This window comes from Trachypithecus francoisi, unplaced genomic scaffold, assembly GCF_009764315.1.
Source record: "Trachypithecus francoisi isolate TF-2019V2 unplaced genomic scaffold, Tfra_2.0 Lachesis_group10, whole genome shotgun sequence".
Lineage (NCBI taxonomy): Eukaryota > Metazoa > Chordata > Mammalia > Primates > Cercopithecidae > Trachypithecus > Trachypithecus francoisi.
In genome coordinates, this window is record NW_022681455.1 from 82,226,164 (window position 1) to 82,367,192 (window position 141,029).

At 51.1% G+C, this 141,029-nt stretch overlaps 2 protein-coding genes across 6 annotated transcripts in view; one reads left to right on the forward strand and one right to left on the reverse strand.

The window, feature by feature from the left end:
• Positions 1-3,251: 3,251 nt before the first annotated feature.
• SBK1 (SH3 domain binding kinase 1) lies at positions 3,252-69,756 on the forward strand. Of its 2 annotated transcripts, none has more exons than XM_033217919.1 (4): positions 3,252-4,218; positions 63,346-63,578; positions 64,966-65,168; positions 66,053-69,756. In XM_033217919.1, exons 1-4 carry the CDS (start codon positions 4,124-4,126, stop codon positions 66,872-66,874), a joined length of 1,353 nt encoding a protein of 450 aa, XP_033073810.1. In that variant the 5' UTR covers positions 3,252-4,123; the 3' UTR covers positions 66,875-69,756. The 2 variants fall into 2 exon arrangements, with proteins under 2 accessions (XP_033073810.1, XP_033073811.1); XM_033217920.1 differs by lacking the exon at positions 3,252-4,218 and adding an exon at positions 36,999-37,834.
• A 65,747-nt stretch (positions 69,757-135,503) lies between these two features.
• LAT (linker for activation of T cells) overlaps positions 135,504-141,029 on the reverse strand; it is a 6,170-nt gene continuing 644 nt past the window's right edge. The window contains exons 2-12 of one of the 4 annotated variants that reach the window (XM_033217937.1): positions 140,950-140,977; positions 140,809-140,843; positions 140,480-140,561; positions 140,272-140,333; positions 140,149-140,178; positions 139,998-140,061; positions 139,819-139,913; positions 136,733-136,795; positions 136,483-136,548; positions 136,302-136,389; positions 135,504-136,134 (exon numbers count right to left, since the gene is read on the reverse strand). In XM_033217937.1, the coding sequence (XP_033073828.1) occupies positions 136,310-136,389; positions 136,483-136,548; positions 136,733-136,795; positions 139,819-139,913; positions 139,998-140,061; positions 140,149-140,178; positions 140,272-140,333; positions 140,480-140,561; positions 140,809-140,843; positions 140,950-140,977 (605 nt within the window). In that variant the 3' untranslated portion in view covers positions 135,504-136,134; positions 136,302-136,309. Of the gene's footprint in view, positions 136,135-136,301; positions 136,390-136,482; positions 136,549-136,732; positions 136,796-139,818; positions 139,914-139,997; positions 140,179-140,271; positions 140,337-140,479; positions 140,562-140,808; positions 140,844-140,949; positions 140,978-141,029 lie in introns of all 4 variants that reach the window. The other 3 variants (XM_033217936.1, XM_033217935.1, XM_033217934.1) reach the window with 3 other exon arrangements.

Consider the following 141,029-nt stretch of genomic DNA (forward strand, 5'->3'; position numbering starts at 1 on the left):
ACCAGGGCTGACCCTGAGTGGTGAGAGGAAAGCTTCCCCACATCCCAAAGCAACAGAGCCAAGGGCTACAGGCCTGGCTCTGGCGCCAGAAGTTTGTGACATGGCCCCTGCTGTCCCATGGTATGGCCCATAGGTCTGGCTCGGTGGCCAGGAGGGACTGGGGGGAGGCAGAGGGAACCACCATCCCTCTGGGAAGGGTGGCAAATGGCTGAGATCGAAGGGATCAGACCCTCCAAGATGTTCAGGGCAGAGTTTGTAACTGCATAGTGACTCTAATCCTCCTTTCCTAGAGGGTTGGAGGTGGGAGAGGGAAAGGTGGAGTCTCAGGCTCTTATTAACTGCGTCTGAGCCTCCACTCGCTACCTCCAGCCAAAGAGCCAGGCCCAGCCACCCAAACAGGAGACAGACAGAGCTTCACAGCCACTAAGAATTAAGACCTATTGATTTTCCCCATTAGCTAGAGAATGCCATCAAAGTGCATTAAAACCAGGCAAAGCAGCAGCATCGTGAATAATTAACATCTGCAAATGACAACCCCATGGGGCTGGAGGGAGGCGGGAAGGGACTTCTAGAGGCCTGGGACACCCTGACCCCTTCTGACCCCCCACCCCAGGGAGCCATAGTCTAGGCTGCCCTCCCCTCCCTGTCTCTTGTCCCCTCTCATTCCCTGTCCTCTCCTTAAAGAAACACGAAGTCCATGGCGCAGCCAGCTACCTAAGCCGATGCTGGAGCAGGGAGGATAGAGCACTGAGGCAAGAGTCAGGGGTGGCAGCTCTGCTGTGTGTCACTGTGTGACAGCGAAGTTGCTGCCCCTTTCTGCGCTCATTCTCCGCCTCTGCACGGTGCAGCAATCAGCCCAGCTGGCCTCTTGCTCAGTCTGTGGTTCTAGAGAGGGACAGTGATGCCCAAAGTCACACAGCAGGTCTGTAGCAGAGCCTGGGCCACTGGGCCCTCTCCTCCAGCCCAGTCTATGGGACCCCTTTGTGCCAATCAGGAAAAAGCACCCCTTTGGGTAAACCAGCTGGAAAAGGCCACTCCTTTGAGAGTACCAATTTGAAAATGAATGCATACCCTCTGAATAGATCAATTAGAAAAAGGCACCCTTCTAGGGGAATTATTTATTTTTTGTTTGTTTTTTGAGACAGGGTCTCTCTCTGTCTCCCAAGCTGGAGTGCAGTGGCGCGATCTCGGCTTACTGCAACCTTCGTCTCCTGGGTTCAAGCGATTCTCCCATCTCAGCCTCTCAGGTTGCTGGGATTACAGGTGTGCACCACCACGCCTGGCTAATTTTACCATGTTTAGTAGAGATGGGGTTTCACCATATTGGCCAGGCTGATCTCTAACTCCTGACCTCAGGCAATCCACCCTCCTCAGCCTCCCAAAGTGCTGGGATTACAGGCTTCAGCCACTGCGTTTGGCCTAGGGGGACTAATTTTTTAAAGGCACCCTTCAGACTAACCAATAAAAAAAAAGCGCCTTTTGGGTGGGCCAATAAGAAAAAGGCAACTCCCCATGCTGTCACAGTTGAAAAGTGCAAGTCTTGGCAGAGCAGAGTTAGGGCTGGATACTACCCCCCATCCATCTCTCCCCTCCCCTCCCCTCCCCTCTCCTCTCCCTCACCCCCGACTGTCTCCTGTCTGCCAGGGTGTCCTTGTGCATTGTGCACAGCCTAAACAACTGTACATGGCCACTCTGTTCCAAGCCTCCACCTTCTCTGGGCCAAGGAGGCCCAGACCTATTCTTCCAGCCAGTGGAATTTAGTTCCACATGTATCGATGGTCCCTTCCAAGCCTCTCTGTTTCCCCACCTCCAAACTCCTCAGCCCCTTAGCTAACCCAAGTTCCCACTTCCATCTTCCTCCCACTCATTCTTCTTCCTCAGAGCCCTGGATGGGCAGCTCTGGAACGAATCCCTCCTGCATCTCCCATCTCCGACTGCATTACCTCTGCCTTCTTGCTGCTTTGCAGTGCGCCGTCCCTGCCTTTCACACCTCTGAGCCTTCGCACACTCTATTCTCTCTGCTGGCAAAACCTCCTCTCTTGAGCCCCCTGAAAAACCCTACTCACTCTTCAAGGCCCGGCTTAAAGATCTCTGCCTCTCACTCTCCTCCTCAAATGCCAGCCAGTTCTTGCCTCTGGGCTTTTGCACCTCTTCCTAGAATGTTCTCCCTCCAGATCTGGCTGGTTCCTCCTCCTTCCTCCTCCTTCTCCTCCTCCTCCTGTGGGTTTCAGCTCCAGTGTTCCCTCCTTGGGAGGTATTCCTGAACACCCCATCTAACTACCTCCCCATCAGCCTGTCACATGTCTCTGTTTTTTTTTTTTTTTTTTAGCACTTTGGACAATCTGAATTTATTTTTCCTTTGTTTATGGGCACTTCCGGAGCCACTGTGAATGGTTGTACGTGTTGTCAATTGCAGAGGAGGTGAGTGGGGCTGAAACCCAGCCTGGGTCCACACTACGAGCTGGTGCTGGGGCTGTACCTGCTTGGCGGGAAGCAGCTTTTCCTAATCCACATGATGGCACTATGCAGGCAAGCTGCAGCTCCGCTGCTGTCACCTCCTGCAGTGACAACCAAACCCACCAAAGAGGAATGGCACCTGCTCACTTCACTGCTGCGTGCCCATGTCCAACATGGTGCCTGGCATCAGGCAGGTGCTCAAGAAACATTTCCAAGCCTGGTGCAGTCGCCGCAATCCCAGCTACTTGGGAGGCTGAGATGGGAAGATCGCTTGAGCCCAGGAGGTTGAGACTAACCTGGGCAGCATAGCGAAACCCTGTCTCAAAAAAACAAATACATACATAAATAAATTCAGGCAAACAAATTCTCTTCTGATTCCCCCACTCCCACCCTCTTCCCATACTCCTCAATAAAATACACTAGGCACTATGGCTGCTTTGTCACTGGGTCTCACTGAAGCCAGCCCCAGAACTGGGCCCAGGGTTGGCAAAGGTGACTGTTAAGGGAACATGGGAGGACCCAGGAAGTTGAGGGGTGACTGTGTGAGTTTGGGAGCCCTGGGGATGCTCCCTGAAGCTCTGAGCCCTGTCTATTCCAGAGGTGCTGCCCTGAGCCCCCAGGGCCCCTTCCCAGGGACCCCCAGCTTCCTGGAGGTGCACGTGGAGGGGTCAGGTGGCCCACACACTCCCAAGCCCTGGGAGCCCAGTGCGGCACAGAGACTCGTGGGCAGAAAGTGGCACTGAGGGTCCCGCTGCAGCAGCCAGGCTCAGAGCAGGGGCAGGATCAAGGCACCGCCCTTCCCTGTGCTCCCCGAAGCCATTTCGCCAGGCCGCCTGGCCGCACCCGCCCGCCCTGCCCGCCTCCCTAGCTCTGGCAGAGAAGGAGTTAACCTCCAGGCTTCTCAGCGTGAATGTAGAGCTATTAATACCCACAGCCCAGCCAGTCTGCCAGAGAAGCCACTGGAGCTGGGGAGAGCAGCGAGCCGGGAGAGCCGCCAGTCGAAGCCGGGACCGGGACTCCAGGGGTCAGAACTTTTCTCGAGGACGGCGTGGGCACCGTGCCAACCTCACCTGGCCCTTGCCCATCTTTCAGCTGCAGGTCCCAACCCTCTCTCCTGGAGGCCACCCATGCCACCCACCCCAGCCAAGGAGAACAAACTTTCTTAGAGAAGCCACCTCTGCGACCGTGCTGGCTGGACCGGGAAGAGCAGACGGCTGGACACACAGGGGGACTGGGGCACGGGACACCTTCGAGCCTGCCCTCCCAGTCCTGCCTCTGACAGACAGCCACAGAGTGGGCAGCTGGGGGGCCTAGGGTTCCACAGGGGCAGTGGGGAGGCACTGCTGGACCTCTGTCCACCCACCAACCACCTCGGAGTCCAGGTGGCTGGACACTGCTTCCCAGGGCCCAGCCCCGTGGCTGGAACCCCCGCGGGTCAAGACAGGAGCTCCCACCAGAGCCCCCGGCTCCTCCACCCACCGAGGCAACGGGCAACCTGAGTGAGAAGGCACAGGTGGCGGGCGGGCAAGTGCAGAGCCCCGAAGCTGACGGGCTGCTGACCCTGGAGCGCCCTGGCTCGGGAACTCCTGCCCAGGCTGGCAACGATGCTGCGGAGGCCACCCCCGGCCACCCCTGCCCTGTCCTGGAGCTGCCTCCGGCCTGGCCCATGGGCTGCGGAGTTGATGATGTGCCGGCCTTCTGCTTCGTGTGCTTCCACAGGGAGGAGGAGGAGGAGCTGCTGGAAGAAGTCCCATTGCGGAGGTCAGTGCCCGTGGGTGGCCAGCGGGTGGGCAGCGGGTGGGCACAGCGCTCGACCCGGGGTGTCTCTGGGCCTGGCAATCTTGCTTCAAGTCAATCTCGCTCTGTCCACTGCTCACCACCCACTGCCACTTCCTGCTTCAGATCTCAGATCTCTTACCTGGTTGTTGTCACAGCCTCCTCCCTATCTCCCCTACCCTGGCCCCAGAGTGGCTTTCACGTCCTCTTCCACAGTGAGCATGTCCCTCCCCTGCTCAGAGCCCTCCATGGCTCCCAGCTCCCATGGGATGAAGTTGACACTCGGCTGAGCATTCAAGACCTGCGTGATTGGGGCCCACATCCCCCGCCTCATCTCACTGTGTTCCCCTATATTCACCTCCAGTGAAACTCTGCCCAGATTTCTCTTTCCTCGTTCTCCTCCATCCAGGCCCAGCTGCAACATTTCCTCCTTCAGGAAGCCCTCCTGGATGTCCCTGTCCCACCCCAACCTGAGAGCCACCTTTCCATCCTGCACTGCAGTGGCACCTAACAGGTGTTCCATCTTTGTTGAATTATTAAGTGAAAATGTGTGCATGTGTATTTGCTTGTGTGTGTGTGTGTGTGTGTGTGTGTGTGTGTAAAAGAGAGAGGGAGAGAGAGAGAATGGTTTGTGTGGCTGCGTGACTGGGTATTGGGGGTGACCGTGTGTGACTGTGAGCCTGTGTACATGTTTGTGGGAGCAGGTGTGAGTTCTGCATAGCTATGTGGCGGGAAGGGCTATGCCTGGGGCCCAGTAGGAGTTCATGCCCTAGAGACCGTTGTTCCTTTAGCCAGCTCTCCCCACCCCCACCTGCAGGGAAACCCAGGCTCCAGCCAAATGCATTATCCAAGCTGTGACCACAGGCTCTGGGAGTGATCTGCAGGGGAGACAGGGGTCACCTCTGCTCCAGCCCAGCTTGCCTGTGCCTCCATCACTGTCTGAGTCAGCACTGCCCTGCCCTGGGTGGGGAGAAGGGCAGGCGTGGGCCAAGCCAGTTTTCCCCTCCAGGACCCTTGCAGGACAAGCGGGCCAGGCGTGGGCTCCTGCAGCCTGGGCCGGGTTCCTCCCTGACTTTCTCTGTTGGACTCTGGGTCCACAGTTCCCACTCCATGGGCCTCTGTCTCCTCGTCTGTGAAATGGGAGGATGTTCCCTGCTATGGTTGTCACTTAACGTTCAACACAGTGACTGGCCACCCACAGACTGCCAGGGCCCGGGCTGGGGACTGGAACCCGGCTCACAGGGTCGCAGCCTGCTAGGAGAGACAAAAGAGAAGACAGGTCAGTTCCGCACAGAGTAGTGGGCATCTTGATGAGCATGGTTGCACAGTGCCTGGGAAGTCAGGAGGCAAGACGGACCACCTCTGCCCACAGGAGCCATCAGAGGCCCACTAGGTCTGTCTTAACATGCAAGTGCCCTCCCAGGGGCGAGAGAGGCTGAGGAAAGGGCGTCGCAGGCAGTGGGAACGGCAAGAGGGAAGGCTTGGTGCAAACAAGAAATGAAGTGTGGATGGTGGGGATGAGGCTGGCAGAACGGGGCCAGATCACAGAGGGCCTGGACGCTGAGCCGGGGACCTGACCCATAGGCAGGCACTGGAGCAAGCAATGGAGAAGACTCGAGGCAAAACAGGGGCAAGTGAGGAGAGGCAAGGAAATAATAGATGCAGAAGGGCTTCTTGAACTCCAAAGCAATGGTCTCATGATAGAACCCCATGTTCATCGTGAACACACAAAATGCTTGTTGAATGAATAAATAAATGAATGAATGAACGAATATGACATTGAAAGACAGGGCATCAGGCTGGGTGTGGTGGCTCCCACCTGTAACCACAGACCTTTGGGAGGCCAAGGCGGGTAGATAGCTTGAGACCAGGAGTTCGAGACCAGTCTAGGCAACATAGTGAGACCCCCCCCCCATCTAAACACACACACAGACGCACACACACACACACACACACACAATTAGCCAGGCATAGTGACATGCACCTGTAGTCCCAGCTACTCCATGGGCTGAAGCAAGAGGACCCCTTGAGTCCAGAAGTTTGAGGCTGCACTGAGCTATGATCATGCCCCTGCACTCCAGCCTAGGCAACAGAGCGAGACCCTGTCTCAAAAAAGAGAGAGAGAGAGGGCATGGGAATAATCTGAGTTGAATTGTTAAAAAATACTACACTCCCAGACCCTGCCTCGGAGATTTTGCAGCTTCAGGCCTTCGGATGGATGTGTAATTTTGATCAGTTTCCTCCAGGTGAACAACTTAAGCAAACCAGCATTTGGGAAGCCCCAGAAAGAGACAGGCACAGGCCTTAGGGTTGGCAGCTGTGAAATCCTGCCCTCTCCTCCCTCATCCCTTCATCTCCCACTTCTGATTCTGGGGACTCTGTAGGGAATATCTCTCCGCCTCCTGCCCTGGGAGTATGGTAGCCTATGTTTGCAGGAGCTGGTCTCCTTTCTAGCTGGTAGGTTCTGGCCCTTTAAGACCTGGGAGGGGACAAGGCCAGGCTGGGCAGAGACAGTGACCACAGGTGCCAGGTGGTGAAGCTAAAAATACTGAGTGATGCGTCCGCCCAGGCTGCAGGAGCCAGTGCTGGCTGGGGAGGGTGGGACGGAAGGCTCTGGAGTGTTTCTTTGCTGCTGGAGGAGGGGCAGTGGGGCAGTGAGGCTGGGTGGGGTCACCTTGGGGACTTAGAGAAATCTGTGGCTGCCCCCAGCCAACCCTGCTCCGCCTCTCCCAGCCTTGCTCCAGCCCCTGGTAGGCTCCAGGATTCACTCCTAGAATAGCTGGCTGCCACGTTTCATAGCCCCAGGCAGGCTAATTCTGGTGCATCCCGCTTCTGTGTGATCCTGGGGAAGTCACTTCTCTTTGGGTCTCTGTAAAATTAAAGAGTTGGACTTTCTCAGGCATTTGTAGGGAAAGAAAGGCAACGAAGCGGGGCAGGTGACCAGTTCACTCCTTTGTGGATTCAGTACATTTCCCCTGAGGCTCCCTGCGGACTGGATGCTGAGACCACTGCAATGAATGTGACACAGCCATGTCCCTGGAGGGGCTTGCAGCCTAGTGAAGACAAAACAACACAGGCTCGAACAGACAGCGCAATGTGCTATAATAGAGGTGTGAGCACTGTGCCCTCGGCTTCTGTTGTGGGACGATGCAAGAGACAGCCCCACAGAGAACACATCTGCATTTGATGAAAATTTGTCAGCAAACGCATCACCCACAGTGATGTTCACCAGCCACCTACATCTGGTGTTTTGACGTATTAATTAAGGTGAACCAAGCTGTTGGAATAAATAAGCTTGGCAATCTTAATAGCTCAACACAGAAGAGCCTTATGTTCTGTGTGTGTGTGTGTTGGCAGGGGGTGGTGATGGAGGAGACTCTGCTCCATGTGATCTTTCAGGGATCCAGGCTCCTCTCATCTTGTGACTCCATCATCACCCATGGCCACTGCTGGATCTTTCTGCATCTAGCTTGCAGATGAAGAACAAGAGTGGAGACCACACATGAGGTTTTTATGAAGCAAAGCTGGAAATGGCCTCCTTTACTTCTGCCCACATGCATTGGCCAGAACAGCTCATTGCAAGAAAAGCTGGGAAATGTAGTCCAGTCTACATGAAAGCATCCAGTACATAATAGATGCCCAATGTGCTCATTCATTCATTCACTCAACAAATTTCATTGCATAGCTTTTGTGGGCTAGCACCAGAAACTGGACTGAAAATACTATCCCTGCTCTCATGGGGTTTATATCTAATGAGGGAGTCAAACAAAACACAAGTGAACAAATTGTCAAGGTTCAAAGCCCACTGTGAAGGAAATTACCAGGGATGGTGGAGACAGCCGCTTTGCATACGGTAAACAGGGAGGTGAAGACATTTCATCTAAGACCTAGAGAATGAGAAGGAGCCAGCAGTGGGGAGAGGGGTGGTAACAGCAGCTTGGGCAAAGCAAATTGAGAGCAACAGGTAGGCAGGGGCATGGAGAGGGCTCAGTGTGGCCGAGGCAGAGCAAATGATGGGGACAGTGACAAGAGGCAGGGCATGAGGGACAGTAACAGCCAGGCCACGCAGACCTTGGCACCCATGGTGAGGAGAATGGATTTTGTTCCAGATGGAATTGGGAAGCCTTTGAGAGCTCTTAAATGGGGGAAGTTGTATGATCTGATTGACATTTTAAAGGATATTTCAGGCTATGCTTGGGAGAATCAATGGTGATAGGCCAGAATGAATAGAGGGCACCAACGTAGAGGTCATGGTGGTGGGCAGCTTTGGAGATGGGGAAGTCAGAAAGTGCTTTCTGAACATATTTAGGAGGCTGGGCACAGTGGTTCATACCTATAATCCCAGCACTTTGAGAGACCAAAAATGGAGGATTGCCTGAGCCCAGGAGCTCCAGTCCAGCCTGGGCAACCTAATGAGACCCTATCCCTACAAAAGAAAAATTCTAAAATTAGCCGGGCATGGTGTCATGGGCCTGTAGTCCCAGCTACTCGGGGGGCTGAGGTGGGAGGGTTGCTGGAACCCAGAATCTGAGGCTGCAGTGAGCTGTGATTGTGTCACCATACTTCAGCCTAGGTGACACAGCAAGACCCTGTCTCTAAAAACAAAGATAAAGTAAAAACAAACATTGGAGACAAATCCACAGAATTTTCTGATGGGTTAGAGGAGGAAGGGAACCCGGGGTGATCTGGGCTTTGGGGATTACAGAGGTGCATGGATGATTGGCAGATTCGACGGAGGGAAGAGGCTTGGTGAGAACATCAAGAATACAGGTGCATGCCTGTAATCCCAGCACTTTGGGAGGCCGAGGTGGGCGGATCACTTGAGGTCAGGAGTTCAAGACCAGCCTGGCCAACACAGTGAAACCTCGTCTCTACTAAAAATATAAAAATTGGCCAGGCATGGTGGCACACACCTGTCGTCCCAGCTACTAGGGAGGCTGAGGCAGGAAAATAGCTTGAACCTGGAAGGCAGAGGTTGCAGTGGGCAGAGATCTTACTACTACACTCCAGCCTGAGCAACAAAGCGAGATTCCATCTCAAAAAAAAAAGTCCTGTCACAGATATTTTCCATTTGAGAAGCAGGTGAGGTGTCCAAGTGAAGATGTCAAGAGAGGACATCATAATGAGAGTCTGGAGTTCAGAAGAGGAGCCTCTCGGCTGGCGGCGGAACTCCAGGGTCATTGGTAAACAGATGGTGTCTCGAGCCATGAGCTCTCACAGGAGAGAGGGGAGGGAAGAGGCTCCAGGATAGGGCCCTGAGGACTCCGCGGTATTGAGATCATATGGAGGAGAAGCCAGCGAGGGAGGCAGAGAAGGAGCAGCTGGGAAAGTGGGAGGGAAACTGAGAGCATGTGCAGTCACGGAAACCAAGGAAGTGTCTTGAGGAGAGGAGGCGTGGTCCACCCGCTTCAAAGATGTGAACAGTCCAGGGAAACGAGATTAGATTCAGCTGCCAGGAGCGTTGGAGCATGCCTGCAATCCCAGCACTTCAGGAGGCCAAAGCAGGAGGATTGCTTGAACCCAGAATTCGAAACCAGCCGGGGAAACATAGGGAGACCCCCATCTTTACAAAAAGTTAGAGAGAAAAAAAAAAATAGGGCTTGCGCCGTGGCTCACAGCTATAATCCTAGCACTTGAGGAGGCAGAGGCAGGAGGATCACTTAAGGCCAGGAGTTGAGACTAACCTGGGCAACATAGTGAGACCCCATCTCTATTTAAAAAAAAGAAGAAGAAAGAAAAGCCAGGTATCATGGCGCGTGTCTGTAGTTCCAACTACTCAGGAGGTTGAGGTGGGAGGGTTGCTTGAGCTCGGGAGGTTGAGGCTACACCGAGCCATGATGGCACAACTGTACTCCAGTCTGAGAGACAGAGAGACTCTGTCTCATAAATAAATAAATAAATAAATAAATACTAGTCCGGCATGGTGGCATGCACCTGTAGTCCTAGCTAATCGGGAGGAGGCCAGGGCAGGAGGATTGCTTGAGCCCAGGAGTTCAAGGTTACAGTGATTGCACCACTACACTCTAGCCTGGGCAACAGAGGAAGACCCTATCTCTAAAAAATATAAAAATTAAAATTAAAAACATAAGTAATTTTTTAAAAGAGAAAAAAGATTAGATTTAGTGATGTAGAAGTCAAGAGTGACTTTGACAAGAATGCATCATGAAGCCTGGCACAGTGGCTCACTCCTGTAATCCTAGCATTTTGGGAGGCTGAGGCAGGTGGATCACTTGAGGTCAGGAGTTCGAGACCAGCCTCGCCAACATGGTGAAACTCTGTCTCTACTAAAAATACAAAAATTAGCCCAGCGTGGTGGCATGCACCTGTAATCTGAGCTACTCGGGAGGCTGAGGCAGAAGAATCGCTTGAACCTGGGAAGCGGATGTTGCAGTAAGCCGAGATTGCACCACTGCACAGAGCAAGACTCTGTCTCAATTAAAAAAAAAAAAAAAAGAATGCAATCATGAAGCGGTGGAAACAGAACCAGGTTTGATGTGGTTAAAGAAGGAAGATTGAACACACACATGTAACTTCTCTATATCCTAAAGCCCCATTGAAAGGATAGTGAGGCTGAGTACAGCGGCTCACGACTGTAACCCAATACCTTGGAAGGCCGAGGCAGGAGGATCACTGGAGCTCAGGAGTTCAAGACCAGCCCGGGCAACATAGCAAGGCCCTGTCTCTACAAAAAAATTTTAAAAATTATCTGGGCGTAGTGGCATGTATGGGTATTCCCAGCTACTGGAGAGGCTGAGGTGGGAGGGTGGCTTGAACCCAGGAGTTCAAGGCTGCAGTGAGCTATGATCACACCACTGCACTCCACCCTAGGTGACAAAGGGAGACCTTGTATCTAAAAAAAAAAGAAAGAAAGAAAAGAAAAAGGATAGTGAGTGGATTTTTAAAGGTATGTGCATCAGTCTTTTATTGCTTCCATAACAAATTGCCATAAACTTAGTTGCCTTAAACTAAACAAATTAATTCTTATGGTTTTATATGTCAAAACTGACACAGGTCTCACTGAGCTGAAATCAAAGTGTTGACAGGATGGCTCTAGGAAGCTCTTCCTGGAAGGGCTTTCTGGATGCTACAGGCAATAACCCATTTCTTTGACTTTTCCATCTCCCAGAAGGTACCTGCATGCCTTGGCCTGTGGTCCCCTCCCTCCAGCAAGGTAGCATCTCTCTGATTTCTCGTCACATCACTTTCTTTTTTCTTTTCTTTTCTTTTTTTTTTTTTTTTTTTTAAAAACAACAACAATAACAACAACAACAGGATCTCGCTCTGTAGCCCAGGCAGAAGTGCAATGGCCCAATCAGGCTTGCTGCAGCCTTGACCTCCTGGGCTCAAGTGGTCCTCCCTCCTTAGTCCCCCGAGTAGCTGGGACTACAGACATGCGCCGCTATACCATGGCTAATTTTTAATTTTTTTTTTTTCAGATGGAGGCTCACTGTGTTGCCCAGGCTGGAGTGCCTCCGGGGTTCAATCAATTCTCCTGCCTCAGCCTCCTGAGTAGCTGGGATTACAGGCGTGCACCACCACACCCGGCTAATTTTTTTATTTTCAGTAGAGGCAGCGTTTCACCATGTTGGGCAGGCTGTTCTCAAACTCCTGACGTCAGGTGATCTGCCCACCTCAGCCTCCCAAAGCGCTGGGATTGCAGGCTTGAGCCACTGCACCCAGCCTAATTTTTAATTTTTTATAAAGATTGGGCCAGGGAGAGGCGGGGACGTCTCACCATGTGGCCCAGGCTGATCTTGAACTCCTGAGCTCAAGTGATCCTCCCGCCTTGGTTTCCCAAAGTGCTGGGATTACAGGTGTGGGCCACTATTCGTGGCTGTATCACTTTCTCTGACTACACCTGGGAAAGGTTTCCACAATTCATGTGATTAGATTGGGCTCACCTGAATTATCCAGACTGATCTCCCCTTCTCAAGCTTCTTAACCTTAATCACATTTGCCAAGTCCCTTTTGCCACGGAAAGTAACATGTTCATGGCTTCTGGGGATTAGGACATGGACGTTTGCAGGGGGCCATTGTTCTGCCTAACACAGCATGAAGCAGTGAGAACTAATCAAATGAAAATGGAGAAAATAGCAACACCATTTTGGAATCTGGATGGTATGAACACGTGGTAATAACTGACTTAGCAGGCTGAGGAATTTGCACTTTAAGTGAACCCTAAACTGGGGTTAGGACAGGCCAACGAGTATAATTTATACTGCAAAATCCCCCAAAGGTGCTGGCATTAATAGCCTAAGTACCTCTGGAAATGAGAGTAAAGCTGGGGCTGAACCCCAGAAGGACTAGGGTAAGAAGGGCTTAAATCCTCAAATGTCCTTGCAGCCAGGCGCAGTGGCTCATGCCTGTAATCCCAGCACTTTGGGAGGCTGAACTGGGAGGATTGCTTGAGGCCAGGAGTTCAAAACCAGCCTGAGCCACATAGCAAGACTTTGTCTCTAAAAAAGGTAAAAATTAACCAGGCATGGTGGTGTGTACCTGTAGTCCCAGCTACATGGGAGGTTGAGGTGGGAGGATTGCTTGAGCCTAGGAGTTTGAGACCAGCCTGGGCAATATAGTGAGACCCCATCTTTACAAAACAGTTTTGTTCATTCCTGGAGGTCCCTCCCCCTGTCAAATAGCATCTAGCTTTTGTTTCATGGTTATAGTATATTTTCTTAAATATCTAAATATAGTGGTAATAGTTCTGTGGGTTTTTTGGGTTTTGTTTTTGTTTAGAGATAGAGTCTCACCCTGTCAACTAGGCTGGAGTGCAGTGGTGGGATCAGGGTTCACTGCAGCCTCCACCTCTAGAGTTCAAGCAATCCTCCTACCTCAGCCTCCTGAGTAGCTGAGATCATAGGTGTGCACCACCAAACCTGGCTAATTTTTAAAAATGGTTTCTTTGTGGGTGAAGATGATTCTCAGTATGTTGCCCAGAAATCAAAACTATTGACCAGGCTCGGTGGCTCATACCTGTAATCCCAGCACTTTGGGAGGCCGAAGTGGGTGGATCACCTGAGGTCAAGAGTTCGAGAGCAGCCTGGCCAAAATGGCAAAACCCTGTTTCTACTAAAAATACAAAAATTAACCAGGCATGGTGGCACGTGCCTGTAGTCCCAGCTACTCGGAAGGCTGAGACACGAGAATTACTTGAACCTGGGAGGCGGAGGTTGCAGTGAGCCAAGATCACACCACCGCACTCCAGTCTGGGTGACAGAGCAAGACTCCATCTCAAAAAAAAAAAAAAAGAAAGAAAGAAAAGAAGGTAAAAAGAGCTAAAGAGCTAGGCAGCGACTTTGATGTTGATCCAGCAGTCTTGGCCAACCCATGGAGGAGCTCAAGGGCAAACATTGTGTAGGAGAGGAGCTCCAGTGTCCCCACTGTCCCCACTGTCCTCAGTCATTGGCTGGAGCTGCCCAACAAGACGTTTGTCTTGGCTCAAATTCTGTGGCAGATCTCAAAGACACTGTAGTTGAAGGCTGTCAGCCAACTGCAATCCTCAAATCCAAATAGCAAGTTCTTAGTTTCTTTTTTTTTTTTTTTTTTTTTTTGAGATGGAGTCTTTCTCTGTCACCCAGTCTGGAGTGCAATGGCGCAATCTCGGCTCACTGCAGCCTCTGCCTCCTGGGTTCAAGCCATTCTCCTGCCTCAGCCTCCTGAGTAGCTGAGATTAAAGGTGCCCACCACCATACCTGGCTCATTTTCGTATTTTTTAGTAGAGGTGGGGTTTCACCATGTTGGTCAGGCTGGTTTCGAACTCCCGACCTCAGGTGATTCACTGACCTCGGCCTCCCAAAGTGCTGGGATTGCAGGTGCGAGCCACCACGCCCAGCCTGAAAGTTCTTTCTTGAAGGCAGAACCAAGCAGCCACCTCCATGACTACTACAGATGGGAAATAGGAAAGAAAGGGTACGAGGATTAGAGGATCATTGCAGGCATCCCACATCTGAACAAAGGAGCTCCAGAAAGACAGTACAGAGGAGAGGAAATAGTCAAAGAAATGTTTCCAATATTTCTTAGAACTGAAGGGCCTGAGTTTCCTGATTGAAAGAGCCCATGGAGTGACCATCCAAAGGATAAAAATAGGCCAGATGCAGTGGCTCATGCCTGTAATCCCAGTCCTTTGGGAGGCCGAGGCAGGCGGATCACTTGAGGTCGTGAGTTTGAGATCAACCTGGCCTATATAGTAAAACCTCGTCTCTACTAAAAATACAAAAAAAAATTATCCGAGAGTGGTGGCACGCACCTGTAGTCCCAGCTACTCTGGAGGCTGAGGCACAAGAATCGCTTGAACTCGAGAGGTGGAAGTTGTCATGAGCCAAGATGGCACCACTGCACTCCAGCCTGGGTGACAGAGCAAGGCTCCGTCTCAAACAAACAAACAAACAAAAACAAAGGTTAAAGACAGACCCATGCCAAAGCCAATCACCAGTAAATTTCAAAACACAAGGACAAGAAGAAAATTCTCCAATATTGTATAGAGCATCAAGAATCGTAATGGCATCAGACTTCTCAACAGCAATCCTGGAAACGAGAAGACAATGAACTATGTTTTTCTGTTTTGTTTTGTTTTTTTGAGACGGAGTCTTGCTCTGTCGCCAGGCTGGAGTGCAGTGGCATGATCTCAGCTCACTGCAACCTCCACCTCCCGGGTTCAAGCGATTCTCCTGCCTCAGCCTCCCAAGTAGCGGGGACTACAGGCGCATGCCCCCATACCCAGATAATTTTTGTATTTTTAGTAGAGATTAGATTTCACCATATTGGCCAGGATAGTTTCCATCTCTTGACCTTGTGATCCACCCACCTCGGCCTCCCAAAGTGCTGGGATTACAGACATGAGCCACCGCGCCCTGCTGCAACTATGTTTTCAAAAGTAGAAAAGAAAATTATTTTCAGCCTAGAACTATTATTATTATTATTATTGCTACTATTATTAAAGACAGGGTTTTGCTCTGTCACCCAGGCTACAGTGCAGTGGCACAATCATGTCTCACTGCAATCTCAAACTCCTGAGCCCAAGTGATCCTCCTATCTCAGCCTCCTGGGTACCTGGGACCACAGGCAGTGCCACCACATCCGGCTAATTTTTTTTTTTTTTTTTTTTTGAGATGGAGTCTTGCTCTGTCATCCAGACTGGAGTGCAGTGGCCGGATCTCAGCTCACTGCAAGCTCCGCCTCCCGGGTTCATGCCATTCTCCTGCCTCAGCCTCCCAAGTAGCTGGGACTACAGGCACTTGCCACCTCGCCCGGCTAGTTTTTTGTATTTTTTAGTAGAGACGAGTTTTCACCATGTTAGCCAGGATGGTCTCGATCTCCTGACCTTGTGATCCGCCCACCCTGGCCCCCCAAAGTGCTGGGATTACAGGCGTGAGCCACCGCGCCGCCCTAATTTTTTAATTTTTGTAGAAACAGGGTTTTGCCATGTTGCCCAGGCTGGTCTTGAACTCCTGGCTCAAGTGATCCTTCCATTTTGGCCTCCCAAAGTGCTGGGATTACAGGCATGAGCCACTGTGCCCAAGCTCAGCATAGAATTCAATACTTAGCCAAACTACTAATAAAGTGAGAGAAAAAACAATATTTTCAGATTGGCAAGAACTCAAAAATTTTACCTCCTATGCACCCTTTCTTGAGAAAGCTACTGAAGGATGTACTCCACTAAAGTAAGGGAGTAAAGCAAGTAAAACAAGAAACAGTAAACAAGAAAAACAATAAAGAGTAAGACTTGAGCCGGGCATAGTGGCCTACACCTGTAATCTTAGCACTTTGGGCGGCGAAGGCAAGCAGATCACCTGAGGTCAGGAGTTTGAGACCAGCCTGGCCAGCATGGTGAAACCCCATTTCTACTAAAAATACAAAAATTAGCTAGGCATGGTGGCACGCACCTGTAATCCCAGCTACTCAGGAGGCTGAGACAGGAGAATCACTTGAGCCTGGGAGGTGGAGGTTGCAGTGAGCCAAGATCATGCCACTGCACTCCAGACTGGGAGACAGAGTGAGATTCCATCTCAAAAAAAAAAAAAAAAAGAGTAACATCTGGACTCCAGGAAATAGGAATTGAACATAAGAGAGAGGAGAAGGGAATCTCGCAGTTCACACTGAAATAAGAGAAGAGATTGCTTCAAGAAGATGAAATTGATAGAATACCTAATGTCTTCGAATTTTGGAGACATTTACACAAGTAGGGGAGAATATGGGTTGAACGATATATAAACATGTAGGTAAACAAGTACTCCCCTCTCTAAAAATGTTATCAAACCCAGGAAAACCAAAACTTTTGAGCAGAAAAGGGAAAGAAATTTAAAATGAAAATTTCTGCCCTGCAAAAGACACTGCCAAGAGAACGTGAAGAGAGGCCATAGAATGGCAGAAAATATCAAGTGTTCCTTGGTATTTACCCAAATAAGTTGAAAATTTATGCCCACAGAAAATCCTGCACATGAATATTTGCTAGTTTCGTTTTACTGTGGTAAGGACACTTAATATGAGACTTGTCCTCCTAACACATTTTTAAATGTACAATACATGGTTGTTTTATTTGAGACATGGTCTTACTCCTTTGCCCAGCCTGGAGTACAGTGATACAATCACAGCTCACTGCAGCCTCCATCTCCTGGTCTCAAGCGATCCTCCATCCTCAGCCTCCAGAGTAGCTGGGACTACAGATGCATACCACCATGTCCAGCTAATTTTTTAAATTATTTGTAGGGACAGAGTTTTGCTATGTTGTCCAGGCTGGTCTTGAACTCCTGGGCTCAAGTGGTCCTCCAGCCTCAGCCTCCCAAAGTGCTGGGATTGCAAGCGTGAGCCGCTGTGCCCAGTCACAATGCAGCATTGTTAACTATAAGTACAGAGTTACACAGCAGCTCTTTAGCGCTTATTCATCTTGCTTTATTGAATCTTTATGCCTATTGATGAGCTATTCCCCATTTTCTTCTGCAACTCTGACAACTATAGAACCAAAATCTAGGAATTAGACTTCTTTAGATATCCCATATAAGTGGAATTATGAGATATGTGTCCTTCTGTGGCTTATTTTGCTTTACATAATGTCCTTGAGTTTCATCTATGTCGTCGCATATATTCTTTCTTTCTTTCTTTCTTTTTTTCTTTCGAGACAGAGTCTCGCTCTGTCACCCAGGCTGGAGTGCAGTGGCGCGATCTTGGCTTAATGCAACCTTCACCTCCCAGGTTCAAGTGATTCTTCTGCCTCAGCCTCCTGAGTAGCTGTGACTACAGGCATGTACTGCCATGCCTGGATAATTTTTGTATTTTTAGTAGAGATGGGGTTTCACCATATTGGCCAGGCTGGTCTCGAACTCCTGATCTTGTGATCCACCCACCTCCACCTCCCAAAGTGCTGGGATTACTGGCGTGAGCCACTGTGCCTGGCCTGTCATCACATATTTTTAAGGCTTAATAGTAGTAGTCTGTTGCATGTATAGGTCACATTTTTTTCATCCATTCAACCCATTTGGGTTATTTCTACATTGAGCTATTGTGAATATTGTTGTAAAGAATACAGAAGTGCTAATACCATTTTGAGAAGTTTTTTTACTTGTTTTAGAGACAGGGTCACATTATGTTGCCCAGGCTGGTCTCGAACTCATGGCCTCAAGCAGTCCCTCCATTTTGGACTCCCAAAGTGCTGGATTAAAGGTGTGAGCCACCACACCTGGCCTTTCAGATTTTTTTTTTTTTTTCTTTTGAGACAAAGTTTCTTTCTTATTGACCAGGCTGGAGTGCAATGGCGCCATCTCAGCTCATTGCAACTTCCACCTCCTGGGTTCAAGCAATTCTCTTGCTCCAGGCTCCCAAGTAGCTGGGATTACAAGCGTGCACCCCCATGCCCAGCTAATTTTTGTATTTTTAGTAGAGACAGGGTTTCACCATGTTGGCCAGGCTGGTCTCAAACTCCTGACCTCAGGTGATCTGCCTGCCTCAGCCTCCCAAAGTGCTGGGATTACAGGCATGAGCCACCACGCCCAGCCATAGATGATCTTTTCACTGTGTAGACTGTTTCTTTTGCTAAGTAGAAGCTTTTTTGTTTGATGTAGTCCCACTTGTCTGTTTCATTTTTCTGTAGAGATGGGGTTTTGCCATGTTGCCCAGGCTGGTCTTGAACTCTTGATCTCAAGCAGTCCGCCCGCCTCAGCCTCCCACAGTGCTGGGATTCCAGGCGAGAGTCCCTGCACCCAGCCCCACTTGTCTATTCTTGTTTTTGCTGCCTGTGTTTTTGGTGTCATATCTGCACATGAATATTTATAGCAGCTTTATTCATAATTGCCAAAACTTGCAAGAAACCACAATGGCAATGTCCTTCCATAGGTACATCCGTACAATGGAATATTCAGTAATAAAATGAGCCATCATGCCACCCAAAAGACATAGAGGAACCTTAAATGTGTATCGCTACGTGAAAGCTGTCAGTCTGAAAAGTACTCTCTGACTCCAGTGATATGACATTCTGGAAAAAACAAAACTAAAGAGTACAAAGATCAGCGGTTGCCAGGGGGCTGGCGGGAGAGAGGGAGGGATGAAGAGGTAGAGTGTGGTGGATTTTTAGGGCGGTGAAACTATTCTGTATGATACTGGGAGGGTGGACCTGTAACATATTTGTCAAAACCCATGGAACTCTACAATACAAAGAGTGAGCCCCGAAGATGTAACATATGAACTTTAGTTAGTAACTATGTATCAATCTTGGTTCATCAATTTTAACAAGTGCACCACACTGGTAGGAGATGTTAATGGTAGGAGAAATTTGTTGCAAGGAGAGGAAGTATACTACAAAACGGAAAGTCTCTTGGTTGATTCAAACACATTCTGCTCAGGCCAGGTGCAGTGGCTCACACATGTAATCCCAGCACTTTGGGAGGCCAAGGCAGGCGGAGCACCTGAGGTCTGGAGTCCAAGACCAGCCTGGCCAACATGGTGAAACTCCGTCTCTACTAAAAATAAAAAAAAAAATTAGCTAGGCATGGTGGCGGGCACCTGTAATCCCAGCTACTTGGGAGGCTAAGGCAGGAGAATCTCTTGAACCCAGGAGGCGGAGGTTGCAGTGAGCCGAGATCGAGCCACCGCACTCCAGCCTGGGTGACAGAGTGAGACTCCGTCTCAAAAAATAAAAAGAAACACGTTCTGCTCAATTGTTCTGTAAGCCTAAAACTACTCTAAAATACAAAGCCTATTATTAAAAAAAAAAAAAAGGAAGAAAAGAGAAAGGAATTATAGCGTTCCACACAGACCTGTAAATAACATTTCCACAATATGTAAACATTTCCAGTCTTACCAATGTTATGATGCAACTGTGATGTGAGGGGGGATAGGATGTGGGAGTGGGTGGGAGAGGGAGTGGATGGACATAAGGAGCTAAATCCTCTTCTCCCAAAGTGGGAGGTTGGTAAGGAATGCCTAAAACTGGAAAAGAAGCAATGTAAACATGTTATGTAGGAAATGCGGAGGTAAAAATGACTAATCACGAGCTAAAAGAGTTGAGATGGTTGTCCTTATGAAGTGGGAAAAGGGGCTGGACGTGGTGGCTCACGTTGTAACCCCAGCACTTTGGGAGGCCAAGGCAGGAGGATCTCTTGAGGACTGAAGTTCAAAATCAGCCTGGGCAATATAGTGAGACCCTTCCCCATCTCTACAAAAAATGACATATTAGCCAGTCATGGGGGCTTGTGTCTGTGGTCCCAGCTACACACAGGAGGCTGAGGCGGGAGGATTGCTACAGTGAGCCATGATCACACAAATGCACACCAGCCTGGGTGACCGAGTGAGACCCCATCTCTTAAAAAATAAGTGAGAAATGGGGGTGAGGCTGCCCCTGCATGTTGATTCTAAACAATGGGCATATCTAACTTGAATAAAAATTAAAAGTATATTTTCTATATGTATATAAGAAAAGCAGAAATAATAACAAATGAAAGAGACTGGGAAGTTGCAGAGCAGAGAGAAGGAAACCAGTTCCATCAAGAAGCTTTATTTGGGGGGCCCAGAAATGGCTCAAGACGTGGGTCAGGAGGAGACACCAGAGCCTCAGTGCCCATGAGAAAGTCATGGAAAAAGAATGAGGGAGGCCGGGCGCAGTGGCTCAAGCCTGTAATCCCAGCACTTTGGGAGGCCGAGACGGGCGGATCACGAGGTCAGGAGATCGAGACCATCCTGGCAAACACGGTGAAACCCCGTCTCTACTAAAAAAATACAAAAAACTAGCCGGGCGAGGTGGCAGACGCCTATAGTCCCAGCTACTCGGGAGGCTGAGGCAGGAGAATGGCAAACCCAGGAGGCGGAGCTTGCAGTGAGCTGAGATCCGGCCACTGCACTCCAGCCTGGGCGACAGAGCGAGACTCCGTCTCAAAAAAAAAACAAAAAACAAAAAACAAAAAAAAAGAATGAGGGGGTCCCGGTGCAGTAGCTCATGTCTGTAATTCCAGCGCTTTGGGAGGCCAAGGCAGGTGGATCGCTTGAGCCCAGGAGTTCAAGATCAGCCTTGGCAACATCATGAAACCCTGAGTTTACAAAAAAATAAGAAAATTAGCCAACCATGGTGCATGCCTGTAGTAACAGCTACTCAGGAGGCTGAGGTGGGAGGATCACTGAAGCCTAGCAGTTTGAGGCTGCAGTGAGCTATGATTGCACCACTGCACTCCAGCGCTCCGGCCTGGGTGACAGAGGAAGACTCTGTCGAGAGAGAGAGAGAGAGAGAGAAAGAGAGAGAGAGAAGAAAGAATGAGGAGGATGGAGCAGGGAAGAAGGGAACCTCTGAAGACAAACAGGGCCCCTGCAGCCCCTCATGGGGAAGGGCCCTCTGCCACTGAAGCGGATGGAAGAAGTGGAGGAGGAGGGAGGCTGGAGGAGGAGTTGTGGTTTGATGGTGGAGGCAGTGGAAGTGTTTCTGATCCATCTGTTTTCTCAGCGAAGTGGGAGCCACGGTTTGTTTGAGGAGAGAGGAGGAGGTGGGAAGTCATCCCAGACCTTGCTACAGAGTGGGCTCCACAGACAGCGACGTCAGCACCCCTGGGGGCTGGCAGGGTGGACGTGTGGAATCTCGGGCCGCACCAATATCCCTAGGAGACTCACAGGCGAATTACAGTTTCAGAAGCTGCTCAGAAAGGGCAGGAACAAGCAACTGGGAGGCATAGTGAGGGCAGAGGTTGGGGGCAACGTGCTGAGTGCCTCTCCGAGACCCGTGCCCCTGAATGAGAAGGGACACTGGCAACTGCAGGGTGACCCTCCTGAGCAGTGTTGGCTTGCTTGGTGCAGGCAGAGAGCAGATGCCTGGCTAGCGCTGTGCCAGGCTGGTCCTATAGCAGGACAGATGGGCATGGGAGTGGGCATGTTTTCCAGAAGACCATAGTGGTGATGGCAGAAGGGGGTTGCTGGGTAGCGAGAAAGTGTTGCAGGTGGTGGATTGAAGTTTTTATTTTATTTATTTATTTATTTATTATTTAGAGATGGAGTCTTGCTCTGTTGCCCAGGCTGGAGTGCAGTGGTGTGATCTCCGCTCACTGCAACTTCCACCTCCTGGGTTCAAGTGATTCTCCTGCCTCAGCCTCTCGAGTAGCTGGGACTACAGGCGCCTGTCACCACGCCTGGCTAATTTTTTGTATTTTTAGTAGAGACGGGATTTCACCATATTAACCAGGATGGTCTCGATCTCCTGACCTCGTGATCCGCCTGCCTCGGCCTCCCAAGGTGCTGGGATTACAGGCTTGAGCCACCGCGCCTGGCCGGTGGATTGAAGTTGATGCCTGCAGGTACCAGGGCAAGTGATGAAGAGGAGGGAGGGACGGAGCAGAGGGGGGAGTGCCGGAAATAGAGAACTCAGAGGGGGTGAGGTGTGGGGTCATTACGCGGGCTGGGGTGTGGGCGTGGGAGCGGTGGCCAAGGGGCTTGCAGAAGAGAGGGTCGAAAGGGACGGGAGGAGGTCAGGGAGCTGAGAGGCTGCTGGAGGCTGCTGAGAGGTCCTCTGTTCTCTGAAGTTTTTACCCCACTAGTCTAAAGATGGTGAGAGAGGAAACGGATTCATTTGCTCTGGGGTGTGGCTCCGTGGGGACTTTTGAAAGCTCCTCAGAGTTTGAGAACCACGGTATAAACACGGTCTTTAAGACAGAGGAAAAAAAAAAAAAGACAACAGGGGAGTAACAAGAAGGCACCCTAAGGCGGGAAACGGTGGCTCACGCCTGTAATCCCAATGCTTTGGGAGGCCCAGGCGGGAAGATCACTTGAGACTAGGAGTTAGAGACTAGCCTGAGCAATACAGTGAGACCCCCATCTCTACAAAAAATTAAATTAGCCGGGCATGGTAGTGCTCGTCTGTAGTCCTGAGGCGAGAGGATTGCATGAGTCCAGGAGGTGGTAGCTGCAGTGAGCCGTGATCACACCCCTGCACTCCAGCCTGGGCGACAGTGAGACTCTTTCTCCAAAATACAAATTTAAAAAGGTACTCTGGGGCTGGCACAGACCGAGGACCTCGAGAGGACCAGCTAGGTAGGGGATTCATGTCCTGGGTTGTGGGCGAGCATAAGATGGAAATGTCGTGGTCTTCCCCTCGAGAACCGGACAAAACAGAGACAGAGACAGAGCGCGCGCCGCGGTCCCTCGGATCGTCCTGCGCTGCGGCAGAATGGCCACTAGAGGGCGCGCTGTGCTCACTTATGCAGACGGGCCGGCAGGTGGCGGATTCCGCTGCCAAAGTCTCTGTTCAGCCACAGACTCCTGGGCTTGGCCCCAGGTCCGCTACGTCCGGGCCCTGTGGCCTCGGCCAGGTTACACAAAAGCTCTGTGACTCTGTTTGGTCAGCCATAAAATGGACACAGCTATAGGTCCGACCTTCTAAGGTGGTGGGAGGATGCACGGGGCCACGTAGGCAGAGCAGCGTCCAGTGGGGAACGAATGGCCCCGCGAGAAGGGGAGGCTTCGCCATGGCCTCCGTCTCTCTCCGCTTCTCCCGCAGCCCCTCCGCCCAGCACTCCCCAGGCCAGAGCCGGTCCCAGGAGAGACAGATCGACTTTGGGGTAGGGGACAGCAGGGGGAGGTAAGCGATCTCTAGGACAAGGAAAGAGAGGAGGCAGCTACCTCCCCCACCTCACCCACCCTGCCTTTGTTTTAGAGGCAGGATCCTGCTCTGTCGCCCAGGCTGGAGTGCAGTGTCCTGATCCCAGCTCACTGCATCCTCAGCCTCCTGGGCTCAAGCCATCCTCCTGCCTCAGCCTTCTGAGTAGCTGGGACTACAGGCAGGTGCCACCACGCCCGAGAAATTTTTAATTATTATTCTATTCTATTCTATTCTATTCTATTCTATTCTATTTATTTTGAGACAGAGTCTCACTCCATCACCCAGGCTAGAGTTCAATGGCGTGATCTTGGCCCCAGTTTGAAATTCTACATAATTCCATGTTTGAATTTGTAAGGGGAGTCTGATGGGCCCGTGGAGCATGTGCCCAGGCCTTGGAGCCTCTGCCTCATACCACACACGATCACACTCTGACCCCTCCCATAGGCAGGTTCTCAGCCAACTACTCCCCCCGACAACAGTCACCACTACTGCTGTTTGTCCCCAGCCAGGGACCTGGGTGAGGGCAGAATCGGTGTCAGGTGTGCAGCCATGTGGCCCCAGGCACCTGTGAGTCTGCACTTGCCCCACCAACCTCCCTGTGCCCAAGGGAGCATGATATTAGAAAGGAAAAAAGGGCCGGGCATGGTGGCTCACACCTGTAATCTCAGCACTTTGGGAGGCCAAGGCAGGTGGATCACTTGAGTTCAGGAAGGAGTTCAAGACTAGCCTGACCAACATGGTGAAACCCAGTCTCTACCAGGTGTGGTGGCGCACACCTGTAATCCCAGCTATGCGGGAGGCTGAGGCAGGAGAATCACTTGAACACAAGAGGTGGAGGTTGCGGTGCCCCAAGATGGCACCATGGCACTCCAGCTTGCTGGGTGACAGAGCAAGACTCTGTGAAAAAAAAAAAAAAAAGGAAAGGAAATAACACCATCACACAGCTGGGAGTGATGGCTCATGCCTGTGGTCCCAGCACTTTGGGAGTCTGAGGTGGGAGGATAACTTGAGCTCCAAAGTTCGAGGCTGCAGTGAGGTATGATTGAACCACTGCACTCCAGCCTGGACAACAGAACAAGACTTGGTCTCTACAAAACCAAAAAAAAACAAAACAAAAATCCACCGTTACAGGCTGGGAGAGAGACTAAGGGAGAAAGGAAGAAGCTTTGTTTCCACTTTTGGAAATAAGAGGTCCCACATTTACATTTCTCTGGGTCCTGCATTCTGTCGCGGGCACAGGGTCAAGTACTTACACCTCGAAAATCATCAGTGCTCCATCATGGGAGCTGTGGTTATTTAGGATCCTATGATTAGAGAGAAACAGGGCAAGCAAGACAAAGCCCAGGGACCCCAGGGACAGCTGGTGGCCTTCAAGGTGACTGGTACCAGGCCTGGGGACCACATTCCCCTGCCCTCCCCAGGATCCTGAGTCCAGGGTCGGCACTGAGGGCAGCAGGCTGGGGATGAGCCCCTTCCTCCCCGGACCTCAGTTGTCCCACTGTGCACGGGGAGGCGCCTGGCTTCCAGCAGGGACAGTGGGTGAGGATGTCTTTGCAAACTGAGGCGTGGGGGGACGTGTGGGCAGCAGCGATGGTTCCTGACCTGCCGGAGATTGCCATGGTTCCTCTGAAGGGTCCCAGGGTCAGGGGCTCAATTGCTAGTTTTGTTTATTTATTTATTTATTCTGAGCAGGGTCTTGCTCTGTTGCCCAGGCTGGAGTGCAGTGGCACAAACATAGCTCACTGAAACCTCAAACTCCTGGCTCAACCTGGTCACCATGCCTTCTTAATTTGAAAAAAATTATATATATATATATGTTTTTTTCAGAGATGAGATCTCACTATGTTGCCCAGCCTGGTCTTGAACTCCTGGCCCCAGGCAGTCTTCCTGCCTTGGCCTCAAAATACTGGAATTACAGGCGTGAGCCACCACACCCAGCCCAGGACTCAATTTCTACCCCCACCCCTTGAAATGTTCAAAGGGGATCCAGCTTTAACTCCCTAAGGATGGCTGACAAGGGATGGGGCCTCAGTGGTGACTTCAGGGCCAGGTGTGGATATCCTCTATGGCTCTACTGTGAGACCCTGACAGTAACTTCATTTACTTTATTTTATTTTATTTTATTTTATTTCTGAGACAGAGTCTCACTCTGTTACCCAGGCTGGAGTGCAGTGGCACGATCTCGGCTCACTGCAACCTCCGCCCCCCGGATTCAAGCAATTCTCCTGGTTCAGCCTCCTGAGTAACTGGGATTACAAGTGCATGCCACCACACCCAGCTAATTTTTGTATTTTTGGTACAGACGGGGTTTTGCCATGCTGGCCAACTTGGTCTTGAACTCCTGACCTCAGGTGATCCACCTGCCTCAGCCTCCCAAAGTGCTGGGATTACAGGCATGAGCCGCCATGCCTGGCTCCTGACAACAAGTTCAAACCAGACTCTGTGGGTAGCTACAGCTCTTGGTAGTGATCTCAGTGGCCTCAGACCCAGTGGCAACCTTGGTGACCTCAGACCTTGGTGGTGTCCTCAGACAGACCCTGGTAACAGCAGGGAGGCACCTAGCATCTCATTCCCCTCCCTCCATCCTGGCTGAGCCTCTGTCTCTCCCCAGCCACTAGGATTTGAGCCATCCTCCTGGATCCACTTAATTAGCCGAGCTCATTAACTCCCACAAGACTTCTCCTCCCCTCCTAATTAACTGACTTAATTAGGGCTTGCAGACCCAGCTCCTCCCAGCCCCCTCCTGCTCCACCCCAGCCTGCCTCCTCTGGGCTCAGCTCAGCCAAGCCTGCCTCAGCCTGGGAATGGAGCCAGGTGTGAACTGGGCCCCTCCAGCACCCAGGCCTTCACCCTGTGTCCCTCCCCGAGTCCCGGGACACCAGGACAGTGCCCCTCCCAGGCAGCAACCCAGAGGCAGGATGGAAATGGGGACGGGAAGTGGATGGAGAGAGGGATGGAATCGGAATAAAATGGAATCGGGTGGGAGGAGGAGGTGAGGCTGGCGGCTGACGGACAGGCTGGGTGGCGGGGTGGTTAGGGCCTGGACTTAGGAGCCTGCATGGGTTCAAGTCCCAGCTAGGGTGTGCACTTCAGCAAATGCCTCAGCCTCTTTGTGTGCCTGATAGATGATGATAGCATCCACACCCTTGGGGTGGTGGCGAGGTTTAAATGAGCTCATTTGTGTAAAAGGCTTAGAACTCAGCCTGGCACAAATCTGTGCTTGTTAAATAAGTGGGTGGGCATGAATAGAGGCCCCTGAGGGCGAAAAGCTGGAGAAGGGGAGGGAACAGCCAGGTGGGGACCCCAGGCAGGCTCTGGGGGGTGCCACAAATGGATCGGGCTGGAAACAGCCATGGCCTAGGAGAGGTTAAAGAGGTAAAAAGTGGGCTGGGAGGATTCAGGCCTCAGTATCCTCTTCCTCCTCCGGGGATGGAAGAAACTGACCTTGTTGGTTCATTACCTATGCCCTCTGTACCTCAGTTCCCCATCTGGGGGAAGACCCTCGCCTTGTGAAAGTACCTGGCATATTCCAGATGCCTAATCAAAATCTAGACTCATCCCTGAGAGGGGAGGTGACCCAAAAAGCATTTGCAGGGAGGGGCTTAGTGAAGGTGACCTACACCTCCCCTGAGACCCAAGCAAGGAAAGTGTGCTGTGCAGACAGCAGGCTGGATGCAGGTTAGACATCAGGCAGGACTTACCAGAGTTGAGGAGTGCAAGATCTCGGCAACGGAAAGGGGGAAGAGGTGTCCGAGCTGCCGGGTGGGCTCTGGGGAGAGATGAGTGGGCACTCGCACTGAGGGGAAGGGGAGAAGGAGCCTGAGCACCAGCTGGCTCTCAGCTTACTCAGCTCCCAGTCAGCCCTCAGATCTCAGCATGGTCATGCCTTCCTCCGGGAAGCCCCCAACCTTTGTGTCTCCTTTGTACCCCAGTCTCAGTAGGAATTTTACATTTGTTGGCATGATTACTGCAATGTCTCTCTCACTAGTCTGAAAGCTCCTGAAGGCACAGACTGTGCTTTTTAGCCAGCCCTTTTATCCCAGACCCCATTGATTAGTGTATAACAACCCCAATAAACAAGGCCCTTTTATCCCAGAGCCTTCACATTTTGGGGGCCTGGGAACAAGTGTGAATGAATGAATGAATGAATGAATGGAGTGCCTTGGACCAGAGGTTCCTGGAGCTTGGAGGGAAAGAGGGCCCATATGGCAGCCCAGGCAGCTATGAACCCACCCAACTCTTCACATGGCTCCAGGAATAACCATTCTTAGAGGGCTAAACTCCAAGGACCCAAATCCTGGGATGCTGAGGAAATATAGTGACTGTGTGGGACAGAGGAGACGGTGTTTAATTACTCTCATATTTTTATTTATTTGTTTGTTTGTTTATTGAGAGACAGCGTCTCTGTCGCCAGGCTGGAGTGCAGTGGTGTAATCTCGGCTCACTGCAATCTCTGCCTCCTGGGTTCAAGCGATTCTCCTGCCTCAGTCTCCCGAGTAGCTAAGATAACAGGTGTGCGCCACCACACCTGGCTAATTTTTGTATTTTTAGTAGAGATGGGGTTTCACCATGTTGGCCAGGATGGTCTTGATCTCTTGACCTCATGATCTGCCCGTCTTGGCCTTCCAAAGTGCTGGGTATGAGCCACCGTACCTGGCCATACTCCCACATTTTTAAACACTTTATTTCTAGAGGATTGTAAGTGACAGAGACCGAAGTCCCAAAAAGGACTTGATTGGGTCGTGTAATTGAAAAAGTTCAAGGTTTCAGGCATGGCTGGATCAAGGGGATCAAACGATGACAAGGATTCTCTCTTTATCTCTCTTGGCTCTGCCGTCTGCTGTGTTGGCCTTCTCTGAGGGGTTCTCCCTGCTTGCAGCAACTCCAGGCTTACATCCTACTGCTTTTTAGCACTATAGAAAGACAGCTTCTATCCTACTAGCCTGGCTCAGGGAACAGACCAATCTCAGAAACAATTGCTAAGGCCATGGGGTTGTTATACACTGATCAATGGAGGCTGGGTCACAAGTCCACCCCTAGAGTCGAACAGGTGAACCCCACCATCAGAACCCCTAATGGGTAGGGAAGGATTTATCAGGGAATGTAGGTTCCCAGAGGAAACTGGGGTTCTGTTAATAGGTAGAAGACAGAGCCTATGTAACAGAGGAATATGTGGGCATCATGCCAGATCCAGCCGGTCACTGTTCTAAGTGCTAGAAATCGGTGACAGACACGTAATTTCCCCACCCTTTCCCCACTCCAACCTGCCAGCATCCTCATCTCTTTTTCCCAGGGGCTTCTCTGGCCCCAGCCTGCTCTGCAGCATCCAGAGTGCTGCCTCCCCTCCTCCCCACGGCCCCAACAGCTCTCCCGAATGACTGACAGGCAGAGTGTCAATACCCCAGCTCCTTTGCCTTTGGATGCGGTAACCCTGAGCAGTGTGTTGTACGCTGTCTTTGTGAGTTCCTCAGTGGGGTTCACCTCCTGCTGCCCACAGTGGTGACTGAGTTGGTAACACAACGCTTGTCGCTGTCTTCCTGTCTCACCCCCCCGACCCACCACTCCGCTACCTGGGATCACCTACCAACAAACTGCTTGCTCTAGAATCCTTGTCTCAGGGTCTGTTTCTGGGAAACCCAAACTAGGACATCATTAAGCCAGCCCCCTAGGGATGTGTTCCAGACGGCGCTTGTTTCCTGCCAAATGTCTGCGATTCCTGGGGCTGGCTTTGTTGACCCGTGCCTGTGAAGGAGCTGGGGCAGAGCCAGCTCTGAGAATCCTGTCTCCATTCTGGGAATTCCAGGGGATGCCCCCTGTTCCCCCAGCACACACCTCCATGGGTCTGAGTGAGGTCAGGACCCATCAGATCCTTGCTGCATAGCTTCCAGGGGCAATGGCCTCATCCCAGTCCTAAGGAGCCCAGGACCCAGAGCCATCATGAGCAGGAGGTCAGGGTGGCAGGGGCCAGGGAGCCAAACTTGCTACCTAATCCTAGTGCTTCTTAGAGTGTGAGAGAGGAGGGCACTTCCGGTCGTTCTCAGACCAGGCTTTAGAAAACACAGATAATCAGGCCAGACGCAGTGGCTCATGCCTGTAATCCCAGCACTTTAGGAGGCCAAGGCGGGAGGATCACTTAAGGTCAGAAGTTCAAGAAAACAAAATCACATAGTGAAAAAGTTCTTTCTTTTTCCTTCTTTTTCTCCTCCTCCTTCTTTTTAAGATCCCATTTTAAAACACTTCCATGGAATAGTTTTTAATTATTTTGGAAAAAGTGAAAGAATTTACACAAAACCGTAAACTCTGTATACCTACAGCTATAATAGAAACAGTGTCAACATTTTATCACATTTGTGTCAGAGTGTTTCTTTTCAGAGATGGGGTCTCACTCTGTCACCCAGGCTGGAGTGCAGTGCCACGATCACAGCTCACTGCAGCCTTGACTTTGTGGGCTCCAGCAATCCTCCTGCCTCAGCCTACCGAGTAGCTGGAACTACAGGGGTGTGCCACCACATCTGGCTATTTTTTGTAGAGACAGAGTTCTTACCATGTTTTGCCCAGGCTGATCTGGAATTCCTGGTCTCAAGTGATTCTCCCTCCTCAGCCTCCCAAAGTGCTGGGATTACAGGTGTGAGCCACAGCACCTGGTTCCTGTGTCAGATATTTTTAACTTTAAAAAAGATAGGGCTGGGCTGGGTGGCTCATGCCCAGAATCCCAGCACTTTGGGAGGCCAAGGCGGGCGGATCATGAAGTCAGGAGTTCAAGACCAGCCTGGCCAGCATGGTGAACCCTCATCTCTACTAAAAACACAAAAATTAGCCAGGCATGGTGGTGTGCACCTGTGATCCCAGCTACTTGGGAGGCTGAGGCAGAGGAATCCCTTGAACCCGGGAAGCGGAGATTGCAGTGAGCCAAGATTACACCACTGCACTCCAGCCTGGGCGACAGCATGAGATTCTATCTCAAAAAAAAAAAAAAAAGACAAAGTATAATAAATAAAGATGAATTCCTGTTATGCTCCCCCCACCAGTCCTATTTCCTGGGTGCCATCCCGAGGGGCAACCACTCTCATGATTTTAGGGTTATTCTTCTCATTACTTTTAATTTTTGTGGAAACAGGATCCCACTATGTTGCCCAGGCTGGTGTCGAACTCCTGGGCTCAAGCAGATCCTCCTGTCTCAGCCTCCCAAAGTGTTGGCACGAGCCGCTGCACGTGGACCTGCAGCTATTCTTCTCATATGGGGCTGGCACACTTTCAGCTGCAAAAAAGCCAGAATTCCCAACTCCAAGGGGCTCCAAGTTCAGTCGGCTCAGCAGCTCCGCGATGTCACAGAGAAGCAAGTTCTTTCCCTGGGCACCGCCACACTGCGTTTCCCCTATCAGTGGCTTCCTGCTGGCCATGGCCACAGAATTGTATTTTGGGGTGGCAATGGAGAGCTCATCAGCACTTGTGCTGGGGCACTGTTTCTCACGGCAGAATGTACACTCCAAAAAGGGATGGAGAGATTCCAGGATCCATCACCCCCTCCAGTGCCTCACATCCCGGGCGCTTGTGCCATCTTCCATCCGATCCGTCTTGGGTTCTGGCGGACCTCTTGGTTTTCCTATCAGCAATAACTTGGTCTGTGTCTTCCAGTGGTCCCAGGGAGGAGGTTCTCCTCTACAAAAGACCATTGTGCCTGGCACAGTGGCTCACACCTGTAGTCCCAGCTACTCAGGATGCTGAGGTGGGAGGATCTCGAGCCCAGGAGTTCAAAACCAACCTGGGCAATATAGCAAGACCTCTTCTCAAAAAAAAAAAAAAAAAAATTCGCAGGCCAGGCACAGTGGCTCACGCCTGTAATCCCAGCACTTTGGGAGGCCAAGACTGGTGGATCACATCACCTGAGGTCAGGAGTTCAAGACCAGCCTGGCCAACATGGTGAAACCCTGTCTCTACTAAAAATATGAAAATTAGCCAGGCATGGTGGCACCCACCTTTAATTCCAGCTACTCAGGAGGCTGAGGCAGAAGAATCACTTGAACCTAGGAGATGGAGGTTGCCAAGATCGTCCCACTATACTCCAGCCGGGGCAACAAGGTGAGACTCCATCTCAACAACAACAACAACAACAACAAATCATAAATGCGGACCAACAAGCCAGGAATGCCTTCTCTCTGTCATGACTGGAGACACAAGGAATCAAGAGCATCACAGGACATGCTGGGGAAATCCCCAAATGCCATCAGTTTCCCAAAGCATGGAGTCTATCATTATGGCCGGCTGGACACAGTGGCTCACACCTGTAATCCCAGCACTTTGGGAGGCCGAGGCAGGTGGATCACCTGAGGTCAGGATGGCCAATATGGTGCAACCCTGTCACTACTAAAAATACAAAAAGTAGCTGGGTATGGTGGCGGGCGCCTGTAGTCCCAGCTACTCGGGAGACTGAGGCAGGAGAATTGCTTGGAGCTGGGAGATGGAGGTTGCAGTGAGCTGAGATCGCACTATTGCACTCCAGCGTGGGGGAGAAGAGCGAGACTCCATCTCAAAAAATAAATACATAAAATAAAATTAATTAATTAATTAAATTTAAAAAAGAAAAGAAAAGAGACCAGACTAGGCGGCTCACGCCTGTCATCCCAGCATTTTGGGAAGCCGAGGCAGGCAGATCACCCGAGGTCAGGAGTTTGAGACCAGCCTGACCAACATGGTGAAACCCCGTGTCTACTAAAAATACAAAAAACAAACAAACAAACAAACAAAAAACAACCTGTAATCCCAGCTACTTGGGAGACTGAGACAAGATAATTGCTTGAACCTGGGAGTTGAAGGCTGCAGTGAGCTGAGATTGTGGGATTGCACTCCAGCCTGGGTGACAGAGCAAGACTCCATCTAAAAAAAAAAAAAGAAAGAAAGAAGGAAAATAAAATCATGGCTAAGTTTTTTCTTTGTGTTCTGCTATCCAAATTATACCCATCAAGACCCTCTCTGGAGAGCTGGCACTTTTGGGCTGGCAAGAGTGGCTTATCCCTAGGTGTCAGGGACAAAGGACTACACCATTGCAGGCTGCTACTTCTTTTTTTGTTTTTGTTTGTTTGTTTTGTTTTGAGAGAGAGAGTTTCACTCCATTGCTCAGACTGGAATGCAATGGTGCAATCTTGGCTCATTGCAACCTCTTCCTCTCCAGTTCAAGTGATTCTTGTGCCTCAGTTTCCCAAGTAGCAGGGACTACAGGTGCGCACTACCATGCCCAGTTAATTTTTGTATTTTTAGTAAAGATGGGGTTTCACCATGTTGGCCCAGGCTGGTCTTGAACTCCTGAACTCAGGTGATCTGCCCACCTTGGCCTCCCAAAGTCACCACTTCTGTTCCTCTCTTCAGATGTGTTGTGTTGGTTCCATCCTCTGAGAAGCAGGCAAGGTGGGACAGATGTGCAACGATTTATTGAGGAAAACCCTTGGGAGGGACCAAGAAGGAGGAAGGAAGAGGAGGCTGGGAAGATCATCAGACTGTACTAGATCTAACACGTGGAAGAGAGAGACAGAAGGAAGGACGATGGGATAGGAAGAGTCTTCAACTGCAGTGCAGTGAGAAAGTTTCTACAAAGTCAAGGGGGAGTCCTTGATCCAAAGCTGCCCATTCAAGGAGTCCTGTGTCTCCATGAACAGACGTGCCTTAGTTCTTTGGCTGGGATTGGCTCGTGGGAAGCAAACCAGAGCCTTCCTGTGTGAACCACAGATGGATTTCACAGCTGCTGCCCTTGGCCAATGACTTTTCCTGAAGTCAGAGGTCTGAGTGGCACATTTTCAGGGCCGTCACATTCCATCCCTTGCACTGCTCAGCTCTACCATGGATCCTGTGAGCCTCTCTTTCTATAGGAAAACGTAGAAGAGGGAGATTAGTGGAACATGCTAGAGCCCCCGCCTCCTTGCTGCAGTTATCGAGAGCCATAACCAGTGCTTGTTCTTTCTTCCTTCACTATCCATTCTAAATTATCCACACTCTCCACTGTCGCCTTGGTAGGCCTTGGTGGGTTACCTGATGATGTGACCCGACTCTTCAGTCCTGAGGGAACTAAATTATTGGTTATTGTAACCCATGAATCACTGGATTCCCATATATTCCTCCTTGTCCTCCCACTGTAAAAGCAGCCCTGCCCTCTCTGCTGACCAGGGTCAGTTAGTGCAGCCATGATGGTGCCTTCTCTTCTCCCCTGCTGGTGCCAGAACACATGGAGTCCAAAGTTTCCTGGCCCTGGCCATAGCTTAAATTTAATGGGACCCATGCTGTGTCCCCTGGCTAGAGTGCACTCCCTTTGGGGACCAGGACTTCCCACCCTGTAGAACTGAGAGGGAGTCGGGAAGAGGACTTGATTACCCACAGTGCATGTCAGCAAGCCTTTACTAACTGCACTATGGGTAATCAAAGCCCCAGATGAGGAATCGGGGAAGGTTTCTGCAGAAGGTGGCCTTGAACTGGGCAGCCCTTGATAACTGTGGCTAGGGGCACTGCGAGGCTTGATTTGACTTCTCCCCTCTCTACGTCTGTTTCCTCCTCTGTAAAAAGAGGAAAGCACTCTCTAAGTGCTAACATTCTGAGACTCAGCTTTTAGACACAGGAAGATGTTTTCTTCCTGCTTTCTCCCTCTCCAGCCCCCTCTTCTGGGGCACACCCAATTACTCAAATCCTGCTATTAGTTTATTTACAGCACTAAGGCCTTGCAGAGGATTAGAACAAAGTTAGGATGAAATCTGAAACTCCTCTACATTGGCAGGACAAGGAGTGTGGGAAGGTCCAGGGAAGACAGAGTTCTTAGAAGAGAACTTGTTTGGAAAACAAGGAAGAAGGGAAAGGTATTCCAGACAAAGGAAACCGAGTGGACAAAGGTGTAGAGGTATCAAAAGCAGATGTCAGGCCAGGCACGGTGGCTCACACCTGTAATCCCAGCACTTTGGGAGGCTGAGGTGGGCGGATCACCTGAGGTCGGGAGTTCAAGGCCAGCCTGGCCAACAACGACAAAACCCCATCTCTAGCAAAAATACAAAAATTAGCCAGGCGTGGTGGTATGCACCGGTAATCCCAGCTACTTGGGAGGCTGAGGCAGGAGAATCACTTGAACCTGGGAGGCGGAGGCTGCAGTGAGCCAAGATTGTGCCATTGCCATTGTACTCCAGCCTGGGCAATAAGAGTGAAACTCCATCTCAGGACAAAAAAAAAAAAAGCAGATGTCAGGGCTGGGCACGGTGGCTCACACCCGCAATCCCAGCACTTTGGGAGGCTGAGGTGGGTGGAAGGCTTAAGCTCAGGAGTTCAAGACCAGCCTGGGCAACATGGTAAAACCCCAACTCTACAAAAAATACAAAAATTAGCTGAGCATGGTGGTGCACACCAGTAGTCCTAGTTACTTAGGGGGCTGAGGCGGGAGGATCGCTTGATCCCAGGAGGTCGAGGCTGTAGTGAGCCATGATCGCACCACTGCACTCCAAACTTGGTGACAAAGTGAGACCCTATCTCAAAAACAAAAACAAAAACAAAACAGAAAAAAGACAGAGGCAGATGTCCTAGAATAGTGTGGTTGAGGTCAAGGCTGAATGGAGAAGAGAGGTCCTCTGTAGGGGAATGGAGACCAGGCTCTAAATGTTAAGGGCTTTGAATGCCAGCATAAGTTGAGACTTTACACTGATGGTACACAGGAAGTCCTTGGTAGTTTTATGTAAGATAGCAACCCAGCCCATATGTATTTTACAGAGCTGATAATCCCAAAGGATTTGGATTCTAGAAAAAAGACAATCACCAGGCACATTGGCTCATGCCTGTAATCCTATCACTTTGGGAGGCCGAGGCAGGCGGATCACTTGAGGTCAGGAGTTTGAGACCAGCCTGGCCAACATGGTGAAACCCCGTCTCTAGTAAAAATACAAAAATTAGCCGGGCATAGTGGCACACGCCTGTTATCCCAGCTACTCGGGAGGCTGAGCCAGGAGAATCACTTGAACCCTGGAGGCAGAGGTTGTGGTGAGCCAAGATCATGTCATTGCACTCCAGGCTAGGCAGCAGAGCCAAACTCCATCAAAAAAAGGAGAGAGAGAGAGAGAAGAAGGCTCAAGCCTGTAATCCCAGCACTTTGGGAGGCCGAGACGGGCGGATCACGAGGTCAGGAGATCGAGACCATCCTGGCTAACATGGTGAAACCCCGTCTCTACTAAAAATACAAAAAACTAGCCGGGCGAGGTGGCGGGCGCCTGTAGTCCCAGCTACTCCGGAGGCTGAGGCAGGAGAATGGCGTAAACCCGGGAGGCGGAGCTTGCAGTGAGCTGAGATCCGGCCACTGCACTCCAGCCCGGGCGACAGAGCAAGACTCCGTCTCAAAAAAAAAAAAAAAAAGAAAGAAGAAAGAAGAAGAAGAGAGAAGAGAAGAAAAGAAAAGAAAAAAGACAATCTAGACAGAGACAGGAGGCAGACCAGTTAAGAACTGAAACAATATTCTCAATGGTAGAGGTTGCCAACCTATGGCCTGGGGGCCAGATTCGTCTGCAAAGTGTGTATCATCTGGCCCATTCAATATTTCCGAATTTTGGGAATTCGTTTCAAACATTTAAAAGTTGGAAGATTTCTGGATTTCCTGCTTCTCTTTGAATATCATTCAGCCATGCACAGCCCACGATGTCTCCAGTTCCCCTCTTCTCCACCCTCTCTATCACTTTACACGCGACCCCAGTCGCTCATGTCTGCGCCTGGAGGTACTTGAGTTTGCAATCCCTGGCTCCGAAAGCTCTGGAAACAGTCGGAGTGGTTGGGAGGATTACGCAGGTTTGAGAAAACAGCCTGATCAAAAACTTAGAAGAAATAGGGAAGGCGTCCTTGGGGGCTTTCTCACTAGGGAAAGAGTGAGCTGCAGGGAGGAGAAAGAACAGGGCCTGGAAGGACGAGCTGTCCCTATCTCATCTCTGTCCTCATCCACCCACTTCATCCAGGCCACCAGTTTCCGGTTATCAAACAGACAATGCAACATCCCTTACACCTGCTGCTACCTCTGCCTAAAATCTCCTTTCTTCCCTTCTGTCTGGCGAGCAGTTCCTCCCAGCTGCACTCCTGGGCTAGTCACTGCCTATTTGCAGCAGGGATCGCAAAGGCGACCTCAGTTGGATAGGGCATCCACCCAGGCCCAAGTTTATGACCTATTCCCTAAGAAGACTGTGAGGTCTCTGAGGTCTCGCTGGAAATAGGATGCATGGATGGATGGATGGATGGATGGACGGACGGACGGACGGACGGACGGATGGTTGGAAGCGCAGGCAGGCAGGCAGGCGGAGGAACAGGCGGACGCATGGATGAATGAATGCATATCCGAATACAGAACCTGGATTTGTTTTCCCTCCTTCAAACAGACACAGGCTCCGCCCCACAATCACAGACCAGGACAGTCTGGGGCAGTCTGGTCCCGCAGGTGCCAGGAAGCTGGACCAGGTGACCCTCTCAGACTCCCCTGAGCCCTCTGTAACCTCGTTCTCGCCCCCTCGTGGGCTCTGACCTAGAAACGGCGGGGGGTGGGTTGGGGGGTGGAAGCCAGCTCGGGAGCCACCGGCGCTAGGACCCAGCGCGGCCGGAAGCGGGTGGTGGGGCCGCGCGGGGAGAATCTGCGCCCCGCGACGCGCGGCTGGTGAGCGCGCTGGCGCGAGGGCGCGAGGGCGCGCGCCGAGCGGGGCGGACAAAGGGGCGGGCGGCGGCGCGCGAGCCGGAGGGCGGAGCCGCGGGCCGGGCGGGCAGGTGCGCGCCGGCTGGAGGGCGGAGCCGCGATGCCGCGATGGAGCGCAGCCCGGGCGGGCGCCGGGGCCGGGGCCCGAGCACCAGGCGGAGCGCGAGCCGGAGCCGCAGCCGGAGCCCGGGTCAGGCCGGGGGCCGGGAGCGCAGGGCCAGGCTGCTCGTAGCGGTGGCGACCGAGCCCCCCAGCGGCTGAGGGGCTTCCTCCCAGCGCCCGCCGGTGGCCGGGACCCAGTAAAGCCCCCGCAGCCGAGGAGCGCGGGGAGCCCCCCTCCACATTCAGGATCCGGCGAGCCTCGGGGAAGAGGGGGGCCCTCCTGGATCCGACACGGAACGACTCCCCTGCGGGGAAAGCGGAGACTTCCTCGGTATTTAGAAGACAGCGAGCCCCCTACGGCACCGCAAGAACTCCCCCTCCTCAGTCTGGGCCCCCCAAGACCTAGAACGCAGTGCCCCCCAGGCCGGGAACCCCCTCCCAAGATCCGGTCATTACAACTCCACACCTCAAGACAAGAAGACCCAGCTCAGAACGCCCCTAGATCAGGGGATCCCAATCCCCCCCAACTCCGGTACACAGAAATCCCAAATCTAGGCAGCCGGGGACAGCAAGAGACACCCTCACCAGCAAGAAGCCTCGGGGACCCCCCAAAGCTTCAGTACTGGGGCGACTGAGCCCCTGGCAGCACCGCTTGCACCTCGGTCCATGGTCGTGGCGCCCTGAGCCCCCGGGGCCGGGCAGACGAAGACCGCGACGGCGCCCAGGCCCCCTGCCGCGGCGTCCCCGCGGCCCCAGCCCAGGTAAGCCGGGCCCAGGTGAGGGGCGGCAGGTGAGTGGTCACCGAGGTCCCCATAGCCCTGCAGGTGGGGAAAGAAGTATCGGGTTGCGCGCTCCCCCTTCCCCAGCGTCGCCATGGAGCCGAGGCTGAAGGACGTCTCTTTGTGTCTCGGTTGGAGGAGCCGCCCCCTCCTCCTCTCCCTTCCCCCACCCCACTCCTTAGTCTTGAGGCTCGGGCGCAGCTCCCCGGCCCCACGGGGGAGTGGTGGTGGAGCCCGTTGTACCATGAAGGGGGGAAGAGGGCGGAGAGTCCCCCCCAAAAGCTGCGAGCCTGGAGGTTGGACCCCAGGTCCCTGGAGTGTGTGTACCCCTCCCCCACGGCCAAGCTGAGCTTCTAGTGAGGAGGGAAAATTTGGGGGAGCCCACAGGTGAGGGGGGCTGCCTTATGTGGCCCTAGGTGATGGCTGGGGCTTCGGGTGTGTGTCTTTGTCTGTGAGAGCGCAGGGAAGGGGTGTGTTTGAGAGGATGAATGGGAATCGCATCTTCCCAGTGACTCGGCTGCCGGACCCAGGTCACACTGGGGGTCTTCACCTAGACCATACTTTGTACTCCCTGTGGGACAGAGAGGGAGTTTGTATCCCCCAAAGTGAGGAGCTAGTTTCTGGGGAGGAGAGGTAGCCTAAATGAATAAGCCATTTCAGGTCAGGGCACCGTTCTGTTCCTGTTTGTCCCAGGGACAGCAACCCAAGTCCTTCCCTTCCCTCCTAACCTGGAGAACACCCAGGTTAAACCAAGGATTGGCTCAGTGTGTCCCAGACAACCAAGGGCCCATTCCAGAGTCTCCCTGTGGCTTTCCAGGTGATATACATGGCTGTACCCCAGCCTGGCCCTCAGTGAGGTCCTGAACCCCAGGCTCTACCGCATATGAGGAAGCTGAGAGGCCCTAGGGGACATTGTACCCTGAAATCCTGAATCAGAGATCCTGAGAAGGAGCTGGACTGCATGGGAGGAACACACTCTGGGCTGCTAGGAGTTCCCCCAATCTCTTCTCTCTGAGCCTTCTGCAGGCAAGCAGTGATGCTGGACCCGTTTGATAGGTGCGCAAACTGAGGCTTGGGAAGGCGGGATCCAGGGTACGGCTAGCCCTGCCAATAGTTCCTTCACTTATTCATTCAACAAACCTTTCACCAGTATCTGTGATGGACCATGCATTAGAGTCGGGGTCCTTTTCCCCACTTCATTCCTATTTCCTTTCTTGATGTCTCCTGATCATCAGACCCCTGGGCACGTCCCATTGGGCCTGTTGAGGTGGACCTGGCCAGGTCCAGCTGACAGATTCTTGACCCCACACCTGAATCACCTGATCCCTGTCCTGCTACAGCCTTGGGAGCCCTGAGCCTGGGTGGCTGAGTCCTCATCTCCCACCTTCCCAGCACAAAGTGCCCCCACCCCCAACTGCTGCTGGCACTGATCCAAGGGTGAGGGTATGACCAGCAAGAGAAGAGGGTAGGGGGTGCTTGATGCGGGCAGACCTCTGGCAGCCTGTCCTGCCAATTTCCAGACAGTTGAGGCAGCCACCTTCAGCACAGGCTGTGGGGGAACCAGGCACCCTGAAGACTGGGTGACCTTGGGCAAGCGTGTGGCACTTCCCAGAGAAAATGACAGAGAGTGAGCCTCTCTGCAGCTTGAAGGGCGGTTGGAGATCGAAATTGGGCAGGAGAAGCATCCGGGTTTGCTCTACCCATTGCTGAAGGAGTTCATTTCCCCCCAGTGGGGGTTGCCAGAAGCCCAGGGCTTTGTCACACACCCCACAGGCAAGGCAGTGGAACCAGAGGCTGAAGAGCAGAAATTTGAGTCACTGTGACCAGGGCAAATCATGAGGAGGCCAGAGGAGGACAAGGAGCAAGACCTCCCCTCCTCACTAACCTGCAGTGGCTCCCCATTGAGTCCAAAATCAAGTTGCTGAGTCCAGACAGTGATAGCTCCTGCAGCCTGGCCCTAAACCACCTCTCCTAGCCCATCTCCTCCGTGTCCTCTAATTCTCTCCCTCTGTCACGTGCTCTTCCCCTGACCTGAAAAGCCCCACTCTATGATGGTTCCGGAGCAGTTTTCTGCCTCCACCTCCCTTTTTGAGCTGACCTGAGCTGGCACGTAGTAGAGAGCTGAATTTGATTGGTTGGTGGCTTGGTGGCTTGGAGGTAGTGGCGTGTGTCTACATGTGCAGTGAGAGTTTTTCTCCACATCTAGACTCAGCTCCAGGAGACGGGAACCAGGTTTGTCTTGTCCACACTGCATCAGCATTGTCTAATTCAGAGCCCAGCGTGTGGTAGGGCACGTGCTGTAAAATACAGCCTATAGACGATTTTTGTTGGTCCAGTGTATTTTACATGTTTGCCTTTGTTGTGAGTGCTAAAAAAAAAAAAAAAAAAAAGTCGGGGGGAGGCAATTTCACATTCAAAAGCTGATTTTTGGATCTTCTTGAAAAATCAGATGATGTGGCAACCCCAGGCCACAGCGGGAGAATGACCACCTTCTTTAGACAGGGCCCATGCCTTCCAGTCCACCCACAGGCAGCCCATTCGCTCCCTTAGGCCACTTCCTGGACCCTGAAGCTGGCATCTGGGTTTGCAGGCCCAGAAAAATCTTTTTGTGTGTGTGTGTGTGTGTGAGACAGAGTTTCGCTCTTGTCGCCCAGGCTGGAGTGCAATGGTGAGATCTTAGCTCACTGCAACCGCCAGTCACCCGGGTTCAAGCGATTCTCCTGACTCAGTCTTCTAAGTAACTGAGATTAAAGACCCCGCCATCACGCCCAATTAATTTTTTTTTTTTTTTTTTTGAGACAGAGTCTCGCTTTGTCGCACAGGCTGGAGTGTCATGGCGCTATCTCGGCTCACTGCAACCTTCGCCTCCCGGGTTCAAGCAATTCTCTGCCTCAGCCTCCCGAGTAGCTGGGATTACAGGCACCTGCCACCATGCCTGGCTAATTTTTTGTATTTTTAGTAGAGATGGGTTTCACCATCTTGGCCAGGCTGGTCTTGATCTCCTGACTTCGTGATCCACCCGCCTCAGCCTCCCAGAGTGCTGAGATTACAGGCGTAAGCCACTGCACCCGGCCACACCCAACTAATTTTTGTATTTTTGGTAGAGACAAGGTTTCACCGTGTTGGCCAGGCTGGTCTCGAACACCTGACCTCAGGTGATCCACCTGCCTCGGCCTCACAAAATGCTGGGATTACAGGCATGAGCCACCACGCCCAGCCCAAAAAATCTTTGTTCAGTGGGCAGCCTTCGTCTGTGTGTGTTCTGCACTCACTGGTGTTCCCTCCCACCCCCATGGTCAAATTAGAAGGTGCACAGAGCGGTGTCCATCCAGGGTCTAAAGGGCTACGTGGTGAAGTGAGCCTGAACTTCTCCAGCCTGGTTCCACTTTCCACTCTTGATCCCGTCTTGCACCCTTACCCCTGAACTAGTGACATCCAGCAACCAAAAATCTGTTTTCTCTGTCCCACTTGCCCCATATGTCCCAGGGACAGCAAACCCGAGTCCTTCCCTTCCCCTTCTGACCTGGTTCTAGGTGCAGGTCTTGCTCAGGACTCTTGGGGCAGGGCTGCTGTCCAGGGTTCCATTCACCCCTCTGACCAGAGAAGAATTGGATGAAAGCTTCTTGCAGCTGTAAGTTTCTTCCTTCTAACTTTCTAAGACTAAGTCCAAGTTGGTCTAAGTTTTGGTCAGGCAGGAGAGCTGGGGGCCTAAATATAGGAGTTACTCAAAAATATTGGCCAGGTGCGGTGGCTCATACCTGTAATCCCACCACTTTGGGAGGCTGAGACATGGGGATCATTTGAGGTCAGGAGTTCAAGACCAGCCTGGCCAACTTGGTAAAACCCTGTCTCTACTAAAAATACAAAAAATTAGCCAGGCGCGGTGGCATATGCCTGTACTTCCAGCTACTAGGGAGGCTGAGGCAGGAGAATTGCTTGAACCCAGGTGACAGAAGTTGCACTGAGCCAAGATTTCACCACTGCACTCCAGCCTCGGTGACAGAGTGAGAGTCCGTCTCAAAATAAAAATAAAAAAAATTTGTCATTTCCTAAACAGAAATGAAACTGATGGGCGTTGTGGAGTAGCTGGGCTAGGGGCCAGCAGCAGGCCCCTGTCATTGGGCATGGCTCTAGAAGGGAGTTCACCCTTTTTCTGAACGCAGGTCTCCAGCAGCCTGAGGTCAAAGGAGATACCAGAGCACCATGGTGAAGAGCTCAGGCTCTGGGCTCTGCCTGGGCTTGAAGCTCACTGAGCTGCTGTGTGACCTTCAATAAGGCACTTACCCTCTCTGGGCAATGCCCTTGTCTATAAAACAGGAATAATACTGTCTTGCAGGATCATCAGGGGGATTAAACAGGCTAAAGAATGAAAGGGACCTAGGACAGGGTATCCCATATCAAAAGTGCTCACTAACTATTGGCCCTTATTAAATGGGGTGTCGGCAGGTGGGTGCCTGAGCCTCCACAGTTACACTTCCTTGGGAGCTGGTCTAGGGAGGCAGAGGCTTCTGGTTCTGTCCTCAAGAAAGGGAAGGGATATGGCCGGGCGCGGTGGCTCAAGCCTGTAATCCCAGCACTTTGGGAGGCCGAGACGGGCGGATCACGAGGTCAGGAGATCGAGACCATCCTGGCTAACACGGTGAAACCCCATCTCTACTAAAACTACAAAAAAAAAAACTAGCCAGGCAAGGTGGCGGGCGCCTGTAGTCCCAGCTACTCGGGAGGCTGAGGCAGGAGAATGGCGTAAACTCGGGAGGCGGAGCTTGCAGTGAGCTGAGATCCGGCCACTGCACTCCAGCCTGGGCGACAGAGCGAGACTCCGTCTCAACAAAAAAAAAAAAAAAAAAAGATTAGAAAAAAAAAAAAAAGGAAAGGGAAGGGATCTCTGGGAGGCAGGATAGCATTGTGCGGTGGAGCTTGCCCCTGCCCCGGGTGTGGGTGAGGGTGGAGGCCCTTCCTGAGGCTCTCCTAGCACTCTGCCTCAGGGCTGGGACCATGGTTTTGTGGTTAAAGCCCTCCTCCTTCCCAGCCTATGCTTTCCACGTGAGGCGCCTGCTGCCTTGTGCTGGAGAGTTTCCTGGAGACTTTCTGCCCCAGGAGGATGGGCCCCAGGCCAAAGCCTTCCCCAAACCACCCCTCCCCTGCCCGCTTTCTGCTCCCCCTTTCAGATCTCAGGAAGCAGTGGCAGCTAGGGCTGGAAAGGCCAGTTAAAGTCCCCTCACCTCCCCAGCCACCCTCCCTTCGCCCCACCGTTGCCTGGCCACACCTGGAGAGAGAACAGGCCCAGCTCAGCCCCACCTTGGGAAACCATGTAACATCAGGATTGGAGAGGAAGCAGTGGAACATCTCTTAGGGTCGAGGGCTCAGTGCTGGACAGTGTTTTCTCATTTAGCCCTGAGGATAGCACCATGTTAACCCCAGAGTCAGGATTTGTACCCAGCTCTGTGGGCCACCAAAGGTTTGTGTGAAGCCAGCATCTGAGTGCCCAGGTTTGAAACCCACCTCCACCATTCTCTGGCTGCGTGACCTTGGGCAGGTCAGTTATCTCCTGGGCCTCAGTTTCCTTTGACGTAGAATGGAGATAATAATAGCTGCCACTTCCTAAAGTTGTGAGGATTAAGTGGATCTGTTGCAGGTGAAGCGCTTGAGCAGGGTCTGCTGCTTAAGTGTTTGCTCTGTCCTGCCCTGCCAGGGTATGCAAATAAGCCGATCCAGGCCCAGCGACCGCTGTGACCTCGCACTGCACTAGCACTCCTTCCCCCATGGCTTTAGGCAACCACCAGAGGGGCCGAGGATATTCCAACTGCCTTTGGGCTTTGGAATGGCCCCAAGGGGCTGGGAGATGGGGCAGGGGTGGGGCTGGAGGGGACCATCCTCCTTTTCCTCCTGATCTGGGCCCAGAGAGGCTGCACAGTGCTGGGCCCCCACTGCCTCCAGGGCAGCTTTTCTGGGTCTGTTTGGGCCCCCCACCATAGCAGAAAGGGGTTTACCTATCCATGAGCATAACTTGTGACTTTCTGAGCCAGGGTTCAAGGCCTTGCAGAGAGGAGACTTTTCCACCTTGTCAGCTCAGGTGCCTGCCAGCCCTGATCCTAGGTGTCTCCAGGAGGCACAATGGGGCCCGCAGATAACCCAGCTTAGTGGTAAAAAGCACAATCCCTAGATGCAGCTGTGTGACCTTGGACAAGGTGCTTAATCTCTCTGTGCCTCAGGTTCATCATCTATAAAAAAGGGGGATGATATTAGTACCTGCCTCTTAGGGTCATTGTGAAGAGTCAAAGAATGAATGTAAAGTGCCATGAATGGCACCCGGTACCCATTAAGGGTTTGTTGTTCGTTTTCTGCTCAAAGCCGTGAGCAGAAAGGGAAAGTTAGCCCGATCTTTACAGATGGAGAAAACTGGAGGTGTATGAGTGAAGGTGTTTCCTCAAGGTTCCGTAGCTGGGATTTAGGGAAGAGTCTGCCTCCCTTGATATCATTCACACGTGGTCCACAAGCCAAGGCCAGTCAAATGGACCTGATGGGACCTCACCTGGGCTCCAGGGCTAGATTTCCTGCCCTGTGGTTCCACTCCCACGGGGCCATGGCAGTAAGAATTGTGCCAGGGAGGAATCTGCAGCTCTGGCCCCAGGCCTCCCTGAGAACCTCTAAGCTTCCCCACCCCCTCCTCAGCCCCACTCCAAGGACAGTGTGCAACACTGCCACAGCTGGCCTTGGAGTTTCTGAGTCTGGTCGGGTCAGGTTGACGCTGTCACTTTTCACTTTTTCAGGCTAGGTTGGCTTCAGGAAGGGTTTGTTCAGGTCTGGGGTTTGGAGTGCATCCCACTTGGAGTGGAAGGCAGGTCCCCGCCATGGCTTCGGAGGCCCTAAATGACAACGGCCATCTCTTTTCACCTCTGCTCTCATCTCCTGCCCTTCACTCCCTTATCCCTGTGCACACAGCAGGTCCCACCTCTAGGCCGCCACACAGTGCCCTCTGCCAGGAGAGCCCGCCCACCACAGTGCCCATGTGTGTGCAGCCTTCTCCATGGGCTGGCCTCCCACCCACAATTCCCTTGTCTCTTTCCCTGCTCTGCTGTTCCTTGAGGACTTCTCACTGCCTGACACACATCTGCTCATCTTTGCCATTGTGTGCCTCCAAACTAGAATATGAGCTCTTTGAGGGCAGGACAGTTTGTTTGGTTCACAAATGTATTCCAGGCCCAAAAATAGTACCAAGCACATAGTAGGTGCTCAACAAATACTTATTGAATATTTTGGAGCCAGATAGATAATCTCTATGTGACTTCTTAGCTGTGTGACACAGGACACATCGCTTAAGCTTCCTATCTTTTTCTTTCTTTTCTTTCTTTCTTTCTTTTCTTTTCTTTTTTTTTTTTTTTGAGATGGGATCTCACTCTGTTACCCAGGCTGTAGTGCAGTGGTGCCATCACAGCTAATGGCACTTTTGACCTTCCAGGCTCAAGTGATCCTCCCACTTCAGCCTCCCGACTAGCTAGGACCACAGGTGCATGCCACCATGCTTGGCTCATTTTTTTAAAATTTTTTATAGAAATGGGGTCTTGCTATGTTGCCCAGGCTCATCTTGAATTCCTAAGCTCAAGCCATCTGCCTGCATTAGCCTTCCAAAGTGCTTGGATTGCAGGTGTGAGCCACTGTGCCTGGCCAAGCTTCTATCTCAGAGTCTCAGCTTCCTGAGCTGTAAAGGACGTAAGGGAAATAATAATAGCTTCTCCTGAGATTGTCGTGAGGTTGAAATGAGTCAATATATATACAGTACTTATACTTTCAGTGGCTCATAAATGTTGGCTATTACTAATAATACCCTAACCCGCACTGTTATTTTATTATTTCACTTTACTGAGGATGGGGAAATGGGCATGGAGACAGTAAGTGGCAGATCCAAAGCTTCCAGGCTAGCAGTGGCGGTGAAAGCCTGAACCTGGACCGCAGGCACCTAGGCTGGGCTGTCTTCGGTCCATCCCAGTGTAGGAGCTCAGGGAGGCGAACGAGGTGAGGGCTGCAGCTGGAGAAAGGCCCATCTCTTCTGGGGCCTTTGCTCACCCAGCCATCTCACCAGAGACCACCACTTGCCCACTGGTAGACATTCAACTCAGTCCCCTTGCCTGTCAGCCAGTGGTGGGCACCCACAGTGCCCAGCATCCTCCATCCTGTTAATATCCCTGAGTGCTGGGCCCCCTGCTCACCCAGGCAGCCAGGCTGGGAAGACCTCCCCAGCTCATCCCACACCCCCGGGGGCTGCCCCAGGCCCCGCACCCTCCAGTAGCCAGGAGAATAGGACCCAGGGCGCCTGCCTCCCACAGTGCCTCACTGGGGAGAGCAGGAGAGGCTGGAGAGCCTGTTCCAGCTCTGGGCACCAGCTGCAGGAAGGCAGCGTCACAAGCTATTAATAGCCACCAAAGATGTGCCCCAAGAAGGGGCGGACTGTGCACCAGCTGGGAGGGGAGGCTGAGGCAGAGGCCGGAGCCGAACAAGAGTTCACAGCCCCGGGAACCCCAGGCGGCCCCTGGTGGGGAGGGCAGTGAGGAAGAATGTCCAAGTGTCTGCAGCTTGATCTCGGGAAAGTCTGAACTCTTCCTCCCAGGCTCCCCATGTGGGAAGTGGAGGAGCAGGGTCGGGTGATCCCTACAGTGCCTTCTGGCTCCAGTGGATTCAGGGGTGAGATTCAGCAGAGCCAAATGGCCTCCATCTACAGAACAGAAAATGAAGGCACAGTGAGTGGAAGGCCTTCCCCAGGCTCACTTGCAGAGTCAGTGACAGATCCAAGGTCCAGGCCCCTCTGATCAGCAACTTCTTACTGACACCCACTTTGTGCCCCATCCTGTTAAATGAGCATTCTCAGCCCCATTTTACTGGCGGGCAAACTGAGGCTTAGGCAGGTGGCACAAACTGCCCAAGGTCACACAGCTAAGAAGGGATGGAGCCAGGATTTATACCCCGAAGGAAAGACAAGGAGGGGATTTGAGAATATTCTCCTCCTTCTCCTTGTGAGCCAAAATAGAATGCTTGCTGGCGTCTGTATTTGTGTTGAGGACCAAGGGGAGGAAGAGGCCTTATCTAGAGGCTTGTGGGCTCCCGGGAGCCATATCCCTGCTGTTGTGTGTAGAAGTATGCATGTGCTACATGGGACATTTTTCAGGGGAGAAGGTCCTGAGCCTCATGGTGCTCTGTGAAAGCAGAACTACCAGCTTAGCTCGTAGTCTCTCCAGTTGGAAAACTGGAGAGAAGGAGGGGCTGGCCAGGGCTCCCTGGGACCAACAGCAGAGGCTGAAATTTTTCCAAGCACCTCACTAGCCTGGCTTGGTACCCCCCACCCTCTGGCAGTGAATAGGAGAGTCCACAAGTGAACAGATTTCTGCACTGGAGTAAACAAAGGCGAAGGTCGGGGACATCCTTCAGGGAAGGTGTTATAAGGCAGACAGCCAGGCTGGTACACCCACCTCAGAACATAGAGGGAGGCCTCCGCTTTGGGTAGGGTGTGAAGGGGGATCCCAGATTCCTCCCCACCTTCCTGAGCACAGACTGGCCTGCTGTGGGAATTCAGGGGACAGTTGTTCTCTGGCCCTTCTCTGGGGGTGCCAGGCAGGTAGGCAGGCAGGTGCAACCCCTCCCTGGCACTTTCCTCTGGCACTGTCTGATCTCCTGGTTCTTTTTACTCCCCAGACCCAACTGGATTGTACCTGGTAGGAATTTTCATGCCTACCCTACCCCTTTTCACCTAGTTCCTGCCATTCTCCTCAGAGGTTCATTCATTCATTCAACAAATATTGACTAAGTGCCTTCTATACTCCAGGCACATGTTAGCAGCTGGAGGATACAGCAGTGAACAAGACCAGACAGTGAACAAGACCAGACAGCAGTGAACAAGACCAGACCTGCCCTCCAGCTGCTTAAGTTCTAGTGAGGAAAAGAGACAGTCATAATAGATGTCAGAAGTTGGTACGTTATATAATACAAGAGAAAGTGATACATACTACCAGGAAAAAAATAGAGCAGGGGATGGGGGGTCGGGAGTGCAGTAGGGTAACCCTGGTTGAGAAGGTGTCATTTGAAAGAACTTGTAGGAAATGAGCCGTGCTGTGGACATCTAGGGGAAGATCTGTCCAGGCAGAGGGACTTACCCCCAGACAGGGGGCTGGCATGTTCAGGGAACAGTAGGGGGACCAGCGTATTGAGCAGAGGGAGGGAGAAGATGGGGAGGAGATGGGCCAAAGAGTAAATGGAGGGCCATGGTAAGGGCTTTGGAACACAATGAGAGCCAGTAGAGGCTGCTGAGCCTGGGAGTAAGGGGATGCTCCCTGGCAGCTGTGTTGAGAGGGCTTGGAGGCAGGGACCAGTTAGTAGGTTGCTGTGGTAGCTGAGAAGTGACTGATAATGGCTCAGAGAGGTGGGAGTGAGTGGAGAGTGACCAGGTTGCGTGCTGAGGTGGCTAAGCACCTTGCTAATGTCTAGTGTTGATTCTAGAGTTATTTTATGCAAGTACAAATGAGAAACCTGTTCTTACTTCTCACCATTTCTTTTTTTTTTTTTTTTTTTTTTGAGACAGGGTCTTGCTCTGTTACCCAGACTGGAGTGCAGTGGTGCAATCATAGCTTACTGCAGCCTCGAATTCCTGGGTTCGAGAAATCCTCCCATTCAGTCTCCTGAGTAGCTGGAACTACAAGCACATGCCACCACTCCTGCCTACTTTTCAAAAAAAGTTTTGTAGAGATGGGATTTCACCATGTTGCCCAGGCTGGGCTCAAACTCCTGGGCTCAAGTGATCCTCCCTTGTTGGCCTCCTAAAGTGCTGGGATGATAGGCATGAGCTACCACACCCACGATTTTCCCCCATTGCAAGGTGGCATATTAACTACCTGGGACTGTCTGGCCATGTCCCAAAGTGACACTGAGGCCCAGAGAGGGTGAGGGAGCTAGTGACAGCTGCTGTGTTTCACCAAGAAGCAGCCCCTTCCTACTTGGCTGGGAGAGGTTCAGTGCCACAGCTCTGTGGGGTGGGATGGCGGGTGTTGGGCACTCTCCAGAAATTCCAAACACACTCACCCTTTAACCTAGCAAGGCTGTTTCTAGACTTTATCATACGGATTCACCTGCATGTGGCAAAATGACTTCTGTACAAGGCTACTCATTGTTTATAGTAATAGCAAAAGGTTAGTCACGACCCAAGTGTCTGTCGTTCAGAGTTTGGTTAAATGAATGGCAGTACATCCATATATGCCTTTCAAGCCCTGGGGGCCTGGGTTCCAGTTCTGCGACAGTTCCTCCGTGCCTGGCTCCCTGTCCTCCTGGAACCTCCCCCAGCCTCGCACTTAATGCTGGACAGGCCTGGGTGCTGTCCACGCCTGCGGTGCTGAAGACAGTGCAGCTGGACAGAGGCTGGTGCTGCGAACCAGAGACTGAGAATAGAGAAGGGGAGACAGAGCAGGGGGACGTTCAGGGTTCAGTCTCTGGCTCTGCCACTGAGAAGCTGAGTGACTTTGGGCAAGTTGCTTAACCCCTCTGATCCTCAGTGTCCTTATCTGTAAAATGGGGCTGCCATGAAGATTGATTGACAGCAGCAATATAAAGCCTCAGCACACTGATAAAATAAATGGTAATCTCTTTTTCTTGAGACAGAGTCTCACTCTGTTACCCAGGCTGGGGTGCAGTGGCACCATCCCGGCTCACTACAATCTCCACCTCCCGGATTCAAGTGATCCTCCCACCTCAGCCTCCCGAGTAGCTGGGATTATAGCCATGCACCACCACACCCAGCTAATGTTTGTATTTTTGGTAGAGATGAGTTTTCACCATGCTGGCCAGGCTGGTCTCTAACTCCTGACCTCAAGTGCTCCACCCGCCTTGGCCTCCCAAAGTCCTGGGATTTCAGGTGTGAGCCACCACGTCCAGCCAATAAATGGTAATTTTTACTCTGTCATTTCAGAGACAGTGAAGCATAGTGATTAAGCTTTTGGACACTGGAGTGATGGTTCCTGGATCTGAATCTTGGCTCTGCCACCTATTAGATGTATGATCTTGAACAAATGACATGACCACTCTGTCCCTCAGTTTCCACATCTGTCTATCGGGGTTAATAATAGTCTCTGTGTCATAGGACATTGTGGGGATTAGGTGAGTTCATTTACATGAGGCGCTTGGTACATGACAGGGGTTCCCTGAGTGTCAGCTATTTATCATCACTTTCCTCCCTGTTGGCATCATCAACCTATTCTAGCACCCCCAGCCTCTCTGTTCACAGCGGCCGCTGTTACTCACAGCCACCCCCATCTGTACTGCACTGTGCTGGGGCTGGGGCTGGGGCTGGGGCTGTTGGAGGGAGACAGCACCTTGCCCTGCGATGCCCTGGCTTCTAGCCCAGCCCTGCCCACTGACTTCCTATGTAACTTTTGGCAAATCACTGTTCCTCTCTGGCCATTAGTCTCTGTGCCTGTGAAATGGGACTGATGATACTTTGTGCAGGCCCTTGGGAAAATAGCTATGTGCCTACAGGGTCACATTCAGGAAAGCCAAGATATAAAAAGTTACAATTTCCCAAACACGTAGAGAATTATTCACCCAGCATTTGTCACACCCTGGCTAAGTGCTGGGAATAGTGAGATGATGAAGGCATAGGGCTTGCTTTCAAGGAGCTCTTGGGTTTCTTGCTGGGTTGCTAATCCCCTTCAAGGCCTATTCAGGCACCACCTCCTGATTTAGGAAGCCACCCTGATCCCCATTGCCAGGGCTCTGCTTGGAAATGTTGGAGCCCTGACCATTGCCCTAGCCTCATGGTTATGTGTGTCCATATTTTACCTGCCTCTCTGATTTGTGGGCTTATTCCCACTTGTCTGTTGCATTGCTCTAACATCGGCACCCCATGCCAACACCCCGCACAGTGCCTGAGCCCGAATAGCTTGCAAGTTACATAAACTCAACTCAAACTAGCTGAATTAAGCCAAGAAGGAAGTATATTGATTCATGAAACAAATGTTCAAGAGTATAATTGGCTTTAGGCATGCTTGGCCCCAGAACTCAAAGTCATCGGAAATCTCTCCACCTTTCTCTCCTCTCTGCTTATATCTTTGTTGCTTTATTCTCAAGCGGGCTCTCCCCTTCCCCCATGATGGAAAAGCCAACCCACAGAAGCGGCACAGCTGTGTCCTGCAGCTTTGCAGCCCAGGGTGAGAGGGTCCCTCTTTCCTGACGGCTGCACCAACAGTCCTAGGGCTAGATCTCGGTGGGTCACCTTTGGTCACTTGTTCATCTCTGAACAAGTCACAGTGACCTGGCAGATGGGATCGATCTGCTGATTGGTCAGGCCCTCCCTGCAAAACCATGCAGGAAACATCCCTTCTAAACTTCATGGGCAGAGAGAGGGCCATTACTGCAAGGAAGGGAAACTGATGTGGAACAGAAAACACCACATGCCCATTCAAGAATCCACTGAAAAGATGTAAGCAAGGCAAGGATTGGGTCAAATCTGGTTTTAAGACAGTTTATCTGACTGTGTATATAAGAAAGATCAGGGCTGGGCATGGTATCTCACGCCTGTAATCCCAGCACTTTGGGAGGCTGAGGTGGGTGGATAACTTGAGGTCAGGAGTTCAAGACCAGCCTGGCCAACATGGTGAAACATGTTGAAACATGGTCTCTACTAAAATACAAAAATTAGCCAGGCGTGGTGGCAGGCACCTATAATCCCAGCTACTCGGGAGGCTGAGGCAGGAGAATCGCTTGAACCCAGGAAGCAGAGGTTGCAGTAAACCAAGATTGCACCACTGCACTCCAGCCTGGACAACAGAGCAAGACTCTAAAAAGAGAGAGAGAGAGAGAGAGAAAGAGAGAGAGATTGGGGCCAAGTGCGGTAGCTCACGCCTGTAATCCCAGCACTTTGGGAGGCCGAGGCAGGCGGAAGTTTGAGACCAGCCTGACCAACATGGTGAAACCCTGTCTCTACTAAAAATACAAAATTAGCCGGGTGTGGTAGCATATACCTGTAATCCCAGCTACTTGAGAAGCTGAGACACAAGAAGCACTTGAACCTGGGAAGTAGAGGTTGCAGTGAGCTGAGATGCGCCATTGCACTCCAGCCTGGGCAACAAGAGCAAAACTCCATCTCCAAAAAAAGAAAAGAAAGAAAGAAAGATCTGGTGGGGAGAAACTTAGAGGCAGGTGAGGGGTCATACGGAAGTGCAGAGAGTGGGCTCGGTTCTGCAGGCTAAGGGAATTCAGCTCTGGCCCCCTTGCCTTACAGAGAAGCAAAGTGAAGCAGGTGAGAGAGGTCAGAGGTGCTCAGGGCCTGAGGTTCCACCATATGGCTGCTTTCTTCACAGGGGCTTTTAATAATAACACTAACCTAGAAGTGAGGTGACCCACCCAAGAACAGTCCTCCTGTCCATGCCTTCCTTCCAGGCCAGCATCTTGTTAAGGATACCCTTGGAGTCTGTCCATGCGAGGGGCACAGCACAAGTCCAGCGGCCTGAGGGAGAGGACCTGGGCATAGGGACAGAGAATCTCTTGGGAACCCAGTGTGAGAGTCAGAAAGGCCTGTGTGGCATCGCTTGGTGCAGTCTCGACCCCCGACGGAGTCCCCAGCAGATGAGCATCCAGCCTCGCTTCTCCACTCCCAGTGAGCAGAGCGCACTTCCTTCCTGCGTCTTCTTACTATGAGTTGATGTTTGCCTGGGTCAGCCTTCAGAGCGTTGCAGAACACAGTGTATGTGAGCATGGGATCTGAAGCCCAAAAGCCTGAGTTCAAATCCCAGCACTACTAATCATGAGCTCTTAGGCAAGTTACTCAGCCCATCCGCACCTTAGTATAACAGAATACCCCAGACAGGGCAATTCATAATGAATGGAAATTTATTTCTTATGGCTCTGGAGGCTGGGAAGTCCAAGATCAAGGCACCAGCATCTGGTGAGGGCCTTCTTGCCACATCATCCCACAGCAAAAGGGCAAGAAAGAGAGAGAGGAAGGGAGGGATCAACCAAAAGGAGGCCAGACATCCGTTTATAGGGAACCCACTCCTGCCATAACAGCATTAATTCATTAATAAGGACAGAGCCCTCATGGTCTAATCACCTCTGAAAGCACCCACCTCAAGCCCAGCGCAGTGGCTCATGTCTGTAATCCCAGCACTTTGGGAGACTGAAGCAGGCAGATCATGAGGTCAGCAGTTCGAGACCAACCTGGTGAAAACCCATCTCTACTAAAAATACAAAAATTAACCAGGCATGGTGGCTCATGCCTGTAGTCCCAGCTACTCAGGAGGCTGAGGCAGGAGAATCGCTGTAACCTGGGAGACGGAGGTTGCAGTGAGCCGAGATCGTGCCACTGCACTCGAACCTGGGCAACAGATGAGACTCAGTCAAGAAAAAGAAAGAAAGGAAGAAAGGAAGAAAGAAAGAAAGAAGAAAGAAAGAAAGAAAGAAAGAGAAAAGAAAGGAAAGAAAGAGAGAGACAGGGAGGGAGGGAGGAGAAAGAAAGAAGGAAGGAAAGATGGAAGGAAGGAAGGAAATAAATAAATTTCAAGATGAGTTTTGGAGGGGACATTCAAACCATAGCAGTATCTCTTCCTATAAAATGAGGATAGTGACAGTAGTATCCACCTCCCAGGGTTGCTGGGCTTATTATGTAGTAGATTTAATCCACAGTGGTTAGCACAGTGCCCGGCATATAGTAAATGCTCAAGAAATATTTGCCAGCATAATTATTCTCCCACAGAGCAGGATAGGAACAGGCCCTCCTCTCTTTACAGGCCAGTCACTCTCCACCCACTTCTGTAACTGGTTCCTTGTCACTCGGTGCCCAGTGTTGTCACCGTCCTGGTTAACTTCCTCTGGCCACATTCCAGGCAGTTGAACACGCTAAGGTTCAAATCTAATCTCTCTGGTTTGTTTGTTTTGAGACGGAGTCTCGCTCTGTCACCCAGGCTGGAGTGCAGTGGCACCATCTCGGCTCACTGCAACCTCCGCCTCCCGAGTTCAAGCGATTCTCCTGTCTCAGCCCTCTAAGTATCTGGGATTACAGGCGCCCACCACCACGCCTGGCTAATTTTTGTATTTTTAGTAGAGATGGGGTTTCACCATGTTCTCCAGGCTCGTCTCAAACTCCTCACCTGAAGTGATCTGCCTGCCTCAGCTTCCCAAAGTGCTGGGATTACAAGTATGAGCCACCATGCCTGGCCTTTTTTGTTGTTGTTGTTCCAAGACAAGGTCTCACTCTGTTGAGACCTCCCAGGCTTAAGTGATCCTTTCACCTCAGCCTCCCAAGTATCTGGGACTACAGGTGTGTGCCACCATACCTAGCTAATTTTTTTATTTCTTTGTAGATAGAGATGGAAGTCTTGCTATGTTACCCAGATGGTCTTTAACTCCTGGGTTCAAGCAATCCAGCTGCCTTGGCCTCCCAATCCAAATGCTGGGATTACAGGCACAAGCTATCATGCCTGGCATCTTTGGGGGGTGTGTGTGTGTGTGTGTGTGTGTGTGTTTTGTTTTGTTTTGTTTTTAATTGATAGAGATGGGGTCCTCACTCTGTTGTCCAGGCTGGAATACAGTGGTGTGACCATGTCTCACTGCAGCCTCGAACTCCTGACCTCAAGCAATCCTCCCACCTCGGCCTCCCAAAGTGGTGGGACTACAGGTGCCATCACTCGCAGCCCCAGATCTGAGCTCTTCTGCTTACTTGCTGCATAACCCTCGAACTGGGGTAGTGCCAGCTGCTGTAACAAACAAGCCCCCAGATCCCAGCAGCCGAACATGATCGAGGTTTCCCAGTGACTCCCACAACAATGCAAATGGGCAATCCTCCACAGCAGGAGGCTTTCCACACAGTGACCTGGGGACCCAGGTGCCTCCTGTCTTGTGGCTCCATCATCTTCTGAGGTTTTGGAGTCCTCTGCATCAAACCACCGCGGAAGAAGAGAGCACAGATAAGCCTTCCCTGAGCCTTTGAAGCCCCAGGCTTACAGCGACACACATACCACTTCTGTGCACACTCCTGTGGCGAGCCAGTCACATGGCCGGCCTGGATGCAAGGGAGGCCGAGAAACGTGGTTCCCTGCTGGATGGCCGCTCTCCAGCCCGACTTTGTAGTATAGGAAAGGACACACACATTGCTGAGGGACAGTTGACTGTCTGTGTCATAACTATGGGCAAATCATCCACCTCTTGGGCCTCTTTTGTTGTCTGTTAAATAGAAGGCATCACTCGGTTGTGATGACTACTGCACAGCCCTGTGCGTTTACTCAAACCATTCAATTGTTCACTCCATGGGCGAGTTAGGTGGTATATAAGTTATACCTCAATTAAGCTGTTTTTTCAAAATAAGAATTCAGGCTGGACATGGTGGCGCACACCTGTGGTCCTAGCTACTCAGGAGGCTGACGCAGGAGGATCATTTGAACCCTGGGGGTTCAAGACCAGCCTGGACAAAATGGGGAAACCTCACCTCAAGCAAATGCAAATGCTTTAAAAAATAAAATAACAGAAAGCACTCCCCCCTTCTCAGGGGTTTTGCGAGGACTCAGTGAATGAATTTTTCCAAGTTGGCCACACCATGTAGGTCTGTGTGTACGGGTGTGTGTGTGTGCGTGTGTGCATGTGTGTCTGTGTGGATGCTTGTGCATCCATGCGTGTGTGTTGGGGGGAGAGCAACAAGGACTCCAAAGTAGGCCTGAGCCAGACGATGAGTTGGGTGTCGTTTCATAAGGTGGTGCCAGCACTTGCCGACCGCCAGCAGGAAGTGGTGGGCGGTTCAGTCTTGCTTCTTGCTTGGGAAACCCTCCCCCACCACGGTGGCCCTCCCAGCATGTGGCAGAGCCATGACTACTGCCATGAAGTCGGGGGGACCCCCACCCACCCTGGGCAACACAGATGGCAGATGGAGGCCTCCCTTGGGGCCAGTGAGGACACACCCTTGAGGCGTGAGGTGTGTGCGCCCTTCCTCCACCCTCTTGAGTGTGGGTGGATGTGGCGCTGACTGCCTGGCATGAACAGAGGTCAGAGAGGCCTCCGCTGCCTGGTGCTGGCAAGTTCACAGCCATCACATCCACAGCTGCTCCTGCAAGTGGAGGCAGGGATGACCAATGACGAAATACTTTGAGGGTTGAGTTCCCACTGAAACTCAGCCCTCTTCTGGGCCTCAGTTTCCCCACCTGGCTGGGGAATCTGGGTGCGATGTTCCCAACATCCTGCCTCGGGAAAGTACCGGAGTGAAAGGTACCAGCTTTGGAACCAATACCAATGCTAGCTGTGTGACCTTGGGCAAGTTATATAGTCTCTGTGCCTGTTTCCTCGTCTCAAAAGCCGGTGCCGCAGCTCACACCTGTAATCCCAGCACTTTGAGAGGCCAAGGTGGGAGGATTGCTTGAGGCCAAGAATTGGAGACCAGCCAGGGCAGCATAGCGAGACCCTGTCTCTATTTTTTTTTTTTTTTTTTTTTTTTTGGAGACGGAGTCTCGCTCTGTCACCCAGGCTGGAATGCAGTGGCGCGATCTCCACTCACTGCAAGCTCCGCTGCCTCCCGGGTTCACGCCATTCTCCTGCCTCAGCCTCCCGAGAAGCTGGGACTACAGGCACCCGCCACCACACCTGGCTATTTTTTTTTTTTTTTTGTATTTTTAGTAGAGACGGGGTTTCACCATGTTTGCCAGGATGGTCTCGATCTCCTGACCTCGTGATCTGCTTGCCTCGGCCTCCCAAAGTGCTGGGATTACAGGCATGAGCCACCGCGCCCAGCCTTTTTTTTTTTTTTTTTTTTAAGTGGAGCTAACAATGCCTACCTCATATTGTGAGGATTAAGTGCATTAGTCCTGAGAACGGCCAGGCAGGTGGTAAGTCCTCTGTGATGTTGGTGCCATTATTATTGTTGTTATTTTATTTCTTCATTGTAGGGATGGGGAAGCAGAGGCCCAGAGCAGTGGTGTGACTTGCTCAAGGTCACCCAGCAAAAAAGTGGCGCACATTAGGATCAAGGCCAAGCCTCAAGGTCCATTGCTCCACCTGTGCCTCTGAAGCCACGTGCATTGGAACTGGGTCAGAGGCAGCATGTACCTGGCGGATGACGCAGAGGCAGGGATGGGCTCGTGGATTAATTCCTTGTCTCCTGCTGACACCTTGCGGAGAAAAGGCCTGAAGGGAGAGGGAGGTGTGGAAGGAAAAGAAGGAGGGAGGGGACAGTAGGGGGACCCCCAAAGCTGAGCCCTATGACCCAGGAAAGGGATGCAGGAGAGGGGTGAACCTGATCCAGCCCCTGCCCCTGGGGAGCTCTTGGATTGTTGGTGGAGCAGACGGGGACACAGCTGAGGTATTCAACAGGGCCCCTGAGAGAGGGACGGGCAGCCCCTGTGAATCTTGCGGTTCAGCAGAGGCAGGAGTCAGCACGAGTGAGGGCAGCAGGGAAGTTTTCCTGAGGACTGAGACCTGGGGATGAGGAGGCATGGCAGGGAGGTGGAACAGGCAGGAGAGACTGTTCAGGAATCAAGAAGATAGGATAGAGGACACTAAAGCCTTAGAGAGGCCAGGGGCAGTGGCTTGGCGGGAGCATTGCTTGAGGTTAGGAGTTTAAAAGCAGCCTGGGCAACATAGCGAGACCCCATCTAAACACAAAAAATAAAAAATTAGCTGTGCACCATGACGCATACCTGCAGTCCTAGCTACTCACAAGGCTGAGCTGGGAGAACTCCTTGAGCCCAGGAGTTCAAGGCTACAGTGAGCCATGATCTGCACTCCAGCCTGGGCAACAGAGCAAGATCCTGTTTCAGAAAAAAAAAATTAAAGTAAATAAGTTCATTAAATAAAGCCATAGAGAGTCAGTGTGGGGTAGTGGTCAGAGCATGGGCTGAACCTGACAGTTGGGGGGCACACGTGGGGCCCAAACTGAGCCCACTGGGCTGTGTTCCTGATCCAGCCCAGCCCTTCCCAGGGCAACTCTGAGGCAGACACCCCAGAGAGCAGAGATGAGCCAAGCATCCCGTCCCTGGGTGTGGGAGGGAAGGAGAGCTTGTAGCCACTGGTGGCCACCAATTAAGCTCCCAGGGGACACAGAACAGCCTGAGGTAGTCTTGCAGGGCCAAAGCCCAAGGCGGGAGGATTGCACACGTGTGGACGCGTGTGCTGTACGCACGTGGACCGCCCACCTCAGCAGCCCTTGGGGACTCCACAAGCATCAGGAAAAGTAGGTCAGGGGAGCAGCCCAGCGTCTCCCTGGTGGGCGTGGGGAGGAGTTTGAGGCAAAGAGGGCTGCGTGCTCATCAGAGCCCCTGGGGGACAGCCCCACAGTCCACACAGAAAGGGCCCAAGGACGCGCTGGCCCTGGGGAGGCCTGCACAGAAGCAGCCTTGCCTCACCCTGCTGGTGTTGCAGCGGTCGCCTCAGTTTTCTAACTCGGAAGCCTCATCACCCAGGTGGTGGGTGGACATTTCACAGGGATTGGAAGAGGAGATTTTTTCCAAGCCTGAGACCGGGGAAAGACGATCACGTGGAGATGTCGCCCCATGTAAGCCCAGTTGGTGGCTGTGGGAAAGACCCAGTGCTGTCCAGCCCAGAGCTGGGACTGCGTGGAGACATGGTGGCAAGTGGCATGTCTGCGTTTGGGTGAGCACACTAGGGTAGAGAAGAAAGGCATGCGGGACTGGGTTCTCTGGGCCTGGCACCCTTCCTACCTCTGGTGGAGGGGACTGTGGAATGGGTGAGGCCAGGGCACATGTTTAGGTGGAAATGAGCTAGGAAAGAAAAGACAGTTGCTAGATAGGAAGGTCCTGTTGGAACAGGGGTGAGGAGGCCGGGTACAGTGGCTCAGGCTTGTAATCCCAGCACTTTAGGAGGCCAAGGCAGAAGGATTGCTTGAGCCCAGGAGTTCAAGACCAGCCTGGGCAACATAGTGAGACCCCATCTCTACAAAAAATAAAATGTGGGCCAGGCGCAGTGGCTCACGCCTGTAATCCCATCACTTTGGGAGGCCGAGGCAGGCTGATCACCTGAGGTCGGGAGTTTGAGACCAACCTGACCAACATGGAGAAACCCCATCTCTACTAAAAATACAAAAATTAGCTGGGCATGGTGGCGCATGCCTGTAATCACAGCTACTCGAGAGGCTGAGGCAGGAGAATCGCTTGAACCCGGAAGGCGGAGGTTGCGGTGAGCCGAGATTGCGCCAGGCAACAAGAACAAAACTCTGTCTCAAAATAAAATAAAATAAATATGAAAAACATTATCTGGGCTTTGTGGCACATGCCTTTGGCCCCACTTACTCAAGAGGCTGAGGTGGGAGGATTGCTTGAACCCAGGAGCTGGAGGTTTCAGTGAGCCATGTGGGCACCACTGCACTCCAGCCTGGGCAACAGAGCGAGATCCTGTTTTTAAAAAGTTACATTAAATTAAAAAAACAATGGGAAGCTGGATGCGGTGGCTCACACCTGTAATCCCAGCACTTTGGAGGATTGCTTGAGGTCAGGAGTTCAAGACTAGCCTGGGCAACATGGTGAAACCCCATCTCTACAAAAAAGAACACAAAAATTAGCCAGGTGTGGTGGCACACACCTTGTGGCCCCAGCTACTCAGGAGGCTGAGATGGGGAAGATTGCCAGAGTCCGGGATGCAGAAGTTGCAGTGAACTGAGATCACGCCACTGCCCTCCAGCCTAGGTGACAGAGCAAGACCCTGTCTTAAAAAAAAAAATACTGACAGGGAGATGAGCTGGTTCATGAATGGAGGGAGGCAGGAGGCTGGGGAGACAGGGATGGGAGCAGGCTGCAGGGCGGGGAGGGGAGGGCTCCTTCCTCCCCAGCCAGCTGAGAGGACGGTGCAGATGGAGCTCCGTTTGGGGCTGGGTGGGAGGCCAGGAAGTTCTCTCCTGATGTTCCTCCTCTCCGTGTGAAGTGGGAGGCTGGGTCGTGCCGAGAGTGAAGGGGAAGGCAGAGGAGGAGGAGAGGCTTGGGGCCTGGAAGGGAGCTGCCGGGCCGGGCGAGGATGCAGGGCTCGTGGAGTGCTCACCCCCTCCCAGCCTCCAGCCGTCCCCGCCCGCCCTTGCTCAGCCGGAGAGAAAGCCGGTGATGACGAGAACAACACAGTAACCCCGGGAACCTATGGAGCACTTACTGCATGCCACATGCCAGGGCTTCACGCCTGTTAACTTATTTAACCTTTGCAAGAACGCATTGGGAGAAGGCACTGTTATTATTACTATTATTATTATTATATTTAGATAGGGTCTCACTCTGTCATCCCCGCTGGAGTGCAGTGATCATAGCTCACTGCAGCCTTGAATTCCTGGGTTCAAGCGATTCTCCTGCGTCAGCCTCCTGAGTAGCTGGGACCACAGGTGTGCACCACCACACCCAGCTAACTTTTTTTTTTTTTTAATTTTTGTGGAGACAGAGTCTTGCTCAGGCCGGTCTCACACTCCTGGCCTCAAGCAATCCTCTCGCCTTGGACTCCCAGAGTGCTGGGATCACAGACGTGAGCTACCTTGCCTGGCCCAATGCACTATTATTATATCCTTTGTATAGATGAGGAAACTGAGGCACAGAGAAAGGAAGTAACTTGCCCAAGGACATTGAGCTAGCAAGTGACAGAGTTAGAACTCAGACCCAGGCTGTCTGGCTCTACATCTGTGCCTTCTCCCAGATGGAGCTGTGGTCGTCGTTCTTCAGGGTGCAGGGGTGCTTAGGGGCAGGCTAGGGACGCTGGAGTGACATGTCTGGGATCGCAGGGAGAAGGGGCCGGGTGCGGTGGCTCACGCCTGTAATCCCAGCACTTTGGGAGGCCGAAGCGGGTGGATCACCTGAGGTCAGGAGTTCGAGATCAGCCTGGCCAACATGGTGAAACCCTATCTCTAATAAACATGCAAAAATTAGCCAGGCGTGGTGGCACACACATGTAATCCCAGCTACTTGGGAGGCTAAGGTGGGAGAATCGCTTGAACCCAAGAGGCAGAGGTTGCAGTGAGCCAAGATCATGCCACTGCACTCCAGCCTGGGCAACAAGAGAGAAACTCCATCTCAAAAAAAAAAAAAAGAAAGAAAGAAAGAAAAAAGGAAAAAGAGGGAGAAGGGAGTGCAGGGAGGGAGGCTGCACTGGGAAGCAGGTGCTCAGGGGCTGGAAGCTGGTGGCAGCTTCTAAAGGAGGCAGCCCTGGCCTCTCTTGCTGGTGCACACACAGACACATACTCATGTGTGCCTGCGCCTGGAAAAGGCTCATCCCCCCTAGTCAACCCCTCTCCATTTACAGATGAGAAATGAACGCCCAGAGTGGTTGCCTGGAAGACGGGCAGGGAGGGATGGGGTTTTAGAAAGGGGCAAAAGGAAACTTTGGGGTAATGGATGTGTTCATGGTCTCGACGGCAGGGATGTATACATATGTCAGAATCATCACACTGTACACTTCAAACGTGTAGTTTTTTGAACACTAAATATACCTCAGTAAAACTAGAAAAATGACATCAGATAAGGGGAAATAAAGAAATGAAGGCCACGGACGGAGAGTTAGTTCACTGTCACCCACGTGACAAGTCAGGTCTCAGCCCAACGTGGTGGCTCACGCTGTAGTCCCAGCACTTTGGGAGGCTAAGGTGGAAGGATCGCTTGATCTCAGGAGTTTGAGACCAGCCTGGAAAACATAGCAAGACCCCATCTCTACAAAAAATTTAAACATTAGCCAGATGTGGTGGTGCATGCTTGCAGTCCCAGCTACTCAGGAGGCTGAGGCAGGAGGATCCCTTGAGCCCAGGAGTTCAAGGCTATAGTGAGCTATGATCACCCTACTGCACTCCAGCCTGGGCAACAGAGCAAGACCCTGTCTCAATACAAATACAATTTTTTTTTCTTTTTTGAGACAGAGTCTTGTTCTGTCTCCCAGAGTGGAGTGCAGTGGTGCAATCTCTGCTCACTGTAGACTCCGCCTCCAAGGTTCAAGCAGTTCTCCTGCCTCAGCCTCCCAAGTAGCTGGGATACAGGCGTGCACTACCATGCCCAGCTAATTTTCGTTAGCTGGGATTACAAGTGTGCACCACCATGCCCAGCTAATTTTCATATTTTTAGTAAAGACAGAGGTCCGCCACATTGACCAGTCCGGTCTCGAATGCCTGACCTCTAGTGATCTGCCTGCCTTGGCCTCCCAAAGTGCTGGGATTATAGGTGTGAGCACCACACCCAGCCTAAATACAATTTTTTAAAAAGTCAGGTCGGCCGGGCGCAGTGTTCATTAGTCAGGTGGTGAGGTCGTCTGTGGTGGGGGAGGCACTGCCAGGCTGTGCTGATGTGTGGTCATGTGTGTGGTGGGATGGTGTTGCCACATCTATACCATCCTGCCGGTTTGGCCTGAGACCACGTGGCCAAGATACGTGATGCTGCAATCATGGCCCTCAGACCTCTTCCCCACCTCCTACCTTATGGAGAGCCCATATCACTTTCCATCATAATATACAACTGGTGTGATCACTGTGCCTACTGCCCTTCTTCCCCTAGGGTGTAAGCCCCATGGGGCAGGGAATCCTAGGTGTTCGTTCCATGCTGTGTACTCCGGGCTTTGGAGAGCCCTGGGGAACAGCAGGTGCTTCGTCAGTACTTGTGAATAAGCTGGGCATGGTGGCTCGTGCTGGTAATCCTAGTACTTTGGGAGGCTGAGGTGGAAGGATCACTTGAGGCCAGGAGTTCTAGACCAGCCTGGGCAACATAGTGAGACCCCAACTCTACAAAAAAAAATTAAAAATTAGTCAGGAGTAATAGGTGCAGCAAACTACCGTGGCACACGTTTACCTGTGTAACAAACCTGCACATCCTTTACATGTACCCCATACCTAAAAATTAAAAATTAAAATTAAATAAATAAATGAAAATTAGCCAGGTGTGGTGGTGCATGCCTGTAGTCCAGTCTACTGAGGAGGCTGAGATAGGAGGATAGCTTAAGCCTGGGAGGTCAAGCTGCAGTGAGCTGTGATCGTGCCACTGCACTCCAGCCTGAGTGACAGAGCAAGACACTGTCTCAGAAATAAAAATAAAAACAAGCCTGGTGCAGTAGCTCATGTCTGTAATCCCAGCACTTTGGGAGGGCCAGGCAGAGGGATCACTTGAGGCCAGGATTTGGAGACCAGCCTGGGCCACACAGTGGGACCCCCTCTCTACAATCCAAATAAACAAAACCAACGCTTGTGAAGGGGAGTACCCGTGTGAACTCGGTATCTGGCTGTGTCTGTGTGACATAAACAGGGGCCTTGCCTGACACTGTGTGCGGGTGGCAGCATGAGGCAGAGGGGCTGGTGCCACCAAGCACAGGGTCGGGCAGTGACGGTCTTCAGGGAGCTGACTCAGGCTGGCCCCTGAGGCTTTGGGGAAGGCGATGCGACCAAGATGCTTGTCGCCCCCTTATGGTTATCTTGGGCCTGGCATCCGAGCCCATCCTCAAGTTTTCTGGGTTCTGGGGAGGGCAGAGGGGCTGGAGGAGGGGACCCTTGCCTGATGTCACACTTCATGCTCACCACCCCCACCTAACAGGGAGAAGATGAGCATGGGCTGCCCAGAGCCTGAGCCGCCCCGCTCCCTGACCTGCTGTGGGCCAGGGGCTGCCCCTGGGCCTGGTGCTGGTGTGCCCCTTCTCACTGAAGACATGCAGGCCCTGACTCTCCGCACACTGGCTGCCAGCGACGTCACCAAGCACTATGAACTAGTCCGGGAGCTGGGCAAAGGCACCTACGGGAAGGTTGACTTGGTGGTCTACAAGGGCACAGGTGAGCAAGTGCAGCATGGCAGGACTGGGAGGTTGGGGTGGGGCAGGGCTGGGAGGTCGGGATAGGGGGACATGACCTTACAGCTGGGCCGCGGCTCTCTGGTGCTTTGTGGAAGCAAGGGGGCAGGGTCAGGGGCCAGATGGAGAGGATGAGGCCTGAGGCAGCCCACGGGGGAGGAGACCGGGCAGATGGGGCAAGGGAGGAATCTGGGGCAGAGTGGCCAGGGTACAGGATGGGCTGCTCTGGGGCCATCTGGGGTGCCTTTGAGACAGCCAAGGGGATGTGTCAGGAGCCTCTGGAGAGGGCAGGGCTGCCGGCTGTGTCTGGGTATCACCAGTGTCTCAGGGATGGCTGGCCCCAGGGAGGTGGACAGAGAGTGAGGGCAGTTCCTCAGGAGTAGGGTGCCACACTGAATGGGTGGTGGAAGGACCCATGAGGTCAGTATGGCCATCGCCATCTCTGAGGTGAGGACAGGGAGACCTAGGCCATTTCAGCCACATACCCAGTGCCCTAAAGCTACAGAGACTGTGAACCAAAACGAGACCCCAAGAGTCATCTCCAGAGCCTTGTTGCTTAGTCACTGAGCTTCATACTTCTCCCACACTGTAGGTCACAGCCATGCCACCCAGTCAGCCAGGGGCTGGGGCTGTGTGAGCTCCCACAGCTGCACACGCCTGGGTCCAGGGGCTTTGTGCTGAGGGCAGCAGGAAGAGCACCTAAGCTTTGTTTGCAGTCACCTGAGCTTTGTTATTTGCTTACTGTGTGACCTTGGGCAAGTGACTTCACCTCTCTGTGCCTCAGAGTCCTTCTCTGTAAAATAGGGTAACATTAGTGCACAACTCATACAGTCATAATGAAGTGTGAGTTGTGAATGTGCAGTGCTGAAGGCAGGGCCTGTGATGTGTAAATGCTCCGTGGACACACATGTGTGTACCACACAGCTATGTACCAGATGGGCACAGATGCTTGCCCAGGCACAGAGTTGTGGACATGTGCCTTGCAGTGTCTCATTTCTTATTCATTCATCCATTTAGCAAGACAGGAAGCTCATGGAGACCCATTCTAGCTGGGGTAGACTGGCAAGATAAATAAGCATATGGCTGGCAGGACAAAATGAGAGAAGTGGAGGATGCCACAGGCCCCCTCGCCTCCTCACCCCCTCCTCCTGGAGAGCTGCAGACTGGGTGTAGAAGGCCCAGGTTGACCCTGCCTGCATAGCTTTAGGCAAGTCCTTTCCTCTCACTGGGTCTGTTCCCATCCGTGAGATGAGGATAGTCATGCCTTCTGGGAACCCTATTGCACCTTGTTCCAGAGACAGGCATGGGTGCATCCAGCACAGAGGCACTGGGAGAGGGGGCTTCAACCCTGTTGCTGTTGCTCCCATCAGGCACAAAAATGGCACTGAAGTTTGTGAACAAGAGCAAAACCAAGCTGAAGAACTTCCTGCGGGAGGTGAGCATCACCAACAGCCTCTCCTCCAGCCCCTTCATCATCAAGGTCTTTGACGTGGTCTTTGAGACAGAGGACTGCTATGTCTTTGCCCAGGAGTATGCACCTGCTGGGGACCTGTTTGACATCATCCCTCCCCAGGTACTCGGGATGGTGGCATAGGGCAGGGAGAGGGTCTTCAGGGTCCCAGAGTGTGAGAGTGGGAGTGGAGTCAGACCATTCAATCAGCAAGTATTTACTGGGCACCTGCTGTATGTCAGTTACCATTCGGGGAGCTGGGGATGTGCAGTAAGGAAGACAAAAGTCCCTGTTCTAGTGGGAAACTGACACTCCACAGTGGGTCAGATAATAACAGATGGAGATGAGCGCCTGAAAGGGACAGTGACAATGATGGGATGAAGTCTTACTGCGCCCTCCCCTGGGGCTGCACAAGAGGAGAGGTGTCAGATCCACCTGGGAAGCGGCCCTCAGAGGAAGCGACCCTGGAGCCAGGAGGGTGGGGGAGGGTTCCAGGCACTAACTTTAAATCTGCTCTGCCGCTTGCTGGCTGAGTGAGGAGACCTTTGGAGTAGGTCCTCCTTCTTTGCTGAGCACCAACTACATGCCAGAATCTGGGGACAAAGATGCACGGACACAGCAGGGAACAAGACAGGAAGCTCAGGGAGCCCCGTTCTAGTTGGGGGAGACCGACGAGATAAGTATCTAGCAGGCAGGGCAAAATGATAGCAGGTGGAGGGCACCGCGGACCCCCTCGTCAATTTTCTCCTGGAGAGCCCCGATGTCCCCATAGGAGAAGCAGGCATGGCAGCCACTAAGAGGACTGGATGAGACAGCGAGGGAAAGGGCGCTCAGCAGCACCCGGACCGCAGCAGGCCCGCGTCTGCGCGGTCTCCCCAGTTACTGGGGACAGGGTGGGAGGCGAAAACTGCCTTGCTAGAGAGGGAGAGAGGGAGCTGGAGGGGAGGGCGGCGGGGCGGGCGCGGGAGAGCTGAAAACCGAGCGCGGCTCCCCCCGGCCGCCCGCAGGTGGGGCTCCCCGAGGACACGGTGAAACGCTGCGTGCAGCAGCTGGGCCTGGCCCTGGACTTCATGCACGGGCGGCAGCTGGTGCACCGCGACATCAAGCCCGAGAACGTGCTGCTGTTCGACCGCGAGTGCCGCCGCGTGAAGCTGGCCGACTTCGGCATGACGCGCCGCGTGGGCTGCCGCGTCAAGCGCGTGAGTGGCACCATCCCTTACACGGCGCCCGAGGTGTGCCAGGCGGGCCGCGCCGACGGGCTGGCGGTGGACACGGGCGTGGACGTGTGGGCCTTCGGCGTGCTCATCTTCTGTGTGCTCACCGGCAACTTTCCGTGGGAGGCGGCGTCGGGCGCCGACGCCTTCTTTGAGGAGTTCGTGCGCTGGCAGCGGGGCCGCCTGCCGGGTCTGCCTTCGCAGTGGCGCCGCTTCACCGAGCCCGCGCTGCGCATGTTCCAGCGCCTGCTGGCCCTGGAGCCCGAGCGCCGCGGCCCGGCCAAGGAGGTGTTCCGCTTCCTCAAGCATGAGCTCACGTCAGAGCTGCGCCGCCGGCCCTCGCACCGCGCGCGCAAGCCCCCCGGGGACCGCCCGCCCGCCGCCGGGCCACTGCGCCTCGAGGCGCCCGGGCCGCTCAAGCGGACGGTGCTGACCGAGAGCGGCAGCGGCTCCCGGCCCGCGCCCACCGCGGTCGGGTCGGTGCCCGTGCCCGTGCCGGTGCCGGTGCCTGAGCCCGGCCTGGCCCCCCCGGGGCCCCCCGGCCGGACCGACGGCCGCGCGGACAAGAGCAAAGGGCAGGTGGTGCTGGCCACGGCCATCGAGATCTGCGTCTGAGTCGCCTCCGCCGCCCTCGGACCGGGGAGCCGCCCGGGCCCGCCCCAGCCGGTGCCCGGTGCGGCGGTGGGGAATGGAGCCACCTCGCCGCGGGGCAGGGGGCGCAGCGGTAGACTAGGCAGGACGCGGCCCGGCACCCGGTCCGTCCCCGGCGGGCTGGTGAGGGGCTACCAAAGACCCCTAGCGCGGCCTGGTGAGCGGGGACTTGGCCCAGAGGAGCCAAGCCCCACAGACCCGAGAGTTCGGAGCCCCCCCAACACACACACACACATACACACACGCCAGGAGCAAGGGAGCTTTCGGTCCACACTCCCAGATGCCTCCCTGAGCCCTGGAACCCGGACTCGTTGCTCCTGGCCCTCCATACCCACTGGCAGATCATCCTGCGGTCCCACCCCAGATCCCCTCCTCCTGGCCATCCCACTCTGCCCCCTCCCCACCCTGGGTACAGAAAGGGACTGAAGTGTTGGGCAGAAAGGGGACTTAAGGCTCCTGGGTACTGGCTGGGATCAGGGCAGTGAGCGGAGGGCAGCTGTGTCCTGCCCTCCCTTCTCCTAGAGGCTGGAGGGGAGAGGCCAAGCCCCTGGAAAATGTAGCAAATGTCTGGGTGTCGCATAAGTGCGTATATGCGCGGGACAGGCCCTGAGAAGCCAGTGACTCCTACGCACTCCCATTGCACGAATGAAATCACAGCCCAGGAGGGAGGGCAGCTTGGCACTGGCCAGAAGTGGAGCTCTCTCCCCGCGCCTCCCCCCAACCACAAGGGGTTGTCCTGACAACTTCTGGGGATGGAAGGGCTCACAGGGCGGGGGTCTCAGCTGCCCCCACATCCTTAGGGCAAGGGAGTGAGTGTGGAGCTGAGGACAGGGCCCAGCTCCGCCTGCCGGCCGCACCGTCCCAGGCCCAGGGACCTCTGCCAGGTCCTCCCAGCCCTTGCCGCACCAGCCTAGACGTAGTAGCCTGGGCTTCCAGCAGGTGGCGAGCTGGTTCGTGCTGGAAATTTCTCCTAGGTTTCTTGGGGTCAAACATGCCAACCTCCAAGACCCCATCCTCACGCCTCCCACATTTCTGGCACTGGAGTGTGCAGGGTGTAGGACCTGCATGTGTGGGTGTGAGAACGGGGGGCGGTGGAAGCGAGGGGGCGAGTGTGTGACTAGGTGTGTGTGCACATGCATAGGGTGCAGACACGTGGGTGTCCTCCTATGGGTTCCGTGACTGTGTGTCCGGACACCTCAGCAGCGCCCCCACCACCCTGGTCCTCCCAGGCAGCTGTCCCAGGGCGCCCAGGCCTGCCTTGCACCACACCCCTCAGGGAATCCGGCAAGGAGGCCCCTGCAGGTTGGTTCAGGCCCCCAGGCAGCAAAACAGAGACAACAGACCCCTGCCTCCCCCAGTGCTCCCTCCTGACTCCCTGCCCCTCTCTGGGGAGGCCTGGGACCCCCGCAATAAGCTCCACATGGGTGAGGCTGTCCCTGTGCCTGGCCCTCCGCCCCAGGTCACCCCTGCCAGGATCCCTCCTGGGGTTCTGGGCCATTTGAGGGGCTCTTTGATGGGCCAGGCTAGCCAGAGTGAACTCTGAGCACTTTCTGGCTGATGCCCCAACCTCTCCACTCCCCACTCATTCCCACCTTGAAAAAGGGCTATCGGTCCCCTGCCCTGCCCGGGTCCAGTTTACAAACAGTGTGGGGTGGCCCCAGGGCCTGGCCCCGCTCTCCCCGCTGTGCCCACTCCTCTCCAGATCCCACCTCCCCAGTGGGTATGGGCCCTCTACATGCCAGGTAAGTAGCAAACCCCCATCCCTCCAAGGGCCAGGTCTCAGAGAAGGCCCCCATCACTGCCCCATCGGGGCTGCCTCTCCCAGCCGTGACTTCTCCTTTTGCCTTAGGCCTCGCGACATCCTGATCTCTCCTGCAATAACAAGGAATCGAGATTCCACAGTAGACGTCCCTTGCCGTGCTCTCTTTCTCTCTCTTTCTCTCTCTCTCTCTCTCTCTGTTAAGATCCTGTTCGGGAGTTTCCCTCAGCTGTTGTAGTATCTAGTATGTTAGAGTTGGGAGGGGACCGTAGTTATGTAGCCCAGCCCCCTCATTCCCAGAGGCACCCAGAGGGCCAGCCACCAGCCTGACCTCAAAGCAGAACCGGAACACCAGGCTGGGACCCTGGTGCTGCCACCTCCTCTGCTGGTTGGGCTGGGACCCTTTGCCCCTTAGGAGAGGTGTTGGTCACAGATGTTTACCTCAGTTTATGTCACTGTCGAAGAAACAAAAAATAATAGCAAAAAATAACACTGTAGACATGAAGACTTAGAAGACAAAAAAAAAAAAAAAAAAACACACACAAAAAAATCTCCCCTGTTGCGATTCTTCTGTGAAGGTACAGTGTGTGTGTGTGTGTGTGCGCGTGTGTGTGCGTGTCTCTGTCCCATGCCAGGCAGGCCAGGGCATCCCGGCCTCTGTCCCAAACCCCGTGTCCCCCACACTGCCCCCCGTCCTTCGGTGCTTCCCAGAGACCCCTCTGAGCTGGCCTGTGGGGTGCGGGGAGCCCCCTGGGTGGGAGGCGGGGCCACAGGTCCACCAGAGGGTCTCTACCAGGCCCACTGAACAGAGCCCCATGGCTGCCCAAATGTTCCCTGAGCCCACGCTATGGCTGGTGGGACAGTCCTGGTGGCTGGCATCAGCGTCCATGCTTGGCTCAGGGCCTGGGGCAGGGTCCTGGATGGAGTCCTAGCCCCAGAGCCCCAGCCCCTCATGTCTTGCCACCCTTCCCTCATGTGTTTGTAAATACTCTGGCATCCTTTGGCCCTGAGAAGGTTTTTAAATGTGTTATTTACTTCTCTAAACATGACGATTGCTATAAAAATAAACAAAAGTTTAGAAAAATGACCACTGGGTGGCTGTCTTTTCTCAGGTTTGGGGTGGAGATGGCGGTGGGGTTGGGGGCACACAGGTACTCTAGAAAATGAAAACTTGAGCTGGGCACAGTGGCTCACATCTATAATCCCAGCACTTTGGGAGGCCGAGGCGGGCGGATCACCTGAGGTCAGGAGATCGAGACCATCCTGACTAACACGGTGAAACCCCGTCTCTACTAAAAATACAAAATTAGCTGGGCACGGTAGCACACGCCTGTAATCCCAGCTACTTGGGAGACTGAGGCAGGAGGTCTTGAACCCGGTAGGCGGAGGTTGCAGTGAGCCGAGATCGTGCCATTGTACTCCAGCCTGGGCAACAAGAGCAAAGCTCCATCTCAAAAAAAAAGAAAAGAAAAGAAAACTTGACTTTGACATAGGCTCTAGGACTCCTGTGACCTCTCAGAGCTTGAGGGTAAGGGGAACAGGACCCAGATTCTGGGACAAGGGACAGGCAGTTGTCCCTTGCCTGGAGTTCAGCTTGTAGCCCTTCTGCCTGGCCAGAAAATAGAGGCAAAAGCCCAGAGGGATGGTGCAGGCCAGTTCACCACTCAGCGTCTTTTTACTGAGCACCTTTTGTTTACCGGGATTCCTCCTAGGGGCTGGGGACACAGCACTGAGCAGGACAGACAGGGCCCCTTCATCATTAGATCACATCTAATGATGAAGGCAGACATTGCCCAAACAGCAGGCTGGGTTCAGTGAGAGCATGGAATTGGGAGACTCACCAAGTTTGGAGGAGCCCGCAGATGCTCCCTGAAGGTGAGGCCAGAGCAAGGGACAGGAGGAAGCTAAAAGGGCTGGTTGCAGGTGTAGACTCCAGCAACAGGCATGGTGGATGTTCTGAAGGAGGGGGAGCTTCAGTGGGCTGTAGGGAGTTTCATGATTCAATACGCATTCAAACAAATATTTGCTAATTACCTGCTTGTGTCAACAGAGCAGCTCTGTTGGCTCTGCCTTCAAATACAGACACATTCCCAAGGCAGCAACTGCCCATTGCCTGCATTGCTGCCTCTGGATGCAGCCTTCCTGGCCTAGGGCAGGAGCCTCCTCTCCTGAGACTCTACAGGCTCTTCTTCTTCTTTTTTTTTTTTTTTTTTTTTTTCCCGAGTTGGGGTCTCGTTCTGTTGCCCAGGCTGGAGTACAGTAGCTCAATCTTGGCTTACTGCAACCTCCAACTCCCGGATCTAATCATATCTCACTTGCAGCCTCGATCTCCTGGGCTCAAACAATCCTCCCACCTCAGCTTCCCCAGTAGCTAGGACTACAGGCACCTGCCATTGCTCTGGGCTATTTTACTTTTATTGTTACTTTTCATAGAGACGGGGTCTCGCTATGTTGCCCAGGCTGGTCTCCAACTCCTGGGCTCAAGCGATCCTCCTGCTTTGGCCTCCCAAAGTGCTAGGACTACAGGTATGAGCCACTGTGCCCGGCCAGACAGATCCTTTTGATAAGATCTGTCGCTGTGTTCAGAACTCTACAATGGCTTCCTGTTCCACCCCAAATCAAAGCTGAAGTCCTTAGAGTGGTCTCCAAGGTCCCACGAGCTCCGAGAGGTCACAGGAGGCCTAGAGCCTATGTCAAGGTCAAGTTTCAACCCCGGCACATTCCAGCCTCATCCCTGTACTGCCTGCCAAGAATGTGCTCACCTGGAAGCCTTCACCTTCGCCTCGTACTCCCCCAGGGCTCCCTCCCGCCCTTCCTTCAGGGTCAGAGCAAACTTCCTGAGCAGCCTAGGTGGAGAGAAGCCCTCCTTAGCCTGCTTCGCTGCACACTGAACACTCATCACCACCTGCAGGACCATGTATTTGTGTGTTACCCATCTCTCCCCGCTAGAATGAAAGTTCCATAAGAGCAGAGGCAGTGTTTGGCAAACTGCTACTTCCCTCCAGCCCCCACGCCTGGGACAGGGCCTGGTACGGTGATGGGAACTCCATAACAACTTGTCAAATGAATGAATGCATGCCCGCTACTATTTTGGGGACCAAGGAAACAGTAATAAACAAGACACACAATCCCTGTCACATCCTCTGAGACTTACTTTTTTTTCCTTTTTAATTCTTTCTTTTTTTTTTTTTTTTCTTTGAGATGGAGTCTTGCTCTATTGCCCAGGATGAAGTACAGTGGCTCAATCTTGGCTCACTGCAACCTCCACCTCCCGGGTTCAAGCAATTCTCCTGCCTCAGCCTCCTGAGTAGCTGGGATTACAGGCGCACACCACAATGCCCAGCTAATTTTTTTGTATTTTTAGTAGAGATGAGGTTTCGCCATGTTGGCCAGGCTGGTCTTGAACTCCTGACCTCAAGTGATCCGCCCACTTCAGCCTCCCAAAGTGTAGCCTGGAGGATTACAGGCTTCAGCCACCACTCCTACTCTTTTTTTTTTTTTTTTTTTTTTTTTGAGATGGAGTCTCACTCTGTCACCCAGGCTGGAGTACAGCAGCGCAATCTTGGCTCACTGCAACCTCCACCTCTGGGTTCAAGCCATTCTCCTGCCTCAGCCTCCCAAGTAGCTGGGATTACAGGCATCTCTACTAAGCCCCATCTCTACTAAAAATACAAAAATTAGCCAGGCATGGTGGCATGAGCCTGTAGTCCCAGATACTTAGGAGGCTGAGACAGAAGAATTGCTTGAACCCGAGGAGGCGGAGGTTGCGGTGAGGCAAGATCGTGCCATTGCACTCCAGCCTGGGCTACAAGAGCGAAACTCCGTCTCAAAAAAAGAAAGAAAGAAAGAAATACAGTGTACAATAAATGTAACGTGCTTGAATCATCCTGAAACCATCCCCCCACCCCCATCCTCGCTTCACCCCACCCACCCCACCCCCGGTCCGTGGAAAAAATGGTCTTCCACAAAACCAGTCCCTCGTGCCAAAAAGGTTGGAGGCTGCTGTTCTAAAGAGGAAAACAGACATTCTATAAGTTACATAATTATATATGAAATGATGGGGCGGGGGCAGAAATAAAAAGAGAGGGAGGCCAAAAAGAACCGAAAAAAGCCCTATGGGGCAGAAAGGACTCGTATCCAAGTATTCGATTTGGGATATGTTAAAGAAAAGCTCTGTCATTTCAAAATGCCTGCCACTTCTCTGCCATGGTAAAGGTGTCATCCACTTTAATGGATTGTTAGGGATGGAGGAGAAATCTACAAACGCAAAAGAGCATCACTGGTTCCCCAGCTTGGTGGACAACATCACTTCTTCAGATCCCCTACTGAGCCAGAGAGTGGCGGGACTCGCCACCAGGGGGCCCCGGCTTTCGGCAGCCATGGCTTCTGTCTCCGCCATTCACTCATGTCACCGCTGAATTCACTTGGACAATATCAGGCATCCTCCAGGCTACAAAGCTTTTGTCCTGCCATGCCCATGGCTTGACTGGAAGGGCTTCTAATCGCACTCACACGCTGCAAGAGAACTAGCGCTGTCCCTGTGGCCCCTTCTGTCCTTTAATTTAGCCTTGGTCACCTCCCCTGATCATGGCACATTCCTTCTTGAGGGTGCTGGTATCCTGTCCATAGTCTTCCATCCAGACTAATCAGTCCATCAAAAAGGTTCCAATAACATTAAACTTCCGGCCGGGTGCAGTGGCTCACGCCTGTCATCCCAGCATTTCAGGAGGCCGAGGCGGGCAGATCACTTGAGGTCAGGAGTTCTAGAGCAGCCTGGCCAACATGGCGAAACCCTGTCTCTACTAAAATACAAAATTAGCCCGGCGTGGTGGCTAACACCTGTAATCCCAGCTACTCGGGAGACTGGGGCAAGAGAATCCCTTGAACCCGGGAGGCGGAGATTGTGGTGAGCCAAGATCGCGCCATTGCACTCCAGCCTGGGCAACAAGAGTGAAACTCTGTCTCAAAATTAAAAAAAAAAAAAATTAAAAAAAAAAAAAACATTAAACTTCAAGGCCGGTTGCAGTGTTGCAGTGGCTCACACCTGTAATCCCAGCACTTCGGGAAGCTGAGGTGGGAAGATCACTTGAGGTCAGGAGTTCGAGACCAGCCTGGCCAACATGGTGAAGCCTCATCTCTACTAAAAATACAAAATTAGCTGGGCATAGTGGCAGGCACCTGTAATCCCAGCTACTGGGGAGACTGAGGCAGTAGAATCACTTGAACCCAGGAGGTGGAGGTTGCAGTGAGCCGAGATCACACCATTGCATTCCAGCCTGGGTGACAGAGCAAAGCTCCATCTCAAAAAATTAAAATAAAATAAAAAATATTAAACTTCAGAAGGAAAGGGAGTTGTAGGCTTGATTCCTCTTTTCCCAAGACACTCCTTGAGGTCTATGCAAATTGTCCCAACTCCTCAGCAGTCACAGCTAAGCAGGCCAAGGCAAAGGCTAGTGGAAGGAGTGATTGCAAAGACCCCATGACACCCCTCACACAGAGCCATAGATGACTACTCAACTTACAGTCACATCACCGTGGGAGAGTCACCAAACAGCATCTCTCTCTCTCAGAAATGTCAACATCTATACACCCATCTAGTGTCTGGTTTAGGGTGGAAATGTGGGTGTAAGAAAAGTAATTTAGAAGTACTTACTGGCAACTGAGGGGAGGAGACTGTTCCTCACCCAGCCTTGGGTTAGTGGAGCTTTGGTGCAATGGACAAAAACAGAGGTTTTGATTTGGAGGCGAAGAAAGGGGACAATGGCTCCAGAGGCCAAGAGCAGACAAGGACAGCCAGGAAGCGGGCTGAGCATGGTGGACTCAGGAGACGGGGAGCCCCATCTTGGGATGCCTCAGAGACATCGTGGAGGGGGCTTGGTTTTCCTTTTTGAAAATTTTTTATTTTTTTTGAGACGGAGTCTCGCTCTGTCGCCCAGGCTGGAGTACAGTGGCGCGATCTCGGCTCACTGCAAGCTCCGCCTCCCGGGTTTACGCCATTCTCCTGCCTCAGCCTCCCGAGTAACTGGGACTACAGGCATCCGCCACATCGTCCGGCTAGTTTTTTTGTAGTTTTTTAGTAGAGACGGGGTTTCACCGTGTTAGCCAGGATGGTCTCGATCTCCTGACCTCGTGATCCGCCCATCTTGGCCTCCCAAAGTGCTGGGATTACAGGCATGAGCCACCGCACCCGGCCCGGATTTTTTTTTTTTTTTTTTTTTGAGACGGAGTTTTTCTCTTGTTGCCCAGGCTGGAGCGCAATGGCACAATCTCGGCTCACCACAACCTCCACCTCCCAGGTTCAAGCGATTCTCCTGCCTCAGCCTCCCGAGTAGCTGGAATTATAGGCATGTGCCACCACGCCCGGCTAATTTTGTACTTTTGTAGTAGAGACAGGCTTTCTCCATGTTTGTCAGGCTGGTCTCAAACTCCTTACCCCAGGTGATCTGCCTGCCTTGGCCTCCCAAAGTGCTTGCATTACAGGGGTGAGCCACCGTGGCCAGCCTACAAGCTGTTCTATCAGCAAGGTCTTTATGACCTGTATCTTGTGCCGACCTCCTGTCCTCATCCTGTGATTTAGAATGCCTTAACCTCCCGGGAATGCAGCCAAGCAGGTCTCAGTCTTATTTTACCCAGCCCCTACGCAAGATGGAGTCGCTCTGGTTCAAATGCCTCTGACACTCCTGCCTCAGCCTTTCAGACAGCTAGGACTATAGGCACACACCACCAAGCCTGGCTAATATCTTCATTTTTAGGGACAGGGTCTTGCTATGTTGCCCAGACTAGTCTCAAATTCCTGGCCTCAAGTGATCCTCCCACTATAGCCTCGCAGAGTGCTGGGATTACAGGTATGAGCTACCACACTAGGCCTTGATTTTTCTTAGTATGTGGGCTCAAGTCATTCAATGTTGATGTTAAAGGAAAATGGGGCCAGGCACCGTGGCTCACACCTGTAATCCTAGCACTTTGGGAGGCCCAGGGGAGCGGATCACCTGAGGTCAGGAATTCAAGACCAGCCTGGCCAACATGGCAAAACCCCATCTTTGCTAAAAATACTAAAATTAGCGGAGCATGTTTGCAGGGGCCATTGAAAATAATATGCTAAGAATAGATAGGGCTCAAGGACAGTATCTCTAGCTAGTTGCACTTTCAATGAACTCCAGTAGTCAAGGACAGTATCTCTAGTTGAACTTTTAATGAACTCTAGTAGGCGCCAAGAAGGCAGACAAAATAAGAAAGAACTTAGAGACAAGGAACTAAGCAGAAGGTTATATCTGGGTGCAGAAAGTTTGTTTTGCATTGTGTTATTTTTGCTGACGTGGGGTTTATGGAGTATAAATAAAGTGAGGCGGAGGCTCTAGGCGCGGCCGCCATGTTCTCTGTTTGTCTTTGTCTCTTGTGTGTGTTCATTCTCCACCACCCCCGGCACCGGCCCCAATAACGTTGGCTCACGCCTGTAATCCCAGCACTTTGAGAGGCCGAGCTGGGTGGATCACTTGAGGTCAGGGGTTTGAGACCAGCCTGGCTAACATGGTGAAACCCCGTCTCTACTAAAACTACAAAAATTAGCCGGGCACAATGATGTGTGCCTGTAATCCCAGCTACTCAGGAGGCTGAGACAGGAAAATTGCTTGAACCCGGAAGGCGGAGGTTGTAGTGAGCCAAGATCGCGCCACTGCACTCTAGCCTGGGCGACAATATAATAATAATAATTATTATTTTTTGACAGAGACAAATAATATTTTTTTTAAAAAGGAAAATGGGAGGTGATTGTAGCAGGTAGAGGATTTGGAGTGATAGTTAATTACAACTGTAATAAGGACCACAAGGTGCTAAGAGTAATGAGATGTAGCAGACGTCTGCTATTTTTGCCTGTTCAGCATCCACTGGTTCTGCTTTGTGTGATAGCACCCCAAGCTTCCTTTGAACCAGCCCTTCCTTCAGCGGAGGCCGACCCCACCCCTTCGCTCTGTGGGGTGGCCACATGACCCAGGTCTAGCCAATCAGCACATTCCATCCCTAAGCTTCGGCTGTGTGCCCCTAGTCCAAGCTAGGCTGCTCCTGGACTTCTGCACCTATTAGGCGAAAATGTGTTCTCTTTTCATTGGAGTTGCTAAGCGTGTGGGGTGTAAGCCTGGACTTGCTGGTGGCTGCCTTTGCCACCGCTTAGGGAGATTCTGGCCAGGCATGAAGCCCGCACAGAGTAAATGAAACTGGGCCAGGAGATGAGGAGAAATGGATTCTGATTGCATTATATCAGTACTAGGATCTGTGTCTGAAATCCAAATAGCTTTTTTTCTTTTCTTTTCTTTTCTTTTCTTTTCTTTTTCGAGACGGAGTCTCACTCTGTCACCCAGGCTGGAGTACAGTGGCACGATCTCAGCTCACCGCAACCTCTGCCTCCAGGTTCAAGTGATTCTACTGCCTCAGCCTCCTGAGTAGCTGGGATTACAGGCGCGCACCAGCCCACCCGACTAATTTTTGTATTTTTAGTAAAGACAGGGTTTCACCATGTTGGCCAGGCTGGTCTTGCACTCCTGACCTCAAGTGATCTGCCCCACCTTGGCCTCCCAAAGTGCTGGGATGACAGGCGTGAGCCACCGCGCCCAGCCCCAAGTGGCTTTTTCAATTGCACGAGCCAACATATTCTCACAAATCCATTCGAGTTTGATGTCTGTTACTTGCAAATAAAGGAGTTCTGATTGGTTTCCAGTGAAACCTCATCTGTAAGACCCCTGAGCCGCCAGTATCCACGAGTCTTGCCCTATAACAGCTCCTGTGCAATCCAATAGCCTTGAACACTGGAAGCCACTGAGCCCTTCTGTGACTAGATGCACACCTCTGAGGCTAAGATTACTGGTGTATTCATTGGGACCAGTTTGGCCTCAGTGACTTAAAACCCAACTCAAACTGGTTCATTTGGAAAGGAAAAGTCGGCCAGGCACGGTGGCTTATGCCTGTAGTTCCAGCACTATGGGAGGCTTAGGTGGACAGATCACTTGAACCCAGGAGTTCGAGACCAGCCTGGGCAACATAGCAAAACCCTGTCTCTACAAAAAAAAAAAAAAATTCTTTTTTTTTTTTCGAGACAGAGTCTCGCACTATCGCCCAGGCTGGAGTGCAGTGGCGCAATCTAGGCTCACTGCAACCTCTGCCTTCCAGGTTCAAGCGATTCTCCTGCCTCAGTCTCCCGAGTAGCTGGGACTACAGGCGCGCACCACTAGGGGCAGTTAATTTTTGTATTTTTAGTAGAGACGGGGTTTCACAATGTTGGCATGGATGGTCTCGATCTCTTGACCTCATGATCCTCCCGCCTTGGCTTTCCAAAGTGCTGGGATTACAGGCATAAGCCACCAGTGTCCAGCCTCTACAAAAAATTTTTTAAATTAGCAGGCGTGATGGTGCGCACCTGTAGTCCCAAATGGAGCCTCGGCCTTCCAGATGGCAAGGTTGTTCTCTGATTGGCTGAGGTCTTTGTCACCCACTCCACCCCTGAGCTGGAGCCCCACCCAAAGTAATTGACTGAAAGGGGGTGTTCTTCAGTGGGAAATTAGGTAAGGTGTACATTATTTGGCCCTAACTCTTCACCCTTCCCCCTACCCATGCCCTTGGCCATGTAATTTTGCAGTGCCCTTCTCTCACGGGCAGGATGACCTGATGCCTCTTTTTTGTTTTTTGAGATGGAGTCTCGCTCTGTCGCCCAGTCTGGAGTGCAATGGCGCCATCTCAGCTCACTGCAACCTCCACCTCCTGGGTTCAAGAGATTCACCTGCCTCAGCCTCCTAAGTAGCTGGGATTACAGGAGCCCGCCACCACTCCCAGCTAATTTTTGTATTTTTAGTAGAGACGGGGTTTCACAATGTTGGCATGGATGGTCTCGATCTCTTGACCTCATGATCCTCCCGCCTTGGCTTTCCAAAGTGCTGGGATTACAGGTGTGAGCCACCATGCCCGGCCCTGCCTCTTGAGCCAGGGAGTTCAAGACCAGCCTGGGCAACATAACGAGATTTCAGCTCTATTTAAAAAATAATAATAATAATTTTTAAAAAAAACCAGAATGGCCCTACCATTCACTGGCAGGGAAGAGTGGGCGGGGGGGGCGCTCCTGTCATCTCCAAATCATAGGACTGTCCCCACCAGCCATAGCTGATCATTTTAGGAGTGGCTCCAAGGAGTCCCAAACTGGACTTTACAAGGAGGGTTACAATTGAGATGAGAAGCCAATCAGTATCTGCTATAATTAAAAATATGAGAACTGGCCGGGCGCGGTGGCTCACGCCTGTAATCCCAGCACTTTGGGAGGCCGAGGTGGGTGGATCACGAGGTCAGGAAATCGAGACCATCCTGGCTAACATAGTGAAACCCCGTCTCTACTAAAAAATACAAAAAACTAGCCGGGCGAGGTGGCGGGCACCTGTAGTCCCAGCTACTCAGGAGGCTGAGGCAGGAGAATGGCGTGAACCCGGGAGGCGGAGCTTGCAGTGAGCTGAGATCTGGCCACTGCACTCCAGCCCAGGCCACAGAGCGAGACTCCGTCTCAAAAAAAAAAAAAAAAAATGAGAACTTAGGAGTCGTGGGGCAGGTGTGTTTCGTTGAAAGCCTAGAAAAGCGGAGAGAGTCCATGTGTTTGTTACTTACGGTAATGCTGGCTGCTGGAACAGATAAGCCCCCAAATCTCTGTGGCTTAACATTACAGAAGTTTATTACCTGCTCAGATAACAGTCTAAGGCAGGTCTGCCACATGGCCATTCAGGGACCGCTACCTTGTGGTTCTGCTCTCTCTCGGGGCCTCTACTGGTAGATAGCAAACAATGCAGAGAGGAAAAGACAGATCCATGATCTTAACCATCTCAGCCCCAGACAGGGGACCGCGTCGTTTCCACCCACCTTCCAGCAGCAAAAACCGGTCACGTGACCACACCTAACAGCAATGAAGGCTGGGAAATATGTGCCCAGGAAGGGAAGGAATCAGTTTCTTTGCAGAGGAGAGAAGGAAAAGAAGAGAGGGAAAGGAGGAAAATAGAAGGAGGGAGAGAAAGAGAGAAGAACTAATGAGCATAGAGAAGAAAGACAGCTCAGGCACAGTGGCTCACATCAGTAATTCTAGGTCCTTGGGAGGCAAGACGGGAGAATCACTTGAGGCGAAGAGTTCAAGACCAGCCTAGGCAACATAGTGGGACCCTATCTCTGCAAAAATAATAATATTATTATTATTAAATAAAAGAAAGGGAAGAAACAGCCATGAAGATAACTAGCTGAGGCCAGGTACAGTGGCTCGTGCCTATAATCCCAGCACTTTGGGAGGCGGAGGTGGGCAGATTGCTCGAGGTCAGAAGTTCTAGACCAGACTGGCCAACATAGCGAAACCCCATCTCTACTAAAAATACAAAAATTAGCTGGGCATGGTGGCAGGTGCCTGTAGTCCCAGCTACTCAGGAAGCTAAGGTAGGAGAATCACTTGAACCTGGGAGGCAGAGGATGCAGTGAGCCGAGATCACACCACTGCACTTCAGCCTGGGTGACAGAGCGAGACCCTGTCTCAAAAAAAAAAAAAAAAAAAAATCACCTGGCTTGTTAAAACAGATTCCTGGATCCCACCCCAGAATTTGATTCAGGTTGGGAGTGAGGCCTGTGAAGTTGCGTTTCTAGCAAATTCCCAGGTGATACTCATGCTGCTGCTCTCAAACCACACTGTGAAGTTCCAGACTAGGAGACTCCAAAGAGACACTGGAGCCAACCACAATGTGCAAAACTGATTGGGTCCTGATTTGGAAATTCAACATCTTTAAAATGCATTCAGGGAATAATTGGGTTCACTTGAACATGGACTCAATGTTAGAAAATTTATATTAATTTTCTCGGGTAGGGTGGTGACATGTGGCTGGCTAAAAGGGAAGACACCTATATTTAGGAGATTCACACTGCAGTCGTTAGGGGTCAAGTGGCACAATATCTACAGCTAACTTTTATTTTATTTATTTATTATTATTGCTATTATTATTATTGTTTTAGAGACAGGGTCTTGCTCTGTCACCGAGACTGGAGTGCAGTGGCGTGATCGTAGCTCACTGCAGCCTCAAACTCCTGAGATCAAATGATGATCTTCCTGCCTCAGCCTCTCTAATAGCTGGGACTATAGGCCCACACCACCATGCCTGGCTTACAACTAACTTTTAAATGTTGGCCAGGCGCAGTGGCTCACGCCTGAAATCCAAGCACTTTGGGAGGCCAAGGCAGGTGGATCACTGGAGGTCAGCAGTTCAGACCGCCTCGCCAACATGACGAAACCCCGTCACTACAAAAAACACAAAAAAATTAGCTGAGCATGGTGGCAGGCACCTATAATTCCAGCTACTTGAGAGGCTGAGGCAGGAGGATCACTTGGACCCAGGAGGTAGAGGTTGAAGTGGGCCGAGATCGTGCCACTGCACTCCAGCCTGAGCATTAGAGCGAGACTCCATCTCAAATAAATAAATAAATAAATGTTTCAGCAAAATACATACATACACACAAAGAAAATATGACAAAATGGTAATTACTGAATTTCAGGACAGGTGTATGAGTGACCATTATACCACTTTTTCAACTCTTATATGTTTGGATGTTTTAAATATTTAAAGCTATTTATAAATATGCAGTAGCTCATGCTTGTAATCGTAGTATTTTGAGGGGCTGAGGTGGGAACATAGCTTGAGTCCAGGAGTTCGAGGCTGCAGTGAGCTATGATTGCACCACTGCACTCCAGGCTGGGTAGCAGAGCAAGACCCTGTCTCAAAAAAATATAAAATAAAATGAAATAAATCTGGGGAGGGTGTGGGGGAGGGACTAGTGCATCGCAACTTAATTGAATAAGCAGGAGGCTGCCATGGAATGAGCCAGGCCCAACTGTGTCAGTCCCTCTGGGTCATTCTAGGAGTTTGGATTCTATCCTGAATGCATGAGGAAACCCTTGAAGGCCTTAAGCAGAGAGTGACATGGTCTGATTTTTTTTGAACCTGTAGCTTTGTTTTTGACATGGGGTCTTGCTAGGTTGCCCAGGCTAGTCTCGAACTCCTGGGCTCAAGCGACTCTCCTGCCCCCAGCCACCCAAGTAGCTGAGATTACAGAGAAGCACCACCACGCCCAGCTAATTTTTGTATTTTTAGTAGAGACGGGGTTTCACCATGTTGGCCAGACTGGTCTCAAACTCCCGACCTCAAGTGATCCGCTCGCCTCGGCTTCCCAAAGTGCTGGGATTACAGGCGTTAGCCCCTGTGCCCAGTCAATTGTACATTTTTAAATAACTCAAAGAGTGTAATTGAATTGTTTGTAACACAAAGGATAAATGCTTGATGTAATAGATCCCCATTTACCCTGATGTGATTATTACACATTGCATGCCTGTATTAAAACATCTCATGCACCCCATACATATATATGCCTACTATTACCCACAAAAATTAAAAAATGAAAACATTATCCTTTTGATGCTTGGCCACATGGAGGATGTAGCAAATGGTTCATGGCCAAGCACAAGAGAGCCACTAATGTCTGCACCAGGAAAGGATAATTGTCCAATTATAACCCAGAGGCAGCCTCTGGTGTCAATAGCTGATTGTTCTGAACAAGCCCAGATTCTTTGCTTCCCCAAAGCTGTGTGAAATTTAAAAACTCATAATCATTGACAAACGATCATCGTAATACAGATGCCAAGGCACCACCCAGACCAAAGAAACCCGATTCCCTTGGCACCAGGATCAAATCCAAGATCCCCAGGGATTTATTTATTTATTTATTTTAAGATGGATTCTGCTCAGTCACCCAGGCTGGAGTGCGGTGGCACAATCTCAGCTCACTGCAACCTCCGCTTCCTGGGTTCAAGCAATTCTTGTGCCTCAGCCTCCTGAGTAGCTGGGATTACAGGTACCCGCCGCCACGTCCGGCTAATTCTGTATTTTTAGTAGAGAGGGGTTTTACCATGTCGGCTAGGCTAGTCTCGAACTCCTGGTCTCAGCTGATTTGCCCATCTCAGCCTCCCAAAGTGCTGGGATTGCAGGCACAGCCACCACACCTGGCCCCAGGGCATTCTTGATTGCAGCCAGGCAGAGCCTGCAGTCCTGGGGTGGTGAGGTCCAGTAGGCCTAGGACGGACTGGCTCCAGGGTCCCTGAGCACAAGGTTGCAAGACCATGTTGTCACACTCTGGACCTCTTATGAGTACAGACAGACCCTGGCTCTGGAGGACCCAGATCAGAGAAACCTGTCCTCTTGAGGCTTGGGGATCTCTTAATCCTTTTCTTTTGACAAATTGACTTCTCTGATGATATCAATGATCCATATGCATAGGAAGGAATTAAAATAAAAGTGGCCTGGTTTGCCAGGCGCAGTGACTCACACCTGTAATCCTAGCACTTTGGAAAGCTGAGGCAGGTGGATCACCTGAGGTCGGGAGTTTGAAACCAGCCTGACCAACATGGAGAAACCTCGTCTCTACTAAAAATACAAAATTAGCCAAGCGTGGTGGCACATTCCTGTAATTCCAGCTACTTGGGAGGCTGAGGCAGGAGAATAGCTTGAACCTGGGAGGCGGAGGCTGCAGTGAACCGAGATCACGCCATTGCACTCCAGCCTGGGCGACAAGAGTGAAACTCCATCTCAAAAAAAAAAAAAAAAGTGGCCTGGTACAGTGGGTCATGCCTGTAATCCCAACACTTTGGGAGGCTGATGCAGGAGGACTGCTTGAGGTCAGGAAGTTCAAGACCAGCCTCGGCAACATAGCAAGACCCTGTCTCTAATAAAATAAAAAATTAGGCTGGGCATAGTGGCTCATGCCTGTAGTCCCAGCTACTTGGGAGGCAGAGGCAGGAGGATCGCTTGAGTCTGGGAGGCAGAGATTGCAGTGAACAGACATCACATCACTGCACTCCAGCCTGGGCCACAGAGCAACACTCTATCTCAAAAAAAAAAAAAAAAAAAAAAAAAAAAAAAAAAAACAAGAAACAAAAAACCAAACAGGAGGCGTGGTGGCACACACCTGTAGTCCCAGCTACTCAGGAGACTGGGGTGGGAGAATCACATGAGCCAAGGAGTTTGAGGCTGCAGTGAGCCATGATCAGGCCACTGCATTCCAAACTGAGTGACAGAGTGAGACCCTGTCTCCAAAAAAAAGTATTTTTAAAAAAGTACAGGAAGGAAAATAAATAGGCCGGATGTGGTGGCTCACGCCTGTAATCCCAGCCCTTTGGGAGGCCAAAGTGGGTGGATCACCTGAGGTCAGGAGTTTGAGACCAGCCTGGCAACATGGTGAAATCCAGTCTCTACTAAAAATACAAAAATTACCTGGGCGTGGTGGCACATGCCTGTAATTCCAGCTACTTGGGAGGCTGAGGCAGGAGAATCACTTGAACCCAGGATGCAGAGGTTGCAGTGAGCTGAGATCCTGCCAGTGCACTTTAGCCTGGGTGACAGAGTGAGACTCCGTCTCAAAAAAGAAAACAAAAAAACAAGAAAGTAAGTAAAAATCGCCTAGAATCCCATTACCCTGAAATAGCCCGTGTTTCATTCAGTGAACACCCTTCAAGCATTTCCTTATGAAAACAAACACCCACGAACACACACGGAGATGTATGTAAGCAGGTCACATGCATGAGCATCGTTCATCATGGGCAGCCTTCTTCCTTCTCTTGACTTACTTCCCACCCTCCCTCTCCCCCATTGCATCCCTCCACAGTGTCAACTGAAAAATAATACGGTCTTCCTCTATTTGAGAGGAGATTTTGCTTCTTATAAAAAGTTGCAGCTTGCAGGCTGGGAAGCATAGCCTCCAGTAGAGACCAAAAGCAGGCACTTCAAGGGAGGGAGGAGTGGAAGAGAAATGTATGCCAAACAGATTGGCTAAGTATACATATTGTTTTGGTCTCTTCTTGCATTGCTATAAAGAAATATCTGAGGCCGGGCGCCTGTAATCCCAGCACTTTGGGAGGCCGAGACGGGCGGATCACCAGGTCAGGAGATCGAGACCATCCTGGCTAACACGGTGAAACCCCGTCTCTACTAAAAAATACAAAAAACTAGCCGGGCGAGGTGGCGGGCGCCTATAGTCCCAGCTACTCCGGAGGCTGAGGCAGGAGAATGGCGTGAACCCGAAAGGCAGAGCTTGCAGTGAGCTGAGATCCGGCCACTGCACTCCAGTTTGGGTGACAGAGCGAGACTCCGTCTCAAAAAAAAAAAAAAAGAAAAGAAAAAGAAATATCTGAGACTGAGTAATTTATTTTTTTAAAAAAAGAGGTCTGGCTGGGTGTGGTGGCTCATGCCTGTAATCCCAGCACTTTGGGAGGCCAAGGCGGGCGGATCACGAGGTCAGGAGATCGAGACCATCCTGGCTAACACGGTGAAACCCCATCTCTACTAAAAATACAAAAAAAAAAATTAGCCGGGCGTGGTGGTGCGTGCCTGTAGTCCCAGCTACTCAGAGGCTGAGGCAGGAGAATGGCGTGAACCCGGGAGGCGGAGCTTGCAGTGAGCCGAGATCGTGCCACTGCACTCCAGCCTGGGCGACAAAGCGAGATTCCGTCTCAAAAAAAATTAAAAAATAAAAAAAATTAACCAACCATGGCGGTGGGTGTCTGTAATCCCAGTTACTCTAGAGGCTGAAGCAGAAGAATCACTTGAACCTGGGAGGCAGAGGTTGCAGTGAGCAGAGATCACACCACTGCACTCCATTCTGGGCAACAGAATGAGACTCCGTCTCGAAAAAATAAAAAGAAGTTGAATTGGCTCACGGTGCAGCAGGCTGTACAAGCATGGTGCGGGCATCTGCTCAGCTGCTGGGGAGGCTTCAGAGAGCTTTTACTCATGGTGGGAGGCAGAGTGGGAGCAGACACATCACATCGTGAAAGCAGGAGCAAGGGGGCGAGAAGGTGCCACACACCTTCCAACAACCAGATCTCGTGTGAACTCACCCACTACCCTGAGGACAGCACTAAGCCATCTTGAGAGATTCACCCCCATGTCCCAAACACCTCCCACCAGGCCCCACCTCCAGCACTGGGGATTACATTTCCATAGGAGATTAGGGCAGACCAAATATCCAAACTATATCAGATACTTAAGAGGTTACAGGAGGAGCTATGAATATTCATGAAGGAGAGGGCGCACACATACTCAGTAAACAAACATGCATCCCATGTTCGTTTTGAGCTGGAGACTTAACATGTAAGTGCATTACAGTGAGGCCCTGGATATCAGAAGGTAGGTAAAGCAGAGGGCACGAAAGCATTCAGCACGTAGCCTCTGTAAACCTGCCAGGACCAGTGTATGTCAGTGGCCTGGAGAAAGTTACTGAAATCAGGCTGGGTGCGGTGGCTCACGCCTGTAATCCCAGCACTTTGGAAGGCCAAGGTGGGTGGGTCACTTGAGGTCAGGAGTTCGAGACCAGCCTGGCCAATATGGTGAAACCCTATTTCTACTAAAACTACAAAAACTAACTGGACATGGTGGCTGGTGCCTGTAATCCCAGCTATTTGAGAGGCTGAGGCAGGAGAATCTCTTGAACCCGGGAGATGGAGGTTGCAGTGAGCCAAGATCATGCCACTGCACTCCAGCCTGGGCGACAGAGTGAGACTGTCTCAAAAAAAGAAAAAAAAAGTTGCTGAAATCAGTCTCTTGTCCAGGCAATGCTGTGGCTATGGCTTATGGAATGGGGAAAGGTGTCTATTAGTCACCATCTGGTAGTCCAGTTGCAACAAGGCCACTGCTTGTTTAGCTACTAGACAAAAAGAAAACCCTTGTGGCAGTTAGAGCATAGTTTATTCCTTTTTTTTTTTTTTTTGAGACAGAGTTTTGCTCTGTCACCCAGGCTGGAGTGCAGTAGCATGATCTCGGCTCACTGCAACCTCTGCCTCTCGGGTTCAAGCGATTCTCCTGACTCAGCCTCCTGAGTAGCTGGGACTACAGGCGCGCGCCACCACGCCCGGCTAATTTTTGTATTTTTAGTAGAGATGGGGTTTCACCATGTTGGTCAGACTGGTCTCAAACTCCTGACCTCGTGATCCACCCACCTCAGCCTCCCAAAGTACTGGGATTACAGGCGTGAGCCACTGCGCCCAGCCAGTTTATTCTTTAAATGTGGAACTGCATGACTTAACCTTTACCCAGCATGTTGTAATTTGGTATCTTATTGCCACAGAGAGTCCATTCTGTCAATCTTACTTTTTTGCTCGTTTTGTTTTGTTTGTTTGTTTGTTTTTGTTTTGAGACAGGGTCTTGCTCTGTCACCCCTGCTGGAGTGCAGTGGCATGATCCCTGCTCACTGAAGCCTTGATCTCCCAAGCTCAAACAATCCTCCCACCTCAGCCTCCCGACTAGCTTGGACCATAGACATGCACCACCATGCCCTGCTGAATTTTTTCAATTTTTTGAAGAGATGGAATCTCACTATGTTGCCCAGGCTGGTCTCAAACTCCTGACCTCAAGCGATCCTCCTACCTCAGCCTCCCAAAGTGTTGGGATTATAGGGATGAGCCATGACATCTGGCCCCATCAGTATTATGAGCTCTAGTTTAACACTAGTGACCAAAGCTAATAATTCAATGTGTTCCCTCCCATACCTTTTCTATTCTTGATCATAGCCAAGTCCATATATTCATGTAAAGAGGGTCGCTTTTGTTTTATAAAACTGTAATCTTATTACTCATATCTCTCACCATCTTACTTTCTTCCTGTAGGAACACTTGATAATCCTAGTCAACATACTGAGACCTCGTCTTTCCAAAACAATTAGCGGGCTGTGGTGGTGCCTGCCTGTGGTCCAAGCTACTCAGGGGGCTGAGGCAGGAAGATCGCTTGAGCCCAGGAGTTGCAGGCTGCAGTGAGCTGTGATTGCGCCACTGCATTCCAGCCTGGACAACAGAGCAAGACTCTGTCTCAAAAAACAAGCACACTTGACGGAATCCTGCCAGGGCAGCCAGGATAGATGTGTGATTCATTCTGTCTCATTGCTGTGTAACATTCTACCATGTGGATGCTCCACAAATGGCTCAAACATCTCCTCCTGGGCGGACGCTCACTTCGGTTCCAGTTTTTCCTGCAGCAAAAACTCTGCTGTAATACTCAGCTTTTAAAGCATATTGGCGTAGAAAAAAATTGAAGACATAACAACTGAAAGCCAGCCAGGCGCAGTGGCTCACACCTGTAATCCCAACACTTTGGGAGGCCCAGGCGGGTGGATCACTTGAGGTCAGGAGTTTGAGATCAGCCTGGCCAACATGACAAAACCCTGTCTCCACTAAACATACAAAAAATCGCTGGGTGTGGTGGTGTACACCTGTAATCCCAGCTAGTCGGGAGGCTGAGACAGGAGAATTACTTGGACCTGGGAGACAGAGGTTGCAGTGAGTCAAAATCATACTACTGCACTCTAGCCTGGGCAACAGAGCAAGACTCTGTCTCAAAAAATAATAATAATAAATACATAATGACTGAAAGCATCCTAAATGTGATGAAAAACATTAAACTACCAAAATCTTAGCGAATGTTATTATGACATGTAAACACAACTCAGAGTTAAGCTGTGTAGTAAATTATTATTACCTTTCCTTTCTGCACAATTTTTGTTTTCCTAGGGTTAGTCATTTTCATTTTTTTCATTTGCTTAGCATTTTCGACATGCTTATTAACTCAATCCAAAGCTCTCCATCAGTTGTTTATATCATTTCTCAAGATGTTCACTTAGATTAAGTGGTTTGTGAATTTCATTTTCTTGGAGAAAAAATCTCTGCTGGTGCCTCCTGCCATGCTCCAACATGAATGCACTCCTGCCCAGGCCTGCTGCACGATGTCACCATGGGGTCTTTCTCATCTCCTCCTTTCCCTGAGGAGACCCTTCCCCTATTTTTTTTTTTTTTTTTTTCTTCTTTGAGACAGAGTCTCAATCTGTCACCCAGGCTGGAGTACACTGGGGCAATCTCCGCTCATTGCCACCTTCACCTCCTGGGTTCCAGTGATTCTCCTGCCTCAGCCTCCCAAGTAGCTGGGATCACAGGTGTGCGCCACCACACCCGGCTAATTTTTGTATTTTTAGTAGAAACGGGGTTACACCACATTGGCCAGGCTGGTCCCAAACCCCTGACTTCAGGTGATCCACCCACCTCGGCCTCCCAAAGTGCTGGGACTGTAGGCATGAACCACCCCGCCCCACCTCCTTTCCCCTCTTTCGTATGTTGAATCTCCTGTTCCTAGATGCCATTATGTTCCTCTTACTTGGTTTGTTTTCTTGTTTTGGTGAAGTGCATTCTCCTATAGTTACCCAGTTAAAGAACGCATAAGAAGTAGCTTTTGACTGCTCTGCCTATGGAGCAGCCATTCTTTTTTTTTTTTTTTTTTTTTTGAGATGGAGTCTCGCTCTGTCACCCAGGCTGGAGTGCAGTGGCGCAATCTCGGCTGACTGTAACCTCCATCCACCTCCCGTGTTCATGCCATTCTCCTGCCTCAGCCTCCCAAGTAGCTGGGACTACAGGTGCCCGCCACCACTCCCAGCTAATTTTTTGTATTTTTAGTAGAGACGGGGTTTCACTGTGTTAGCCAGGATGGTCTCAATCTCTTCACCTTGTGATCCACCTGTCGGCCTCCCAAAGTGCTGGGATTACAGGCATGAGTCACCATGCCCAGTCGGAGCAGCCATTCTTTTATTCCTTTACTTTCTTAATAACCTTGCTTTCAAAAAAAAAAAAAACAACGCCTATCATCGAAGCACTTTGGGAGGCCAAGGCAAGCAGATCACTTGAGGTCAGGAGTTCAAGACCAGCCTGGCCAGCATGGTAAGACCCCATCTCTATTAAAAATACAAAAAGTAGCCAGGTAGGCTGGTGCACACCTGTATTCCCAGCTACTCGGGAGGCTGAGGCAGAAGAATCACTTGAACCTGGGAGGCAGAAGTTGCAGTGAACCAAGATCATGCCACTGCACTTTAGCATGGGTGACAGGGCGAAAGTCCATCTCTATAAATAAATAAATGGAGTATCTTTTGAGACCTTGCCAAAAAAATTTTTTTTTGTTGGATCTTATCAGTCTGATTTCTAAAACGCCCACTGGGTTTGCATTTTCACCAGCAATATATGACTATGCTTCCCCTAAAACTTCATTAGCTCTTTAATTTTTGCTTACCTGATGGGTATAAACTGCTACCTCATTGGTCCTTCAATTTGTGTTTCCCTGGTTACTAATGAGGCTGAACATTTTTTGCTTATCTATTTGCTATTTAAATTTGCTCCTCTGTGAATTTCTTGTGCTTCCTCCTCTTGGCTGTTTTTCTTTCGTATTATCTGTCTTTTTGCTGACAGTCTGCAAGGCCCATCCATGCGCCACAGATACAGGCTGTTCATTTGCCATATTGACAAATCCAAGTCACCCTTTAACTTTGCTTAGGATATTTTCCCATAATTTTTTCCTCCAATTTTAACAAAGATTCATCTAAAAGATTCTTGGTGATTTCTGGGCTTCTTTTATTGGTTTAACAATTTCCCGGTTGGGCACGGTGGCTCACGCCAGTAATCCCAGCACTCCGGCAGGCCGAGGTGGGCAGATTGCCTGAGGTCAGGAGTTCAAGACCAGCCTGGCCAACATGGTGAAACCCCGTCTCCACTAAAAGTACAAAAATTAGCCAGACATGGGGGCACATGCCTGTAGTCCCAGCTACTTGGGAGGCTGAGGCAGGAGAATCACTTGAACCCGGGAGGTGGAGGTTGCAGTGAGCCAAGATCATGCCACTGCATTCTAGCCTGGGCAACAGGGTGAGACTCTGTCACAAAAAAAAAGTAAATAAATAAATAACAAATATCTTCCACAATTTCCATGTTATATATATATATAGTTTCCTAAATTTTCTTATGAGACTTTTTGTTTTTTTTTTTAAGAGGGAGTCTCCCTCTCATGCCCAGGCTGGAGTGGTACAGTGGCACAGTCACAGCTTGCTGCAGCCTCAACCACCCAGGCTCAAGTGATCCTCCCACCTCAGCCTCCCGAGTAGCTGAGACCACAGGCATGCACCACCTGCCCAGCTAATTTTTTTTTTTTTTTTTTTTTTTTGTAGTGACAGAGTCTCATTATGTTGCCCAGGCTGGTCTCAAACTCTTGGGCTCAAACGATCCTCCCAGAATCCTGGGATTACAGGCATGAGCTGCCTCACCCAGCCTGGGGAGTTAATTTTTATTTCCTTTTTTGAGTTTTGGGGGGTTTGTTTGCCTTTCTTTCTTTTTTTCCTTTTTTTTTTGATTTTATTTTTTTGGGACGGAGTCTCATTCTTTCGCCCAGGCTGGAGTGCAGTGACGCTATCTTGGGTCACTGCAAGCTCTGCCTCCCGGGTTCAGGCCATTCTCCTGCTTCAGCCTCCCAGTAGCTGGGACTACAGGCACCTGCCACCACGCCCGGATAAGTTTTTGTATTTTTAGTAGAGACAGGGTTTCACTGTGCTAGCCAGATCGAGGTCTCAATCTCCTGACCTCGTGATCCGCCCGCCTCAGCCTCCCAAAGTGCTGGGATTACAGGCATGAGCCACCGCACCCGGCCTTGTTTTTCTTTTTTTTAGAAAAAGCTGTTGAATTTTCCAGCTGACTTCTCAATACCAATTGATGTGATCACATTGTACTTTCTCTATGCGATTATATTGATCAATTACTGTACTTGATCATTCCTAAAGTAATTGTATTTTATTAACATTTTATTTAGAATTTTTTTTTTTTGAGACGGAGTCTCGCTCTGTCGCCCAGGCTGGAGTGCAGAGGCCGGATCTCAGCTCACTGCAAACTACGCCTCCTGGGTTCACGCCATTCTCCTGCCTCAGCCTCCCGAGTAGCTGGGACTACAGGCGCCTGCCACCTCGCCAGGCTAGTTTTTTGTATTTTTTAGTAGAGACAGGGTTTCACCGTGTTAGCCAGGATGGTCTCGATCTCCTGACCTCGTGATCCACCCGTCTCGGCCTCCCAAAGTGCTGGGATTACAGGCTTGAGCCACCGCGCCCGGCCTATTTAGAATTTTTATACCCAAATCATTAATCTTCAATTTCCTCTTCTTGGTTTGTTTTTGGTTTTTTGTTCTTGTTGTAATTTGTTTGTTGGTTTACTATGTTTATGAGATTTTCTTTTTTTTTTTTTTTTTTTGAGAGGAAGTCACAGTCTTTCACCCAGGCTGGAGTGCAATGGCACGATCTTGGCTCACTGCAACCTCCACCTCCCGGGTTCAAATGATTCTCCTGCCTCAGCCTCCTGAATAGCAAGGCACCCGCCACCACTCCCAGCTAATTTTTTGTATTTTTAGTAGAGACAGGGTTTCTCCATTGGCCAGGCTGGTGTCGAACTCCTAACCTCAGGTGATCCACCCGCCTCAGCCTCCCATAGGCTGGGATTGCAAGCATGAGTCACCGTGCCCAGCCTACTGTGTTTATGAGGTTTTCATAGGAAGGTCATGCTGCCTTCATAAAAAAAATCCAAGAGTTTCTATCTTTTTCTATAACCTAACGAATTTAGCTTAGCTAAATTCGTTTCACTTTATGTGATGATCCGCTAGACTCATCTTTGAAACCATCAGGGGTTAGTGCCTTTACAAACAATTTTGTGCACACAAAATGGCATGTAACATACATGTAAGTTAGGAGGCACAGAATGAAGACCCCAGAGCCAAGTTAAAGTACATTTATAACTTACTCATCGTGTCACCAAGGTTCAGCTAGGTTAAAAGGGCAAGGCCTCCTCTTAACAGCTGTCTTCTGGTGTCAGCACTCAGGAGTAGGCCAGATATTGTCACCATATGTTACTTGTGAAGAGGTGAGACCCTGAAGAGCAATTGGTGGTTTTCTCTGCTTTCCTCTTTTTTCTTCTTTGTAATAAAAACATGCTCACATTTAAACTGCTGCCATTTTATTGACTGGATTTGAAGCTGTGTGGGCAGGAGAGAGATGGACTCTGGGGGATGGAGAGGGATGGACAAGGGTTTGAAGCCCAGCTCTGCCCCCGGTGTGGCCCTGGGTGGCTTGGACACCTGCAGGGAGCTGGCTTTCTCAGCTGTGAAATAGGTTTGTGTGGGGTTCAAATAAGCCCAGGGCCAGGTGCAGTGGCTCACATCCATAATCCCCTCCCTTGGGAGGCCGAGGTGTGTGGATCACTTGAGGTTAGGAGTTCGAGACTAGCCTGGCCAACATGGTGAAACCCTGTCTCTACTAAAAATACAAAAATTAGCCGGGCATGATGGCAGGCACCTGTAATCCCAGATACTCAGGAGGCTGAGGCAGGAGAATCGCTTGAACCCGGAGAGTGGAGATTGCAGTGAGCTGAGATTGCACCATTGCACTCCAGCCTGAGCAACATAGTGAGACTCTACCCTAAAAAAAATATAAAATAAATAAATAAGCCCAAGGCCCCAGAGCAGATATTCCATAAACATGTTTCCTCCTTGGCCCTCCTCACCACCCTCTAACAGAGAAGAGCTGCATTTTGTTGTTGGGCAATGTGGAGCCAGTGCAGGTTCTTGAGGAGGGGAGTGGCCAAGAGCCAATAAAGTGCAATAGGATGGACTCAGTGCTGGGATGTGGATGTGAGATGAACCTGATGTTACAGATGGGCAAACTGAGGCACAGAGAGGGCAAGTTACTTGCCCAAGGTCACAAAGCTAACAGGGCTGCAACTGGAACCCAGCTCATTCTGACTTCAGGCCTCCCAGTCACAGAGTCTACCCCTCTGCCCCCAGAATGTGGGAGACACCACCAGCCCTCCACAGCCCACTGCATCACCAGCTTCTTGGGAGGGATGCGTATCACCCCTGTGTCCTGGCACCTTCCGTACCTGCCCCCACATGAGTCACCCACCAGAGCAGAGTGAAAACCCACCTCCCTGGGGGAGGCCTCCATGTGAGTGCATTTCAGGTTCCCGTCTTAGTCACCACTTCTCTTGGTTCCCACCCCTCCCCCGGCTGCCGGGAGCTGCCTGCGACACCCCCCGTAGGCTCAGACCCAAGTGTGTGGCAGGGCTGGGCCCTAGGGAAGGGCCGAGGCCTGATCCCAAGGTGTCGCAAGGCGGCAGGGGGGTACACTAGCCCTGCAACTGCCACGGGCTCCCCTCCCCCTAAGGAAAGCAGAGAACTTGCTGAAGGTCACTGTGTCCATGCTAATAACAGCTGACACCACAGATACTTACTTCCAGGCCCTGCTCTAAACCTCTGCATCTGCTAAGAAATCTGATACTCTTGTCTGTTTTATAGATGGGGCAACTGAGACTCAGAGAGGAAGAGTGACTTGCTCAAGGTCACAGAGCCAGCAAAGGACAGGGCAGGCAGCAAACTCAGGCAGCCTGTGCAGACGCGTGCAATCCTGCCCTCCATGACTGGTGCTCCTGCCTCAATGCTGTCCCAAGGGCCAGGCAAGGTGGGGTCCTGCCCTGAGTCTTTTTTTTTGTTTAAGATGGATTCTTGCTACGTGACCCAGGCTGGAGTGCAGTGGCGCCTTCATGGCTCCCCTGCAGCCTCGGACTCCTGCCTGCTCTGAGTCCTGTCCTGTCCTTCCCCTTCCACCCAGCCCGGCCAGAGTCCCTGAGAATGGTGAGCAGGGACCACCTTCTGAGGAAGGAGTGGGTGGGTACCAGCTCTGCCCACCACCAAGGAGCCTAGAGCAGGCACTGCACCAGCTCCAGCCCCACAACTCCCTCCAACTCCTCCAGGGTGCCAGGCTGGTCACCTCCCGGACTCTATAGGCAGTTCCCTCTGCTTACGACACCTTCCCCTTCTCTCAACTACCCCTTCTGTACTACTCCAGGGGGCAGTGTCACCTCCTCCAGGAAGCCCTCTGGGATGTGCCCCCATAGAGCTCTCCACTTAGAGCTCCCAGGTGTGAATCCCAAATTTGCCATTTGCTTGCTGTGACCATAGGCAAATGACTGAACTTGTCTGAGCCTCTGTTTGCTCATCTACAAAATGAGGCCAATGATATCTCAGGGGGTTGTGGTGAGGACGAAGAAATGAGCAGGGCAACGTGCTTATAACATGGCCTGGCCCACAGTAAACTTGGCTCTTTATATCATTGATCATGTTGGATTGTAATTGTTAGTGTCTGTCCAGCATCTCACTTCCATGCTTGTCCTCAGAGCCCAGCCACAGGGCCCGCCCCAGAGGCCGTCTCAACATACAGCCTGTTCATGGAATGAAAGACCTGGGGCCAAGTGCAGTGGCTCATGCCTGTAATCCCAACTCTTTGGGAGGCTGAGGTGGGAGGATCCTTTGAAACCAGAAGTTCAAGACCAGCCTGGGCAACAGAGCGAGACCTCCATCTCTACAAAAGTTTTAAAAGTGAGCCGAGCATGGTGCCACGCACTTGTGGCCCCAGCCTACCAAGGAAGCTGAGGCAGAAAGACGGCTTGAGCCTAGGAGCTTGAGGCTACAGTGAGCCATGATCGTGCCACTGCACTCCAGCCTGGGTGACAGAGCAAGACTCCATCTCAAACAAACACACACACACACAAATAAACAAACAAAAACTCCCAGGCTGATCAGTAGTGGGATTGCACCTCTGAATAGCAACTACACTCCAGCCTGGGCAGCATAGCAAGACCTTGTCTCTAAAAAATAATTTTTTGTTGGGCACGGTGGCTCACGCCTGTAATCTCAGCACTTTGGGAGGCTGAGGTAGGTGGATCACAAGGTCAGGAGTTCGAGACCAGCCTGACCAATACGGTGAAACCCCATCTCTACTAAAAATACAAAAAAAATTAGCCGAGCGTAGTGGAGAGTGCCTGTAATCCCAGCTACTCGGGAGGTTGAGACAGGAGAATTGCTTGAACCCAGGAGGCAGAGGTTGCAGTGAGCCGAGATCATACCACTGCACTCCAGCCTGGGCCATAGAGCGAGACTCTATCTTAATAATAATAATAATAAGGCCGGGCACGGTGGCTCAAGCCTGTAATCCCAGCACTTTGGGAGGCCGAGACGGGTGGATCGCGAGGTCAGGAAATCGAGACCATCCTGGCTAACACGGCGAAACCCTGTCTCTACTAAAAAATACAAAAAACTAGCCGGGCGAGTTGGCGGGCGCCTGTAGTCCCAGCTACTCGGGAGGCTGAGGCAGGAGAATGGCGTAAACCCGGGAGGCGGAGCTTGCAGTGAGCTGAGATCCGGCCACTGCACTCCAGCCTGGGCGACAGAGCAAGACTCCGTCTCAATAAATAAATAAATAAATAAATAAATAATAATAATAATAATAATTTTTAATGAAAATAAAAGAAAAGGGCCAGGCGCAGTAGCTCACACTTGTAATTTTAGCACTTTGGGAGTCTGAGAAAGGAGGATCACTTGAGCCCAGGAGTTCAAGACCAGCCTTGGCAAGAAAGTCAAGAAAGTGAGACCCCATCTCTGCAAAACAATTTTTAAAAATTAGCCAGGTGGGCCAGGTGCAGTGCCTCACGCCTGTAATCCCAGCACTTTGGGAGGCCAAGGCAGGTAGATCTTGAGGTCAGGAGATCGAGACCATCCTGCTAACATGGTGAGACCCCATCCCTACTAAATATACAGAAAATTAGCTGGGCGCAGTGGCACATGCCTGTAATCCCAGCTACTGGAGAGTCTGAGACAGGAGAATCACTTGAACCCGGGAGGCAGAGGTTGCAGTGAGCCGAGATCACGCCACTGCACTCCAGCCTGGGCAAGAGATGGAGATTCCATCTCAAAAAAAAAAAAAAAAAATTCGCCAGATGTGATGGTGCATGCCTGTAGTCCTAGCTACTCAGGAGGTTTAGGCAGGTGGATCCCTTGAGCCCAAGAGTTCAAGGCAGCAGTGAGCCATGATCACACCACTGCACTCCAGCCTAGGTGACAAAGTAAGACTGTGTCTCTTAAAAACAAATTTTAAAATAAAAGAAAAAAAATAAAGTGATATTTATAAAGCACTTAAGACAGGGCTGGGCCACAGTTAATGCTGGAGAAGTGTTGGGAAAGTAGGAGCAAGTGACTGTGACCCCTTCAAGTGCCAGCACTTCTTTCCACATTCAAGCAGCTCTCACCTCCCTCTGCCAGTGACTTCAGAGTCTGCATCACAAGGAGCACTTCTCTGGGCACCTGCCCTGGGTGTTCAAGTCCTCCTCAATGCCCTGCTCATGCCCCAGTGTCCGGGAACTGGGTGTCAGGAGCCATGCCAGGCACTCAACATGGAGCAAATAGACGGGGCACAGGGCACCATAGTAGAAGAAAACAGCATAACCTTATTTTATATTGTATTTTATTTTTATTTATTTATTTTGAGATGGAGTTTCAATCTTATTGCCCTGGCTGGAGTGCACTGGCACAATCTCGGCTCACTGCAACCTCTGCCTCCCGGGTTCAAGGGATTCTCCTGCCTCAGCCTCCTGAGTAGCTGGGACTACAGGGGCACACCACCACGCCCAGCTAATTTTTGTATTTTTAGTAGAGGCGGGGTTTCACCATGTTGGCCAGGCTGGTCTCAAACTCCTGACCTCAGGTGATCCACCCCCCTTGGCCTCCCAAAGTGCTGGCATTATAGGCATGAACCACCATGCCAAGGCTTTTCTTTTCTTTTTTGAGATAGGATCTCCCTGTGTCACCCAGGCTGGAGTGCAGTGATACCATCATAGCTCACTGTAGCCTCCTCAACCTCCTAGGCTCAAGTGATCCTCCCACCTCAGTCCCACAAGTAGCTGGGACTACAGGTGTGCACCACCACACCCGGCTAATTTCTTTATTTTTTGTAGAGATGGAGTCTCCCTATGTTGCCCAGGCTGGTCTTGAACTCCTGGACGCAAGTGATCCTCCTGCCTTGATCTTCCAAAGTGCTGAGATTACAGCTGTGAGCTACTGCACCCAGCCCAAACATAATTTTCTTGACTCCAACCTTCACCACCTCTGACAACATCATTGAGACATATTTGGGTAAATTCAGTCCAAATCGGTGACTTTTTTTTTTCAGTTGCATTGACGATTCCAAGCCCCAGTCATTCTCTGAGGACTGTCATGGTGTTCTTTCTTCCACTTCACTTGCCCCTGGGAGAGCCTCAGCCCCCAGGCCACAGGGTGGGAGCCCGCGAATGTAGCTGGGTGACGGGGGGGAGGGGAGAGAGTTTGGACAAAGCTGCTGGCTGATGGGTTGCTCCCCCAGCCTCCCACCTGCAGGAGCACTGCGGTTTCTCTTGCAGCTTGGAGGCTTTCCTCTTCGTTTTTGCTGTTGCTAAGGCTTCTCAAGCCTCCCGCTCGAAGCCTGCTTGGGACCAGCCGTCAGCTACAAGGTCATGTCCTCCCAGCTACCTTCTCTATCCCTATCAGAGCCTGCAGAAGCTCCTGGAGCACTTCTGCACCATACACAGGCCATGCAATACCTCATCACCACCCTCTGGCCCTGTCCTCCTCAGGCCCCCTGGGTAGGTGAGACAGATAAAATACAGGGCATTCAGTTAAATTTGAATTTCAGATAACCAACAAATAATCTTTTAGTGACTGGACACGGTGGCTTATGCCTATAACCCCAACACTTTGGGAGGCCAAGATGGATGATTCCTTGAGGCCAGGTATTCAAGACCAGCCTGGGCAACATAGCGAGACCCTCGTCCCTATAAAAATTTAAAAATTAACTGGGTATGGTGGCACACATCTGTAGTCCCAGCTATTTGAGAGGCTGAGGCAAGAGAATTGCTTAAGCCCAGGAGGTCAAGGCTGCAGTGAGCCATGTTCATGCCACTTCACTCCAGCCTGGACAACAGAGCAAGACCCCATCTCTAAAATAATAGTAATAATAATAATAATAATAATAACAATAATGTTTTAGTATAAGTATGTCCCAGCAATTGCATCCTGCATTTTTATCTGCCAAATCGGGCCAGCCCAACCCATAGAGCTGGATTTGTCTGTAAAGACACAACCCAGCAACTCCAGTTAGGGAGGAAGATGCCAATCTGCCTCTCCCTCAAATACCCCAAACTCCCCAGGTGCACCCTTCCTCTGTATTTCCTCCCTTTCCATCCACCCCTTCCCCCACCCCACCTTCTTTCCCCCTGGACTGGCCCCAAGGAAGGGTAGGGAGGAAAAGTTCCACCTGCCCCATGACCAGACCCTCCCTTGGGTTCCCCTTCCAGCTCACTACAGCTTCCTTCTTGCTGGCAGGAGAAACCTCATTCTCCCGCATGGCTCTTCCTGGGTCCTCTCTGCCTCACACCTGGCACACAGACCTTTGAACTGGCAGTTTGGGCCCTCTGTCTCCATACCCAGCTGCTTTTGTGGGGTGGGGATGGTAGGAAACAGAACACATTGTTTGTCATTTTAAATCACTAGCCCACTGCAAATCTCCACACCAGCCCTCGAGGCTCCCATCACCTTCTTTGAGCCCTGTTACAACCTGCCCATTTCACAGAGGACACTGACCCGCAGACAGGGGAAGGCCTTTGCCCCAGGTCCCACTGCTGGTGAGGGATGGGCTGTGGGGGTCTCTTTCCAAGGCCCCAGGGCTGCCCAGGCAGGCCACCACCTTCTCAGAGCCTTGGGGTCCCTGTAGGCCTGGCAGGGAGGGGCTGAGCTACTGAGGCTCCAGCTGCTGGAGTCCAGGATGTCTTTCAACACGGAAGCTGAAGCTGCAGCAGCCTGGTGAAGCCTCATCCCACCCTCAACTGGGGGGCCTCATGTGACATTTCCTCTTTGGGGATCAGCCACCGCAGTGCTGGGGTGACAGAAAGGAAGGAAGAAAAGGCCCCGTCTCTCCCACGAGAATTCAGAGAGATCTGACAGCTCAAAGTGGCCAGGCTTATGCACACGGGTCTCAAGATCAAGGGAAGCCTCTCTCCGAACCAGTGACGCCACTCACCAAGGTCCTGGGTAACTCATCTCAGGGCCTCAAGCCCCAATTTCCTCATCCAAAGAACTGGGTCAACAGTCACAGGGCTGAAGGAAGTATGAAAAATGGCCTTACAGCCAGGTGTGATGGCCCACACATGTAATCCCAGCACTTTGGGAGACCAGAGCACAAGAACCATTTTAGGCCAAGAGTTCAAGACCAGCCTGGGCAACTTAGCAAGACACCCATCTGTACAAAAAAAAAAAAAAAAAAAAGACGCTAAATAATAAAAATAAATGACTAACATTTATTTAGTGTGTATTATATGCCAGACACTGCTCTAGGCACTTTGCATAGTACATTCAATTCTTGAGTCCCAGCTGGGCATGGTGACTCATGCTTATAATCCCAGCACTTTGAGAGGCCAGGGCGGGCGAGTCACTTTAAGCTAGGAGTTCGAGACCAGCTTGGCCAACACGGCAAAACCATGTCTCTACAAAAAATACAAAAATTAGCCAGGTGTGGTGGTGCACACTGTGGTCCCAGATTCTCAAGAGGCTGAGGCAGGAGAATTGTTTGAACCTGGGAGGTAGAGATTACAGTGAGCTGAGATCATGCCACGGCACTCTAGCCTGGGTGATAGGATGAACAAGACTGTCTGGAAAAAAAAAAAAAGTGTATGCAATCTTCCCAACAAGCCTATGAGGTGGGCGCTATTATCATTTTCTACTTTATTGCTGAAGAAACTGAGGCAGAGGGATGAAGTCACTTGCTAAAGTTCACACAGCCACTGAGTCAGTATTCTAATTTTTTTTTTTTTTTTTTGAGACAGAGTCTTGCTCTGTCACCCAGACTGGAGTGCAGTGGCTTGATCTCGGCTCACTGCAACCTCTGCCTCCCAGCTCAAGCAATTCTCATGCCTCAGCTTCCCAAGTAGCTGGGGTTACAGACACCCACCACCATGCCTGGCTAATTTTCGTATTTTTAGTAGAGACGGAGTTTCTCCATGTTGGCCAGGCTGGTCTTGAACTCCTGACCGCTAGTGATCTGCCCGCCTCAGCCTCCTAAAGTGCTGGGATTACGGCGTGAGCCACGGAGCCCAGCCCGGTATTCTAACTGTGTTAACTACCACAGCTTCTGTGTAGAACACACAGCACAGAATTGCTTAATAAATTGGTGGTGCCAACTAAAATGTCCCCATGAATAGACAGCAGTTAGCAGAATAGAGCAGCAAATCCAGAAATAGGCCAAGGGAATTTAGCACAGATAAGGCACCTTTTCAGGTGAGTGGGGAAAATACAGATTACGCAACAAGTTGGCTTTGGGACAAAGTTTAGCCATCTGAAAAAAATAATAATAATGCAGATTCATAGTTCACACCTTACACCAGGATAAATTACATTCATGGTTTAAACGAGGTCAGGCACAGTGGCTCATGCCTGTAACAGCAGCACTTTGGGAGGCTGAGGCAGGAGGATCGCTTGAGTCCAGGAGTTTGAGACCAGGCTGGGCAACATATCAAGACCCCATGTCTACAAAAATAATTTTAAATTAGCTGAGTATGGTGTCACTGCAGTCCCAGCTACTAGGGAGGCTGAGGTGAGAGGATCACTTGAGCTGGGGAGGTCAAGGCTACAGTGAGCTATGAGCTATGATAGTGCCACAGCACTCCAGCCTGAGTGATAGAACAAGATCCTATCTCAAAAAAAAAAAAAAAGATTTTAACATTAGCAATAAAATAGCAACAATACTAAAATAAACCATGTCAGATTTTTTTTTTATATCTCAGAATGGGAAAGCCTAACACAAAACCAGTATGTCATAAAACAAAAGACTGATCAACTTGGTCGGATGCAGTGGCTCACGCCGGTGATCCCAGAACTTTGGGAGACCGAGGCGGGTGGATCACCTGAGGTCAGGAGTTCGAGACCAGCCCAGCCAACATGGCAAAACCCCATCTCTACTAAAAATACAAAAATTAGCTGGGCGTGGTAGTGGGTGCTTATAGTCCCAGCTGCTCAGGAGGCTGAGGCAGGAGAATCACTTGAACCCGGGAGGCAGAAGTTGTAGTGTGCCGAGATCACACCACTGCTGCACTCCAGCCTGGGCAACAGAGCGAAACTCTGTCTCAAAAAAAAAAAAAAAAAAATATTGATAAACTCACCTCTGTAATAAGAAACTTCTTGTGTCAAAAGCCCTGATGAGTATAAACGATATTAAATACCAAGTAGCACAGGAAGCTCCACTTTTTGAAGATCCGTCAAGCTGCACGCTTCTGATTTCACACTGTGCAGAGCATGTTATACTTCAGAAACATGTTTTTTAAAAAGATCAGTGACAAACAGGAAAAATATAGCTGCTTCTCATGAAATAAATAAGAAAAAGACTACTCAAAAAATGTCAGTGGACATGAACAGATAGATCACAGAAGAGTAAATAGAAACAATGCAAACATATGAAAAGATGCTCAGTTATTTTCATAATAAAAGACATGCAAATTAAGACTACAGTAAGACTCTAACCTTGGCTGGTGCGGTGGCTCACGCCTGTAATACCAGCACTTTGGGAGGCCAAGGCAGGCAGATCACCTGACGTCAGGAGTTCAAGACCAGCCTGGCCAACAGGACAAAACCCCATCTCTACTAAAAATACAAAAGTTAGCCATGTGTGGTGGCACACACCTGTAATCCCAGTTACTTGGGAGACTGAGGCAGGAGAATTGCTTGAACCCGAGCAACGGCGGTTGCAGTGAGCCAAGATCGTGCCACTGCACTCCAACCTGGGCCACAGAGCAAGACTCCGTTTAAAAAAAAAGAAAAAGACTCATCTTTACCTAACAGTTTGGCAAAAGATTAAGGAGTTTGATAGCACTCTGAGCTGGCAAGGGTGTGGGGAAACAGGCACTGTGGGCCACCTCTTGTGGGAGTGTCAACGGGTCCCTTTCCCCGAAGGGGAATTTGGCAGTGTCTATCAAAATCACACATGCACATTCGCTTTGACCAAGTGACTCTTCTTCAAGGGATTCATTATACAGAAGTCCTCCCACGCAGGCTAAATGACTTATGCATAAGATTATTCATTGCAGCTTTTGGGGGGTAAACTATTAAAACAATCTAAATGTCCATCACGAGATAGCTATTTAAAGTCCATCCACACGACAGCATACCATGCAGCTATTAAAAAAGAATGCACTGGGCCAGGCGCGGTGGGTATGCCTGTAATCCCAGCACTTTGGGATGCTGAGGCGGGAGGATCGCAAGGTCAGGAGTTCGAGACCAGCCTGTCCAATATGGTGAAACCCCATCTCTACTAAAAATTACAAAAATTAGCTGGGCATGGTAGCACGTGCTTGTAGTCCCAGCTACTTGGGAGGCTGAGGCAAGAGAATCATTTGAACCCGAGAGGCGGAGGTCACAGTGAACCAAGATCACCGCCACTGCACTCCAGCCTGGGCGACAGAGCAAGACTCTGTCTCAAAAAATAAAAAAAGAATGCACTGGCCAGGTGTGATGTCTCACACCTGTAATCCCAGCACTTTGGAAGGCTGAGGCGGGAGGATGGCTTGAGCTCAGAAGTTCGAGACCACCCTGAGAAACATGGCAAGACTCCTGCCTCTACAAAAAATACAAAAATTAGTGGGGTATGGTGGCAGGCGCCTGTAATCCCAGCTACTCAAGAGGCTAAGGTGGAAGGATCACCTGAGCCCGCAGTGGAGGTTGCAGTGGGCCGAGATCATGCCATTGCACTCCTGGGCAAAAGAGTGAAATGGAGTTCGAGACCAGCCTGGCCAACATGGTGAAACCCCATCTCTACTAAAAATACAAAAATCAGCTGGGCATGGTGGCAGGCACCTGTAATCCCAGAAGGCTGAGGCAGGAGAATCGTTTGAACCTGGGAGGCGGAGGTTGCAGTGAGCAGAGATTGTGCCAATGCACTCCAGCCTGGGTGACAGAGCAAGACTCTGTCTCAAAAACAAAACAAAACCAAAAAAACAATGCACAAGGTTTTAAGTTTTAGGGTAATGATGTCAAACAATCTCCAAGACACGGCATTACACAAAAAAGCAAAACACAAAAAATGCGTGGAATTATGCCACTTATACAAAAACAAAGTAGCTGCAAATTTGCTTAAACATGCATTTGCTTATAGACCTGTGGAAAATCTTTGGGTAACTGATAAGAATGACTGTGCCTTTGGATAGGAGCTTGGTGGTTAGGGATCAGGTGGGAGGGAGATTTTTCTGTGTAAAACCTTTAGTACCTTTGGAATGTTGAACCACAGAATATACTGCCTTTTTTTTTCTTTTTTCTTTTTTTAGGCTGGAATCAAACTCCTGAGTTGAAGGGATCCCCTTGCCTTAACCTACCGAGTAGCTGGGATTACAGAGTACTGCCTAATAAAAAAATATATATATATATGTGTGTGTGTGTGTGTGTGTGTGTGTGTGTGTGTGTGTGTGGCTGGGCACAGTGGCTCATGCCTGTAATCCCACCACTTTGAGAAGTGGAGCCGGGTGGATCACTTGAGGCCAGGAGTTTGAGACCAGCCTGGGTAACATAGCTAGATCCCATCTCTATTTAAAAAATTTTTAAATCACCTTGTATCTCATAAATGTAAACAATATGATTTGTCAATCAAAAATAATATTAGTTAAAAATGTTTTAATTCTAACTGATATCACACCTAATTTTTAAAAAATAAATCAAAAAGGCATGGCGCGGTGGCTCACACCTGTAATCCCAGTACTTTGGGAGGCCGAGGAGCGTGGATCATCTGAGGTCAGGAGTTCTAGACCAGACTGGCCAAAATGGTAAAACCCCATCTCTACCAGAAGTACAAAAATTAGCCGGGCATGGTGGCAGGCACCTGTAATCCCAGATACTCAGGGGGCTGAGGCAGGAGAATCACTTGAATCCGGGAGGCAGAGGTTGCAGTGAGCCAAGATCACACCATCACACCCCAGCCTGGGGGACAAGAGCAAGATTTCGTCTCAAAAAATAAAAATAAAATAAATTAATAAATCGTAGGCTGGGCGAGGTGGCTAATGCCTGTAACCCCAGCACTTAGGGAGGCCAAGACTTGTGGATCATTTGAGGTCAGGAGTTTGAGACTAGCCTGGCTAACATGGTGAAACCCCATCTCTCCTAAAAACACAAAAATTAGCCAGGCATTGATTCCTGTAGCTTTGTAACACATATTGAAATCAGGAAGTAGTCTTCTTACTTCTTAAGATTTTTTAATCTTAAGTTTTATTTCTTGAGACAGGGTCTCACCCTGTCGCCCAGGCTGGAGGGCAGTGGTTCGAGCTCAGCTCACTGCAACCTCTGCCTCCTGGGTTCAAGCAATTCTCCTGCCTCAGCCTCCTGAGTACCTGGGACTACAGGCACTCTGTTGCCCAGGCCGGTGCACAGTGGTGTGATTGTAGTCCCAGGTACTCAGGAGGCTGAGGCAGGAGAATTGCTTGAACCCAGGAGGCAGAGGTTGCAGTGAGCTGAGCTCGAACCACTGCACTCCAGCCTGGGCGACAGGGTGAGACCCTGTCTCAAGAAATAAAACTTAAGATTAAAAAATCTTAAGAAGTAAGAAGACTACTTCCTGATTTCAATATGTGTTACAAAGCTACAGGAATCAAAACAATGTGGTACTTGGCATAAAGACAGTGATAAAGACTAATGGAATAGAATAGGGAGCTCAGAAATACATCCTCACATTTTTTTATTTTAATATTCTGTTTGTTTGTTTTTGTTTTGTACAAGATCTCGCTCTGTTGCCCAGGCCAGTGCACAGTGGTGTGACTGTAGCTCACTGAAACCTCAAACTCCTGTAATCAAGCTATCCTCCCACCCCAGGCTGCCAAGTACCTGAGACTAGATGTGGGTGTCACCATGTCTGGCAATTTTTTTTTTTCTTTTTTTGGTAGAGACCTAGTTTCACTGCATTGCCCAGGCTGGTCTCAAACTCCTGGCCTCAAAGGATCCTGTCACCTCTGCCTCCGTAAGTGCTAGGATTACAGACGTGAGGCACTGAGGCACTGCGCCTGGCCCACCCTCACATTTATGGTTAAATAATCTTTGGCAAGAGTGCCAAGACCGTTCAGTGGCGGAAATAACCAAATCTTCAACAAATGGTGTTGGGAAAACTAGCTATTCACACACAAAATAATGCAGTTAGACCCTTATCATACATCATACACACACAAAAAAACCTTTTTTTGAGACAGAATTTTGCTCTTCTTGCCCAGTCTAGAGCTCAATGGCATGATCTTGGCTCACTGCAACCTCCGCTTCCCGGGCTCAAGTGATTCTCCTGCCTCAGCCTCCCCAGTAGCCGGGATTACAGGCATGCACCACCACACCTGGCTAATTTTATATTTTTAGTAGAGACAGAGTTTCTCCATGTTGGTCAGGCTGGTCTCGAACTCCCGATCTCAGGTATCTGCCCGCCTCGGCCTCCCAAAGTGCTGGGATTACAGGCATAAGCCACCACACCCAGCCATATACAAAAATTAATTCAAAATTTAAAGACTTAAATATAAGACCTAAAACTATAAAATGCCTAGAAAAAAAAATGTGGAAAAAGCTTCATGTCACTGAACTTGACAATGATTTATTAGATATGACACCAAGAAAGGCACAAGCAGCCGGGCATGGTGGCGCTCACCTGTGTTCCCAGCACTTTGGGAGCCGAGGTGGGCAGATTACTTGAGGTGAGGAGTTCAAGACCAGCCTGGCCAACATGGCAAAACCCTTTCTCTACTAAAAATACAAAAATTAGCTGAGCGTGGTGGCACATGCCTGTAATCCCAGATACTCAGGAGGCTGAGGCAGAAGAATCACTTGAACCCAGGAGGTGGAGGTTGCAGTGAGCCAAGATCGTGCCACTGCAATCCAGCCTGGGCAACAAGAGTGAAACTCTGTCTCAAAGAAAAAAAAAAAAGAAAGAAAAAAGAAAGAAAGAAAAGAGAAGCACAGGCAGCAACAACAAGAAGAAGGTAAAATAGGACTACATCAAAATTAAAAACTTCTGTGCATCAGTCGGGCGCAGTTGCTCACGCCTGTAATCTCAGCACTTTGGGAGGCTGAGGCAGGTGGATCACCTGAGGTCAGGAGTTTAAGACCAGCCTGGCCAACATAACGAAACCCTGTCTATACTAATAATACAAAAATTAGCTGAGCATGGTGGTAAGAGCCTGTAGTCCCAGCTACTTGGGAAGCTGAGGTAGAAGAATTGCTTGAACCTGGGAGGCAGAGGTTGCAGTGAGCTGAGATTGTACCATTGCACTCCAGCCTAGGTGACAAGAGTGAAACTCCTTCTCAAAAACAAAACAAAACAAAACAAAACAAAAAACTTATGTGCATCAAAGGACACAATCAGCCCAGTGAAAAGCAACCTATGGAATGGGAGAAAATATTTGCAAATCATATATTTGATAAGGGGTTAATATCCTGAATTTTTTTTTTAAAAACTCCTACAACTCAACAACAACAAAACAACCCAATTTTAAAAATGGGCAGGCTGGGCATGGTGGCTCATGCCCATAATCCCACTTAGGGAGGCAGAGGCAGAAGGATTGCTTGAGCCCAGGAGTTTGAGGCCAGCCTGGGCAATATAGCAAGACCCTAGTCTCTAAAAAAATAATAAAAATAAAATTTTAATGCACAAAATACTTGAATAGACATTTCTCCAAAGATGATATGCAAATGACCAACAAATGTATGAAAAGATGCTCAACACCACAAATCCTTAGGAAAATGCAACTCAAACCCACAAGATATCGCTTTATACCCATTAGAATGGTTATGATCAAAAAACAGGGCCGGGTACAGTGGCTCACGCCTGTAATCTCAGCACTTTGGGAGGCCAAAGCAGGATCACCTGAAGTTGGGAGTTAGAGACCATCCTGGACAACATGGTGAAACCCCATGTCTACTAAAAATACAAAAAAAAAAAAAAAAAAATTAGCTGGGTGTGATGGCACGTGCCTATAATCTCAGCTACTTGGGAGGCTGAGGCAGAAGAACTGTTTGAATCCGGGAGGTAGAGGTTGCAGTGAGCCGAGATCGCACCATTGCACTCCAGCCTGAACAACAGAGCGAGACTCCCTCAAAAAAAAAAAAAAAACAGAAAATAACAAGCGTTGGGAAGGACATAGAGAAATTGGAACTCTTTTGCTCTGTCGGTGGGAATGCAAAATGGTGCAACCTCTATAAAAAATAAGATGGCAGTTCCCAAATGTTAAAAACAGAACTACCATATGATCTGGCAATCCCACTTCTGGGTATATATTTAAAAGAATTAAAAGCTAGATTTTTTTTTCTTTTTTTTTTTTTTTTTTTACAAAGTCTTGCTCTGTCGCCCAGGCTGGCAGGCTAGAGTACAATGGCTCAGTCTTCCTCCTCCCAGGTTCAAGCGATTCTCCTGCCTCAGCCTCCCAAGTAGCTGGGATTACAGGTGCACACCACCACACCCAGCAAATTTTTATATTTTTAGTAGAGACGGGTTTTCACCATGTTGCCAGGCTGGTCTTGAACTCCTGACCTCAGGTGATCCACCCACCTTGGCCTCCCAAAGTGCTGGCATTACATGCGTGAGCCACCGCGCCTGGCCTAAAAGCTAGATCTTGAAGACGTAGCTGCACTGCCATGCTCAAGGCAGCATTGCTCACAGTAGCCAGGGTGGAAGCAACCCAACTGGCCGTTGAAGGATGAGGGGATAAACAAAATATGGTATATCCACATGTCTTAGTCTGTCTTGTACCACTATAACAGAACTCCACAGACTGGGTAATTAATAAGAAAGATAATTTTATTATTATATGTTTTTTAGATGGAGTCTCACTCTCTCGCCCAGGCTGGAAGGCAGTGGTGCGATCTTGGCTCACTGCAACCTCCACCTCCTGGGTTCAAGCAATTCTCCTGCCTCAGCCTTCTAAGTAGCTGGGATTACAGGTGCCTGCTGTGTTTTCAGTAGAGACAGCATTTCACCATGTTGTCCAGGCTGGTCTCGAACTCCTGACCTCAAGGGATCTCCCCGCCTCAGCCTCCCAAAGTGCTGGGATTACAGTCATGAGCCACTGTCCCTGGTCAGAAAAAGAAACTGTTAAAAATACACTTCTGGAGGCTGGGAAGTCCAAGCTTGAGGGCCTGCATCTGGCAAGGGCCTTCTTGCTGTGTCAGCCGATGGTGGAAGGTGGAAGGGCAAGAAAGCATTTGCAGGAGACAGCAAGAGAGAGCTGAACTTGCTTTTATAACAACCTGCTCCAGCAATAACGACATTAATCCATACATGAGGGCAGAGTCCTCAGGGCCTAATCACCTTAACAGTCCAACTGAGGCAGGAGAATAGCAGGGGTAATTGGAGGTTGGATAGAGGGCGGAATGAATAGGAGCAGAAGCAGGATAAAGAGGTGCGTGAGCAAGAAGCAGAAGTTGAGCCAAAACAAAAGTGAGATCAAGAAGTAAGGAGCCCTTGGTTGGCAAGATCCAGACCGAACTAGTCCCCTCAGGGATGGGTATTTGCATAAGAGAGAAAAGGTATCCTTAAAAGGACCCCATATGGGCCCAGGAGCGATGGCTCACGCCTGTAATCCCAGCACTTTGGGAGGCCAAAGTGGGCGGATCACGAGGTCAGGAGTTCAAGACCAGCCTGGCCAACATGGTGAAACCCCATCTCTACTAAAAATACAAAAATTAGTTGGGCGTGGTGGCACACACCTGTAATGCTAGCTACTCAGGAGGCTGAGGCAGGAAAATTGCTTGAACTCGGGAGGTGGAGGTTGCAGGGAGCTGAAATTGCGCCACTGCACTCCAGCCTGGGTGACAGAGCGAGACTCCATTTCAGAAAAAAAAAAAAACAGATCCCATATGATAATGGAGTCATTAAAGCTCATGCAAATTGACTGCATATCATGGATGTACTTAAAATTATGGGATGGAGGCAACACACAAGCTCACAGAGGTCAAGAAATTAAACAACTCCATCTATCAATCAAAAGGCAAAAGGCATCTACTGACAGGCCGGGCGCGGTGGCTCAAGCCTGTAATCCCAGCACTTTGGGAGGCCGAGACGGGCGGATCACGAGGTCAGGAGATCGAGACCATCCTGGCTAACACAGTGAAACCCCGTCTCTACTAAAAATACAAAAAAAAACTAGCCGGGCGAGGTGGCGGGCGCCTGTAGTCCCAGCTACTCGAGAGGCTGAGGCAGGAGAATGGCGTAAACCCAGGAGGCGGAGCTTGCAGTGAGCTGAGATCCGGCCACTGCACTCCAGTCCGGGTGACAGAGCGAGACTCCGCCTCAAAAAAAAAAAAAAAAAAAGGCATCTACTGGCTAAAGATTAGGCAACTCAGGAAAGAAAACATATCGAAAGACTCAAAATACACCAAACTGGTGCTGATCTCATTTTGCACAGGTCAGTCTGCTCTACCCTCTCTGACAGTGTATTACTGTGCTTAGTAAACTTTGGCTTCTTTCTCCTTGTGTCTCCTCCAATTCTTTGTTCACAGCACGAAGAACCTGGGACTTTGGTAACATGATCTTTTTTTTTTTTTTTTTTGAGACAGGGTCTTGCTCTGTGGCCCTGGCTGGAGGGCAGTGGCTCAATGTCAAGTCACTGCAGTCTTGACCTCCTGGGCTCAAGCCATCCTCCCACCTCAGCCTCCCAAGTAACTGGGACCACAGGCATGTGCCACCACACCTGACTAATTTTTTAATTTTTTGGTAGAGACAGGGTCTCCCTATGCTACTCAGGCTGGTCTCGAACTTCTGGGCCCAAGCCATCCTCCTGTCTTGGCCTCCCAAAGTGTTGGTATTACAGGCATGAGCCACTACGCCCAGCTGTTCCACCTCTTAATACTATCATCATGGCAATTAAACATGAGTTTTGGAGAGGACTTTTAAATTGTAGCACCATGCAATGGAATATTATTCAACCTTCGAAAGGAAGGAAATCCTATCGCACACTACAGCATGGATGAACCTGGAGGACATAATGCTAATGAAATAAGACAGTCACACGCACATGCAAAAACAAGAAACAGAAAGTAGACTCAGTTGCCAGGAGTTGTTGTTTAATGGGTAGGGAGTTTTAGTTTTGCAAAGATGAAAAAAAGTTTTGCAAGATGAGAAAGTTCTAGAGATCTGTTGCACAACGATGTGAATATTTGGACGAACAGAGGCAAGATGGCACAGTTCCGGGTTCTTCACCATCAACTTTCCCGCGCCCGGGAAAGACATGGGTCGACTGCGCAGGCGCAACCCGACCTCCGACGGAGAAGAACCGGAACCCGCCTAGCCACGCCTACCGCCCCGCCCCTGACCCGCCTATGTCCCGCCCACTGCCCCCCCACTCCCGGGCCCAGGACATAAAAGCCCCTCCCGGCGGGCGCGTGGTGCGAACTTCCTTGGCCCCTCCTCGTCTGCGGGACCCAGGAACCTCGTCCGAGAACGCTGGTGCAAACTTCCTTGGCCCCTGCTCCTGTGCGGACCTAGGAACCTCGCCCGAGAACGCCGGAGCGACTTCCTCGGCCTCCACCGCCGGAGACCAGTGAACCTCGCTCCCTCCTTCACATTGGCTTGTAAATAAAGTTTTTTTGCCTTGCCTACTTGCCTTTTCTCTGGCATTTGCTCTGGGGGTCGCATTAAAGCAAATCAGTGAATACACTTAACACTACTGAACTGTACACTTAAAAATGGTTAAGATGGTAAATGTTATCTTATGTGGTGGGGTTTTTTAACCAGTGTCTAAAAAAATTAAACACGTTGGTGAGCAGTCAGTTTGCAGTCTCTACTTTAGACAGTGCTTTCTCTAAGGCTGGGAATGTACCACGTGTTAGGACTGGAAGGAACTTGTTGTTAAGGGCCTCACGTGTTTGTCTTAAGCTCTTTTTTAATTCATTCACTCAACATGATTGTCAAACAGCTACTGTGTGCCAAGCTCTATGCTGGGCCCTGGAGTGACAGAGATGAACAGGGAGCTCACAGTACCAAGAAGGACAGACAAAAACACCAAATGCATAAAGAGATCAGCGTTATAGCTGGGCGCAGTGGTTCAAGCCTGTGATCCCAGCACCTTGGGAGGCCAAGGCTGGTGGATCACGTGAGGTCAGGAGTTCAAGACCAGCCTGGCCAACATGGTGAAACCCCATCTCTACTAAAAATACAAAAATTAGCCAGGCGTGGTGACACATGCCTGTAGTCCCAGCTACTTGGGAGGCTAGGGCAGAAGGATTGATTGCTTGAACCCAGGAGGTGGAGGTTGCAGTGAGCCAGGATCATGCCATTGCACTCCAGCCTGGGCAACAGAGCCAGGCAGACTCCATCTCAAAAAAAAAAAGAGAGATCAGCATTAGGAAGCCAATTCAACAGAGTAATGGGATGCAGGGGGACTGAGATGGGGACACACACAGTTACATGGGGTGGAGGGTGAGGGCTCCTCCTAGGAGGGGGAACTTCAGCCAGATCCATATGATGGAAGGAGGAGGCCACATGAGGCCATGCAGGCAGAGCTCCAGGCAGAGGGACAGCAAGTGCAAAAACCTAGAGCAAGAAAAGAGCCTGGTGGTTTTGGGGTGTCAAGGAAGCAAAAAAGCCCACATGACTGACTCAGCAAGTGGGGGAGGTGGGTGGTTGGAATACTGCCAGCAGCCCCAATATACATGGAACGGGAAAAAGGCCACCTTTACCAGCATAGACTTGTTTTGCAAATTTAAATAGATCATTATTTTCTATGAAAAAAATAATAAATTATGGCCAGGCGTGGTGACTCACACCTGTAATCCAGCACTTTGGGAGGCCAAGGCAGGAGGATCACTTGAGCCCAAGAGGTTGAGGCCAGCCATCATCACACCACTGCACTCCAACCTGGGCAACAGAGCAAGACCCCATCTCTTTAAAAAATCGATCAATCAATAAATAATAACAACAAATTGATTTGTCCTAGAGAAAGGCTAGGTCAACAGAAACCCCTCAAAGCCTCATATTTGCCTCGATACATTTTCAATGTCTGCTGAATCCCTGAATCAGCTTCTTGGAGTGGTTTACAAGCCATGGATTTGATCTGACTCCCTTCACCACTGCACAGCAGGTGGGTGGGAGGAGCTCCAAGCAAGGCTGGTGGAGCAGGAGTCAGGCCCAGAGGTGGGGTGAGGAGGCCTGGGAGAAGAAGACTTCCATCACCACGGTCCTTAGTTATGTCTGAGAAGCCCCAATTGTGGATTCTGGAGGGACCTGTGCCGCACTTCATTTATGGGCAGAACTCTCTCCCCAGCCTCCAGGCAGCATGGACCTGGATGTGGAGCCTGGATTAGGCCAATCACAGGTGTGGTGAACAGAGAGGGAGGGACAGTTAGGGCCAAGCCAGTGGCCCAACACAGGGCTGGGATGTCTGGGCAGGGCAACAGTAGTCCCTGCTACGCACAACTGTCCCCCACATCCCATTGGTTTTCCAGGATGACTTCCCCTCTCCAATGATCCCCTGTGCCTGGCTGGCCCTCCCATTAATCTCCAGCATTTAATAGCTCCAGTTGGTTTCTGTTGCTCTGAAGGATGCAGAGGGTCTCTCAGGCTCTGGTGCCTTGCAGAGCCTGCCACGGCTGCTGGGATCCCAGCCCTGCCACTCAGTGAGTGGCCTTGTGGTCTCGGACGGGTGATCGACGGCGCTGCCAGGCTGTGATTAAGAGACGGTAGAGCCAGAGAAGGGTTGTCAGCCACCAGCGGGCTTTGGGTTTCCTAAAATTTCATTCTTCTGAATCTACATTCACCATTTGTGACTTTTACTATATCCATAACTGTCTGTTCCCACTTTCTTATTAGTTTTCTACTTTTTTTTTTTTTTTTTTTTGAGATAGAGTCTCGCTCTATCACCCAGGCTGGAGTGCAGTGGTGAGATCTTGCCTCACTGCAACCTCTGCCTCCTGGGTTCAAGCGATTCTCCCGCCTCAGCCTCCCAAGTATCTGGGACTACTGGTGCCCGCCACCACACCCAGTTAATTTTTGTATTTTTAGTAGAGACAGGGTTTCACCATGTTGGACAGGCTTGTCTCAAACTCCCGACATCAAGTGATCCGCCCACCTCAGCCTCCCAAAGTGCTGGGATTACAGATGTGAGCCACCACGCCTGGCCCCCAGAATTTTTTTTTTTTTTTTTTTTTTTTTTTTTTGAGACGGAGTCTCGCTCTGCCCCGCCCAGGCTGGAGTGCAGTGGCCGGGTCTCAGCTCACTGCAAGCTCCGCCTCCTGGGTTTACGCCATTCTCCTGCCTCAGCCTCCCAAGCAGCTGGGACTACAGGCGCCCGCCACGTCGCCCGGCTAGTTTTTTGTATTTTTTAGTAGAGACGGGGTTTCACCATGTTAGCCAGGATGGTCTCGATCTCCTGACCTCGTGATCCGCCCGTCTCGGCCTCCCAAAGTGCTGGGATTACAGGCTTGAGCCACCGCGCCCGGCCAACCCCCAGAATTTTTTTATAGTTAATATTTTAGAGTCAGCATCTCTCTCTGTTGCCCAGGCTGGAGTGCAGTGGAGTAAACATAGCTCACTGCAGCCTCGAACTCCTGGTCTCAAGAAATCCTCTTGCCTCAGCTTTCCAAGTAGCTTAGACTACAGGCCAGAGTCACTACACCCAGCTAATTTTTAAAATTTTTATTTTATTATGATTTTTTTTTTAGAGGAATCTTGCTCTGTCACCCAGGCTGGAGTACAGCGGCGTGATCTCAGCTCACTGCAACTTCCACCTCCCGGGTTCAAGCGATTCTCCTGCCTCAGCCTCCCCAGTAGTTGGGATTACAGGTGTGCACCATCACACCTGGCTAATTTTTGTATTTTTTAGTAGAGATGGGGTTTCACCACGTTGGCCAGGCTGGTCTCAAACTCCTGGTCTCAAGAGATCCGCCTGCCTCAGCCTCCCAAAGTGCTGGAATTATAGGCATGAGCCACCACATCCAGCCTATTGTGATTTTCGTCTTAATTTTTTTTTGTAGGGACAGAGTCTCACTATGTTGTCCAGGATGGTCTAGAACTCCAAGTCTCAAGCAGTCTTCCTGCCTCAGCCTCTGAGAGTGCTAGGATTACAGGACTGAGCCACTGCCTGTAATCCTGGCATCTCCCCAGGATTTAAGGTGAATTACCTCTGCCTCTGTTTAAAATGGGCATGCATACAGCCAGCTCAGACTTTGACAATGACCAACCTAATTTGATCAGAGTTCTGTCATCTTGAGGGTTCCTAGCTGTGTGACCTTGGGCAGGTCACTCAAGGCACCTTTCTGTGCCTCAGTCTCCCTATCTGTAAAATGGAGTTAGTACGAACTCATAGGGTTGTTGTGAAGATTAAAGACTGTCTCAGAGCAAGTGTCTGTTAACTAAATAAGCCCACCACAGTACAGATAGCACCACTGAGGTGCAGGGAAGGGAAGGGATGGGCTCGAGAGTCCTTGGAAGACCCTTGATGCCAGGCCAGAGCCTCCCCTCCTCTCAGCCCCTTGCCAGCCCCCGCTGGCCTCACCTTCAGACACCTGCTGGGTGCTCTCCCTCCACCCCTTGTTAGCCCAAGCCCCACCTCTGCCCTGGCTGCTGGATTTGCCCCTCACCCCAAGCCCGTGAGGGAGGCGGGTCCACATCTGAGGCCCACAGAGAGAACAGAACCTCCCCCACGCCACTGCCTTTGTGTGTCCCAGGGCCAGGAGGAGGGCGCGGTGGATTCTGGGCTCCCACCCCCACCCCCAGCCCCCACACACCCGCATTATCTCTCAGCAGCAGCCACTGAGCCTCCCAATATCTCTCTGATCCCCCAAATTTCCGGTTCCCCAAAGACAACTCAGGATGTGGGGAGGGAGGGGCAGGGAGAGGAGGAGGGAGACAGAGAAGAGAGAGATCGCAGCAAGAGACAGTGAGCCACACAGAGACCAGAGAGAGAATCTCCAAGACAGAGACCGAAACTAAGGCACAGACGCAGAGATAGATGAGAGAGACAGAGCAGTTCCCAAAGAGTGAGAAAAAGAGAGAGATAGACAGAGGAAGAGAGCTGGAGAGACACGAACAGACTAGAGACAGAGTCAGAGCCAAAGGGGTGCGGCGACCCCGAGACACACAGAGACAAAGACACAGGGAGACAGGGGCAGAGGCAGAGAGACTGAGGGCCAGGCAGACACAAAAGCGGCAATGGAATAGGGAGAGGGGAGGCTTGGGGTGTGAGATGCTGGGAAGCACCCGGAAACTAAAAGTAGGTTGGTGAGCTTGAGAGCCAGACGGGTGACAGGGAGACATGCACAGGGGCCTCCCAGGTACACAACGGGGAGGGAGGCAGGGACAGAGACCCTCAGCGTGTAGGTAGGAGGCCAGAGACCCCGTCCCTGTCTTTCTTTCTTTTTTCTTTTTTTTTGAGATGGAGTCTCGCTCTGTCACCCAGGCTGGAGTGCAATGGCGTGATCTGGGCTCACTGCAACCTCCATCTCCTGGATTCAAGTGATTCTCCTGCCTCAGCCTCCCAAGTAACTGGGATTACTGGTGCTGGCCACCACACCCAGCTAATTTTTGTATTTTTAGTAGAGACGGGGTTTCACCATGTTGGTCAGGCTGGTCTCAACTTCTTGACCTCAGGTGATCTGCCCGCCTCGGCCTCCCAAAGTGCTGGGATTACAGGCATGAGCCACCCACGCCCAGCCTCCCTCCCTGTCTTTCTCAGGGATCCAAGGACCCTCCCAGCCCTCTCAGGGCCACAGATTCTCCAAGTGTCCATCCATGAGGCTTATAAAGCCCTAGGCATAGGCCCAGCCCTGGAGCCCCCCACAGCCCCAGAGCCAGCAGCCCCAGGGAGAATCCCAGCACGGGGGTATGCTCAGAAGGGCTGCCGCTGCTCACCACACTCCTTGTTTATGAATGGGTGATAAGGAGAAGAACTCCCACAAGGGTCACAGTAAGAACCAAGTGTCTCTACAGCAGTGGCACCTTGCCCAGCAGATGGTAGGTGCCTGGAGATGGGGCCTTGTTGATGAAGGCTGGTGCTCCCACAGCATCCTGTCTAGATGAGTCAGGATGCTTTCATCTGCAAACGACAGAAACCCAGATGAAGCTGAGCCAAGCCAAAGAAAAGAAGCGTGCTCATTAACTCCTGCAGCTGAACAGTTCATGGGCAGATCCAGCTTCAGGAACAAGTGGATCCAGGACCTCTGTATTAGGGTTCACTAGAGAGACAGGACTAATAGGACAGATAAACATTCGAAGGGGAGTTTATTAGGAGAATTGACTCACACGATAACAAGTGAAGTTCCACAATAGGCCATCTGCAAGCTGAGGAATCGGCAAGCCAGTCCAAGTTCCACAACCTCAAAATTAGGGAAGCTGACGGTGCAGACTTTAGTCTGTGGCTGAAGGCCCAAGAGCCCCTGGCAAACTACTGGTGTCAGTCCAAGAGTCCAAAAGCTGAAGAACTTGGAGTTCAATGTTTGGGGGCAGGAAGCACAGGGGAAAGACGAAGGCCAAAAGACTCAGCCAGTCTGCTCTTCCCAACTTCTTCTGCCTGCTTTTTTTGTTGTTGTTGTTTTCTTTTTGTTTTTTTGAGACAGAGTCTCACTCTGTCACCCAGGCTGGAGTGCAATGACGCCATCTCGGCTCACTGCAACCTCCACCTCCCAGGTTCAAGCGATTCTCCTGCCTCAGCCTCCCGAGTAGCTGGGATTTCAGGCACCCACCACCACACCCGCTGCTTTTTGTATTTTTAGTAGAGACCAGGTTTCACCATGTTGACCAGGCTGGTCTCGAACTCCTGAACTCAGGTGGATCCCACCCGCCTCAGCCTCCCAAAGTGCTGGGATTGCAGGTAGGCGCCCAGCCCTGCCTGCTTTATCCTAGCCACACTGGCAGCTGATTAGATGGTGCCTACCCAGATTGAGGGTGGATCTGCCTTTCCCAGTCCACTGACTCAAATATTAATCTCCTTTGGCAACAGCCTCACAGACACACCCAGGATCGATACTTTGCATCCTTCAATCCAATCAAGTTGACACTCAATATTAACCATCACAAGTCCACCCCTTGTCAATTTGAGCCCATATACGTCTCCTGAAATCATATGTAATTTTCAAATATAGACAATAATAGGCCGGGCACAGTGGCTCAGGTCTGTAATCCCAGGACTTTGGGAGGCCGAGGCGGGTAGATCACCTGAAGTCAGGAGTTCTAGGCCAGCCTGGCCAACATGGCAAAATCCCGTCACTACTAAAAATACAAAAATTTCCTGGGCATGGTGGTGCATGCCTGTAATCCCAGCTACTCGGGAGGTTGAGGCAGGAGAATGGCTTGAACCCAGGAGGCGGAGGTTGCAATGAGCCGAGATCACACCACTGCACTCCAGCCTGGGGGATAGGGCGAGACTCTGTCTCCAAAAAAAAAAAAAAAAGTTCATAATTACATCTAACATAATACAGCTATCCTTCATACAACCGGAAGCACACCAGTCCTTAACCTAAATGCTATTACATAAAGTTAGCAGCACATAAATGCTGATATGAGGTCAATAATCTTATGTCACATGATAAAGGAAATAAAATGAAGATATTTTCTTAGTGTATAGATGCACAAACATGTTCTTAACAAAATAACGAGGAAATACTCATGACAATTACAGTCCTCTTTTCTGCAACTGGTCATGCGGTCGTAGCTGGTATTGATGACTACCTTCTTTTGCTACCCATTCTGTATTCCCTTTGCCTTTTATAAGCACCTCAGCAAGTTGTGGTTTTTTACCTGGTGGAGTGACCCAAACTTTCATTCCTGAAGGGTCTGGGCCATTTGTAGTCCTGCCTGGATTGGGCTATTGTAGTTTCCCATTGAATTTAATCACAGATCATGGTACTATTAAGAGATGCCCTACAGATCTCCTGTATTCCACGCATACTCTTCCTTACCGCTATTGCCGAGTGGTAGACTGATTTCATCTTGATAGTCCAGTCAATCACCCCAGCCAACACTGTGACTCCCTTCTTCTTAGCCTGTTGACTCAAAGGTAGGAGGAGCCCAAAGCGTCCAGGTGGCAATCTTAACTTTCAGTTTAAGGGAATCGTTGTGTCTCCTGGTGGCAGTGTTCCTCCCTCTGGAACTAAGACCTCTAGGTCAGCGGAACATAATGTAGTGGGAACAGGAAGCAAAAATGTTGCTCACAGATCACTAGGGTTGATGGTGAGTGGTGCTACTTCCACTTCCACCCCTTGATCCCTGGACCGGTGAATCCTGGCGATGGGAGAAACAGTACCATATATTGGATGCTGATTCAGAGAATACCCGGCCTTCTGGAGAACTTTACCCCAGCCCTGCAAAGTATTGTCAACTAGTTGGCATTGTAATTGAGACTTCAAAGGCCATTCCACCGTTCTATCAATCCAGCTGCTTCAGGATAACGGGGAACATGGTAAGACCAGTGAATGCCATGAGCAGGAGCCCACTGCTGCATTTCTTTAGCCGTAAAGTGAGTGCCTTGGTCTGAGGCAATGCTATGTGAAATACCATGATGGTGGATGAGGCACTCCATGAGTCCACAAATCGTAGTCATAGCAGAAGCCTCACATGCAGGATAGGCAAACCAATATCCAGAGTAAGTGTCTCTTCCAGTGAGGACAAACCTCTGCCCTTTCCATGATGGAAGAAGCCCAGTATAATCAACCTGCCACCAAGTAGCTGACTGGTCACCCCAAGGAATGGTGCCATATCAAGGGCTCAGTGTTGGTCTCTGCTGCTGGCATTGGGCAGTGGCCGTAGCCAGGTCAGTCTTGGGGAGTGGAAGTCCGTGTTGCTGAGCCCATGCGTAACCTCCATCCCTGCCACCATGGCCATTTAGTTTATGCACCCATTGGACGATGACAGGGTGGCTAGGGAAAGAGGCTGAGTGGTGTCCGCAGAACAAGTCATCCTATTCACCTGATTATTAAAATCCTCCTCTGCTGAGGTCACCCATTGCTGAGCACTCACATGGGATGCAAATATCTTCATGGTCTTCGACCCCTCAGAGAGGTCCATGCACATACCTCTTCCCCAAATTTCTTTATCACCAACTTTCTAATCATGCTTCTTCCAAGATCCTGACCATTCAGTCAAACCACTGGCTACAGTCCATGAATCAGTACATAATCGCACATCTGGCCATTTCTCCTTCCATGCAAAGTGCACAGCCATGTGCACTGCTGGAAGTTCTGCCCACCGGGAAGATTTCTCTTCACTGCTGTCCTCCAGGGATGTCCTGGAAAGGGGCTGTAGTGCTGCAGCTGTCCACTGTCGGGTGGTGCCTGCATATCATGCAGAACCATCCGTGAACCAGGCCCTAGTCTTCTCTTTCTTTGTGAACTGATCATAGAGAACTCCCCATGAGGCTATCAGTGCAGGCTGGGGAAGGGAAAGCAGGGTGGCAGGAGTGCAGACCATGGGCATTTGAGCCATTTCCTCATGGAACTTACTTGTGCCTTCAGGACCTGCTCAAGCCCAATCACGTATGTACCACTCCATTTGATGATGGAATGCTGCTGTGCATGACCCACTTTATGGCTAGACGGGTCAGAAAACACCCAGTTCATGACAGGCAGTTCAGGCTGCATGGTGAATTGATGACCCATAGTCAAACATTCAGTTTCCACCAGAGCTCTGTAACAGGCCAAAGGCTGTCTCTCAAAAGGAGAGTAGTTATCTGCAGAAGACGGCAGGGCCTTGCTCCAGAATCCTAGAGGCCTCTGCTGTGATTCACCTATGCAGGCCTGCCAAAGGCTCCAGACAGCATCCCTGTCTGCCACTGACACCTCAAGCACCATTGGATCTGCTGGGTCATATGGCCCAAGTGGCAGAGCAGCTTGCACAGCAGCCTGGACCTGTTGCAGAGCCTTCTCCTGTTCTGGACCGCACTCAAAACTGGAAGCCTTTCAGGTCACTTGATAAATGGGCCAGAGTACACACCCAAATGAGGAATGTGTCTCCTCCCAAATCCAAATAGGCCAACTAGACATTGAGCCTCTTTCTTGATTGTAGGAGGGGCCAAATGCAGCAACTTATCCTTCACCTTAGAAGGACTATCTCGACAGGCCCCACACGCCTAGACATTTTACTGAGGTAGAAGGTCTGTGAATTTTAATCAGATTTATTTCCCATCCCCTGGCACACAAATTCTCACCAATAAGTTCAGTGTGTTTGCTACTCCTTGCTCACTGGATCCAGTCAGCATAATGTCATCAGTATAATGGAGCAGTGTGATATCCTGTGGAGGGGAAAAGCAATTAAGGTCTCTCCGAATAAGATTACGACACAAAGCCAGAGAGTTGATAACCCCTGATGTAGGACAGTAAAGATATATTGCTGGCCTTGCCAACTGAAGGCAAATTGCTTCTGGTGGGCCTTATGGACAGGAATGGAGAAAAAGGCATTTGCCAAGTCAGTGGCTGCATACAAGGTACCAGGAGATGTGTTAATTTGCTCAAGCAACAAAACCACATCTGGTACAGCAGCTGCAACTGGAGTGACCGCTTGCTTAAGCTTATGATGATCCACTGTCATTCTCCAAGATCCATCTGTCTTCTGCACAGGCCAAATAGGAGATTGAACGGGGATGTGGTGGGAATCAACATCCCTGTGTCTTTCAAGTCCTTGATGGTGGCACTAATCTCTGCAATCCCTCCAGAGATGTGATATTGTTTTTTACTTACTATTTTTCTAGGTAGAGGCAGCTCTAATGGCTTCCCTTTGGCCTTTCTCACCATAATAGTACTTACCTTACCAGTCAGGGAGCCAGTGTGGTGATTCTGCCAGCTGCTAAGTATGGCAAGTATGCTAAGTATAATGTCTGTGCCAAGGACGCATTCTGGCACTGGGGAAATGACCACAGGATGAGTCCAGGGATCCCTGGACCCACTGTAAGTCAGACCTGAGCTAAAACTCCATTGATTACCTGATCTCCATTAGCCCCTACTTTACCTGCAGACCCACAATGATGTTTTGGGTCCCCTGAAATCAATGTCAGCACAAAGTCAGTGTCCCGTAGTCTCTGAAAGATCGGCTACCCTGGTAAGAGCCCAGAGGTCTCCCTACAGAAGGATGGGAGAAAGATTAACAGCATAAATTGTCGGTAGTCTAGTGGGGTCCTTCCTCAAGTGGACACGGCCTCCCTTCATTCAAGGGGTTCTGGGTCTGTAAACTGGCTCAAGTCTGGAAATTGACCGAGGGGCCGTGATTCTCTCTCTCTCTCTCTCTCTTTTTTTTTTTTTTTTTTTTTTTTTTGGAGACTGAGTCTCACTCTATATCCCAGGTTGGAGTGCAGTGGTGCAATCTCGGCTCATTGATTGCAACCTCCGCCTCCCAGGTTCAACTGATTCTCATGCCTCAGCCTCCCAAGTAGCTGGGATTACAGGCACCCACCTGTAGTAGAGATGGTGAAACCCCATCTCTACTAAAAATACAAAAAAATTAGCTGGGTGTGGTGGAGCACACCTGTAGTCCCAGCTACTCGCTTGAACCTGGGAGGCAGAGGTTGCAGTGAGCCGAGATCATGCCACTGCACTCCAGCCTGGGCAACAGAGAGACTCTGTCTCAAAAAAAAAAAAGAAAAAATTAGCCTCTCTGAGCCTGTTTCATTTTCCACATAATGGGGCTCCTTATACCTTACAGACAAGGGTGTTGTGAGACTCAGTGAAACAGTAAGTGTGAGGCTGGGCACAGTGGCTCATGCCTATGATCCCAGCACTTTGGGAAGCCAAGACAGGAGGCTCAATTAAGGCCAGGAGTTTGAGACCAGCCTGGGCAACATAGTGAGACCCCCGTCTCTAAAAAAAAAATTAAAATTAGCTGGGCATTGTGGCACACATCTGCAGCCCAGCTACTTGGGAAGCTAGGGTGGGAGGATGGCTTGAACCCAGGAGTTCAAGGCTGCAGTGAGCTATGATCATGCCACTGCACTCCAGCCTGGGTGACAGAGCAAGACTCTCTCTCTCTCCTCTCTCTCTCTCTCTCTCTATATATATAATATATATATATATATATATATATATATATTTTTTTTTTTTTTTTTTTTAGACAGCGCTCCGATCTGTCACCCAGGCTGGAATGCACAGGCATGATCTTGGCTCACTGCAACCTCCACCTCCTGAGTTCAGGGATTCTCTTGCCTCAGCCTCCTGAGTAGCTAGAATTACAGGCATCCACCACCATGCCTAGCCAGTTTTTGTATTTTTAGTAGAGATGGGGGTCTTACCATGTTGGCCAGGCTGGTCTCGAACTACTGACCTCAGCTGATCTGCCCGCCTTGGCCTCTCAAAATGCTGGGATTACAGGCGTGAGCCACTACGCCCAGACTGAAATTTTTTTTTCTTTTTTCTTTTTCTTTTTTTTTTTTTGAGACAGAGTATCACCCTTGTTGCCCAGTCTGGAGTGCAATGGCATGATCTTGGCTCACTGCAACCTCTGCCTCCCAGGTTCAAGTGATTCTCCTGCCTCAGCCTCCTGAGTAGCTGGGATTACAGGCCCCTGCCACCAAACACAGCTAATTTTTTAATTTTTAGTACAGACAGGCTTTCACCATTTGGCCAGGCTGGTCTTGAACTCCTGACCTCAGGTGATACACCTGCCTTAGCCTCCCAAGTGCTGAGATGACAGGCGTGAGCCACCGCACCCGGCCTGAATATTTTTTTTTAATTAGAATCCCTGGGCCCCCAGGGATTACATCAGCAGCCCAAGATGCCCTGATAGTGGTTGGAATGTGGTGGAAATAAGAGTATCTATGGTTATCATTTAGGAATATTTTTCTACAAGTGACAGAAAATCTGGCCGAAGTTGGCCTGGGCACAGAGAGGGGCCTTCAATTGCGTCATCAAAGAGAAATGGTTCCCAGTGGGCCAGGTGCGGTGGCTCTCACCTGTAATCCCAGCACTTTGGGAGGCCGAGGCGGGCGGATCACGAGCTCAAGAGTTCGAGACCAGCTTGGCCAATATGGTGAAACCCCACCTCTACTAAAAAAAACAAAATTAATTAGCCAGGCGTGGTGGCACACCCCTGTAGTCCCAGCTACTCGGGAGGCTGAGGGAGGAGAATCTCTTGCCAGGAGACAGAGGTTGCCATGAACCAAGATCACGCCACTGACTCCAGCCTGGGCAACAAGAGTGAAACTCCATCTCAAAATAATAAAAAATAACTTAAAAAAAAAAGATTCTGAAGTCAGATAAATTTGGGAAATAACTGATTACGCAAAAAGAAATAAAGACACACATCACGGGATTCCTCAGTGCTGTTGACTCTGAGAGGGGCTATTATGCCCAGGTGCAGTGGCTTACACCTGTAATCCCAGCGCTTTGGGAGGCTGAGGCAGGAAGATTGCTTGAGCCCAGGCATTAAAGACCAGCCTGGGCAACATAGCGAGACCTCGTCTGTATAAAAAATTCAAAAATAAATAAATAAAGAATGCTGCTTTTCTCAAACTCTTCTGACCCTGAAGCATTTCTTGAGAAGTTCCTCACGGGACTCATGGGCCACACAATGCATTTTGGGAAAAACTGCCCTCAAAACAACACAGTGAGTCAGAGCTATTGAAGTCACCGTGACTGCCTTGTTGGCAGCTGCCCTCCTCACCATGTCAGAGCCCCAGCTGCCATCCTCTGCCTTCCTTTGCCTGAGAGCTTGCCCTGGCCACTAGAGCCCACTATGCCCGTGTGAGTGGCAGGCCAGAAGTTTGAAGAATTAACACCCCCCATCCAACCCCAGGAGCAGCCCTCAACTAGTGACTTCCAGAAGAGGAAGTATAAATACCCCAGCTCCCTCCTCCAAGCAGGAGGACTCCACACCAGCCCCCAGTGTTCCCTGCAGCCCTGGACTCTAGTTGCCCACAGTAGTATCTGGCTTTATAATGCACTCTTTGTTGGTGGCCTTCTATTTCCTGTTTCAGTTCCCCACCCACTACCATTGTTTTCTGGGACCACCTCCCAAATAAACCACTTGCACTGGGACCCTCATCTCAAGGTCTGCTTCTGGGAGACCGCCAAATCAAAATGGCTGTTACTGCCTAATAGTTTTTACCAGCATACAGATGTCTCCCCAAAGCAATTCCAGAAAAAAGCTTTCTCTCTCATCACTAAAGCTACATTTTCTATATAACACCAGAGTTAAAGAAAAATATATATCTGGGCTGGGCACAATGGCTCACACCTGTAATCCCAGCACTTTGGGAAAGCGAGGCAAGAGGATCACCTGAACCCAAGAGTTCAAGACCAGCCTGTGCAACATAGTGAGCACGCATCTCTATTAAAAACACTTAAAATTATCCAAGTGTGGTGGTGCTCGCCTCTAGTCCCAGCTACTCAGGAGGCTGAGGCGGGGGGATCACTTGAGCTCAAGAGTTCGAGGCTGCAGGAAGCTATGATCTTGCCACTGCACTCCAGCCTGGGTGATAGAGGGAGACCCCCATCTCAAAAAAAAAAAAAAAAAAGAAGGACGGAAGGGAGGGAGGGAGTGAGGGAGAGAGGGAGAGAGGGAAAGAAGAAAGAGAGAGAAAGAAGGAAGAGGAAGAAAGAATGAAAGAGAGAAGAAAAGAAAGAAGGAAAGAGAGGAAGGAAGGAAGAAAGCAGGAGGGAGGGAAAGAAGAAAGAGAGAGAAAGAAGAAAGAGAAAGAAAAAAGAAGAAAAAAAGAGGAAGGAAGGAAAGGAGGAGGAAGGGAAGGGAGGGGAGGGGAGGGAGGGAGGGAGAGAGAGAGGGAGGAAGGGCAGGAGAAAGAGAGAAGAGAAGAAAGGGAGAAAGGGAGAAAAAAGGGAGAAAGGGAGAAAGAGAAAGGAAAAGGGAAGGGAAGGGAGGTCTCTTTCTGCTCTGCAGCTTCCATCTGTAGGGAGTCTCTCCACCGACCATCCCAATGAGCCAAGAAATCTCAAGCCCAGTTCCGGAGATCTCATTGTAGTGCTTGCTCTGTTTGTTCTGCCTGGTTCATTGGCGGATGAAGCCACATCCCTGTCTGGGTCCAAGAAACACAGCTGGGAAACTGCTTAGCACCTTGAAGAAGGCCCCCACACCCCTCCACCAAGGCAACAACCAGAGTCGCGTGGGCCCTCCCTGTGTGGCACAGCCCACCGTGCTCCCATGACTCCACCTCCCAAACATCTCCTGATTCTACCCCTCCTCTCCATGGCCCCTGCCCCTTCGTTAACCAGCCACCACCTTGTCTCACTGTTTATTCCAGCATGGATTATTCCACGGTCTCCCTGCCTGTAGTCTAATCACTCTTGCCATCCATCCTCCACATGAACCAAGCCAGGGATATTTGCGAGACCCAAATCTCATGTTATCCTCTGCTCCAAAGTCTCCAGGGCAGCTCATGGGTCTCGGGATAGAGTTTGTTTTCTGTTTTTTGTTTTTGTTTTTCTGAGACAGAGTCACTCTTTCACCCAGACTTGGGTGCAATGGCACAATCATAGCTCATTGCAGCCTTCAACTCTCAGGCTCAAGAGATCCTCCTGCCTCAGTTTCCCAAAGTGGTGCTTTCTGGAACCCCATAACATGGGAACTTCTCTCAATTCCTCAAACACACTGCAGGGCCTTTGGGGATGCACTTCCTAAGGTCTGGAATGCCATATGCGATGTATCCACTTGGCACAAACCAGCTAGTGAAGCCTGGCCCACTGTTCACCATCTCCTAAAGCTGTTTATACCCCACCCTTCCACCCCAGTTCATTCCCTCCTTGGGCCTTGATCTCGCTTGGTTATTATGAAATCATTCAGATCTGCAAACACTTAAAGAAAACTGTGTTTTGGCCAGGCGCGGTGGCTCACGCCTGGAATTCCAGCACTTTGGGAGGCTGAGGCGGGCAGATCACGAGGTCAGGAGTCTGAGACCAGCCTGGCCAACATGGTGAAACCCCTGCCTCTACTACAAATATAACCAAATACAAAAATTAGCCGGGTGTGATGGCAGGCGCCTGTAATCCCAGCTACTCGGGAGGCTGAGGCAGGAGAATCGCTTGAACTCGGGAAGCGGAGGTTGCAGTGAGCCGGGACAACGCTACTGCACTCCAGGCTGGGCTACAGAGCGAGACTCCATTTCAAAAAGAGAGAGAGAGAGAGAGAGAAGACTGTGTCTGCTGGGCACAGTGGCTCACGCCTAGAATCCTGGCAATTTTGGAGGCCAAGGCAGGTGGATTGCTTGAGTTCAAGCAATAAGCTTAGGAGTTCAAGACCAGCCTGTGCAACATAGTGAGCACGCATCTCTATTAAAAACACTTAAAATTATCCAAGTGTGGTGGTGCTCGCCTCTAGTCCCAGCTACTCAGGAGGCTGAGGCGGGGGGATCACTTGAGCTCAAGAGTTCGAGGCTGCAGGAAGCTATGATCTTGCCACTGCACTCCAGCCTGGGTGATAGAGGGAGACCCCCATCTCAAAAAAAAAAAAAAAAAAGAAGGACGGAAGGGAGTGAGGGAGTGAGGGAGAGAGGGAGAGAGGGAAAGAAGAAAGAGAGAGAAAGAAGGAAGAGGAAGAAAGAATGAAAGAGAGAAGAAAAGAAAGAAGGAAAGAGAGGAAGGAAGGAAGAAAGCAGGGAGGGAGGGAAAGAAGAAAGAGAGAGAAAGAAGAAGAGAAAGAAAAAAGAAGAAAAAAAGAGGAAGGAAGGAAAGGAGGAGGAAGGGAAGGGAGGGGAGGGAGGGAGGGAGGGAGAGAGAGAGGGAGGAAGGGCAGGAGAAAGAGAGAAGAGAAGAAGGGAGAAAGGGAGAAAAAAGGGAGAAAGGGAGAAAGAGAAAGGAAAAGGGAAGGGAAGGGAGGTCTCTTTCTGCTCTGCAGCTTCCATCTGTAGGGAGTCTCTCCACCGACCATCCCAATGAGCCAAGAAATCTCAAGCCCAGTTCCGGAGATCTCATTGTAGTGCTTGCTCTGTTTGTTCTGCCTGGTTCATTGGCGGTGAAAGCCACATCCCTGTCTGGTCCAAGAAACACAGCTGGGAAACTGCTTAGCACCTTGAAGAAGGCCCCCACACCCCTCCACCAAGGCAACAACCAGAGTCGCGTGGCCCTCCCTGTGTGGCACAGCCCACCGTGCTCCCATGACTCCACCTCCCAAACATCTCCTGATTCTACCCCTCCTCTCCAGGGCCCCTGCCCCTTCGTTAACCAGCCCACCACCTTGTCTCACTGTTTATTCCAGCATGGATTATTCCACGGTCTCCCTGCCTGTAGTCTAATCACTCTTGCCATCCATCCTCCACATGAACCAAGCCAGGGATATTTGCGAGACCCAAATCTCATGTTATCCTCTGCTCCAAAGTCTCCAGGGCAGCTCATGGTCTCGGGATAGAGTTTGTTTTCTGTTTTTTGTTTTTGTTTTTCTGAGACAGAGTCACTCTTTCACCCAGACTTGGGTGCAATGGCACAATCATAGCTCATTGCAGCCTTCAACTCTCAGGCTCAAGAGATCCTCCTGCCTCAGTTTCCCAAAGTGGTGCTTTCTGGAACCCCATAACAGGGAACTTCTCTCAATTCCTCAAACACACTGCAGGGCCTTTGGGGATGCACTTCCTAAGGTCTGGAATGCCATATGCGATGTATCCACTTGGCACAAACCAGCTAGTGAAGCCTGGCCCACTGTTCACCATCTCCTAAAGCTGTTTATACCCCACCCTTCCACCCCAGTTCATTCCCTCCTTGGGCCTTGATCTCGCTTGGTTATTATGAAATCATTCAGATCGCAAACACTTAAAGAAAACTGTGTTTTGGCCAGGCGCGGTGGCTCACGCCTGGAATTCCAGCACTTTGGGAGGCTGAGGCGGGCAGATCACGAGGTCAGAGTCTGAGACCACCTGGCCAACATGTGAAACCCCTGCCTCTACTACAAATATAACCAAATACAAAAATTAGCCGGGTGTGATGGCAGGCGCCTGTAATCCCAGCTACTCGGGAGGCTGAGGCAGGAGAATCGCTTGAACTCGGGAAGCGGAGGTTGCAGTGAGCCGGGACAACGCTACTGCACTCCAGGCTGGGCTACAGAGCGAGACTCCATTTCAAAAAGAGAGAGAGAGAGAGAGAGAAGACTGTGTCTGGCTGGGCACAGTGGCTCACGCCTAGAATCCTGGCAATTTTGGAGGCCAAGGCAGGTGGATTGCTTGAGTTCAAGCAATAAGCTTAGGAGTTCAAGACCAGCCTGGGCAATATGGTGAGACCCCACCTTTACAGAAAATACAAACAATTAAGTGGGCATGGTGGGCTGGGTGCAGTGGCTCAAGCCTGTAATCCCAGCACTTTGGGAGGCCGAGACGAGCGGATCACGAGGTCAGGAGATCGAACCCATCCTGGCCTACATGGTGAAACCCCGTCTCTACTAAAAATTACAAAAAACTAGCCGGGCGAGGTGGCAAGCGCCTGTAGTCCCAGCTTCTCGGGAGGCTGAGGCAGGAGAATGGCATCAACCCGGGAGGCGGAGCTTGCAGCGAGCTGAGATCCGGTCACTGCACTCCAGCCTGGGCGACAGAGCGAGACTCCGTCTCAAAAAAAAAAAAAAGTGGGCATGGTGGTGCATGCCTGTAGTCCCTGCTACTTGGGCTAAGGTGGAAGGATTGCTTGAACCTGAGAGGTGGAGGTTGCAGTGAGCCAAGATTGTGCCACTGCACTCCAGCCTGGGCCACAGAATGAGACCCTGTCTCAAAATAATAATAATAATGATGATGATGATGCGACTGGGCACGGTGGCTTATGCCTATAATCCCAGCACTTTGGAAGGCCAAAGCCAGTGGATCACTGGCGGCCAGGAGTTCGAGACCAGCATGGCCAACATGGTGAAACCTCATCTCTACTAAAAATGCAAAAATTAACCTGGCATGGTGGTGCACACCTGTGACCCCAGCTACTCGGGAGGCTGAGGCATGAGAATCGTTTGAACCCAGAAGGCGGAGTTTGCAGTGAGCCGAGATCACGCCACTGCACTCCAGCCTGGATGACAGAATGATTCTGTCTCAAAAAAAAAAAAGAAGAATAGGACATTGTACATCTCACTGAAGCCTTCCTCGAACTCGTCCCCAGTCTCCTGCCTCTGCCTCCACCCAGGGTGACCACTGTCCTGAATTGGGAATTCCTCACTCCTACGCCTGTCTTGATACTTTTTTCTTTTTTTGAGATGGAGTTTCGCTCTTGTTGCCCAGGCTGGAGTACAATGGCACCATCTCAGCTCACTGCAACCTCCACCTTCTGGGTGCAAGCAATTCTCCTGCCTCAGCCTCCTGAGTAGCTGGGATTACAGGCATGTGCCACCACCCCTGGCTAATTTTGTATTTTAAGTAGAGACAGGGTTTCTCCGTGTTGCTCAGGCTGGTCTTGAACTCCTGACCTCAGGTGATCTGCCTGCCTCGGCCTCCCAAAGTGCTGGGATTACAGGCATGAGCCAACTCTGGTGCCTGGCGCTATCTTGATACTTTTACATGGATGCACATCCCTGAACAATATACAGCATTTGCACATAGGGTTTTTTGTTTTTTGGTTTTGTTTTTTTGTTTTTTGTTTTTTTTTTGAGACGGAGTCTGGCTCTGTCGCCCAGGCTGGAGTACAGTGGCCAGATCTCAGCTCACTGCAAGCTCTGCCTCCCGGGTTCACGCCATTCTCCTGCCTCAGCCTCCCGAGTAGCTGGGACTACAGGCGCCCGCCACCTCGCCTGGCTAGTTTTTTGTATTTTTAGTAGAGACGAGGTTTCACTGTGTTAGCCAGGATGGTCTCGATCTCCTGACCTCGTGATCCGCCCGTCTCGGCCTCCCAAAGTGCTGGGATTACAGGCTTGAGCCACCGCGCCCAGCCTTTTTGGTTTTTTTTTTGAGACAGCTCTGTCGCCCAGGCTGCACTGCAGTGGTGTAATCATGTAAATGGTTGTGTGTGTGTGTGTATATATATATATATATACACACACGTATATATAAGTATATATGTGTACATATGTATATATGTGTGTATATATGTATATGTGTGTATATATGTTATATATGTAATATATACTATGTATATATACACATACATACAACCCGCCTCAGCCTCCCAAAGTGCTGGAATTACATGCATGAGCCACCATGCCCGGCCACACTGTGACTTCTCTGTCTGCTCTTAAATGGTGGGTGTCTAAGCTGTCTCCAGCTGCAGTCATTACAATGCTGCACTGCCAGAGTCTGCTCGTACGTGACACTTTGGCCCATGTACTGGAGTTGGTAGAGGTTTATAACCAGGATTTTTTTTTTTTTTTTTTTTTTTTTGAGATGGAGTCTCAAGCTGTTGCCCAGGCTGGAGTGCAATAGTGCAATCTTGGCTTACTGCAACCTCCGCCTCCTGGGTTCAACCCTATATATATATATATAGGATTTCACTATGTTGCCCAGACTGGTCTTGAACTTCTGGACTCAAATGATCCTCTCACCTTGGCCTCTCAAAGTGCTGGGATTACAGGCGTGAGCCACCACGCCCTGCCTCATGTACATGTTTTTAACTTTACATGCGTGACTTGCTTTGTGTGTTTTGTTTGCTATGTGTGATATCACCACAATCTGTTGGTGATATCCATCAGTGGTGATGGGCCTGGCTGCAGTTCCTTCATTTTTTTTTAATTTTTTTTTTTTGAGACAGAGTCTCTATCACTCAGGCTGCAGTGCAGTGGCACAATCTCAGCTCACTGCAACCTTCGCTTCCCGGGTTTAGCGATTCTTCTCCCTCAGTCACCCAAGTAGCTAGGAATACAGGCGTGCACCACCACGTCCAGCTAATTTTTGTAATTTTAGTAGAGATGGGGTTTCGCCATGTTAACCAGGCTGGTCTCAAACTCCTAACCTCGGGTGATCCGCCCGCCTCAGCCTCCCAAAGTACTGGGATTATAGGCATGAGTCACTGTGCCTGGCCTGCAGTTCCCTCATTTTATCAGCTGCCGGGCAGCTGTCATCTGACTGTACTGCGATTTCTTTCTTTCTTTCCTTCCTTCCTTCCTTCCTTCTTTCTTTCTTTTTTTTTTTTTTTTTTTTGAGATGGAGTTTCCCTCTTGTCGCCCAGGCTGGAGTGCAATGGCACAGTCTTGGCTCACTTACAACCTCCACCTCCCAGGTTCAAGCAATTCTCCTGCCTCAGCCTTCCGAGTAGCTCAGACTACAGGCTCCCGTCACCACGCCCAGCTAATTTTTGTATTTTTAGTAGAGACTGGGTTTCATTATGTTGACCAGGCTGGTCTTGAACTCCTGACCTCAGGTGATCCACCACCTCGGCCTCCCAAAGTGCTGGGATTACAGATGTGAGCCACCGTGCCTGGCCACACTGCGACTTCTCTGTCTGCTCTTAAGCAGTGGGTGTCTAAGCTGTCTCCAGCTGCAGTCATTACAATGCTGCCCTGCCATAGTCTGCTTGTACCTGCCACTTTGGCCCATGTGCTGGCATTGGTAAAGGTTTATAACCAGGAAATTTTTTCTTGAGACAGAGTCTCACTTTGTTGCCCAGGCTGGAGAAAAGTGGTGCACTCTTGGCTCACTGCAACCTCCGCCTCCTGGGTTCAAGTGATTCTCTTGCCTTAGCCTCCCAAGTAGCTGGGATTACAGGCGCTTCCCACCAAGCCCAGCTAATTTTTGTATTTTTAGTAGAGTCAGGGTTTCACCATGTTGGCCAAACTCCTGACCTCAGGTGATCCGCCCACCTCGGCCTCCCAAAGTGCTGGGGTTACGGGCGTGAACCACTGAGCCCAGCCTGGAGTTGGTGAAGGTTTATACCCAGGAATTTGTTAGGTAAAGGGAGACACGTGGCTTCAGCTTCGCCAGATGTTGCCAGATTGGTTACACTAATAGCCCTTGTTGGTCAACTGTTCTTCGTCTATCAGCCCAGGCACAAAGGTGCCTCTGCTCATGTCTATTTCTTCCAAAGAAAAGGATTTAACTCCACGTGTTGATGGCCAGACTGTCCAATCCCCTTCCCAGACCCTCCCACCATCTTCTCCAACTGGGCCTTTTCTGAGCTTCCCCATTCAGGGCAGTCAGCACTTTATATAATAATCAGAACAAGGCGCGGTGGCTCACGCCTATAATCCCAGCACTTTGGGAGGCTGAGGCAGGTGGATCACCTGAGGTCAGGAGTTTGAGACCAGCCTGGCCAACATGGTGAAGCCCCGTCTCTACTAAAAATATAAAAATTAGCCAGGCGCGGTGGCAGGTGTCTGGCGCCTGTAATCCCAGCTACTTGGGAGGCTGAGGCAGGAGAATCACTTGAACCCAGGAGATGGAGGTTGCAGTGAGCTGAGACCGCGCCACTGCACTCCAGCCTGGGCACCAAAGCAAGACTCCATCTCAAAAGAAAAAAAAAAAAAAGAAGAAGATTGTTTCTGGCCAGGCACAGCGGTCCATGCCTGGAATGCCGGCAGTTTTGGAGGCCAAGGCAAGCAGATTGCTTGAGCTCAGGAGTTCGAGACCAGCCTGGGCAACAAGGTGAGACTCCGCCTCTACAGAAAATACAATTAGGTGGGCATGGTGGTGCATGCCTGCTTGGGCTTAGGTGGAAGGATCGCCTGAGCCTGAGAGGCGGAGGTTGCTGTGAGCTGAGATTGTGCCACTGCACTCCAGCCTGGGCCACAGAATGAGACTCTGTCTCAAAGCAATAACAATGATAATAATAATCCCAGCTACTTGGAAGGCTGAGGCAGGAGAATCGCTTCAACCCAGGAGACGGAGGTTGCAGTGAGCTGAGATTGCGCCACTGCACTCCAGCCTGGGCGACAAGAGCAAAACTCCGTCTCAAGAAAATCATCATCATCATCATCAGAATGAGGAGGCTGCCAGTCAGAGCAGCAGTGACCTGATGGGACCCACAGCCACAGATCTAATCCCAGCTGTACCTCTTCAGCTGTGTGCCTTGGGCAAGTCACCTCACCTCTCTGAGCCTGTGTTTCCTCTCCTGCATAATGGGGACACTAAACTGTAACTGACAATAGAGGGGTTATGATGACTGCATGTAATGAGCATGGCAATGCAATGGGCGCTCCCTGAGGAGTCGCTGTCACAGGCATGCACCACTGCACCTGGCTGACCTTGAACGGGGCTGCCGTTATTACCTTTGGAATCCATAGAGAACCACCAACAACTTTTCATCATAGAACAACTTTGGGGCCAGACGTGGTGGCTCAAGCCTGTAATCCCAGCACTTTGGGAGGCCAAGATGGGCGGATCACGAGGTCAGGAGATCAAGACCATCCTGGCTAACACGGTGAAACTCCGTCTCTACTAAAAAATACAAAAAACTAGCCGGGCGAGGTGGCGGGCGCCTGTAGTCCCAGCTAATGTAGTCCCAGCTACTCGGGAGGCTGAGGCAGGAGAATGGCGTCAATCCGGGAGGCGGAGCTTGCAGTGAGCTGAGATCCGGCCACTGCACTCCAGCCTGGGCGACACAGCAAGACTCCGTCTCAAAAAAAAAAAGAAAAAAAAAAAGAACAACTTTGGCTGTAGTGACAGATACCCCAAGTAAAGCTGGTTGAAGAAAAACTGCCATTATAGGCCCACGCAGTGCTTCAGGTATGTCCAGATCCAGGAGTCTTTTTTTTTTTTTTTTGAGATGGTCTTGCTCTGTCTTCCAGGCTGGAGTGCAGTGGCGCGATCTTGGCTCACTGCAACCTCCACCTCCCAGGTTCAAGCGATTCTCCTTCCTCAGCCCCCTGAGTAGCTGGGATTACAGGCACATGCCACCACACCTGGCTAATTTTTGTATTTTTAGTAGAGATGAGGTTTCGTCATGTTGACCAGGCTGGTCTTGAGCTCCTGACCTCAGGTGATCCACCCGCCTCGGCCTCCCAAAATGCTGGGATTACAGGTGGGAGCCACCACACCGGGCCCAGTTCCAGGAATTCTAATGATACTGTTAGGAAGCTGGCTCTGTCCCTCTCCAGGCCACTCTCTCCTCCACATTGGCTTCATTCCTAGGTAGGCTTTCCAAGTGGTGGCTCCAGGCCTGCATTCGTCTAGCTTAATCACCGCCCGGAAGAGATGGAGCTTCTCCTGCCCAGCACTTCCTGCCTGGATCCCAGGGCTGCTCCTCATTGGCCCAGGCCGGGTCACAGGCCCATACCTGAGCCAATCACAATGGTCAGGGAAAGGATGGTGACCTTGGCCCAGGTCTAGGTCATGTGTTCAACAATCTCCAGGCCAGATGGGATCATTCACCTTAAATCCCAGGGAGACACTGAGCACAGTGGCTCATGCCTGTGATCCCAGCACTTTGGGAGGCCAAGGCAGGAGGCTCACTTGAGCTCAGGAGTTCAAGACCACCCTGGGCAACACAGTGAGACCCCCCATCTCTCCAAAAAAATAAAACATTATCCGGACATGGGGGCGTGCGTCTGTAGTCTCAGCTACTCAGGAAGCTGAGCTAGGAGGGTCACTTGAGCCCAGGAGTTCAAGGTTGCACTGAGGCATGATTGCATTACCGCATTCCAGCCTGGGCGACAGAGTGAGACCTCATTTCCAAAAAAGAAAAAACAGGCCAGGTGCGGTGGCTCACCCCTGTAATCCCAGCACTTTGGGAGGCCGAGGCGGGTGGGATCACCTGAGGTCAGGAGTTTGAGACCAGTCTGGCCAACATGCTGAAACCCATCTCTACTAAAAATACAAAAATTAGCCGGGTGTGGTAGTGGGGGTCTGTAATCCCAGCTACTCAGGAGGCTGAGGCGAGAGAATTGCTTGAACCCAGGAGGTAGAGGTTGCAGTGAGCCAAGATCGCGCCACTGCACTTCAGCCGGGGTGACAGAGGGAGACCCCCATTAAAAAAAAAAAAAAAAATTCTAAAACTACATGAAATGAGACTGGGAAAGGAGTGAATCGCTGAGGAAAGCCAGGGTGAAATTCCCAAAATAGGGGAAATGGATCCCGGTCAAGTAAAGGCAATAGATGCTCACCATGCCCTTGCTCCACAAGATGAGGTTCACAGACCAGCAGCATCAGAATCACACAAGAGCGGCTCAGAAATGCAAAGTCTCAGGCCACGTCCTAGGCGAACTGAGTCAGAACCCGCCCCACAGTAAAGTCTGCCGGTGAGTCACCTACCCATCAAAGTCTCAAAAGTGCTGTGCTGCATATTAACTTTTTCAGTTGCTTAGACGATTTTGTAAGTTCTGTTTTATTGAGAACCACAAAAGGTAAGAACTAAGAGAGTCCTCCCAGGTCATCAGGTCCCATCCCTTGGTCTACGGATGGCGAAACCATTGTCACAGCCAGCAGCTGCCATGTCCTGGGACTGTCTCATGGGGCAATGTGTCCTGAGCCTCAGCAGTGCCAGCCCAGGTCAGAAGGCCTCATTCAGAAGGGGGGTGTCCCAGCCACTGTCTGCTGTCACTCACAGCACCTGGCTGAGCCCCAATGAAGGATGGAGACCCACAGACACACACACAGACACAGACACACACACAGACATCTCCAAATCTCTGATTCAGACTTGCACACGGGCACACACAGATGCACGCTCAACACAGACACACGCAGGCCTTTATTCTATTACACAGAGTAGGGCTGGGGCCAGGGCAGGTCATTGTTGTCAGGCTGCGTCAGAAGGTGCAGAGCGTTCGGGGGACACAGGCCGAACCGCAAAGTGGTAATAAGTTACGGGGGGATTTCTCAGGCTGTTGTCAGGCTGGAGCAAGGGCAGGATGCCATGTGAGGACCCCAGAGCCACTTCCAGCTGTCCAGCTCCAGCCGTCCCAGACAAGCTTGGTTCCAGGACAGACTTGGCCTCCACTGAAACACACCAGGGCAGGGAAGGATACGGAACAGGAGGCTGATGGGGACCTGCAGGTACCCAGAGACAGAGGGACAAGCCGGAGGTAGGGTTGGGCAGGGGTCCTGGAGGGAGGGAATAGAGCCTGCGGGCCCAGGGCAAGGTGGGGACAGGGCAGGCCTCTCACCCAGGCCCTCAGTTCAGCTCCTGCAGATTCTCGTAATCTGGAGCCCCCTCTTCCTCCACTTCCTCCGCCTTCTGGGAACTCAAGGCGGCTGTAGGGGAGGGGAGGTTGGTCTCCAGCTTGCAAGCTGTCCCCCCAAGCCCAAGGCAGCCACCCCAGCTCCTGCCCCTCCCACAGCACACACCAGGCTCAGTCTTAGCCGCTCCAGGATGCAGCTCCTGGGACACATTCACATACTCCCGGCTGCCATCTGTGGAGACAGATCAGAAGGAGGGGCAGCCATGCAAAGGGGTCAGGAGGGCAAGAGAGCAGGGGGAGGCCCAGACAGAGGGGGCAGAGGGTGTGGGCAGTCCCAGGGTGGGGTCTGCTCACACTGAGAGCATGGTGGGGCGGCGGGGTGCAGGGGCAGGCACCGAGGAGCACCGTTCACTCACCTAGAGACGCTTCGGCGCTCTCCCCGCTCTCTGGAACGTTCACGTAATCATCAATGGACTCCACTGTGGGAAAGCCAGCCCCACCTCAGCACTGTGACCAGAGACCCTTGGCCACAGGTTCCCAGAGAACCCCCAACCTCAGTCATGCAGGCTCCCCAACGGTAGACCCCAGAGGCTCCCCACACAGCCACCCCCATTAGCCCCACAGAATGGAGAGAGGGCACTCCAGGCTGGCAAGGATGGTGTTGGTGATGGTGATGGTGGCCTAGCCAAGGGTGAGGGCTGTGGAGAGCAGGGGAGGAGGTCCACTTGACCGGGACTGAGGAGGGTTCACGAAGGGTCCGGCCCCAGCACAGCCCCTAGGCTGGGGAACAGGGACGGAGTGCGGCTCAGAGCAGTAGGAGTTTGGTGGCGTGTGTGAAGCGGACATGACACACTTGGCCCAGCAGGAACCTCCTCCTCCCTGACCCCCATCCCCGCCCGCCCCCTGCCAGCCACTGCCTGTGTCCCACTCCCATGTCAGCCCCTCATGGCGCCTGTCACCATCCATGTTATTTGGGGGTTTTTTGTTTGTTTTTGTTTTTCTTGAGACAGGGTCTCACTCTGTTGCCCAGGCTGGAATGCAGTGGTGCAATCTCGGCTCACCGCAACCTTGACCTCCCGGACTCAGATGATCTTCCCAGCTCAGCTCCTACCAGGCCAGGCTAAATTTTGGATTTTTTGTAGAGACAGGGTTTCCTTATGCTGCCCAGGCTGGTCTTGAACTCCTGGGTTCAAGTGACCCACCTGCCTCAGCCTCACCCAAAGTCCTGGGATCACAGGTATCGGCTACCATGCCTGGTTATTTGGGTCTTTTATTTTATTTATTTATTTGTTTTTGAGATGGAGTCTCCCTCTGTCGCCCAGAGGGCTGGAGGGCAGTGGTATGATCTTGGCTCACTGCAACCTCTGCCTCCCGGGTTTACGCCATTCTCCTGCCTCAGCCTCCTGAGTAGCTGGGACTACAGGTGCCCGCCACCACGCCCTGCTAATTTTGGTATTTTTAGTAGAGACAGGGTTTCACCGTGTTGGCCAGGTCGGTCTTGAACTCCTGACCTCAGGTGATCCACCCACCTCCCAAAATACTGGGATTACAGGCGTGAGCCACCACGCCCAGCCTATTTGGTTCTTTTATGTGTTTCATGTTTGTTTTTGAAGACCGCCCCGGTTCAATCCCAGCTCCAGTACTAACCAACCACATAACCTCAGCCAAGGGACCTTACCTCTCTATGCCCTAGTTTTCTCCTCTGTAAAATAGGGCCTGTGACACAACAGTGCTGTTAAACAGATAAACCCTGCATCACACAAAGGGGGACAACTGGAGCACAGGAGGGCGAGGGCAGGCCCGGGAGCTCCAGGGCGGTGAGGTTAGTGAGTAAACACATGTCAGACTCCTAGCAAGGCATGCAGGAGGCCCTCGGTGAATCTTAGCTATTTTATCTTTTTTTTTTTTTTTAAACACAAGGTCTCACTCTGTTACCCAGGCTGGAGTACAGTGGCATGATCTCGGCTCACTGCAACTTCCCCCTCCTGGGCTCAGGTAATCTGCCCATCTCAGCCTCCTGAGCAGCTGGGACTACAGGCATGTGCCACCATGCTTGGTTAATTTTTTTTTATGTTTTGTAAAGATGAGGTTTCACCATATTGCTCAGGCTGGTCTTGAACTCCTGGACTCAAGCAATCCTCCTGCCTCGGCCTCCCAAACTGCTGGGATTACAGGAGTGAGCCACCATGCCCAGCCAGCTATTTTATCAGGACAGTCTGCCTCTGTAACTGTTATATCCATAGCATTAGCCCAGCAGAGGCACGCAGTAAACGCTGAATGAATGGAAGAAAGAAAGAGAGAAAGAGAGAAAGAGAGAGAGAGAGAGAAAGAAAGAGAGAGAGAGAGAGAGAGAGAGAAAGAAAGAGAGAAAAGAAGTACTTGGATAGACAGTCTGGAGCTCAGGAGAGAGCAAACTGGGAATTTGGATGGCAAACACAGCCAGGGTGTAGAAGTGAAAGCCCAGGACAAGTACACACAGAGAGAGCAAAGCAACAGAAATCTAAAGAATGTCAGATATTGGGGAAAGCCCAGAGGATGTGACCAGGCAGGATGAGACCATAAGGAAGGGTGAAAAGCAGCTCAAAGGAAACAGGGCAGTGCAGGAAGCAGAAGAAAACTGACAAACACACACAGACATACAAGACAGCCTCTAATTAATATACTTAGAGATGTACAAGATGGTATTGCCTCCGTGAAACAAGAACAGAGGCTATAAAAAAAGAACAGTCAGAGAACAAGAGCTTCTGGATAGCAGAAATAAAATTGCAGTGGAAGGGCTGAAGAATAAAGTCAAGGAAATTTCCCAGATGATAAAAGGAAAGGACACAGAGATAGGAAAGAAGAGAGAGAAAGTTAAGAAAATCAGAACAGGGCCGGGCATGGTGGCTCACACCTGTAATCCCAGCACTTTGGGAGGCCAAAGTGGGAGGATCACTTGAGCCCAGGAGTTTAAGGCCAGCCTGGGCAACATAGCGAGACCCTGTCTCTACAGAAAAATGTTTTTGTTTTTTTTTTTTTTTGAGACGGAGTCTCGCTCTGTCGCCCAGGCTGGAGTGCAGTGGCCGGATCTCAGCTCACTGCAAGCTCCGCCTCCCGGGTTCACGCCATTCTCCTGCCTCAGCCTCCCGAGTAGCTGGGACTACAGGCGCCCGCCACCTCGCCCGGCTAGTTTTTTTTGTATTTTTTAGTAGAGACGGGGTTTCACAGTGTTAGCCAGGATGGTCTCGATCTCCTGACCTCGTGATCCGCCCGTCTCGGCCTCCCAAAGTGCTGGGATTACAGGCTTGAGCCACCGCGCCCGGCCCAGAAAAATGTTTTAAATAAGCTAGGTGTGGTGGCATGCGCCTGTGATCTCAGCTACTTGGGAGGCTGAGGCCGAGTAGCCTACTTGGGAGGATCACTGGAGCCTAGGAGTTCAAGGCTGCAGCGAGCTACGATTGCACCGTTGCACTCCAGCCTATCCCTAAAAAAATTAAATAATAAAAACAAATGCCTGACTCACTGGAGAAGGCACTGTCTCGGAGGCCAGGGGTGCTGAGTGCAGGAGCTGATGGGGCGGCAGTGCTAGCGGCCGGAGTGCTGTCGGGAAGCACCACCCTGAAAGGAAGTGGAAAGGGCCGGTGAGCGAGGGGGGATGCACAGCCTTAGCCCTAACCTCCCGCCTCCCACCTAGCCACTCACAGGTAGCCCGGATTGTGATAGTCGTCCTCATCCTCATCCTCATCCGCATCCTCACAGGCTGGTTCTGGGGGTAACGACACAGGAGTCAGCCTAGCCCAGGATGGGCCCCAGCCTCCCCACCCAACCCGGGCACCTCGGATCCCAGACGCACCCTCGTTCTCGTAGCTCGCCACACTGTTGGCTTCAAAGAGAGGGCGAGAGGGAGACTGAGTCAGCTTAGGCCAGGCCTATCTTCTGCCCAGCCCCGGCCTCCTGAGTGCTTCCCCACACTTACCACCATCGGAATCCTGCCTGGAAGATGGCGTCCGGTGGGAGCCCCCAAGGGGCTGTGGGGATCTTCTGGGAGTCAAAGGTGAGGGGTCATGCCTGAGGTGGGACTCAGGGGGCAACAGCAGTTGCAAAAGGGAAAGGGGCCCCCAATCCAAAAAAGTGAGGGGGTGGAGAGTAGAGTTTGGAAGGATAAGGGCTGAGCAGCTACTCACGGGATGGGGAGCAGGTCTGGCTGGTTCAGGGGTGGGTAGGAGGTGACAGGCGGGTAGGCAGGTGGCCAGGGGGCGACTGTGTCTGAGGACACAGAACCAAGTTGAAAGAAGGACTCCAGACATCGTCAAGGCCTCAAAGAACAGACTAAGCCCCTGAAACCCCCGCACCCTGGACAGGCCTGGGGGAGCCATCTCCCCTCCTCCCAGCTCAGGTCAAGGCCATGTGGGCAGCCCCAGGGCAGTGGGGGAAGGCTGAAGGTTCACGCTCACTCCCACACCAGGGAACCCTCTCCCTGGAACCTGAGGTAGGGGATCCTCCTTGTACTCACGAGGCCGTTTGATCTGGATGCCCCTTGGATACAAACTGGTAAAGGAGACACAGCTTGGGGATGGGGCTGGGAGAAGCCCCAGCCCTGCCCCGCCATGGGGTGTGGAGGGTCTGAGACCCAGGGCGGCCAGGGCGGACTCACCTATCTGAGGATGCGCTGTCGTAGGAGCCTGGGAAAGACAGGGCTGGTGAGGCAGGAACAGGGGGTGCTTAGGGCAGAAG

Bases quoted from the DNA above. Each gene is read 5' to 3' on its own strand.
- SBK1 (XM_033217919.1), top strand. From the start codon at position 4,124: ATGGGCTGCGGAGTTGATGATGTGCCGGCCTTCTGCTTCGTGTGCTTC. The intron at 63,579-64,965 runs GTGAGCAAGTGC...TGCTCCCATCAG, and splicing joins GGTGGTCTACAAGGGCACAG to GCACAAAAATGGCACTGAAG. The intron at 65,169-66,052 runs GTACTCGGGATG...GGCCGCCCGCAG, and splicing joins TTGACATCATCCCTCCCCAG to GTGGGGCTCCCCGAGGACAC.